General features: G+C 32.4%; 6 protein-coding genes across 7 annotated transcripts; 3 read left to right on the top strand and 3 right to left on the bottom strand.

The window, feature by feature from the left end:
* Positions 1-36,919: 36,919 nt before the first annotated feature.
* On the top strand, positions 36,920-63,018 carry LOC137930415 (gamma-aminobutyric acid receptor subunit delta-like). Its single transcript, XM_068773656.1, has 10 exons — positions 36,920-37,148; positions 52,821-52,888; positions 55,168-55,235; positions 55,964-56,184; positions 56,552-56,634; positions 57,151-57,303; positions 58,402-58,600; positions 59,042-59,252; positions 59,959-60,069; positions 60,657-63,018. The coding sequence occupies exons 1-10, from the start codon at positions 37,057-37,059 to the stop codon at positions 60,873-60,875; spliced, it is 1,425 nt and encodes a 474-aa protein (XP_068629757.1). The 5' UTR covers positions 36,920-37,056; the 3' UTR covers positions 60,876-63,018.
* Positions 63,019-63,884: 866 nt separating this feature from the next.
* On the bottom strand, positions 63,885-66,006 carry LOC137930489 (mitochondrial inner membrane protease ATP23 homolog). The gene is made up of 5 exons (XM_068773754.1): positions 65,604-66,006; positions 65,476-65,521; positions 64,627-64,708; positions 64,290-64,514; positions 63,885-64,131 (listed from the first exon to the last, which is right to left on the bottom strand). Exons 1-5 carry the CDS (start codon positions 65,812-65,814, stop codon positions 63,937-63,939), a joined length of 759 nt encoding a protein of 252 aa, XP_068629855.1. The 5' UTR covers positions 65,815-66,006; the 3' UTR covers positions 63,885-63,936.
* Positions 66,007-66,450: 444 nt separating this feature from the next.
* Positions 66,451-68,424, bottom strand: LOC137930329 (protein-lysine N-methyltransferase EEF2KMT). The gene is made up of 5 exons (XM_068773564.1): positions 68,235-68,424; positions 67,844-68,167; positions 67,516-67,774; positions 66,707-66,922; positions 66,451-66,560 (listed from the first exon to the last, which is right to left on the bottom strand). Exons 1-5 carry the CDS (start codon positions 68,340-68,342, stop codon positions 66,451-66,453), a joined length of 1,017 nt encoding a protein of 338 aa, XP_068629665.1. The 5' UTR covers positions 68,343-68,424.
* A 442-nt stretch (positions 68,425-68,866) lies between these two features.
* On the top strand, positions 68,867-76,396 carry LOC137930350 (uncharacterized protein YdcI-like). Its single transcript, XM_068773590.1, has 12 exons — positions 68,867-69,333; positions 69,458-69,611; positions 70,434-70,660; positions 71,203-71,448; positions 72,047-72,281; positions 72,727-72,848; positions 73,022-73,169; positions 73,930-74,013; positions 74,085-74,227; positions 74,698-74,910; positions 75,192-75,448; positions 76,146-76,396. The coding sequence occupies exons 1-12, from the start codon at positions 68,945-68,947 to the stop codon at positions 76,331-76,333; spliced, it is 2,406 nt and encodes an 801-aa protein (XP_068629691.1). The 5' UTR covers positions 68,867-68,944; the 3' UTR covers positions 76,334-76,396.
* Positions 76,397-76,434: 38 nt separating this feature from the next.
* Positions 76,435-97,756, bottom strand: LOC137930575 (uncharacterized). The gene is made up of 26 exons (XM_068773867.1): positions 97,646-97,756; positions 97,242-97,461; positions 95,611-95,765; positions 94,746-94,865; positions 93,766-94,048; positions 93,074-93,155; positions 91,978-92,149; positions 91,134-91,240; positions 90,462-90,594; positions 89,454-89,617; positions 88,570-88,737; positions 88,329-88,395; positions 86,858-87,028; positions 85,596-85,784; positions 84,892-84,968; positions 84,553-84,823; positions 83,937-84,173; positions 83,096-83,269; positions 82,423-82,566; positions 81,683-81,798; positions 80,116-80,235; positions 78,933-79,065; positions 77,606-77,743; positions 76,804-76,925; positions 76,606-76,728; positions 76,435-76,534 (listed from the first exon to the last, which is right to left on the bottom strand). The coding sequence occupies exons 1-26, from the start codon at positions 97,754-97,756 to the stop codon at positions 76,435-76,437; spliced, it is 3,897 nt and encodes a 1,298-aa protein (XP_068629968.1).
* A 776-nt stretch (positions 97,757-98,532) lies between these two features.
* On the top strand, positions 98,533-111,446 carry Ack (activated Cdc42 kinase). 2 transcript variants are annotated; one of them, XM_068773279.1, is made up of 10 exons: positions 98,533-98,773; positions 98,849-99,102; positions 99,348-99,765; positions 100,165-100,366; positions 100,512-100,707; positions 101,214-101,339; positions 101,906-101,982; positions 106,547-106,777; positions 108,121-108,246; positions 108,332-111,444. In XM_068773279.1, exons 1-10 carry the CDS (start codon positions 98,687-98,689, stop codon positions 109,423-109,425), a joined length of 2,811 nt encoding a protein of 936 aa, XP_068629380.1. In that variant the 5' UTR covers positions 98,533-98,686; the 3' UTR covers positions 109,426-111,444. The 2 variants fall into 2 exon arrangements, with proteins under 2 accessions (XP_068629380.1, XP_068629381.1); XM_068773280.1 differs by lacking the exon at positions 106,547-106,777 and having other exon boundaries at positions 108,332-111,446.
* The last annotated feature ends 344 nt before the right edge of the window (positions 111,447-111,790 follow it).

The raw sequence follows: 111,790 nt of genomic DNA, 5'->3' as shown, positions 1-111,790 counted from the left end.
CTAGGGGATTGGCAACTTGAGTTGTGGGCACGCCAATTAGCGTACAGATGACCCCTGGAGCCTTAAAGTATTGGACATGTGCCCACAGGGTGAACAAACGACTTTGTTAAAGTCGTCAAAAGAATGTTACACTGCTTGGTCATATTGGAAATCCATAGATCGGGCCTAGGTCCAGCATTGGAATCCATAACATAACAGCCATAGCTAAAATAATTTTTATGGGTTTATTGATTGGTAAGTGCCAATGTTTTACAATCTTTATTTATTTGTCACCACAAAATAAAATTTATCGTTTTGTTATAGACAAAAGTCGCATGTAAATTTATCGTAAATTAAAATAAACTCGCTTAAAACATCTTTATTAATTAATGTAAATATAAGACTATGTTAAAATCACCTTTTACCACAGTATGCGAAATCGCTAATTATTACCATAATATCAGATACTCCAAATCTTTCACAGTGGTTTTGACAAGTGTCTGTTGATTCCATAGAAGATGATGCAAGTTTCAAGTTGTCTGAAATATAATTTCGTTAAATAGTTAATTACTGAATTCATACATCGATAGCTAACGCTGATGTGTGTTACCGCGGTTATATAATAGTTGATCTTATATGATATCAGATATTGATTTAAGTCACAAAAAGTTTGAAAGTCGGATTAGTGTTCAAGAAGTTTCACCAAATGAAACTGTTACAATAATTTACGTTATATAATACGAAGCCTTAAAAAGCTTACACTGATCACAGCTGTACGCGAAGCTTTGCTGGATTACGAACTTTTAATGCGAATAGTTACTGGCTTAGTTAGTAAATCTGCGAATAATATGGATAACTACACTTCATCTCTTTTGTTATCATTTACCTTTTGCTGGATATCTATATTTTTTTTATCAAACTCTAGTCCACCTTGTGGGCGGACGTCCTGCGGTGCGATGTGCGAAGCGCGATCTCCACTCTAAAACCTTAAGGTGCCTGCAGCCTACTTAGGCTTCTACTCGCAACATGGCCTGTCAACATACCTGTCAATCTGTTAAGTTATAACGATAACTTTCATTCATCTACTAATCTCCGCATTCCTAATGAGCAAATAACCTTGTCAAAGTCGTTGGGTCCGACCAGTACTAATAAAAATCTATAGAGAGGCAGATCCGTCTGTGGACGTCTTTTTGCTGAAATGACTAGGATAAAGACTCTTTTATGAAAGCGGTACATTTTCAATCGTTATAATACAATGATAAATTTGTATTAAATATTTTAAGCGAGTGCAAATTTTATAGCGAACATATCCGCGTTATTCATAATAAAAATAATTTCTTATTACTTAATACAGCAACGCGTACATACGAGTGTTTTTCAAAAGTTTAATCTTTGGAGGGTTGTTTAAAACGCCGTTTTCCGCTCGCTCTGTTTAAAAAATAACAACGAGAACATATGATGTTTCCAGTTGTATTACCATTTAATCATAAAAAGCAAAAAAAGTTTTGAATGCATTTTGGATAATTACAATTAAAAAGTATTTTTCATCTTATTCTAAATTCCCAAGTTTTCTTTGTTACTGTTGTTTTTAACGAAGAAAGACAATAGTAATAACTTGATTATATTATCATTTTAATACTTAATAGTGCACTGTGGTTTTTTTGTTTGATTACATCCTAATATATCTTTAAGAACTATGATCACCGACGTATGTTCGAAAAATTACTTTTCTGAAGTGCACATCGCTCGTGCAACCGATGGGTGTTGGGGCCAAAAACTTCTAGAATAGCAACCACGAATCTATAGACGAGGCGTGAGCTGACCCTCCCGTTAAGTGCACCGACGTCATAGTTAAGGTCACGGGAAGTCGCTAGATGCGAGCAGCGCATGACCGATCAACATGGCGATTTTTGAGAGAGACCAATTTCTTGCTGTTGCAGGATGGTACCTGTTTTATTTTAATTGACATCAAATTTTCGACGTTTAAGGACAAATATTTTAATTTACTCAGTGTTTTACATGAAAAAAGAAAACTTATGTTTTAACTAATTTTTTTGCATATATTTCATTCTGATAAAAAATTAATATTCATTTTTGTTCTCGAATTGTATGCTTATTAAAGTCTCCGTCGATTTATTTTACATACTGAAGTCATCGGCGTCGTTTCAGACCATACATGTCCACTACAAGGCATAATAGGCCTAGATAAAAATCGCTACGTTTGGCAGGAAGGTTGGCAATCGCAATGTAGTATTAGGTAATTAATTGTTACGCAGAGGATGCTGCTGGCCATTCTCTAGAAACTAGTTTTGTGAGCGGTGGCAATCCTAAATAATTAGATCTCGCAGTGTGAATTAGATAAGATTGTATCCCGAGTATCGAACCCGAGACCTCTCATCGGAATTCTCAGTACTCTACCGCTGAGTTCTGCTCAGCAAAAAACTGGAAAAGTTGAAGCACACAAGTAATAGTACCGTGTACTTCCGAGTTGGCATCCTATTAAAACTTGTTTAATGTTCTTAATTCAATTAAGACAATTATGAAACTTTTACTCTGGTTCAAACTTTCACGTAAATGATCTTAAGTGTGAAAATTTAAATCAAATTATAACAGTTCAAACATGTGTTATTAACACTAAAGCACATTCGAAAAACTCTAATAGACTTTTTATTATATAAAGAGTGTGAGGTAAATACATCAACGTAGTGATCAATCAAGCTATACAGCAAACAGCCGTATGATTAATGTCGTGTGCCAAAGACAATACTGAAACTTTTGTCAAAAAATACTCTTTTATATTTCATCACACTATAAAAAACCTAACGTTTTAACACTTTTATAAAGAACGTTTGTGGTATTATTGGGTTGTTTTAATCTTCTTGTAGTTTGAATAAGTTTGTTCGCCTGCAAGGCTGTTTTTAAGCTATTGTGAGTCATCGGAACGGAGCAATGTATTCGCGGCCATTAAGTGAGAGATCAATGACCTATATCTTTACATCTATATATATAGGTACAGCGTACTTGGCTATTGGTGTAAAAGCTTTAAAGTTGTGAGTGTATAGCTTATTTTTCAGCTAAAGCTTCAAAGATTTTACACCAATTTTCAGTCACTTGTATTATGTAATCCCTCTTAAATATATAACAATATTTTTTTTTCTATTGCAATGCGACAGATTAATAACTTCCGATGGTATAAAGTCTGCAAAGACATATATTAAACAATAATTAATTTTCATATCTAGTAATTCCAATTTTGAAATTAGAATTGTAAAGGTGTACTATACTTTAATTGAAAAAGCAAATGAAAAATACATTCACCTTTTAAATGCTTTTACACCTAGAACTAATCACCTTATATAGATAAAAATCCATATTTCCTTTGGTCACGCCATTACTTGAGAACAACCTTACCGATTTCATTCAACGTTTTTAAAATTTTCCTTATTGTCTATTCAAAGTTATTTAAGATAATAACTTTGATATTTCTACAGAAAATACGTATACTCAATGAAACTTGTCTTGTATGTTGTTGTGTTGAAACTTGGGCGTTTGACAATCCTGCTTTGAACTTCGTGCGTTTAATAGTTCATGCGCTGCAAATTTTTGTATTAATCTTTTAACAGCTGAATCTGTCAAAATTAATCAAATATAAAATAAACAATTTATTTTACATTTAATAATAAAAAAAATTGATTACTCTAAAACATGTTACATTGGATATTTTTCTATAGGAATGCTAGAGGCCATTAACCTCTGGCTACAAAGTTTCTTGGGACAACTGGTTTATTATATAAAATAGCGGCTGTGGCTCGGGGTTATGGGTAACCGCAAGTGAATATTCTGTGAAAATCTATTAATTTATTCTAATATCACTTAGTATAAACCTTAGTTTTGACTCGACAATAATATGGTTGTGACTGTATATTGCTAATGTAATAAAAGGCAGTCATTTCAATCGTATCTAAGATGAATATTTCAGGCGACTATAACAATAAAGTGTGCTGCAGAAGTCGAAGTGTGAATAAAACCAATTCTTATTAAGTTAACAAATATGTAACAATACACACAGAACACTGGTAGCCCAGTGGTAAATAACTGACGCTTGCAGTCGTAGGCTGCGGTTTTGTTTCTCGGGATACAATCTGACATGATTCACCCTTTGTGCATTAATTGTAGAGGATTGTGACTGGTCACAAATCAGTTTTTCACAGGGTGGGCATTGTGACTGCCAAACCGCCTGCCGAGCGTGGTGTTTATGGTATATCCGGACAAACTCCGGCAACGACTATATCTAGTTTGATCGCTGGTTGGCGTTCCCTGTAATGTACGATCTAACCTTGTTTCCGATGAAACCAGATCGGTATAACAGCTATAATTATTACAGTACGTTTTGTTTTCTATACTAATAAGTCACTTTTGATATTTCTTTTTATACTAACGAACTAATGTAAAGTTACTTTATTTCAAATTGATTATAAGTGATTGTAATGATCTCATATAATTAAACTATTTTGACTATTTTCTACGTGGTATTTCACGACTTTGTATCAAAGCAAATTGTACGAAGCATACAACAGCTGGATACAATATCTTGGTACGATCGTAAGTTAAAATAATTTTCATTAGTTGTACAAATTTTAGATCAGATGAGATAATTTAAATTTTATTGAATAATAGACTTATTTCCTCTATAGGTAATTAAATATAAGTGTAGATGTAATGAGGTGAATTTGTAACTCGTTTGCAGTCAGTTAAAATATATAACACATACAGTGTTTTGACTTTAACCCAATGAATTGCTTTATGTTCTCTCATGTACTCAGATGATACGCAACGATAAAAAAATTAAAAAAAAATCTGAAAAAAGATGTTGAACCTTTAAACGGGTGAATGTATAAGTCTATAGTCTATAGTCTCGTGTGAAGTTTGTGCTGTTAGCCTTGCGGCTTTTACAGCTTCATCGGAAAGGAGTTCACGGAACGGAGGGGTCCGTGAACTATATAAATGTATAAGTCCCCTGCTGTCGATTAATATATGGTACACCATATACAAAAATCAATCATTTTAAAACTTCCAATTACATCATACTAAAATTAATTATTATATACTACCTGTTCCCAACAGACTATATACTGCAAAAAGTAAGTCGCTTTAAGACCTACCGCATTAAAAAAATGAAATAAACCAATGTGACATATTTTGGAGTGATCACTTTATACAGGTTGGAAAAACACGTATACGCCATTAAGCCTCTTGCTGACAAATACTACACATTCACACCTTTATAGCTTTTACACCCGAACCAATACTATAAATAACCAATAACCGTATATTATAAAATAAATATGTCAATCGAAAAAAAAAATATTTTTTTATCTCACGAACGCAAGCGTGGGCTGGCTGTGTTATAATTTTTTTTTGTAATCGTAACAGAGTTTCTCGAACATGTCATCATACGTTACAGTAAAAGTATTTCAACGGCTGTCGTTTCCCTTCACATGAGAATTCCATCTAAAGCAACTGAATATAAATCTAATAGACAGAAGTGGCGGAAATTTGAGAATAAATACGGTTCGAGATTTTTTGATATAAATTGCTTTCTCTCTCTTTTAAAATCCTGGTATAATTTTTTTTTATTAATATTAGGTTCTTTACAATGCTCAAATAAAACGATTAATACAATTATATAAAAATTTGTATAGCATTCATAATGAAATATTCAAAAGCAAACAACGCCTCAATTTAGTCTCAGCTAAATTAAACCTTGTTAACATAATTTGTCGTGACGTTCCCTCTTTTGACTTCAATGGGATAATTTAATTTAAGCAACGAAATTAGGATTATGAAAATTAAGACTGTTACACTATTGTCCAAATATTTTTCTTTGTTTCGTCTTCAAGAAAAGTGTGTCTACATTTAGTTTTTTCTTTACAGATTTGTAACTTAAATGTGTTTGAATTTATTTCTCTTTGCGACATTTGTAAATTCCTAGAATATTTCAAAAAAATCTTAAAGGCTTTAATTTCTAGTTTTTAATCGAACTAACAGAAAGCTGCAGACTATTTTTACTTGAAAAAAAATAAATTTTAAAATGGGAATGATTTTTTAAATATTTTGTAGGAAAAGGTGTTGTGTTGCTAACGTTCTTTCATTATCACCTATCCTTTTATCTCCAAAAAGAATATGTCTTCCCTGGTGAATAAATAACCTTTTTATACTACAACTTCAAGAATTATGTTTTACCCGAAACCGTGTCGAGATAATTACTCGATATATCTTAGGGATTATTTATCGCTCGATGTATATACAACAATGGATTGAACAAAAGAAAAAGATTGAGATTTAACAAATTTATCTGTATATACAAAAAATTCTGTGAATATTTTTAACGTAATATTGTTACATTACTATTTAAAAATATATCTAAAAGACAACCTTTACGTTACAACCTTTGTAATAATTTCAAATATAATTTAAAATTATTACAAAGGTTGTAACGTAAACTATTTATGTAACTGAAGTCTTCAGTGAACTTGGCAGTTCTCAGCAGTGAACTAGATTTCCCCTAATTCAGCTATCGAAAGGTTGACTGTTCTTTTTGATAGCATAGTCTACGACCAGAACCCAGATGACTGTATAAAAATAAAATAATTTTTTTTCAGTAAGATTTTATACTTTAATTTCTTTCACAATACAAACAAATAATATTACACTAATAAAAGCAGAAATAAAATTGTGCAGTTTTATTTTCTACAGTCGTCATATTTTTCCAGAAACATCGATTTCGGGTCAAAAACTCTGTTCTCGTCGTTTTTCATATCAAAATTTTTTTTAAAGATGATATTGTTCTTAAAGTATACTTTGTAAAAGAGAACAATGGTATAAAACCTAGTAAAACAGAATACTAAAGGTTGAACACAATAGCACAAGAAGAGCAATTTTATATTCCTTTTTAATGTAAAACAACAGAAAATGCTTTAAGCTATGATTATAATATTAAAACGAAATATTTAATATATCTTGCCGCTACAGAAGTTTTCATTAAGAGACGTTGACGAAGTTTGTAATATACACAGAACTTTGATATTACCCATTAATTATAGACGCGGAGAGGCATGGCTGCGTAATAATCTTTATTGATTTGGTAGGAGTTGGTCTAAATTACACCTGCGGATTGTACTTACTGTGTGTGCTAAAGCAACAAAACTTTATTATCATCAAGTATTGGTCAAAATCGGATTTGTTGTTTTATTTTATTATTTATTACTTAATAATTAAATCTGTTTACTCGAGTATATAAACAAATGAATATCGTTCTTATTAAAAAAAGAAATTTCTATTTTCAAGGAGTAAAAGCAACGTCGGGGTTAACTTCATCGTAGCCAGCTCAACTCTTTGAGGAATTCCAGCGGATCCTTTATGTCACTCGAGAAGGCGAGTGGCGCGTGATCAGCAGTGTCCAGTCATGCACAGGAAATCTTCGTAGCACCTAACGTAGCCAGTTGTTTACAAGAAGGCCAAGATAAGACCTTGTCACCAGTCGCACGGGGCCAAGAGCTGCATGGTTTTGGAGAACCGACAGCTTATGGCAGGTCAGGCCATAGCTTTATGACATTCCTCATGTTTTGTACGCTTAAAATAAACATCCAACACCTATATAAAATTAATATTTCGTTAAAACACGTTTAAATTTTAATTTTTCTCTAATTATTTAAATACCGTGAACATTTAACTTACTCGTTAAAGTGGTTTCTAATAGCAAGTTAACACAATAAAGAACTCGGGCTGATTGCTTTTGCCGCCCGAGTTTAATTAAAAAGAGTGCACCAAAATTTCAAAAGAAAGAAAAAACTTATTCTTTTGCGTCGCAATCTTTTTAAAAACACTATACTACATTGACTAGAAAAATGTAACATAACGTCGCTGTTTTTGATCATGTTTTTTTTTTCACTACTCCATCAACTTAAGATTCCGGAGAAGAAGCCATGAACTGAAGAACGCATTAAAACGATCTTGTTAAGGTCGTTGGATGAAGCCGTCCAACGACCAACAGTGGATATCCTATTATTAAAATGATAATTATGAACAAGAAAACAAAGATAAAGCGAGAGAAGGCAAGGCGACAAGGCGGAGACTAAGCGAGACTAAGAACGCCTTCGCCTGATATTAGGTGATACTTATTGCCTGAAAGGACTGAACAAAACGATCTACCTAATTTTTTGAAATAAAATGACCGTCTTAACTCATTTTACCAAGTAATATGACTGCCTCAAAAACCCAGGTCAAAGCGGAATAGTCTTTGCAAAATACAATTAATAGTTGTTTGTTAGTCCACACTTATACTACCTTTTATGAAATAGTTACCACTACACTATACCTTCACTAATCTGTACCTAAATACCTAAACGTCATTTACTTGCCAACTGTCTTATTTTTTAACGTAATGTATGCTATGTCAACCTATGTTTAAAAAACATATTGCTTTTTACAATGTTTTAATAATAATCTATAATTATTTCGAGAGTAATTATTTTTGGAAAACTCGTAATAAAATAAAATAAAATGTTTTGCTTTTCTTTTTTGAATTTTATATTTTCTGCGTTACCATAAAGAAACTTATTACCATTGTATATAATACAATAAAAATAACGCATTTCTTTACAGCTCATACATTTTTACCATCAAAAATCGCTATTCACAACAGAAATAATGATGGAAATAATACTAGATTTCCTCGCGTTTCAGGAAATCTTTTGGGAATACGAAACTTTCTTCATCAACGATTTGAAAATATTGCTGCTATCGTTTATTAGAATCGATTTCAATTTTTGTAATTTCCCATCGGCATAATACACATTAACGTAGGCATCGGTATTATGTCAACAAAGAAAATTAATTTATCAATTTTTTAGTCATGTTATAGGTTAAAATTTGTGTTATTTTCTTTACACTAAATTAAATTATTGCCGCATAACTGAATGATACCAAATTTACCGAGCAGCACGTAAATTAGTAAAAGTAATAAGCACGCTGTAAATATCAATAATAAGTAAGTCGTTACAGCATACGCGCCTTCTCATATTTTTTCTTTCAAACAATTTATTTTTTTATATTACATGGAAAAAATATTATATACTGTCTGCATTAGTCTAGAATTGTGTCGCAGTAATTAACGACTACACTGTTACGGTTTAAAGGTGATAGTGTCGATTTTGTGATATAAAAATATTAAACACAAACAAATTTATCAAAGTACCTAACAGAAAAGTAGACGAAAAAGCGTGTGTAGTTTATACGCAAATGCACAAATTGAAGGTGTGTAGTTAAACGATTTAAATTAAAAAGATTTAAGAAATACTAAAAGTGGATACACATGGAACGGTTTACTTTTATTAATTTAATAAAGCACTATGCTTAACAAACTCCTATTTAACAGAGTTTCACAACGTCACGTATTTGATACGAACTAAAAAAAATCGTTCGATTTATAGCCAACAAACGATTCGGATAAATGCTTGCTAAGAGGTTGATCCTTTTAGCATTTGCCTGTTTCTGCCTGAAAATAACTTTCACAAAAGCTCGCATTTAGCCTCAATTACCATTCACTACTAATTCACTTCAGTTAATTTGAGGTTGAAGGTTAAAGGGATACCTTTGATACAGTCGGCATGTGTTCAGAGGGTTACACTCTTTGACCGCGGAGCTTTATAATTATGCTCAATCTACCGTATCAGTAGTTATTGGTATTTTATGGAATAAAATTTGTCCGCGGCATTTATCTTCTACTGAATATTCAATCGCCTTCATCATCATCCGATACACATAGACCTCTCCTAAAGATCGCCACGAGGAGCGGTATTGCACTGCCTACATTCAGCAACTTCTCCTGAACTTTACTATTTCATCGGTCCACCTAGTGGGAGATGTACGGACACCACGCCTACCGGCTCTTAGACATCATTCGAGAACCATTCTGCCCAGATAGCCATTGGTTGCACGAGCAATATGCCCCATCGCCCACTGCCACTCCAGACTAACAGTTTTTCGGGCTACGTCGGTGACTTTAACTCTTCTACGAATTTCCTCATTTCAGTTGAAACAATTTGTTTAATAATATATAAATTGTAATAATATAAGTTTATTACAAATTCACAACAATATCAAATTTTATAAATCGATTGTTTTTAAAGGTAGCAAGTGAAATGGATAGTGGCTTATATATTTCAGCCTTTAGATAGGGATTAAAATATACTAGATCAGATGATTATTAAGCATTATTGCATAGTAAAAGTAAAGAGCTAATGTAGAAATACGTAGTAAATACGTCTTCTGTTTACCATTTGACGGAATCTTAAACTTTATTTTACCAAAAATTACCAAAAATATATGAATAAATCCCAACTAGAAGAAAAGCATAAATTAATTACCGCAAAAGGTAAGTCTAATATACCTAAGTAGCTATCATATAGAACAGACAAAGAAAGAGATTCAAAAAATATTCTTAGCTGTATATTTATCTCCATAAAACAAAAGAACGTCTTTAACAAGAACCGGATAGCCCGTGTAAGAGAATTATAGTCCGAATTATGGGCCATTCCACGTTCCAGTTTTAGGAGGCATAAATTTTATATCTATTGTTAAGCCTAATTAGGATATTTCTGGCTATAATTACAATATTTTCTCCGAGCAAAAACAGAAAGCTTGCAAGTTATTAAAGTAAACAGTTCAATTTTATTCTTCGTTAAAATAAAAACAAAGAATAATAAATTATTAGAATTGCATATTTTAATTTAAGCTATGATTTCATCGTGTTTCTACGTTGTTTTTTTTAACAGAACATATATATATTTTGCGGAAACAATGAACAGCACACGGTAACAAGAATTTACTTTGTGTGTTTGAAAACAAAACCAATCACTGGTTACGAGGCAACAGGCCTCCTTTTCGCCATTCTTTTCAATTGTTTTCCTACAATGAACTTTATATTTTTATGATATAGGTCCTTTGATATAGAAGGTGGAGGTAAATTACAATTTAATATCGTTACCTATAAGATCTTTATTTCTTTGATTCTCTACCCTAAATTGAGGCACAAATTATGAAACCCTATGTTTTACAACATATACGTAATACGGCATAAGTTCTGAATTAAATTCAGAGAAAAATAATTCCACCTGCATTACTATACGTAAGGTGTTCTAGCATAAGTTCTTGAAGCAACAGGCGAGCGGCGTTAAAACTAAGGTAGTGTGACAAAGGGTTTCCGCCGTCATCGTTTCAGACCATAGACGCCCACTAGAAGGCATAAGCTTAACCCGAATATGATTATGGGTGAATTTACGATAATCACCATGCTTGATAGGCGGGTTAGCGATTACAGTATGGTATTATGGTATGCAGAGGACTTTCCAACATCTGTAAACTTGTTTTTGAGCAGTTGCAATTCTATGTAATTAAATCAAGTCTCGGTCGTCTACCGCTAAGCTACCACTGCTCAGTGTACTTTTAATAAATTGCACCAAAAAATAACGTAGGCGTTTAGTCCGGTTTAACTCTTGCACATGCCTTCACCACGGATAAATACAAAAGTGATATGTAAAATAAATATAAGTCGTTAAATAAATTTACTTAAAAATAGCTTATAATAGTTCCTTTTTAAATAAATAAAAAAAACTTAATAAAAGTATCATAAATTTTAAGTTGATTTATGTCATCTTATTGTAACATAATTTTTGGAATAAGTGAATATATAACAAAATTTTACACAAAAGTAATGTCGAACAGGACATCCACAAAGGTACGACGACATAAGACGGACTCTAGAGACAGCAACATGGAATGATTCAATGAGTAATAGAAGAATATCCCGTCCATAAATATATAGTAGTCCAAAAATATAATAGTCACAATTGCAGGAAAATAATGGAGAATGAAAGCGAAAATAAAAAAAATTTAGACTATGCCGAAGGTGTATTGTTTCTTGTCCGGGACTCCAATAACAGAATTACATGTAATTATTAATATATAATATACCTGTAGCGGTCTAACTTTAAGGGTATACAACTATACTCTACACCTGAAGTACTCTTTATGTGTCATTGTTTGATGTCAAAGATTTGACATATAAATGACATCCACTAATTAGTACAGGGCTCACTTCGTTACTGCTCGTACCGTCTTAAACATAGATATATTAAATCACTGGAAACATTACAAAGTTTACAATAACTTATGTCATATTAATTGAAATCCGGTCAATGTTTAATATAATGGATAAGGGTTTCAAATCAATCAGTAATTGCCAGAATATCGAAAGTTCGCGTCTGTTAATGACATAGTTATTTAACTTTTACAATAACTGTTAGTCTGGGCAATATTCGGTAGTAATCATTACAGCTTTTCAAATGAAAATAAGTAAAATTGTTTTTAATCGTCGTAAGTAACAAGTTTTCTTAAACAATAATTTGATCGTACGCTCGATACGAAAATCCTACACAACACGACAAACGTAACATAACAACACAAGAGAAAGGACTCTAAAGCAACTAAATGTAATAAAGATTAAAATGTAGTTGATTGAAGTCATCAATCATTTTCTTATTTAATAAACCAGCGTGAACAAAAGTTTACAATTCGTTTGCACGCGGTCTATAGTAATGAATGGTTAGAGTTAAGGCTACAAACACAACCAAATTGTTTCGCCTTTGTTAGACCCAAAAGTTTATCCTGAGGTCAGGAACTCATTAGGTCCCCAGAGGAGCCTAATTTTAACCGAATAATTCCCGTCACGTGCCTATCTAAATTAAACAAATTTGTCTTACAAATCCACTCCGATTTTAATGACGATTAAAATTAAACGACTACCGACAAAGGCATGGTAAGTATACATAACGGTGACTAAGCTTTTTTTAATGTAAAAGCTGAGAACAACCAGTCGAGGACATCTAAACTTAACGTCAAACACATATTACTTATTTGCACTGCCTGAACATAAACCTTTCGGAAAAATATAGGGTGTGTGTCGAGTTAAAATGTTCAAATAAATACAACCAAAATCGCTATATCGCTTAAGTATAGCGCAGCCGAGGAAAAAGATCATAAGCGCCGCCTCTTTGTTGACGAACTGACCGTACAGGTGGCCGGCACCCGCCCCGTCTTACCCCGTGGATACTTAAAGCGCGGTATACCGGTTTCGGTAAAACTGTAAGCAATCTAATCATTCATGCGGCAGAAGGCAGCGTATACAAAACAAACCGACAGTAAATATTGCTATAGAAAAATATTTTCATTCTCATTCAATTAAAATACCATGTATAAAACCCCACTGTAATATATTCTGAACATGCGCCAGAAAAAATTAGCAAGGGAATCGTAAAACCTTTTTGTTTGTTACATCGTACCCGGCAGTAAATCTTTTAAGATATAGAAATTATCATAATTACAGCTTACGGAGTATTCATATATTTTGATTCCCGTGCGATATATATGACATTATTTATTCATAATTTTATCTAATTTTGATTATTTATATTGAAAACCTGTTTATATCGTGAGAAGAATGCTTGAAGAATCCACTTTGGTAGAAGCAAGAATCATATTGGCTGTCACTGTAATGATATCCTTCAACTGTAAATAAATCTACGAAGGTTTTAAGCGTGGCATAATTTGAAATAATTTCAAATTAAACTAAGTCTCATTTTTTAATTGTGTTCACTTCCACAAATATCTTTCTAAAATTCCTCACATTAAAAAAGATTTTGTAATAATGTGTTTTTTTTTATTTAAAAACTATTTAAATATTATGCAGAGCCATTACACACTCCCAGTGTATTATAAAATCATAGATATAAATTATCATATCTTATATATATATCATATACATAAAATCATATAATCACACAGTTGCCTAAAGATAATTTACTAATTCTAGGAGGCCGAGAGAAAGGTGTAACAAACCTTTTTTTCTATCTATTCTTCTTATGTTCATTGCTATTATTACACATTTGCACATAGAGCAGGGTTTAATATATATATATATATATATATATATATATATATATATATATATATATATATATATATATATATATGTATGTATCAATTTCAACATTGTCAAAGGCGTTAGATGTAGCCTACCAATCGCTTCTATCAAAAATCAATGTGACTTATGTCCCGAAATGTTCATCATATGGTGATGATAATGATTGTTGTATTTTTACTTTATAAAACTTTTCTGTAAAACAGTCTGAAGCTCTCATATTATTGCATAAGCAGCTCTCTACTGTAGTGTACAAAAATTATAAAGATATCAGAGCATTATTAAAATAAGTGTCTTAAGGGTCACATAAATAGAAATACTTAATACTCATCACTATAAATGGATACATTGACTACATATATATAGATTGTACTGTAACAATTATTTACGTAAAAAAACGTGTATTCTTAATTATTGAAATAATCGTTCAGAAATTATTTTACTTGGTTTTTAAATCGAAATTCCTAAAATATTTTTTCGATATTATTTCGCAACACAACATCTTTATGTGACACGGCAAGTACAAGAGCGACGTTAAACAGGATTTTGAATTCAATCGATAGCATGAACAGTGTGGGCGTTCGCTCGGGTCGACGTTGTATGTTTTATCATTTTAGAGTAGCGCTTGTATGCGACCTCGGATGGTATTAAGTGATGCAGTCCCCGTTGTATTAGCTTTTTCAATCTTTTGAAAGCGTTCACGTCATATTTTATAATATAAACTAAACAAAAGGCTAAAGTGAAATATTTAAAATTTAGTTTTATATAACATTTTATAAATTTAAATATGTTTGTCTATTGTAATTGTACGTACACAACACTGGCCGTATCTGCTAGATTATATCTATGCGTTAATAATATTAATAAATGAATAAGACAAAACTTTTAAGCCGCATTGTGAATACGATGGCTATTAAATTACCAACTAAAAATATTTTTCGGCTGTAATTATAAAGCAATAATAGAAAATAACTAAGCTGAAGTTTTTCTCTGATTAACACGATTCACGTGATAACCTAAACCGAGGTCCTTAGGAAAGCCTCTTGACCAGACACTCAATGAACATTTCGCCTAAACGATCAAAGGGCTTGGCGACTACCCTATTCGGATAAATAATATAACGGACTATACAGTGGTTCCTGGTAGAGCAATCGAGAGTAGATACCGTTAACAAAATCTCGATGAAACGTCTTTAGTGTTTCATTACTTCTGTAAACGTTAAACAGCATTTGTACGTGATAAAAAACGTCGCTACAGGAAATTGAGAAAGGCTTGTGGATACCCACTTTCTTTATCCCATTGGCTCCCGAATTGCAGATTCGGGTAGGATTAAATGCGAGTTGATAATGCCGAGAAGTACGGTGTGCTATACCTTTAGAAGCATCTTTCCGGGAAAAGGGAAGTATCTTCCACGTAGAGGAGTTACTGACTTTGACTGAGCTGCGGATACACATATATAACACGTGAACACGACCTTTGAGCTATACCACGTAACATTTAGTTAAGTAAGTCCAATCCGAAAATAATGTAGAATTTACTATCCAGAGCAAAGACTCCTGAGGAGGTCCTCGAGCTTTGCTACCTATAAAGGACGTTTAGGCCAAGTGCCATCTGCACCCAACCTTCTCGAACCCTCGGAAACTAAAAAATCTACTATGGCATCAGTATAGACCGAGATAGTAACATCTCCGAGATAATAAAATCTCAAGTCCGGTGTAAGGTTTTCTGGTTCTTACAAATGGATGAAAGTAAAGATTTTTCTCCACCTAACAAAAAAAAAGTAATCAAAATGTGTAAACAAAAGTTATCCTTTATAACTATGAATTAATTAAAAGATTCGTATATGAACGAAAGGAACCGAAATAGCCTACTAGTTCAATCTACTAGACTATTACAAGTTTTCAATAACTTGAAGTGTCAGAATATATGACCACTAGAGCCTTAAGGTTCTGAAGTTACTAGCAAATTCAACGTAAAACGTTCGCTCACAAGGTGGACAGACGACCTGTTTAACGTTGGAAGTTGTGATACGCTGAATGCAAGCCGATTATTTCTGATCCAATAAGAAATCTATAGGAAAAGCCAGCAGTAGAATTCGTAAGGCTCAAATGATGATGATGGTGAATCATTTTATATTTGTATATAATCACAGGTACCACAGGTACATAATTTCACCTCTTTCACTTTATTTATTTATTTACTTTATTAGAGATAAACAGTAACAAAAGGCATTAAGAAAATACTAACTTAGAATCTTTCAAATATAAAATTAGTTACAATTGTTACATTATAACTATCTCACTAAGAACATTTAATGATTTAAAGTCAAACAATGACAAAACAAAGAAAAACAATAATAAACAGGGATCAAAGATCCAGCGCTTTCTGCAGATCACACCGCAATAATTACGAGTCACAGCAAGCCGTCACGTTCGAATGAGGTTTAAATTGTATTGTGTGTATTCAATAATTTCGAACGAAATTGTTTTTTAAAAGATACGAGAGAGCACGAGAAAATATCAATATCACTAATAAATGAATTATGGAGGTCACACAACCTGTATAAGGGTGAGAAAAAAAGAAACATCTAGAACGCGTTTTTGCTGCAGGAATTCGAAAGTTTACCTCGGACCACAGTTCCGAACAGTTAACATGGCCAGCACAAATAATTTTAAGTGTAGTGGCGTCCATTAGAGAACGTCGATCCTTTAATGATAACATTCGATATCTGTTTAAAAAAAAATTTATGAATCCCGGGGGCAATGCATTCGGTAGTTCAGAATACGAAGGAAATTTTTTTGTACTCTTTCAATTTTATTTTCGTAGACTGCTTACAGTGGATTCCAAATGGGGGATAGATACTCTAAGTCAGATCTTACTAGAGATTGATAAAGAAAGATGAAAGTGTCTCTGCGCTTAAAGGATTTTGTTATACGTGTAACAAAACCCAGCATACGATAAGATTTATTATTAACTTCGTCAATGTGTCTGTCGAGAGTAAGTTTTGAGTCCAGACACAGCCCCAAATCCCGTATGGTGTTATCAGAAGCGAGATAGTTACCACCTATGTGAAAATCAGCTATTACATTAACCTTTCTGGTATGAGTTATCACCATTTATAAAGAAGGAATAGAGTGCAGTGAACTTTTCTTACATATCGTTCTTCATTCATGCGCAAATACAGTCGTTGAGTGCACAGAATGTTTTCGCTGTTTAACAATTTTCACGCTCATGGAAGCGTGTCGTAATTATGATAAAACACACGCCTCATTGAATATTCCAAACGCAGACAATGCATGGATTAAACTCAGTCTGTAAATTTTTAATACGTTACACGCATACGCTAATGAAGCTTTATAGAAAGATTATGTGTTATGAAAAATTATGATTAAGATAGGTTAATAAATAAAGAGGTAAGTTAATTTATTACAATTTTATTCTACTGATAAGTAAACTTAATTTTATGAAGGATGACGCGTTTGGTCCATTATTTTTTTTTTAGTGTCAGTATTATTTTTAATTTTTCTGTCCGTTTTCATTTAGAGTTTTCAAATAATTTGGAAAAAGTTTTTACCGCAACATATTCATCGCTCAGCTCACCTCACAAACTTCACTCTCAACTCTCTCTCTTTCTCTTTCTTACTCATTCGATTATCCATCTCATTCATATTCAATCGTTCAATCGCATTCTGAAATCACGTTTCCTCAAATTAAATTATTTCATTCTAAATCACATTCACAACAAACACTCTCACTTCTCTATGCTAAAAATAAACGTTATATTAATATATGTTTTCATAATACCGCATGTACTCTATCAATTAAGCCCGACACTGACTTAAGCTTTTCGGTAGGTTTCGCTGGCAAAGTAAGCCTTACTACATATATACGATATTAAAGGAGCGCGTATGTATGGGTGTATGCGTTGAGTGCGTATGTTTCTATGTAAGCATATGTGCATGGGTATGTGTGTGTTATGTGTGAAATTTTCGGCTAAAATGACTGCCCAAATAACAGGATCGTTTCTTGCGTGTACTAACTACACTTTTCTCTTTACTTTACTCTCTCACTACATTTCTCTCTATATATGATCTCAATTTTTAATCCACACAAGTTCACATACAAAAACACTTATCGACCAACCTCCTACTGAAGTGTTCCTCCCACAATGAGGACTTTACCTATCCATCCCACGCAATCTGTTCTTTAGAAGGTTCTACTACTTCACAAAGACAAAGAATCGTTGCATATTTAACGCGAACTTACGAATGTGCTGTTGCTGATTGAATTAATAATTAATTATATCTTTACAATACATATTTTATATTATATTAATGTTAGAATTACGCTACACGTATGTGTCGTGTTCCCATCTACCAATACAGTCAAAAGTCAAAGTCTTGTTTTTCATTTTATCAACCTGTATGGGTTACACTAAGTGATTGATTTATAGGCTTAAAATCTTTAAAGGGATTAATATACTGCTCATTTGTTGTCACTTAATATATGTTACACCCTATCCAAAACTCAAATGTTTTAGGAACACTAAATAACGTAATATGTCAAAAAAGAAAAATTATTGCTTGCAGACTTTATACTGTTAGAAGTAATTTACCTGTTGCATTTTTATAAAAAAAAATTGATATAACACATTTCAGAATGATCACTTTATATGATACTGATTATTAATATGTTAGATTCTCTTAGCTATACATTTACTCTTTAAAGCTTCTGTAGCCAATGGTTGAGGATAGTATAAGTGTACAAATAAATTGCATAAATTTTCACTAGACTTTTTAATATTTTATAAAAAAAAATTAAAAAATTTAAAATTTAATATTATGCAATTTTTATTTAGCTCTTCATATGTAGAGATTTTGAATGAAGCAATATACTTTTGATTAAATAACTTTTCAATTTTGCTAAAAATAATATTTCGATGCACAAATATTTGCACCTTTCAATATATTGAACACTGCTGGCAAAAACAAAGCGGCTGACAACCCCTGCTCACTGTAAATATTTGCCATTCAATTTAAGTTTATACCGCCACACAGTGTCCCTGAAGTTGCTGCATGTCACAAACAAACGCATACAGTGTTTCGACTTTAACCCAATGAATTACTTAATATATACTTATGTGTTTCAGATGACCTGCCACTTTAAAAAATACGCTATGATTATAAATAGAGGTTAAGGGTTTAAAGCGGTGAATGTGTGGCTTCCTTCTTCTGTATTAATGTATAACACACTCTATCAGAAAATGGTATCAGAACAATATATAACGCAATGTTTAGCAACGAAAAAATTCGTTCACAAAATTCAGATTATGACATATTAAAATACATTATTATTTACTACATATCCCTGTAGACTTTATACTACTGTCGCATTGAAATAGTCTCAGTGACTATCCTATATAAAACAAAGAATAATGAGAGAATCTAATTATAAATAAGTGAAAATATCTTTAAATAAGTTTATGTTAATTAAGTATGCAATATCAGAACCGGAAGACCGGCCATGATAGAGTAATTTGAGTAGTATCAATCAAAACTTCAAAGGAAATAAGACGCTTCTTGCAAGGTACGACTTGCCAACCTTATTTCGTTTACATTCGGTAATCTGTATTGACGTTCTGTTCTGTTAATCATTATTAATCTATTCTTTTTACACGAATGCAATGGCAGACTTAATGCTTTTGATATATATATTTTAATAATAATTATAAATAACTTAGGTAACAACGATGTAGATGTGTAAATATGTATTGTATATACGTAATAAAAACTACTACTACTTATATTTATTATCTAATTAATAACACATGCTTAAATAGGAGGATATAATAATTTAAATAGTATGTAAGTACCCTTTTTGTACGATGACTTGTTGTTATCTTGAAGACCGTCGACAACTTGTGGCAATCCTCTTTTGATGTTAACCGGACTCTGCCTAAAGAATTCTGAAAAGACCGAAACAGGTGGAAATCTTATGATGCAAGTTCAAGGGTATACGGCGGATGTATATATATAATACCTCCCAGCCAAACAGTGTAAATTTTTGGTAAGTGACTAATGATTCGAATTCGCAGAGTTCCCCAAACTTTTTTGTGTCGTAGCCCCCTTGTCATGTTTTTCCGTGTTGGGTAGACCCCCTACTTACCTGATATTGATTTCCTATAAATTTCTAGCTTAGTGAAGTTTAATGTTAAAAATTTAAAGTAAACACATGTTAATTTATACATTTATTAATTGAATTTATAGTAAAACTACTCAAAATAAAATTTTGTATCTGTTATGTAAAATATACGTAACATTAAATAAACTATAAATAAAATAACATAAGCAATAAGTCAATATTTTTAGTGAGAAGGATGAACCTGATGCTTTAATAATAAATTATCAACATTTGGCGTCAATTTTGTATGGGTTAGTCTTAAATCTCCTCGGCTAATGATGGCCAATCTGTTTCTTTTTTTCGTTAGGAGATTGGTAACAGCGCTGAACCCTCTTTCCCCTAGGTATGACGAGACTGGAGACTGCGACTCTCAGGTTTTTACAAGTTCAAAATGTATTGCGACCACAAAGCGAATACCAACATCCTATAACTTACACAATTTTATAAACATATATAATAATTTTTTTACTTCATAGGTACTTTTATAAAAAATGTAAATGTTTTGATATTATAAGAAGTATGATGTAAGTAAACTGGTACTATCAGTGTATGTGTTGAGATCCACTATCGTGGACCCCCATTTTCATTTCATGGCCCCCAATTTTTTTTTTCGCTGATGTAGAACCCTTGCAGGTTGTCATAGACCCGTAGGGGTCGATATAGACCACTTTGGGAATCACTGGTCTAGCGTTATCACGATGAAAGACCACGCCCCTTTTATTGATTAATTCCAGCCGTTTTCTTCCAACTTCTTGCTTTGATGTCATCAATTGTATACAGTAAGCATTGTTATGTTAATATTTTTTCAAATATCTTGATTTTTGACAAGCGATATCTATTGTCTAATGATTATCATTACTGCGTTACAATAACTTTTCACGTGTCATTTCAATTTATAGATAAAAAACTACAATAAAATCCTAATTTCAATAATTCGTATCATCAATCTATATAAAGTCCAACTTTATATGGACCATTTGACGGCGTTAGGGTCAGGGTCAGATCGATATTATAAATGTATTTGTTTATAATAATATTTTTTACATCTGCATTGAAGTTGCCAAAAGTAAAGTTACGTGCTGAAAACGGTTTCAAATCATCATCGTCAAGAACTTCTAAAACGCTCTGATTTTCGAGGAATGATATAATATATGAGTCTTTGAGAGCAATAACAGTAGCCGAAAATAACGGGCATTATAAACAACAACGTATTAAAAATATAATTCATTATCCTAATCCACTTTTGGATTACTTTATGACCCCAAAGTGGCCAAAAGATTGAAGAGAAACCATACTTTGATTAGACAGTGAAGCATTGGTGTCTTGCTTTAAGAAAACCCGCGTCACCCAATTATGGTATTATGGGTAACTAGGGACAAGAACGCAACAAAAAAGAATTGCATTTCAATCAATTAAAATTTTTTAAAAAATACTATATAGCTTAATTCTCTAACAAATCATACATAAACTTAAAGCGACATCTATGTGACACAGCTAACACTAATTCGCCGTCGCTTTCATATTTCGAAAATATTCATAAAAACGAATGTAACAAACTTTACTGGAATCATACTAGATGGCGCTTTTATGTAAAGTTAGAAAACTTTCATTTGTACAAACTATACAAACCCACAACTTTTAAGTATTTAATCAATGAACCCAAATCGAACTTCGAACTGCAAATAAGATAAAACGAATGAACATGAATTGTTGGAATACAGATAAAATTTGAAAAATAGTATTGAGATATCCAACAAACTTTATATATATATTTATATGACATCAATAGTTTACTGTAAATCGCCATAATTTCAAATAAATTATCGAAACGGCAATTTACCATTATGGTTATGAACTACGTTAGCATTTACTATTATCTCTGCTATAACTCTAGATCCAACTATTAACTAATTAGTATCAATACTAAACATATTAACCATTATAACTAAACAGCGATACTCAATGGTATTATTTTGCAAGAAGCCTTTTGGATGAGTGCCATAGTAATATATATAATATAAAATTATTCCTTTGGCCAAGATATTGTCGATTATTTAGTTCATGTTTATGAGGCATCGTAGCTAGTGAAATTTCTGGTCTAGTAAAATGTAAACTTGCCTTTAAATTGGCGATGAAAGAGAAACACTGCAATTTTAATCCATTATTATCACTCCACATCAATTAAATGACATGCGGAACGTTAATTTTTTGGGCAATTAATTTAACTATTATTAAATATTCCGAGTGCCACTGAAAGCGGAGGCTTGTCCTCTTTTACTCATTGTCATAGTTTAACTTATTTTTTATTATATATTTTATATTAGCACAATTATAAACCCGAGTGGCTTTTTGTGCCACCTACTATCAAAAATTGTAAATCTTATTAATAAAAAAAAAAGAAATTTACCTAGTTAAAAAGTAATAAACTGTTTTTTTCATCCGCAGTAATTAAAAATTGAATATTTATATATGGTTTTTCATGAACTAAAATCACTTAAAATACTAGTCATTAAATCTAAAGTTTACTATGTAAACTGCAAAACTTCCTTGTTGTCTGCGGCTATTAATAATGTGAACTAGACATTAGTTAGAGACATTGCGTCGTGTGTCAGGGGAACCTTGGCCGCAGTCACGAAGCCGGTCTCGTTTGCTCCCGTCCTTGACAATCAGTTCTGCCAAAATTTACACGCACATTCGAATACGGAACTAAAACGATGCACTGCTTTTTTAATCAATTTAATACTTGTTTCGTTCTTTGTAAATACGTGATAACTATATTTATATGAAGTATATAATGTAACTTAATTCATATTTATCAACAAAATTTAAAATAGCCACACACCCTAATATTAGTTACAGGCTTGATTCTTAATCTTCCTGAATAGTACATGTACCTCGGTCCGTTTGACCAAACTATGTAAGTCCAACTTTGAGAAATAAATCAATCGTCAAATCCAACTAGCGGTTCAACTGTACAGCGGTTTGGGATATCCATTGGGATTGGGAGATCCAGATTGTTTTAGACGATTTAAATTATTTTAACACAAGCGAGAGTGATTTTTTAAGTTATTTTAGCCTATAGATGCCGACAACGAGGGATAAAGCTATCCCCAAAGTCATCTATGACGGGATATATCATAATCGCAAAGCTTGGTAGTCGAGTTGGCGATCGCAATGTGGTATTATTATACGCAGAGGACGCTGCTGCCAGTCCTCTGGAAACTTGATCAGTGAGCAGTGGCAATCGCATGTAATTGATGTACAACGTATGAATTATATAAGAATTTATCCCGAAAATCGAAGTTGTGACTTCGATCGCAAACCTCAGTCCTCTGCCGCAGGGCAACCACTGCCCACATATTTAAACTATCTGCATTTTACAATTACGTTTAAAAGTAGAACCATCATGAAATGTTAGTAATCGAATACCAGCGTCAGTAGCATTTCGTGAAAGAAAAATATCGTTAATTTTTAAACTTGAATCAATAGCTAACTACCGTTTGCACGGCGGGGCATTATAAACGTCAATCTGTTATATCGTGAAAGCTTGTCAGGTATATTTCGATTCACGAAAAGTTTTAAAATCAACATACTTAGTACATATACGATCTTTTTAAATAATTATTGCCCTAAAAACACATACATTACAACCACTTAACTGTTAAAAATGATTTATTGAAGTTGGACAAATATTCTAATTTCTCTTAGTTGAATAATCACCCATCGGCAGCACAGACAGAGAGTTGTCGCTTGAAGCGTCGGAGTGTACCGATGGCTCCATACATTGTTACACTGTTAGTCGAATATAAGACGTTTCTAGTAAACTATATTATTGGTAGTGTGTTATAAATAGTAAAATCCTGTTAGCGATGTCGGCAAAGCTGACAACACTGTCTCTACACTCTTGAAGCTATTTCTCCAACATATAAAAATGAATAGTCAACAAATAACTAATATCACTGAATTATGATATATATTTCAGTGGTCTTAATTTATTAATACGATCATAATTCCATATATATATCGACGGCATAGATAAGGTCGATAAAGTCGCTGAGCGCAGAATGGGTCATCATTGCAATCTTTAGTGGAGGTAGAAGAAAAAGATCAAGTTTCTAAACTTTGTTCCACAATAGTCTGTAGTGCCAAAAAGCTTTACGTGAATTATGACAATGGTACATAGAATAGTTCCCACCTTCTCCTGTGGATGCCGTAACAGCCGGCTAAAGGAACAATAAACGAACTCATTTGAAATAAAAAGAATTCTGCTCGCCTATTACCACGCCAAGCGTGGCGAGAATCGGAACATACTCCCCGTATATTAGATAAAAAATACAAGACCCCTAGTCCCCGACAGTGCCGCTATTCCTAGCAGATGTAACAGCCATGATCACGACGGAACAAAGGGTCGCAAAAGGAGTTTAGACATCAATCGGGAATATATAACATTAACATTCGTTGAGACAACGAAAGGGTTGTGCCGGACTCCTCGCGGTTAAAAACTCAGAGTCTTCTTCGACACCTTTTGTTAATATAACTTGATTTTTATTTATATTACTTATATTTATCTATTACTGATATTTATCTCATAACAATCATCCAAAAGTTTCTGGTATACGTTTAAAATGGTTTAAAACAATAAAAACATTTTTATAATATATTTTACAATATATTTATGCTAAATTCTAAACACGTCATATAACAAATAGTCATTTTGAGCGAAAGATAAAAAATACCTGAAAATACAAGAGAGTTATGAGTTAAATAAGCGTAAGAAATATTGTTAACAAAAACAAAGCTTTTGTGACAATGTGAGCCTTAACTTCCTTGACCTTGATGTTTGCTGAAAAATTCGCGTGTTCACAGGAATTGCAGTTAACTTTTTATAAACAAGCAACCTTACATTTAACGGCAAAACATTTGTATTCATTATTAAGCTGCTACATACACGTACATTTAGTTGCACATTGTTTTTTTTTCTGACTTAATAAGCACTCTATAATTAATGTTAGTAGCTTTACCCGTTTTTTTTTAAAAAAAAACTGGCTTGCTTTTTTTAATACCTATTTTATTATATATCGGAACACGTAATTCAATTTGAAATTATATCCTTGATTGAACACATTATAACGTTTACTATGCTCTGTTTAGGGAGTTTAAAGATTTAATAAGATATATGCTCGAGAAAAAAGAAGGGGTCCTCTAAAAGCCTCCTCCTTGCGTCGTATGCCTCAGTCCTACGAATCTTGACCCTTTTCGAAAAGTTTGTTGCACACTGTTGTGCCACCTGTGGTGGTTTTCGGCGGCGTGTATGCGTCGTGCGCGTGGTGTGCGTGTATGCGTCTTTCCTGGATATGTAAGAGAAAAACTTAAAAATTCACTATGTGCATAAAAAGAGAAGCTAGTAGACACTCCGAGATTAATTAGCATCAGATGCTTAGAGGCCAGAGATACAATAAAAATCATACTTTTTGACATCTGGTGCACATTTAATTTTTAAAAAATGAGCATGTCATGATAATTCGTCCAAAGCATAAAACTTATTATAGGCAATTAAAGCTGCATTAAGAAATTAATGAGACTATAAATCAACTTATTTATAAGTCCCACTATAAGAATACGAAAATATTTATAATAGTATAATGATTAGAAAAGTGTTTGTGGATACGATTTTTAGCGAAGAAGTTTGTCGTAGTTCCATTAACAGTTTTTGGTGAGTTAAATGTGTCATACTGACAGCCCAAATCTCGTTATTCCTTCAGAGTTGCTCCATGAAGAAAACTGGTCTGTCACTCACAGATTAAATTTGTGTTAGCCCTTCGTCTCGGGATTGTGACAAGATGGGAGTCACCTCGCGGTAAAGAAGAACGCTGAGCGACCAAAGAAAAACCCACGTAAAATAACGATAAAACGTCACAAAAATTACTCGTTTTCCGTGCACTTCAATTAGTGTAAATGTTAGTTGCTGTGCAAACAGGTGTCATATTAAATTCAAAAATTCAAATTAGTTGTTACTCTTTTATTCCAAATTTGAATTTATTATTTAATTATTTATGCAAAATAGAGTATGAACATGCTACTCGCGTGCATGGCCATACACAATAGGGGCATAATAAACTGACGATAATTTGAATGCGATTTTATACAACCTTAGTTATGAAGCAATTAATACCAACATAATGTATTAATGGCTTCTACAGTATACCCCTATCAATAAAATCATAGAAACATGTTTTGTTCATATTTCTCTTTACAGCCCGATTATAAGAAAATAATAAAAAGATACATATTTTAGAGTAAATTTACTAGATAAAAAATTTTATTTTTATGTAGTATTTCTAGTTGTTCTCCCACTTTGGGTGGACCGCGCTGCCTTTTGGTAATTTAACTATCATAAAATCTGTTCTTAGTAATTTAACATGCGAAAAAAAGATTCCGGCCAAATTTTATACCTATAATAGCGATATTTTGAAAGTGCTTATACCCACCATACATATAACGCTTTGATACCTAGACAGCCACCCTTCTTTCTAAAAAGACTGTTAATTGATTTTTTTACGTACAGAAAAAAATTAATTACTCATAATTGTTTACTTGAGAAATATTTTTGTTATTTATATTTTAGTATACAACTTAATTATTGACTTGAATTGAAATAATATTGATGAAGAAACTGTTAATGCATTATTGCCATCTCTTAGGTGGACCAACTACATAGTCAAGGTTGTGGGAAGTTGATGGATGTGAGCAGCGCGGAACCAGTCATCATAGTGAAATTGGAGGAGGTCTACGCTTTCCAGTGGACATCCATCGGCTGACATGATGATTATTTTCAATTACTCACATCTTAGCGCGTACTGTAACAACAAAATGATAATTAATTATTTATACTGATGTAATAAACCGTTAATTAATGGACGTGATACGAAAGATTTAAATATGACTCTTGATTCCTAAGACAACGTATCAACATTCACCGAGCGAAGCTGGCACTGGCAGTGAGATGCGCACGCGCCGGAGATCTGGCACCAATCGTCGCATGCGGTTTATTTCGGCCACTCGCTTCAGAACACACAGATAATTAAATTTTTCAGATACCAGACAACATTACGTAATTAGTATTGACATATTGCGCTCTACACACATGTCGTTGTCGTGTCCTGGCTGGTGAAAATATTTAAGAAAACAAGAAAACCTTGTGATATAATTGTGGCCTCGATCCATTATTAATTTATTGAGAAATGATGCCCACTACTGCCTCAAGGTTTATGAACGGAAAAGACGAATCGGCGCCCTCCAGGTGGACAAACGACCTTTTAAAGCCCTTCTAAAGACTCTAGGTACAGGCCGTTTTTAACCTGTCTATTTGAAAATCTATGGAAGAGGCTTATGCCTAGCAATGAACTTCCTGCGATTACAATGAGTAGGATCCGTTTCTGCTTTTTATTTTCCTTGACTTATGTTGTTTATGATATATCTAAAAAATAAACATGGGTTTTTATCTTCGACCTACCTGTACAAAGAATAAATAATAATGTTTCTGGTTCTATAGACTAGGAATTAACAAATAACAGGTCACTTTCAACCAGACGTAATAGAAATATGGAGAAGGCTTATATTCAGTAGTTAACGTCTTACGATTAAAATAATGATGATAAATGATTTTTTGGTTTTATGCAACTATCACTGATGAAATAAAATAAATTAAAATAATTTAAACGCATTTATTTCATTCTTTAGTTCGCGTCCGACCGTCCCCGTTTTCCTTTCTAAATTCTTCTTATAAACTCATAGCTAGCGGTACAAAATGTTGAAAAAAACTGGCACTCAAAGAAATCTGAATGAATTTTATGGACATGTATTACCGCAACCACCACTGAATAATAAACCACAAATCCTCGTTACCACATTAGCAAAGGTGGACACGTCTTGCGACTTGGTGATATAATTAAACCCAAAATCAATCATAACACTGCAAGGCAATTAGAAATTGTAAACTTATTCATGGTAGTTCGGACTTACAAAAAAATAACTTTCGACTAGCACCCATAATGTTGGAGATTACTTTGAAACTGCATTTATAATTAATGTTAAATATTATGTAAATACTCGTACCAAAAAAATTACTAGACGGTTGTTTAAATTTAATGAAGTTAAATACTTTATTATACAAATTAAATGAAAATAGGTGACAAAACACAAAGGATGCGGTGACATAAATGCTTAGGAAAAATAAATAGCCGTATAACCTTAACACCGACCAATGTATAATGAGATGACTACCATATGCCCCATATAACTGACAAACGCTTTGAGGAAATCGGTTTAAGGACGTCGTATATACAATTAACATATATATGCATGTGTGTTTTATTTCAAATTCATGTGAAGTTTACTGATATAGGACTGTCGTATTTTCAACCGTGAGATAAACGATTTGTTCTAATTACCAATTTAAAACTTGAAACGAATTAAAATGTATATTATTGTATATATTCGTACTTGCAAGATTCTATAACAATTATTAAAGCAGTCGGAAGACGTTAGGCGCAGGCCGCTTCCAACCGTTCCAAACGGATATCAACGGGGGAGGCCTAAGTCTAGCTGTGTACTTCTTATGGCCAAAATAAAGAGAGTATAACAATTGACCACCTCAATCAACACAAATAACATCAAATATTTCCCTTTTCTTTAATTTATTTTATATTCTGGCGTATACCAAAGACATCCTTTAAAAATGTAACAAGATACATAATAGAATATGTAGAGGAGTTCAATCTTTAAATTTACATTTAAAAATCGATTAAAGTAAGCACAGTATACAAAATCGGTATTAATTACCAATGCATTAATTATTTAAGTGTTATATTTCAACGTAATTCAAATTCTGATTTGCGCGATATTCTATTAAGACAACAGCCACTAGTCGTCGAACTAAAATATCAGATACCTTAGTAATTAAAGTCCTTCCTATCTTATAGCAGTTATTAACAATGTGAAATATAGTAATACAGATCTATTACCCTTACTTTGTATGTATACATATTACAACATTATTTACATTAATGTAATTTGTTCTAATTTTATCATATTTTCAAACTGACTCCGCTTCAATTATTGCTCTTGAAACTTTTAACCCTGTTTGCTATTTACGTCGCTGTATGCGTTGTTTTCAGTCAACGATTTAACAGTTATTTATTGAGAAAGATCAAAAACATCGTCCTTGATCTTAAATTTGAAATGTCCGCTCTAAATTTAGCAGACCTCATTAGCTTCTTTGCAAAAATTGTAAATAACATTTTATTTGCATATTGTGATGTTATATATATTTAAAACTTATCATAAATTTACACTATAAATAGTTATATTTAACTCACCTATTTACCAGTTTACCACATCATTAAAATACACCGAAAATGACGTCTTATCAAATGTTTAACAGATTTCTGTCTGAAAACCGATTGCAATATTAATTGTTGATGATTAAAAGTGTTTCTTTACGATTTTTTTGTCTTAATAAACAAAAAAATATTGTTTTACATTTTTACATTTAATTATTATTCATCAAATAAATAACTTCATCTGTTTACAGTACCCTGAAACCTCATCATTATATATATAATGTCAATTTATTTGTAAATCTTTTATGGTCACGTTTTATTTACATATACAAATAATACAGTTAGAAAACTCTTCTAGCAACCAGTGTTGGATTTATTCGACGACTTTTTTATCACTGGAATATCTCCTAAAGAAACGTTGTTAAGTAAAATTATATCATCTGACATTATGTCAAGAGATGATGAAAAATATCTCTAATCTCTAATGACATTATAAAATTTAATTATTCTTAAAGCAGCTTTAACTTTATTAGTTATTATTTAATTTGAAAATTGAGATAAATTTTGACTATCAATATCATGTGTTGACTTAAGATTTATCGAAATTTAGTAACGGCCTATGCTTTTTCAGTTCTTTTAACCTATTCCTAAGATATATTTTTCGTTTTTAAAAAATTGAATGATGAAAGTTTCCTTAAGTTATACTATCTTGTACCATAAAAATGCCTTTTTTAAGTAGGACATATTTTATTATCCTTCTTATTTTTCTTTTCAGCTAATTCATGCCCACTATAAAGCATAGGTCTCTCCAAAAGAATTTCATGACGACCAGTCTTATGCAGCACGCATCCATCGACTTCACGCGACCTTCCATATGTCGTCGCTCCACCTAATGGGGGGAGCTACCCACGCCATGTCTACCGACTCGTGGTCGATACTCTACAATTTTTTTTCTATTTTACTTACAAACTAATCAATTGTAAACTTCAATGAAAATGGAAAGTCTGTTGGCATTTGAGCAGACATTCCTTTTGCAAACTAATACAATTTACTCAATAGGTCTCAATTAACCATTGCTGTCGCCGAAGAGTTTAAGATGTTCTTCGGTCGTTGAATCAAATGCATCCATAGAAACAGTACAAAATTATTGAAATATAGACAAGCATAAATTTGAATTTATTTAATTTTTTAAATATTCGCCTTTAACAATAATGTTGAGCAATGTGTTGTTATTAAAATTTTACGATTAGCACGAACTTCAAATCTCTGTATCAAAACTCAATATTACAACTTGGCTCGAAGATCTTTATTTTTCTACTCAAAAGCTTATTAGCTCTTTTTTAAATTCAAATTAGAAACAAATAACAAAACTAATTTACAATTTAATATGGTACAAAGAACATTAATCAACGTTATTAAAAGGAATTACAATTAAGGGACAGACTATTAGCCGTGTTAGTATAGTCACAATGCAATGTATTAATAAATCCAACATTGACAAAGACCGCCAAAACACCTGGCCATCAGCCAGACACGAAAAAATTAGCCTACGCATACGTTGCCACGGCGCGGAACAATCCCCGTGACGTCCCCGGATGAACACTTGTCTGCGCTCTTTAAATACCAACCCGCTGAAAAAAACAACGTAACATTACTTTTTTATGTAATCCGATAACTCATGGGTAAATGTTAAAATTACACGCACTATACTCTTTATGTCACGACCTCGTTGTTTGCTAGTTTTATATACATTTTTCTAGCGGAACATGAATTGGAATAAAATTTCACATACTTCAGTCTTTAAATCATACATTTTTGAAAAATCTTCATGCAAAACATATGTTTTAATTTATTTTAAAAGTTTATGAGCGGTAATAAAATAAGTAACTATATTTATTTACGTATAAACGATGCAGCGATTGAATATTCGTTATTGCATTTCCAGCGCAGTATGCTCTTTGGCTATCATTATAATGTTGCTCCTACACGTGCAAAAATTTACATAACAAAAACTTTCAATACACTTCGTATAAATATTTCTTTGCAAGAAAGCATAAAAAAAACCTTTTGATTTCGCTCTTGTTTAACTAATAAGTGAATAAGTTTAAGTATTATATAAAATAAATACTGAATTTATTTTAAATCATTCTATGTTTAAATGTCGTTTAAGCCTATAACCGCCGGAAGGTATAGACCTCCCCCATAATCATAACAGTGTCAAGATCGCAGTGTGGTATTGTGGTCCGCAAAGGACGCTGTTTCTCATCCTTTGGAAACTTGTTTGTAAGCAGTGGCAATCCTGTATAATTAATGCACAAAGTGCGAATTATATAAGGTTGTATCTCGGAAATCGAACCCAGGACCACTGCTTGAATGTAATGAGTCTTTATTATATATATTAATTATGTTATGTAAATCTTTGGCGCTATTTAAAAAAAAAACAACATTTATGCAAAAATTTCACATTGCTGAAATAATGATAGTGATGATGACCGGTAACTGAAGTAAAGGTCGCGTTTTCGGAGGCCAGGTAATTTGACCACAACACTACGCGGCGTCAGATCTTACCGCGTTGCCAATCTTATGCAACGAACGAAACGTCATAAATTCATCTGGGTTGTACGATTACCGCCGCCGACGTCACTGCGGCTCACGCATCTTGCATTAAAACATCTCCCGTCTATTTATAGGGTACCTCTATCTAGCTCCTGTGCATACCGAGACGCTGACAAAATATTTACAGAGCATTCAAATCGATAATCGCACACTGTTTTATTATTACTTAACATGTAATTCAGAACAACCGTAAACAAAAGATTCACAGATTTTGTTGCATATATATTTACTAACAAATATATTGTGTAAATTATTCAAACAAAAAGATATTTACCATGCGTTAACATTATCATTGTTTCATAAATATGTATACATTATGAAAGAATATATTGCATCAATGTTTAACGCGAATATTATTTATAATAAATATTAAGAGACAACTGTAATGTAAAATATTTACAATAAATAATATTTATGATAACTACAAAAATAAATTTCAAGGAATTTTTATTTTTAAAAAGTATAACTTTATTAAAAATATTTTGTATTCATTTTACTAAATGTATTTATAAAAGGCGAGAAGCTGCCAATCTTCGTTAAGTGTATTAAAAACATGTTATATCTCCCATGGTTAACAGATAAAAAACACCTGTAGTTATTAGGTCGACCCTTTTTAATTTTTTATGAGCAAAAAAGTTTTCATATAAACAAATAAGTCTGAAAATATCAGTAAAAGCATATATTTAAGTTTTTATTGTTAATTATTTGTTTCTATAAAACCGAAATAACTATGTTATATATCATTTTGAGTAATGGTAGCCCAGCGATAGGGGAATGAGACCTGCGATCGTTAGTCGCGGATTCGATTCCCAGGACACAATCTACAATGTACATTTATTAAAAACGATTGCCGCTACTAACAAATAAGTTTCTAGAAGATGGCCAGGAGAGTCTTCTGGGTTCCATAATATCACACTGCGATCTCTAACCCGCCTGCCAAATATAACGATGATGGTATACCCATCCCCCATAGACATCTTTGTGGGAGGCCTGTACCTTGCAATGAGCATTTATGGACTGAACCGACAACAAAAATATCGTTTTATATAAAATAATTACAGTTCCATACATATTTAATAACGTATTTTATTTATGATGATATACCCTAACATAAAACCATTGTATATTTTTAATTCTCTTAGTATATAGAATCCTTACAACACTATTCCTATCGACTAGGAAACCAAATATTTTAATACAGAGCTCATTACGACAATTGTTTTTGATAAATTTAGTCAACATTAATTATTCCCAGCAAACGTAAAATATATAATCATAGTTAACCATATTTTGTTAAAAAACGTTATTCTCTTTAAGTTAAACGTAATGACTTTCTTCTTAGAAGAAGAAGAATTATAAATTTTTGATTAAAAATAATTCATTATTATTAGAAATTAATTCAAATGATATTATTAAATATTCATAAAAAAATCATAAATAATAACAATACAAAAGAAATGTGTTCCGTTAGTGTTTAAGAATCATATATTTTGGGCTTAATTGGTCTTGAACTTTGTCACTGCTGCTTTGAAACTACGTCCGTTAAATTGCTTTAAGCTCATTCATACATTGGCGCAGGTTATAGACAAAATTTTAAAACCTAGATATATGAAAACAAATGAACAATAACTCTATAAAAAATGTTAACTTTTGAAGTCAAAAATTAAACCTGTTGTAAATTAAACACATTTAAACAGTGTCGGCAAATATATTCTGTCACAAATTTATACATATTATTTGCCAAAATAATTTTTCCAGATCTATTACGAATATGTTGCAAAATGAGTTTTGATTATATTTATTATAATGATTCTTCACCGATGGCGGATATCGTGGATAAAGAATCTTATGATTTAGGTGATCTATTTAAACATCGCTGTTATGCAGTTTATTTCAAGTTGGTGTTTTTGAAAAAGGCTGTGTAGATGCACGCGGCCGTGCCCCGTATATTATAATAAACAAGTATGACGATGTTCCAATTTCAATTGTGGAGGTTTCGCTTGTGTAATTACTGGACTAATGTTGTGCTAAATATGTCGCTTAGAAAAATGCTATTTTATGTATAACTATGTATTTTAAAACACCGATTATCATTACTACACTGTTATTATGTCATTTTATGCCCATTACAGTAAAGATGTCTGTAAACGGATTCCGCGAGTCTGGCGGGGCGATATTCCATCGGCACACTTGATCTGGTTGGAATCTCTTCATCATTATCATCATGTCGTTCGATTATGCCCATTGTAAGTAACAAGCTTTCCCCAGAGACAGCCCCAAAACCAGTCATGGTATTCTCCGCTACCCGCATCCAGCAACTTCTGGTGACCTTCGCTATGTAGTCCACTTAATACGCCGCTTAAACACGCCGTGACCACTTGCTCGTGGTCGCCAATTGAGAACCTTTCAGTCACAAGGACTGTCAGTTGCACACGCAATATGCCCAGGTCACTGCCATTACAGAAGAACAATTCTATGAGCTACGTTGATGACCTTGATTTTTCAGCGGATCTCCTCATAAAATTTCATATTCAGACTTAGCTAGCGTAAATTTATATGACAAAACGTATCAAAATACAGAAATCATTAACCTCATGGAATATAATTAAATAAAATAAACACATCCGTTAAATTCTGTAGGATTTCCTACCCGTGAAATTTGCTTCATCCAGACCGAAGCCTGAATCTCCTCCAGTCCAGACAACACAGAAGAAAAGACTGTTCTGATTGTGATTTGTAATAATTCTGGGCATACTTGACTAATTCTGCTACCCATATTTATATGTACCTCATTGGTGCTGCTATACACGACTGGCTGCGTAAGTTGACGGCTAGTATTCGAAATTGCGGGATCATTATAAGTAAGTTTAGATAGTATAAGAATCTATGCTTCAGTAAGTTCCTTCTGGTACATAAATTATTACTGTAAAAACGAATACGTTTCCATAATTTCATAATAAACTTTCATAGAACTTTTGTTTCGTTTAGGTATATCTAATTCTATAAATCTTAAGCTGTATGCTTGCCTTTTCCAACAGACACATTATGGCCCATGTGCAGCAATGGTCGTTATGCCAGTGATGGCAAAATCCTTGAAGTTCATTCCTTCTTTTCAACCGATGTTGTCAAAATACTCATGAAATGATTACCGAGTTATTAATCCATTGCATTTTATACAAAACAGTTGTCGCTTTAGAGATACGTTCTAGGGGCTTTAGAGATAGTTTCAATAAAAGGTACATAGTTGGCCATTGCAGGGACGAAGTGAATCCCCTGAAGTGCAAGTTTACCCATACTGCGTCACGTCACATCTCGTTACACAGTCAGCTAACTGCATTTACATCAAAATCACCCATTAATATAATTATCTGCAACCTATAATTATATTTTTCTATACTCGTATAAAAAGAAATATTTATTTAAACGTTGTAAAACAAATTACAATGTTTATACTTGTCACTACTGATTTAGATATTCTTTTAGTGAGACTTTTCTTAGAGATGAAATTATTTAAACAGAGGTCAGAGTGAAGCTATTCGGGGATAGGCCCCACTACTAGGAGGACGTCATTGTCAAGGTCCCGGCAAGTCCCTGAATGCGTGCAGCGAGATCGATCATTGTGACCATCTTTGGGAATGGATGGACCGGACCTCCCTTGCAATGCAGTGGGCTTCTATCGACTGATATGATGTTGATGTGAAGCATATATAATATCTGATACAGGTCTTATTAGACCACTGTTTAATATAGTAAAAAAGCGATTCGCTATAACAACGCTTTGTTTAAACACCAGTATTCCCTCGGCCCACACTAATTCTGCCACACACAAGCTGCCTATGTTGGAACAATTCCTTAAAACTTCTTACACGCTACTATGGTATGTAAACTTCAACATCCTTATCACTATCTAAAATATTGTCTTAACTTCTTTTCGCAAGAATAATGACAGTAATAATTTTTTTCGCGCCAATTAAGTAGAATAATAAAAGATTAAACGGATCTGAAAAAGTTAACCTTACAATAGACTAAAACTGTAACTTTAAAAATTGCTGCCTTAAATCGCTTTGTACCTTATGTCGGCTTCTTGTCAAAAACCTGAATGTAAAAAATATCACAGTGACTCTAAGAAAACAAAACATGTTGAATTATCTTACCCTAATACTATTCCATTTCTGAAAAAAAAATATAGAACTAGTTAATATTTTTTTATAACTTCACTTAACATTCTAACTTAAATTTTACAAATGTATCTAAAGTTTAGTTATTCAACAGTAATAAGCAATAAATTCAAAACAATAAATAGCGGTTGTTATTTGTTTGCCTGTTTAATCACGTTTGTCTGTATTATAGTCATTACTAGCGAGCTTGCAAAAGTTAATGTCTAACAATTGGGCACGGCAAGCTCAGTCACGCGAATGCTTCGTGTTCCTGTACCTTAAGTTATCGTCACAAATGTTAATTCGCCGTAAAACTAGAAGACATTTATTCATTTTTAATTACTGAACGTTGAGTTTGTAGTTGAGTACTTTGCGCCTCAGTACTTTGTAGTATCAGAGGCGCAAAGGCATGTGTGGCAGTCGAGCGCGTGGAAGCAGGGCTACGGCTGCGTAGCGGGCTGCGTATCGCGAATTAGTGTTTTCCGCGCCGCATCACACAGGGTGAGATCGCGCGGAAGCGAAGGTTACGCCCGTGACCGCGCCCGCCGCCGCCGCGACAGCGACGCCAGCCGCGCAGTATCGCGTCGCGCTCGCCGCTCCTCGGACCTCGGAGCTAGCGAACGGAGTCCAAACCCGCTAGTGATGTGCCTCTAGCCGATCATGTGCAGGCGGCGAATGTGTGTTGTGAGAGAGTGCGCGAGAGGCTTGAAGCGCCGCCGGCCCGCGCTTTAGCCTGGCGCTAAACATGTGGACGCTACTTGCTCTCCTCTCGGCGCTCGTCGCTAGCGGTGGCACCGCTACCTTCGCGCCCAACAGAGAGCTGCTCGAGTGTGCAAGGTTCGTAAAATACGAACTGTAGTAACCATAAACGGTATCTCAGAACACAATCTTACATTTGCAGTGGTTAACACTGAGACCTCGAATGAGCTACAAAAATAATTTCAGATGGGCACGCCAGACATGGCCGTTTGCCCGTCTCGTCGGATGAAAATAATTACTCTAAAAACTAAATACAGTCGATGAAACTCAATAATAACTTGCTGTTTATAAAAACGTTTATTTACACAAGAAAAAGATAAAGAAGTACCTTGTACCAGTTCATTTGTCACTGATCTATATACTATGTCCTATAAATTTTCTTCAACACTGATATAATAAAGTGTCACCGAATAATCTCAAAACCCTGTCCGTTAAACAAACACAAATACGGATAGCCTATTTTAGTACCACTTAACAACAATGTAATTGCAATAAAGTTACAACAATAACCTAAAAAATATTTGTAAATCTGGCAGCGACGTTCTCACGGTCGGAATTCGGCGACCGAAATCACGAAGTCCGAGCCGCTTCTTCGTCTCCTTGGCAAGGCTAGTTGTTGACATAAACACGTCTCCCTCCACTCAGTGTAATGTAGTGTCGACCAAGTGAGCTTGGCCAGGTGCAACGATCTGGCACATTTCTGACGACACAACCAGACGTTATTGGCATCTATATCCATTTGCAGCTAAGCTTGAACATTACAATTTATTGAATACTTTCCATGAATAAAGCGATTTATTACAATATTTAATAGTTTTTCGGGGATTGTATTACTTTTATCATTATTTTACAGATTTAATAGTAACGTTTATTTAATTATCACTTTAATTTTAATTTTAATTTCCTTTAGGAAAAAAGGAATTTTACAGCACTAGACAACTTTTAGACTAGCGTCTTTAGATATCATCCATAGGACCAGAATTAATGGAAAAAAAATTGTTGGTATTATATATTATTAAGCAAAAGTATTAATACATACGTAAACAGGCTATCTAAGAGTTGAACTTATAATGTCAGACAACGGTCAATCATATATTAAAACGGTAAAAAAATTGTTTGTTTACAAATAAATAATTATTAATTAGAAATTCTGACAGATATAAAAATAGGATAAAATATAAAATACAGTAAAAGAAAATATACGCAATATTGATGACAGTTCAGCCACAGATGTATAACTGGATAAGGTTCTATTAGAATTTTGTATGGGAGGTCCATGGGCCTATTATAGTTGAAGGATTGTGCCTAGATATAACAAAAGTTTTGAGTGTTATCTAAATCATCGTCATCATCATCTAATCTAATCCATCATCATTTCAGACATGAGACGTCTACTACTGTATACGTCCACATATTGAATGACTTTAATATCACGGTGACATTTGTAAGCAAAAATCACATTTAGGTTAATCTCAAAACTTTTGTTATATCCAGGGACGAATCCTTCAACTATAATACAAAGGAGAAATAATCACTAGTTTTAAAGAATTTTTTTAATACATATTGTGGTTAAATTATTTTTGTGTATTTATAGAGCAACGCTTAGCCAAATTTTGTTTTCAACAATTAGTGAAACACACACAAACACATTGCACAAAAATCTTCCACCTAAGGACTGTGTTTATGCGTTACGATAAAAATCAATGTTAACGGTAACAATAACATTTTATATCAAAATGGTATCCGGTATGATCGTTCATCATAACTTTTACTTTGTTAAAACAATGTAAAGTAAAGTAAAAACAATGCTCTGTTTAAGTGTAAGTTTTACTTAAAATATTCTTTTATAAACATAAATAAAAAAGGGAATGCATGGTTGACAGACACTTCCTTCCATACGACACGATGTGGTTTTACATGGTAAAGACAGCCATCTTTGCATTTTTTTAGGTTATTTTTATCTCTGAATTTACCGCATAAAATATATAATTTTTAGAAAGTCAATGCTCAATTTCTCTTTATATAGAGAAAACAATTACTGGAACTCTATAGAACCATATACATAATAAGTATGTTTTTTTCAAAAATACAAATAAATATAAATCTTCCTTAAAATCTGAGTGAGATTTTATAGACATTATTTTAATGTTTTTTAGCAGAAATATACTTTTAAGACTTAAAAAGTACATATATCCGTATTTAAGGAAACTTTTAAGTAAAATCTGTTTTAACGTCTAAGAGCTATGTCTATGGAAATATGTGTAACTTGAAAATGTATGTCATTCATAACTAATATGCAACTCATTATTTGCTAAAAAAAATCATTAAGTTTACATTTATATCGATAGCACCATTATTTTTATTAATAATTAAAAACAATTCATTGAGATTAAAAAAAAAACATTCTAGCATAAATAAACAAACAAGGTAACGTAATTGTCCTAACTAATTAAACGTTTACATTTGATAACCAGTGATAAGAATATATAAAGAACTGTTTCCTTTTATGTAAACGCCTTCAAAACATTAAGATAAATACTTTGTTATAAATTTCATTAGACATAACACTGCATCTGTGTTGACCTTTAAAAAAAATCTACATCTCTAATCGGGGATTACCTACTTTTTACTAACGTGTACTTAACTAATACGATTTCATTGTTAAACTAAAACTTAATAAACTTAGAACCTGTTTAAATGAAGGTTGTTACTATTGATTAGTACTAGAATATATTTGTACACAAATAAGAAATTTATTTTACATTTACACAATGCATAAGGACAAACTTAATGCCGAAGGTATTTTTCACCAGTTACCCATTAGGCGGTGCGGAGATAAATTAATAAAGGTAGATGAAATAAATAAATATTATTCAAGAGAAAAAAAAAACTAAAAAGGATTAACGTCCCTCGTGGAGATGTAATGAGCCACTATCGATTTCATAACTTAAATAGTAACTTTACAGTGCTTGAACGATATAAAAGTAACGACAGATTAAACAAAAAGAAATGTAACCGTCACAGACAGAAATGATAATGAATCCCATTGACCTAATGACAACAATAGCAATTCAGAAGCGTGGAGCCAAATTTAAACCCGTTTATCACAGCAATCTGCGTCACTAATAACCCAAATATAACGAGACTAGCTAGTTGCGGTAACAGTGACATCAGAAATAGACCCTTGCTCTGAATACCACTCTCATTGCAGAATCAAGTGCGTCTGTCGTACATGTTTGTGAGCCGTAGTCTGTTTTCACGAGGTGAACACGGACGCATTAAAATCTTTACAATCCGTTACAAATAACTCTATTTTACTACGTTTCTTTTGTAGGACACTGTCTAAGTATCACCTCGACGCTCATATCCGCCAAAAAACAGAAGTACCCTTTATACAATATAATTCTATATATATCTATCATATGCAATTTTTGAATTTTGAGTCCATGAAGTGACAGGCTAAGCGATATAAGAGCTAAGGAACCTTCCAATGGGGTGAAACTGTAGTATGTGGCAGCTTGAGGCGAAGATCCCCGGAGAACCCATGAGCTTCATTAAAAGTGGTTTCAAGTTAAACACCCTCTGCACCCTGTTCCTCCAAGCCTGCCTGCCGAATCTGCAAATGCCTCTTGGGCAGCAGTCGAAGACAGGTTAATAAAATAATAAAGGGCTTCATATGAAAGTTAGTATTTCAGTAAGAAATAAATACGAACATGCAAAATGCGACGGAACATAGATATGTTTAATTACACACGGATGAAATTCATAAAGGTGACTAAGGCAATTCTAACTAATAATGTATTAGGTGTATGAAATACCTGACATAACTGTATCTTAATTGACTTTATGACTATATAATCACATGTCAATATATTCACATTGAATTTTACTCCAATAAGATGATATCGTAGAAATACATCATCGTCATTATTGTCTTTTCAGCTGCAATATCTGCTGCTGGACATAGATATCTCCAATAGATTTTCAGAAGGAACGGTTAGAAAAATCATATAAATAAATATTTCAAGGTACAAAATGAAAAATATCGCTTATTTCATTAAATGACAGCTCTATTCATCCTAACATTTTTCAGAATGAAAAGACACAATTATCTACATAACGATTCCTAATTTATCGTCTGATCATTCATGTGCATTGTGTTCAGATTTGTACTCGCTTTTGTACGTGTTAAGTTTGATTAAAGAAGAAAGGTGACTTCACCTTTTTATCATCACCAATTTATGTTATTAATGTTATAAAGGTTGAAAGACGTAATTCTGAAAGTGAAATAAAAAAAACACGCTATCCAACCGAATTGTCATGGGCAGAACGAGTGGTCAACTTAGATGTAAACTTCGGGAAAAGTAACCCAGTAATTGTTTTTAAGCCACGTGATATCCTCTGTCAGCAAATGACAAAGATGTTTTTTTGTGGAGGCGCGTTTAGGTTTTCCAACACATTTATAAAAAGAAAATTTAAAAATTTTTCTTAATACATTTAATAACTTTTCTATTTTCTAATTTATTATTTTTTTGTAATTTTATTTATTTATATTACCACTGGGATAACTGTTTTATTTTTTCCTAATACTTATTCTATCTGTAAAATGTTATCATACCAACTTGTGGAAACACCAATATAGTCTGAGTTGCTTCTTATATAAACAAATTTTATATACGGGAGAGAAGAGAGAATTTCTGCTGCAAATAAACTGAAAATTTCTGAAAAAATTTGACTTGGAGTCAATATTGATTAAAGTTACATAAATTTATTCATTAAATATCAATTGCATATGTAATTTGAAATTAGTATTTTAGTAAAACTTGGTCAAATTCTTTTAATTATTTTTTTTATTGTGATTAAAAAGAAAAGGTTTAGAATCAAACGAAAAATCTCATTTGCACCAATTTCTATTTAATTGGTTGACATTAAAAAAAATGTTTTTGAACAAAAGTGCAGGATTAAAAAAATTCCATACCGATAAATCCCCGATTGAAGAACTAATAGGACGTTCTATCTTATGCCTGAAAGTGTATTTTGTTCAGCCTTCTGGTGCGGCCTTGAACGCTAAATACGTACAAACTGTGATGAACTGCGGCCTCCCAACAAGTTAACGAAAATATGTTTAGCGGTAAAAGCCGCGGCTCCCAAGGGAGCTCTCGAACCTTACTGTCCAAAATGAGATCTAGGCTAAGCGCCTTTGTTTCTTTACCTCTCTCATACCTGCAGAATCTGACAGTACCACCCATAATAAAACTTGGAGTTTCGTTTTTCAACATCATATCAATTTTGGATCTTTTTTTTCATATACTTTTTTAAATAATGAGAAACATATGATGAATGACGTTGTTTCCAATTCTAAGAACTGAAGATTATTTTTTTTAAATTGGACTCTTGTCTTCGTCCGGCCTCTTCCAGCGTTTTACTTACGTGCCCGTATTCTGTTTACAATCCAGTCGTTTCCTACGATTTCCGAAATATCATCTTTTGTATGGCCTGCCACTTTTTCTTTTGCCAATCGAACATTGAACAGTGTCCCCCACATAGTTTTTGTTATTTATTATTTTATTTAAACCAGCTTTAAATGGTAAATCTAGCTCATTTGCATTCAAAAATTATACATAAGGTTATGATACTTCTAGCAGTTATGTGTCTGTCGTATTCCGATAGTGTTTCCGAGTAATGACTTAATACAAGCTGATTGAAAAAAGGTGATAGTTTTAAAGCTTTGTGCCGACAAGTAAGGTATATACTTACCCCTTTATAACTTTTACACCTATAAAGAATCACCTGTATAGGTAATGGTAAAAATAAGCCTTATTCTCCATCATTCCAAATTTTGTATCTTAAAAAATTTATAATTAATTTTTATTTATTAAACATAACCTTAAAAAAGGTACAGACTATAACTAATCGTATATTCGATCCGTAATATATGTATAAGTAATGTGGCGAAAATAACGTAAAATAAAGTAATTTCAATTGTTTTTATTATAACGATTAAAAGTTTTATGAAACCAAACATTTCACGTTATTTTCTTGTAATAAAACGCAACATTGTTACACAAATTTATATCAGCAATAAACATTAATTTCAACGAAAAAAATTGTATGTACAATATTCTAGAATATTCTTACATCTTACAATGAAGGCTAAATTAATTGTAAATGACATGTTACATAATTTACATACACAATCTCCGTATCATTGTGATAAACTGTAAATAAACAGAGCAAGATAAATTTAGAGCAAGTAAACTTATTCACCATTACTCAAAGCGTGTTAAAAATAGTATTAAAATATATGATATACTTCTCCGTACACATAATTTATCATATTTTAGAAATAAAAACCTTAAAACATCGAATATGACCTGTATGACTAGATCCTCAAACATAACTTTTTTTTGAAGTCTTCACGGTGGTTCAAGGTGTTCCACCGCTGTACTGTGATCTCTCTAAAGATTATCATTGGGTCCGGTTCGAAGCAGCCCGCAACCATCGTCTTCCGACGACCTTGACAATATCTGTCCAACTTTTAGGTGGATGTCCTATGACGTTCTTTAATTATGATTATGTAAATAGAAACTTCATAATAGTTGCGACTGTCAGGGATTCTTACACATTCTTTCTTCTTACTTTTTCAACCTTCTTTGACCATAAATATAGTGTAGGGAAAAGTGGAAAGAGATATCTCTGATAATATGAGATGAGAGTCCAATTACTGCCAGCCATGACGTCATCCTTCCATAGTATTATTGGTCTTTCCAGTGCTCTTTTCTGATCCCATGGTCTTTATCATGTAATAAATTTAAGAAATCATTTTAAAAAAAACTTGTGATGTAATAATTGTAATCCTTTTATAGAGCAACGGGTTTGTTAAGTAGTGATCGCAAATTTTTATTTATTATTAAGTATATAGTGACCACGAAAAAACCCGTCTTAGCAAGGAGTCTACGGAAAGAGAGAGAAAGAAAAATAACATCTCTGCCCCTCATTCGCAGCCTGAAACCTGGACGTCAGAGCAGTTTTCACCGCGTTCTTTTCTTACCAACATAACAAAACCTTGGCGACAGATTCGGAGTTTTTCGCCGAATTTATCTCCTAACTTTGCGGTGGCGCGCAAACTGAATCTCGGGTGTTTATGGTAACGGAAAGAGGTCTGCAGCTCTATCCTAAGGAGTTGAGACCCTAGACCCCCGCCGCCGTTGAAACTATGATAGTATACGAAGGCGTTTCCGAAGTTTTAACGAAAGCGTCGAAGAAGACTGGTATTTTATCTAGTAGGAGTCTTCTATAACTTTGTATGGGCAACATTACGTCATTGGGGGAATTCCACAAAAATAAAATTGTGCATTTACGTCGGTATAAATACGGGCAAAGCGCGAATGAATATATACACTTCTACTTCTGACTTACTCTTGTTACTACCTCAAAACCTGCCGGCCTTAGAAAGAATCCCACAACCCTTTTGTTCCCCCGCTGCGAAGGAATATCCCATGCAGGAATTCTCCATGAGAAAAAAATTGGACGCGTTTAGAAACCTCGTAGCTTTAAGTTGAAGGATGCCATTATATGGAAGTCTAATTCTTCCAATCTTATTATTGTCTCTATTAAATTGGACTGCTTTTTCAATAATACAGATTCATATAGAAATCTTATTTTCCAGCAGTAATTCTTATGAATATGACAACAATTGCATTTATATTGATTCAATTATATTCATTCATATGAATACGACGATCACAGAAATGAATGCGTCCTGGACAGAACTCTAAATTATATTATATATACTTAACGGTGTTCTAATTGGAATCATCAGACAAACTGGCCGGAAGCCAATAGAAATGCGTTGAATAACGTTTTTTGTACAATGTCATTTGCTTCTGTAACCTATTTACATTACTTGGTAATATTTATATAAAATTCAGACATTTTTTTAGTCTTATGATAATCTACAACGGATCATTAAAAATAACTTATGTACGTCATTAAAAAAATGCCATAAGAGCCGATAAAACATCCATCAACATAAAACAAACTTGGACTACTATTAACATTGATAAAAATAAATAAATGATCCATTATTATTTACGTTTTATCTGACTGCTATGTGGAAATAAGCGTAAAAATTATTTTTCTTCTTCTTTTCAGCCATAGACGCCCACTGCAAATCACACGCCTCTCCTAAAGATCTTCACGATTACCGATCCTACGTTACCCGTATTCAACGACATCCCGCCACCCTGACTATGTCGTCGTTCCATCTAGTGAAAGGCCTACCCACACCGCGTCTATCGGCACGTGGTCGCCACACACCAAAAATCATTCCATTCTTGTATTTATGTAATTGGTTTACAATTAAATTTGGATGAATGTATTATATTCTTTCATCTAATATCACTCATTGCCTTAAATCGAAAGTCTATCACCAATGTGAACGCACATGTTACCAGTGATGACTTACAGCACTGAAACGCGGTCCCTCACTTTGGACCTCACTGCTAACCTCACAGTAATTTAACTAACATTAGAGAGAGCAATTCTCGAGATTAGTCTATGAGATCCAATCAGAATTAAGAAGATCCGTAGAAGAAAGAAAGTAACCAATATAGACCAACGGATTGCCAAAGTTGAAGTGGTAGTAGAAGTGAATGGACGGACTTTGGAATTTAATTGGGGGCTTATATACACCCGTAGATGCTCTACGGCTAAAATGATAATTATTAGCTGACAGTTCTCGTGTATAGGAATAATTTGCGCATATTTACCTGCTTTCTTAATCTTGAAACAATGAAATCAATGCGAAGATATGCTCCAAAAGATCTGGCTTACGGATTCTTCAAATTTAACTTTTACTGCATAGTAATTACTCTGAAATACGAGCACTTCACAGGAAATGTAATGAGAAGTTATCTTTACAATTGTTTGAAGAAGCGTTAAACGAGACTAAACATTAACGCACGTACGCGTTTTTAACTCTATCATATTTGATTTTTATTCCTTTTAGAAAAAAGCAATTAGGTGTAGAATGTGAAATTCATAAACGGACTTCAAAAATGTATAAGCAAAACATTGTACTCTACTCGCTTGAGATAATGTACCGTTTTCTCAAACACACTTGTTAGCAAGTAACATAGTTACAGTAGGCCTCAATAATCGTATAAAATTCTAAAGATGCTTTTAAAACGATAAAGGAGTAAATCTAGGTAAACCGACGACACAGTCAAGGTTGCAAGACTACATGCGGGCAATGCTAGAGCGGTCATCGTAGCGATATTCAAAGCAGGCCTATGCCTTTAGGGACCTCTTTCGGATGATATGTTGACGATGATCTTTTAGAAGGTATACTTTCACACTTTTAAAAGATCATCGATGATAATTTTTTTAATACGGATTCACCGTGCCAATACCGGACGCATTGAGTTGTAAGAAAAAGGCCAGGTACGATATCCGAGTCTGATACTTTTAAATATTCAAATTTCATTATTATTGATCGCATAGTATTCGTATTTTGGCCAACAGTCTAGTTTTTCAATGTCGTCAACGTCCCAACTTGTTTCTGCCCATCGCAAGGTATAGGCTTCCTGTAAAAATATCTAAAATATATTTTACCATAACCGCTTCGCCTGGCTGGCAGGTTGGAAATCGCAGTGTAATAATGCGCAGAAGACGCTGCTACCCAACCTCTTGTTTTTGAACAGTAGCAATCCTATATAATTAATGCCTTAATAACTGTATCCCGGAAAACGAACCCGCGACCCACGAGCGCAAGTCTCAATCCTCTACCGCTGGGCTACCACTGCCCTCAAAATAAATTAGTAAAAATTAGTCCACTGCGCATTATCGTTTAAACTGGATACAGTAATGTTGTTCTAAAAGTATTAAACAATACAATTTGAATCTTTTCCTCTGCAAATGAACACTGATATTTTGTTACCGATACCAGCGCATCCTTTCGTCGTTATAACTAAGAAATGAGATTGTTACTAAACCATTAGTAATATTTATTTTCCGGTAAAAATAAATTAAAAATAACAAATCTTAGTAAATTCATCTCATAAGACTATAAATGTTTTGCCTTGTTTTAAAAAATGATATGCTTACTTATTCAAATCAACAAAAATGCATTATCGTAAAAACGCTGTTAGAATTTATGGCTTTGTTACACATGTTACACGATTTTCTCTAAATGCGATATTACGTACAATTTTTTTACCAAGAGTATTCGTTGCAAGTAAAAACCAATTTAATTAGAAGCAATAACATACTTTATAAATAACGAATATTTAAATACAATTTTAAATGTATATTACATCAATATGCCAACTTCTTGAAGGTGCTTAGCAAAGCCTTTTTTTTTAAATAATATTTACTTCATTGTTTCAAAGATAATAATACTCATGTGTCTGTAGATTATCTTCTTGTCATCTATCTAAGTCTGTCAATTACTTATACACAGTTCGCTTTTCTATCACTACAAGGCGGAACACAAGAGTTCTGTAAGGTTCACAAAAACCCACAGTAAAAATAACTGACAATAGCTGGATCTGAAAATATCACGAGTGTGTGTATCGTTTAGAATATAATAAAATGAAAATCCTTGTAGATATTTAACATACAAAGTTAGATAAACCAGTATTTGCAGTATCGGTTTAAAACAAATCAAAATAACCATAATTATAATAAATACGGCTCCCACTTCGGTGAACTTTCTCGCATGCAACTTCACGACCTACATAATTAACTTTACATTAGTTTGACCAATAATCTTTGCCCGCACGAGGAACACGAGGTCACACAAATTAATGTTGTTAGTAATTTTCTTAATGTTCATTATTATCTAATTATGTAACAAAGAGCAAAAACTGCAGCAGAAATAAAAGCAGTTATAACTACAAAAAAAATCAAAAAGAGATCAACCGGTAAATTATAAAAGTGCTTAATTTCTTTATAATTAGCTTCTTCAAGTTTCAACATTGTAACAATAATTTACTAAAATAACAAATCTGAAGAGTATTTGAAAAAGAAGGTTTTTATCCTAAATAAAAACCAAAATGAACGACTTCAGGTTCTAATTATTACGGTTATAAAGAGTAATAGTAAATGTTCAAATTTATGATAAACTGGGTTAGATGCGGAAGTGTCTAAAGAAACATTCAAAAAAAGATATGTATAAAGTAAGGACTACAAATAAAAATAAGATTGTTACACCATTCACCAGGCTATGTAATTATAAAATAAATCTTGAGGGCACTAAGTACAGTGTTATAATACACTCCGATGCAACATATCTCATTTATCTTGTGACAAATTTTAGAATTTTACTAATAGTTGTAGAAAATTCTGTTATAGTTAAAGGGTAATAAGTCATAATAAAGGTTGTGAATGAATGCGTGCGCTTAAAACATTCGTAGCTTTAACTTGGTGACATTATAGGGTAGCTCAGTCTGGTAATAATTTCTACCAAATTACATTCTTTTAATAAATGATTTTACTATAAATATTTTGTAAAACGAATTTAAGATTGTATAACAAAATGTTAGCAAAACTCTTTTAAAAAAATATAACTAATTATGCGTTAATAGTGATTGTTCATTTGCATAAAATATCAAGAACAACAAGACAGAAATGTTATTAACGGTTTAAATCGTGTCCGTCTTAAAACGCTTACTAGGAATTGAGGGGGGGGGGAGCATCTCCATATGCTCTAGTCTTCGATTTTCTTTAGGCCCGAAGTCCGGTTATATACTTAATTTGATCTACGAATAAATGATCGCCTACATAGTCATTGACTGTCTAGTTTCCTTACAATCTGAACCTGACTAAAATAACTTACACTGACAGCCTAGTCTTTATCTTTAATTAGAAATATTTACTATAATTAACCAATAATTTTCCTTTTTTTAATAGATTAAAATTGAAACAGAGTTACACTAATATTTTGATATATTTCAACATATCAAAGTTTAATGCTTACTCTTTAATTAAAAGGTGAACAATGTAACCTTTAGAGTGCAGGCACGCAACAATGATGATTGAATGCATAAGAAGATTATCGGTTCACATGTAACAAGCAGCTGTCAGTGGCACCATATACCTGTATACCTTATTTATGTTAGTGCTTGGCATTTAAGTTATGTTAATACTGTTGTAATACATACAAATAATATGTATTAAAATAATGTTGCCAGGAGCAACGAAATACGAGAATTTTGCTTGTCTACGTTTTTTAAATAATTTAAAATAGCGTAATATTACCAAGCAGAAATTTTTAAGAGTTCCTGAGTTATTATTGGACAATTACAATGTAAAAACACTAGAAGTCACTTCCTTCCTTTTCAGCGGTTTCTTTATTTCTGGAAGTCGAGAACCCCTTAACGAAATCGATGACAAGCTCTTTCCATAGTATCATATTATCTGATTTCCTCAGTATCAATGAAAAGTCCAGTTACATTCGACTTGATTAGAGAGATTAGTGATAGTTCAGGTATTTTACTGTATACTCTCTTCATATCGAATAGTCTACGTGACACAAGGAGAAAACTTAAAACATCATGATGTAATTTAATTATATCGTTCATGTGGTGTCTCTACAAGAGGCTTTTAAATCAGGGAATTTACTTAACTAATATAGAAACATATTCCATTCAGACCGCTTCCTATCAGTCCTATTGGAAATCTACAGGTAAAACCTGTACCCAGCAGTAGGCGTAGTACAGCTGAAATAATGATAATGACGATCATATATATAAAGTGATAAGTATGGATGTGATGTCTGTCGATCGATGTATGATACACCCTATCCAAAATATTTTTTTTTCAGAAGTGAAAAATAACCTACAGTGAATATAGTAAGAAGAGTTTTTATAATTCGGGTAACTAAGTTTTAAAAGTACTTATTGATTACTACATTTATAGCCAATCAACGTGTATATTCATACCAGCCTATCCGCTTACAGTACGAGTAGCGATAGTCTAGTAATTAAGAACTTCAGACTAGATATAATGAATGACACAATGTCTCAAAACTTGAAGCAAGACGTAGCGTGAAAACAAACCTAATCAAAGAAATAGAAGTAGATATGTGTACAAACCGATACCTTTTTTCTAAGTTTAAAATAACGACGTTAATAATTAACTATAGATAATTACTAAGACACAGTAAACCTTTTATATTTTTTAAAGTTTTTAAAACAAATAGTACTATATTTCACCATGTTAGTTGTAAAGTGTCCACTACTGAATAAAAGCATCTTCCATCGTCTTCCAAAACGACCGGTTTGCACCCAGTGTCTTACAACAACTGTCATGAATGTACAAATCTGTCCTTGTCTTCACTATAAGGCTCCAGCGGCCATCTGTTCTGCGCACTATGTGCCAGTCCTCTGCACCGTCAACTTGCTAATCTGGGCTATGTCGATTAATACTTTCGTTCGTTCACGGAACGTTGATCACTGATTCGATCTCACATAAAAATCCCGAACTCCTTCATAAATCGATGAGCGACTGTTACCCTACCAGTTAAGGTACTTGTGAGAAGGTAATATCTACTCAGGCAGTTTTAAACATTTATATCCAACAGCATTTGTTTTATATAGTACTGGAGCAAGGTGCGTTATATAAACACTCCGGTGGGCAGTATAAAAATACCTAAGCCTTTACTAAAGGACGCCGTCTTAATCCAAGTAAATGCGAAGAAATGTAATTCTATTATGTCTATATAATACTGTATTGGATATGTAATGGATGCCGTTGAAGTGAGCTGTTTTCGCAAACTCATGCACATTTTTTTAATTTAATATTTTCATTAGTTACCAATCACGTAAAACTGAACATTTCTAATATAAAATTTTATTATATCTGTGAAAACATTTTTTATTGTTTAAAAAGTAAAGCAATACATTGTATGTCATACGTAAAAATTCATATGATAAAATAAGCATATTCTTAAATCAAAACTTAATAGTAAATATGCTTACAGTTAGGGCTGTAATAATACGCACTAGATTTAATTAAATTTACAATTTTTGTTTTTATTCATCTCTGCTAGTATCAAATAAACGCACTACCCATCTGGTGGTGAGCATTCACAAGTTCAGGAGTGAAGAGGCGGCAGGAGGCGCAACGTAAAACGTCTCACCACATGGCTGTCAGACGACCATGTTAAGGTCCTGTTGAAAATCATCAAGGCCTGAATTGATGATGATTTATTTATCTATAGGTAGACCAGCAGTAAACATAAATTAAAATTACATTAAAAGTTAATTTATAAATAATGGTTCTATTATATGTTCTTTTATAAGTGACACGGCATCAAAAATTACTTTGTACAACTATGCAGAAAGATTAGACCATATCAAATAAAAAAAATAATTGAAAAAAAATTGAAGAGAAAAGTGATCGCATGTAAGAGGAAATGATGATAATGATTAAATTTAAAAAAAATATCTTTAAAAAAATCTTAATCTTAAATCTTAATTAATGAAATATTTCAATTTTAATTAACATTAGACACTATATACCCTGTTTGTATAAAAGGTGTGTTTATAAATAATAATAGCAAAATTTATTTCAACCAGAATTCCATAACAACACCGTGTTCCTCGGCAGTACTTAAAATATCAACTCAATGATTTATAGAAAATCTAATCTGTAATTATCTTGGCAACAAAAGTTAAATATAATTACCGCCATCACAGATGACACAAAACTTGTGTTATATAATAATAAAAAGACATAAAAGTGAAGGCAATTATAATAACGTTAAAATGTTTGCTAAATATCTATATTAAGAAAAACTCAGATTTTAGCTCGAAAAATTAAAAAATACACTTTAAAAAATCTCTAATCACCTGTCAATAACAGAGACAAGCAAACACCAACCCACCTTAGGTGCGTTATACATTATAGTGGATTAAAAGCATTAATTAGGATTATTACAAGGGTACAATAAAACTAGATAATCATATTAAAATGGTACACAGTGCATTTGAGACCATATATTGTAGATAAGAGTCAGCTGATTTGAATAAATATAATTAAGAGCAATATGACATCTTATGTTTAAACAGAGATTTATTTTTCACGCTTAAATTATTTAAAGTACTTGACCGATAATATTACATACAAATACCGGATGTAGAGCTCTAAGATAAAGTTACAAATATTTACATTTTAATCAAAAAGCGTGCGTGCACAAGGTTTAAAGAAAACGATATTTAGTAAAACAAAAAGAGGAAAATAATGAATTATTTCAGTTATATTTGATTATAGACTGTTTGACCTTATCGTAGACATGATTTAAGTAGCGAAAACTTGTTTGAAATGTCTAAAAATCCGAGTTTCGGGATCACTTCGGAAAACCTAATTTGTATTAAATTAGGTTTATTATATATTAGATTTTATGAATCTAGTTCGATTACTACAAGTTTTCTAGTGGTGAGAAGCAGTAAACTAGGCGTGGGTAAGCCCTCCCTATGTATAGCGACGAAATAGTCAAAATCGCGGAAAATAGCAAAACCGATGATCGTAATGATCTTTGGGCAGACTTATGTCTTGTAGTAGACTTCTATCGCTATTAATGATGACCACAAACATTTTACAACGTCATTACACAATGTTAAACTCTTTTCAAATGGTCTGGTATTTTTTAAACAAATCATGAATACTTTTACAATTGTTTTAATATAATTTATTTAATCACATTGATCATATTTCATTTTTTAATTTATTGTAAATTTCTTTCAGCCAGATCCTGTACATGAACCAGCACTCATATAAGATTCCGGAAAACTACAATAGGAACATTCCACCAGGTAAGATGGGCTACGTTGTAAGTAAAAGTAAAATTAATTAATATAATATATCCAGTCATAAACTAAGAAGATTTTAATCTTTATCGTAACTTCAATCAATTTTACAAAATTAGCGAAGGAAATTTCCGTACTTATCAAATCTAACAATCTTTATTAAATAAAATTACTAAGATATTTTTGGAGTTCATGTAATACACGGGCTATTATTTATGATATGGTTGAGTGATGGAACTAATTTTAGAACAGCTATCCACTTAAGGCCGGATGTTATTCAGCGAAACACTTCCGACGCTTAACTATCATTAATCAAAACATAGTCTTCATTTACAACCTTAAATAACATATGTAGTTTTTAAAATTGTTATAAATTTTATTACATCTAGTTATCTCTACTGTTATGTTAAACTGGCATACTTGGTATACGATGCATGATGGCCACTCGATATCTGAAGCCTAAAGACATGAAACCCTTGTAAAATCTATAATTAACTTTCATCAGTTATGACAATTATCTTAACTCAGAGTTTATTTAGATATTCTGTATACAATTACAGCCCAAGTTTAAAGTTTTTGTAAAGCAACTTGCTTCGTTGGAATTGAGTTCGGCTTCTTGATAGAAACGTTGCTAGAGTTTTTTCTGCTACTTCTTCCAGCGCTTACGTTTTCCAAAGTGGTAACTATGTTACTAGGTAATAGAAACGGACCAAAACGAAGTTCATACCCCACGGGTATCCTAAAGTTGGAATGCTAAGTGGTTATATAAGTGTAACTCCAAGTAAAGGTCCTATTAAGGGAGTCTTAAGGGTTAGTCATTCTATGGAGTATCAGCATAAAAGCGCGGAAGCCTATCCAGTGAAGTTTTAAAAAGTCGGGGATCAAACCAAGGCTACCTGGGCAACCCCGGAGCTCGCCTACCTTGAGACAGGTTTAAGGCCAAGCGCCCTTGGACCATAGATGCCGCAAAATCTGCAAATGCCTTACGAACTATCTAAGTGAGGTAATAGTGTTAGTCAAGTAAAAAAAATGTTTGACTCGTGATAGCTAGGAACAGAACTGATAGCAAAGGTCTGACAAGCGGCTAGAAGTATAAAAACTACTACTAACCAATGTATATAGCGACCAGGCACACTTGATAACTTTTCAATGCATCATCTACATATATAGAGTAATTCTCAGATGTCTGAAGCTTATATTCTTGCCCTATTAGGAAACAGACATCGTTATTAAAATCTGCCTTTTTATTTTTCTTTCAAGCTTATCCTTAAAAATATTTTAGTAATAAATAATCAATCCTAACCACACAACGAACTTATAAACGCACGAAGTTCACAGTGAATGTCAAATGTGCATGAAAATAGGAATTATATGGAGCAAAGAAGATCTGTCAAAATTTTATTGAATAACTACTAACATTACATATTTATATATATATATATATATTTATTTATTTATATATATTTTTTTCTTTATATGTATACATATATATTAATTAATTATACATCGAGGCACGGTTTCTTAATACATTTGTACGTAATTTATCAGAATTATCACACAATAAAATAAAAAATGTATTCACCAAAACATGTATTAATATTTGAGTATGAAAGATTTTTAAGTGCTAATAAAGCTGGAAGAATGAATTTTGTAATAATTGCTTGTCTGAAGTGGCAATGGACAGGGCACATAGCTCGTGCAACCGTTGGTCATTGGGACCGAAAGGTTCTCGAGTGGCGACCACAAGCCGGTAGTCGCGGCTTGGGTAGGATTCAGAGATCATTTGAGTTTATAGTGGGCTCTTTACAGATCAAGACACTTTTGAAACCCTCGAAGCTTAAATCTAAAAGAAGTTATTACCGGAGAGTTCGATCTAATTCGAGTTTCTATCAGATTAGACTCTCCTAGCATGATTTTCAAGACGTACAGAAGTAATCATCATAATAATAATTGAATAATACTTGCATAAATGAACATTTAAAATAATGTCTAAATTTAAACACATTGTGAAATAAATTCATTCCTAAACAACAAAAAAACACAGTACATTGTTAGTAAACATTACTAAGATAATACTGTATCAGAATATCAAGTCTATCTACTATCCATTTAAAGAGATGATATCTTCATGAATTTATATTCTGGTTACCTATAAAACCCAAACATTGCGCCCGTCGGGGATATCTCCAACCCTTAAACATAAAACGTCCGCATGTAAAACTGTTCGTACTGATTCAATAAAACATTTAAGAATCAATAATAATTTAATGCTAATTTTTTTTCAGGCAAAAACACTACAGTGTACATTGGAATAAATGTCGCCCGAGTGTCAGGGGTTGATGAAAATAAAGAGGTATGTCTATATTTATGTTATAGTCGAAATTAATTTTTTCCTTTGGTTTTTTCTTTAACTTTACATGAAGCTGGTATTATTTTATAAATACCGGTATTGTCTCTTGTAAAGCATTCAATACTTATCAATAGACATTTAATGCAAATGGATATGCATGTATACAAGTGTATACAAAGTCATTGGTGACATAAGTGTAAAAACTTTAAAGAGTGAATGTATAGTTCATTTGCTGTTAATCGATGTATCGTACATTCTATAATTAAGCATTAGTAGCACAGAAAGGAAAGGACCGTGACTTGCAATTTTAGATCACGTCGTAAGTGCATTAATTACATAGGATAGCCACTGCTCACAAACAAATTTTCAGAGGATGGGCAGCAGCGTCCTCTGCGTACCATATTACCACACTACGAATGTCAACCCGACGATATGTACAGGCGGGGTACATCGCATGTGCAATCGATGGCCGTTGATGCCGAAAGGCTGGGGCTTTACCCACTAGATGGACCGACGACATAGTTAAGGTGACGAGAAGTAGCTAGACCAGTCATGGTGGCGATCTTTGGGGAAAATCAATGTCTTAAGAAGAAGAAGGAACAAGATGTATAAACAAAACTATGAACTGATACAAAGCTATTAAATTAGGTGCTCTCAAAATTAAAAAAAATTACTGATAAATCAATGATCCAGTGATTGGAAGTTTATAACATGGTGTCAATTTTTTTCAGGAAATAACATTGGACGTCTTCTTGCAAGTGTCATGGGAGGATAGCCAGCTACAAATCCCACATGACATGCCTTTCATAGACTTGCCTTGGGAATTTCGACAGTTAATTTGGACGCCGGATCTTTACATATGGCAACTGCAGACAATGAGAACTATGTCCGTATTGCAGGAGATGGCGTCACTTAGATTATACTCTAACAGCACTGTATCAGTTAACATAGGGTTCGTTGAATTTGATTTATCTCACTCTCTTTTATCGTGATTTCTGTGAAGATATAAAAAAAAATATTAAAGTTTATTTCCCTTCTTTTAAATCAAAGTAGGCAGTATATATGGCAATTCAAATTTTGAAACTAAATTTTTTTAACAAATATTATTCATGTTACTCACCTTGATATTTGAGATAATATTTCTTATAAGCCTTAACATAGAATAACCCTATAATAATACTTATTTTTATCACTGCCCGTTAATACAGAAAGTGTACAGCAAAATGTAATACCATAACGGTTACATTTATAAATGAATAGATACTTTTTCGTAAGAGAACAGATGAATATCTGTTAACATTATTATTTTTTATTTTTAGCGCCACTATAACGATCAAATGTCAAATGGATTTTGTCCTGTATCCATTGGATGTTCAGAAATGCGCCATCGACTTCGGCAGTTGTAAGTATAAAAAAAAATATTTAATAATAATAAAGAGCGGTCACGCGTTTACGTTTTTCTATCATAAAAATCGATTTAAAATTTTAAAACTGAGAATATTAAGCGATTCTAAATTTGAAAAGTAGCGAATTCGTCAACTTGAATAATTAATCATTTTAAATTTAATTTTAAATTAAAAATATACATAAGGATTTAACTTAAAATGAAAATTATCTAAAATGTCAATAATATTTTGACGCATAAAGTAAAAACAAGTTTTAGATTATTTCTACGTTGTCCCTTTTTCAATTCAATTTCTTTGCATTCAATTTATATACAAATTAAACCCAAAAAAAGAGAAAGGTTTAAGAACAGAATAGTTTAAATGCAACAGTTGCCAAAAAAATGCAAGTTATACGGACAAAGATCTACTAATTCATTCACCTTTAATTGATAATTTTTTTTTCTTCCTTCTTTAATTTGTTAAATACCATCGTATCACTCTATACATTCTTTTCTAATTTGCACCTACTCCAGACAAATACACATCGGAGGACGTTCGGTTTGAGTGGCACGCGGGCGCACCTTGGAGAGGGCTGGTGGGAAAGCAACGCCATCAGTTCCGCCTTCCGAAATACGTAGTGACATTCGTCACGGACAAAAGTAATCATATTCGAAATTTTGGTGAAGGTAAATGTAATACTTATTGCTTTGTTGCTTAAGTTTGTGCCCAGAACACTTAACGTACTATGTATATCGCTAACTCGCATGAGACTGCAAATGCTTAACGCGGAAGACCGCTACTGATAATAATTATATACTTAAAGACTTTGTTGCGCTAATCTGTGTAACGTATAAAGCCACTAAAATTATTTTACCCTAATCTAATTGATTCATTCATTATAAATATGCATTTTTTTATGTTTATTGTAAATTGTTTATAACATTTTAATATTGTCTTTCATTCACATATTTTTGTTGCATTCGTAATGACTAATTTTATTTGTAATTTGTTGTGCATGTACACGTAAAATATTTTCTGAACATATATGTTAGAATATGCACACTCAACACGACTAAATAGAATACGAAAATTTCTAATTTTAATTTGGAATATACTTCTTTAATTATATCATACGTTTTATATTTTATACTTAAAATTTACATCTGCAACTTGAACAAGCTGAAGCGTTTTCAGTTCAATAACATAGTAGCTATATACTTATATCTGTAAATTATCTGATACAATTTGCGTTAAGGTTTTTTGTTCGCTTTTCGCTGCAATAATTAATAGGGTAGAGCGTTAATATAATACAAACATATATAACAAAATCTTTTATTTATTTAGACAGAATATTAGAAAATGTTTATTTAACAATGTGTTTACAAAATCCAAAAAATAAAACTTAATAAACTAAGAATTACTTAACAAATTAAATGTATGTCTACGGAGGCTCCGGTGCAAAAATCAATAAAAAGAATTATTGGGTTAAACTGTAGCTCGAATCATTCAAACCACCTTTACAATTATAAGGATTTGTAGGTGCTCCGATAAGCCAAACCGCGGTTCTAAAGATTGCTATAATAGATTGCCGGAATATAATCAATTAATACAAGCTATTAAGGTGTTACCCGGAAAATATTAAACATTTTCAAATCGCTGTAGTCTGTTGTGAAGTGCTAGGTTAATGATTACGTAGAAGTAATTAAGTATGATGAAAAAGGTATTGTCACGCTATAACGTGATGGGCTATGAAATATGCGAATGTATACTCTTATATTTTACAGGCGAGCACTCAGCGGCTAGATTGCAAATCAAGCTCTCGAGGGAGTTACGCAGCTATCTCCTTGAGAGCTATCTCCCGTCTTCGTTATTTGTCATCATATCTTGGGGTAGTTTTTGTGTTATACCCGAGATAGTGCCGGGCCGAATGGTACTCCTCGTGACTACACTGCTCTCTCTGGTCACGATGTTTGACACAGTCAGGTACCAATTACAAGTTTTAATTTAATTTATGACTATCATAGTTACTATCGCTTCACGCTATATTAATAAAATTTTTTTGGAATATCTACAAAGAGTAAATTTATAGCACTTTTACCGTCGATTTATGTCGATAAGTTATATTTTTATTGGAATAAAACAAGTCAATAACTTCTGGCAGTACGTAGTCTTGAAGGGCAGATAGTAAACAATAATTATTTTTAATATACTATATATAATAATTCTAATTTTAAAAACGCTTTTATCTAATCTATTATCGACACGTTATTTATCATTTCGGCTACCATTGATTTTTATATAGAGTTTACCGTTCATTTATTGCACCTATAACCAATGATCCTATATATATATATATATATATATATATATATATATATATATATATATATATATATATATATATATATATATATTTGTTTCCAGTACAAACTCGCCAGATGCGCTTGAGCTGAAGTGTATAGAGGTGTGGTTAATCTCATGTACCATCTTCGTGTTCCTGGCTTTGCTGGAGTACTTCGTGGTGCTGTTCGGCATCCGGTACGACAAGAGCTGGAGCAAGCGGCGACAGGACTTGCGAAGAGCCCACTCCGCGGCGCAACTCGCCCCTCCTCCTCTACACGTGAACCACTCACAGGTCTGTTTTCAACCCAACACATCATGACTGCTTCTAATTATTTTTTTTTAAGAAATTAGTATCATTTATTAACACCATTTCAAATGGCCCCGTTTTTCGAAGTTGCAGTAATTCGAACGAGAGGCGTTCAACCACTCCAACTGTGGACAGACTTATTCTTAGAGTTTAATAAATTTTTCAGTTTTTGCTTTTTACTTCTTTCTCTCAAAGATATATATTTGGATGATCAGAAATCGTTGCACATCCATAATATAAATCCATCCATCCATATAAATGGTATTTGTCAATTATTATCACTTTAATGTATTTACTAATTTGAACTAACTTGATTCACTTATCTCTGCGCCTACTAAACGGTTAACTGTGGCAAAACCTTCGGTGTTAAGTTCACTGTAGTGGTTTATATAAGAAGTGTATAAGTAAATAATTATTTAACTATAATTAACTCAAGATAATTTTTAAGTGCCAAAATTAAATCGGATTATATATATTATTTAATTTGATAGTTTCGGAACTAATTAAGTGAAAATAATAACTTGACACATTCGTTAACATTTTTGAATACGAGTTTTATTATTTCTGATTCGCATACAAATATTAAAAAACTGAGTATTTTATTTATGAAATTGTTAACAATAAAGATAGATCACAGCAATAAAAATATAGACGCGTAGATAAATTAGAAATATCTCCGTTCAATTTATAGAGGATGGGCACACCGGTGACAGGAACGCCACAAGGCGGGGTCTTCTCACCGCAACTAAGCGTTGAGGACGAGGGTTTAAAGCAACAATTCTCACATCAGACAATACAAAGGGTAAATATTAACTTAAACATAACGTAGTCTCGCATTGCGCTAAAAACAAAGGGCTCATCACACGTACAACTACTTAATTTTAAACTCCACCGCCAATTTTTAGTCATCCTCCTCGGATAAAAGAAGTTGGAGGGACAATAAGATTGGGTGTGAAACGAGATCAGTTAGTAAGGTAAAATTTAATTAATAAGTTTGCACGGTGTGTCCGACACAGTATTAATTAGAACACCAGAATTAGCCTGCCCTTTTTATTGCCAAAACTGAGTTCAAAATTCAAAAAATGGAGTCAATTAGCATTTGTATTTAGCTACACTTAATTAAAATTTATGTAAAAGCATATATATTTTATGGATTTCATATGTAAAGACTCCAAAAATAATATATATTTGCCTGTGCTTTAAGTCTGATCACGTAAGTTAGCAAACAATATGAAAAGAATTCACGTATGCTTAACTTGCACTAGAAAAAATATTTCGTATAGGTAGATCAGATAAACAATAATAAATAACAAATTATTATTATTATTTTTTTTAATTATTTATTATGCGACGTTTTAGCTGTAAAAAGTATTATATTATTTATTGCAGGATTCACCCATACTAGATACGATGCCTCCTAATGGGTCATCTAGAGGATTAATGGCACGAATCGCCACCATGGTGGACCACGGGGTTATGTTCTGTGGTGCTCAACACGGGGCACTCGACAAGTTCGCCCTTATGGTGTTTCCCATATGCTTCATTCTTTTCACAATTATTTACTGGACAACGTATCTTAGCGAAGCTCATAGAGCGATGCACGAATAGTGAAACGTAAGTGACAATAAAACTGATGATGTGAATTTTAAATGTGAAACAGTAGTGTGAACGCGGCCTTACTTTGAGTGAGCATAAAACTTATTTGTACATAGTAGACATGTTGCTAGTCCATTATGAAAGTTTAGTGAGACATTGAAGACGAAAAAATATATAAAACTGAGTGCTATTATCTAATGAATAAGATTCATATCAATTGTAAAGTGTTTTAAGAAAACTTGTACATTTGTTATTTGTTGAAATCGCAAAAGGAAATATTTATTTTAATATAATTAATTACACAACAGTGCCTTCAAAATACGCTCTGCGTAACTGCCCTTGCATATATATAATCAGGCTGTTATTAACATCATAAATAACAACGTATTCGGCTTCAGATATTGCTTTGTATAAAAAAGCGTATTGATATTTACAGTGTACAGAATTACTTTTAAAGCAATTAAGGAAAAACAATCTGTTAAAATATGTTTGTTTTATAACAGCATATTATATTTTACAATTCCACATAAATTATGTTTTACTTTCAATATTTCGATTGCGTTTTTTAAAATGAAACCATACTTGCTAAAACGTGCACCGTACAAGTCTATGCTTGAATAATAAATTATGCTAATGAAAACAATATCCCAAATTTTGCTAAGATGTTCATAAACTTTAAAATACTAAATCAGGACTCTCCATTGAATTTGAGTCACAATCGACAGTACAGTAGACTACCCTACACCATATTCGCCAAAGATAATTAATACAACGCTTATTTAATTACGATTTTATAAACAACGGTCACTGTTGCCGTGATTTTGAGGAACCAGAGTACAGATGGCGCTTAACTTGAACCTCATTGTAGGTGAGAAAACTCTTGGGCTCCTAAGGGGCCTCCGTTCAAGCTGCGATTTCCTACTTCAGTCTCGGATAAAACTCATTTTTAAAATGTGTGCCAGTAATGATTTCTTTTTATTTATATATTATTTAACGTCTAATTCACTGTCGATTTCTGGGTTTTTACATTGATAGTAACGTTTCTTTGGTATGGTCGATGGCATTCATATTTGGTTCAACGACCTTCACAAAAAACAAATTACAAAAGAGGCCTAAAAATATTCTAAATTTATTGGGCAGCCAGGATCAATTAACATAAAAACGCTACTATAGTGTAAACGAAAGACATACTGACATTTATCTCGGCGTAAACACCTTTATCTTATTAATACTAAGCGTATTAAGTAAGAAGTAAAGTACTTCTAACAATGCAATATCTTGCTAGTATTAACTCTCTTCGGTGAATACAGTATGGCGCAAAAAGATGGTCTCAACAATTTATTTCCTCTTTCTACCCATATGGATAGTATTTCTCTAATTTTTAGATAAATGTTAGTACAGATTAATAAATACCTATTAATTATAATAAATATTTTATTAATAAGTCTTTTATTAATAAAATATCTTTAGCATAATGGATATAATATGTTAATCAACCTTTGGGGACCATGAGGTTAAATACCTTAAATTGACACAGTTCGCCTTAATTTAGGTGCCTTGTGGTTAATATACAATGTGGTTAACATAAGTAAAAATAAGAATTGGAATTAGGTGAAAAAATGTGTTTCTTTATGAAAACGAATAAAATTAAGAAGGAACATTTTATTTTATTAAACTCCATTAAATTTCATAGTAAAAATAACTAAAATATGATGAATATTTTAATTAAAATATGTAAACGCAATGTAAGTATAGTAATATTATTGATTTGTTAAGTTTTTGATTGATTTGTAAGTTTAATTTTATATGCGCCTAGAAATTATGAGAGACGGTGTAAACTTTTCAATAATGTCAATTTTTATGTCAACGTCAACTGCTGCTCCATTAGCATTTCCAACTTCACCGGGTTGTATGAAACAGTTTTTGATTTTTGCGGTAATGTAGCTCGAAATCACCGAAAGAAGCTTCTACTAGTTTCGTTACATTATCTTTTTCTTTATTAGTTAAAAACAGAACTAAATGAGTTACATTATAACATCTATTAAACCAGAGTAAACAAGTCATTGTACTAGATTTAGAGACCTACAAAGTATTTATTGTCTTATCACGGTGTTTTTGATTGAAAAAAAAACAATTACACCTTATCACTCCTTTAATAAATTTACAGCGAAACAAAATTTTAGAACCCGAATCTCGTAAAATATTTATTATCAAACAAGAGATTGCAAAGTTAAGATTTCTTTAACTATTTTTAGTTAGTTTTAATACATGAATAAAAAGTCACTAAAGGTCATTTTTATAATAATGAATGCTCACAATTAGCTTTTTAATAAAAAAATGTATTTAAAGTATTTTGAGAAATCAAAATAACATATAGCAACACATTTTATAAGCAAATATCATTTCAATAATTCTTGCCAACATCAAACATCATTTATCAGTAAAATAAACTTTATTTTAGTAAATGAATCAATCAATATTGGTCTCGGACTAAATAAGAACATGCACTTAGTTTTGATAAAATCTTTTAAACATATTTAATAGCTAAATACATATTTACATATAACTTTTCTTAGGATATGTATAGTATATTATTTTTCAATATTATTTACTTAATTATTAAGTTTGTTTAGTTAGGTATTAAAGGACAAGACACGATATCTAGTCATTAATTAAAAAAAAAAAACCAGTAAATAACTGTAAGCACAAATCATTTTACTGCACAAAGCTCACCGTATGAAAGTTTGAAACAGTTTAATTTCGGAATTAGAATATTAGTAAATGTTAATGACTTCAGTAATTCAAGGAAGTCAAATGAATATTTTGATGAATATTGTTTAATTGCATCACATCCTACCACAATGTAATTGTTCAAACCAATGTAAATGTCACTTTCAACTACATTTATACAAAACTGTTATACTGCAGTATTACATTATGTTTGAAACTAGGCAATAATTTTGTAAATAGTTGATAAAATAATGAAATAAAAGACATTATTTTAAATCTTTAAAACTTGTTTTATTATTCCATTCTACTTATTATATATTTATTCCTCTAAAATTGTTCCTAATCATTCATAACCATAATATGCAGCTTCTTTGAAGGCACGAAGCATGTCATCAGAATTTCTCCTGATTCGCCTTCCTATTGGTTCTAAATCCGCATAACATTTTGGGAAAACTTTTTCTATGATGTCAACCGCTTCTGCTTTGCCGATTTGACGTACTGCCAGCACCGAGTACAAAGCTTTCGTTTTAACACAATCCTACAAAAAATATTCAACACAATACAAAATTATTAAGATGGCAGATTTTGTTACAGGTATAACATATTAGTGTTTTGCCAAAAAAGTTAGAGTTATGCCAAATTACTGTAAAAAACTTACAAAATAACTAACTTGTAAAAAGCTATAACTAATCTCACCTCATGTGCTTTTTTAATTTTGGTCCATGAGGCATCCCCCTGGGACCATGCACTGGCAAATGAGCAATGAGTAAGATTAGCAGCACGAATTTCCGTGCATGCAAGGTGTTCCATATTTTTAAAATTCAATTCATTGCGACAGTAATCAAACATGTGAATCATTTCATGTGCTAATACTCCTTGTACCATCCCTTTTCTTGTAGATACATTTTGGCAGACAACAATCTAAAAAGAACAATAAGTTCTTTATAAAATAATATGTGGTATGTAATTTCTTTTAACCAATTTATAGTTAAATAAAATTCATAATAAATCCAAAAAAACTAAATCAACTTACTTGATTTAACTCGGGATCATAGCCTCCACTTACAGAATAATCACATACCTCACAAGATATGTGTCTTCGGATATCAATAGGACTGAAAGTATATACTTGTAAAATTTAATTATCAACTATCCATATAAATCTATCTATATATAAACTTATAATTTAGTAATATTCAGTCATATTATTGAATTAATAAATATATAATGAACCTATTGAAGTAGTAGATTTAGTCTTTTTCTAATTTAGGTTAGTTAAAGTTAGTCAGTCAAAGTTAGTTAGTTAAAGTTATTCAGAAGTTTTTGAAAATATCTTTGATTTACAAAGATAGGAATTTATAAAACTACTCTAGGTACATGATTATATACTCTTTCCATAGTTAACCTTTTTGCAATTTGTTATAGATTTCTCTACTAATTCTTATAGATATTGAAATAGTAGGATGTTTGTTCAGAATAAATTCTGAAAAACTTCACAGGTAAAGAGAAGTTTAAAAACAAATTTAACTTTTTTTGGCCTTAACTATTTAATTTTTTTTATTACTATAGCCACTAAAGTGATATTGACAATATCACTTTTTATATTAGTATATGCCAAATTTTGAATCATGTTAAACACTTCATGTCGCAAGAAAATAATTTATTAAGAAACCATCAAATATTATGCAATAATAACAATCTTATAACACATTAAGATACTAGATTACTTAACATGTTATTATGTGAAAATACAATATTAATTAATTGACACCAATATATTTAATAATAAACAAAAACTATGAATTTTATATTTATTGAGACATATTATACATATACATATTATATATTTTATACATATAAATTTAATTATTATATAACTCACCACCCGGAACTTTTTAAAGCAGCCATCATCACTTTAACAATAGGACCTTAAATTAAAAACAATACTTAATGTTTATTTTTTAATTTACTTGTTAACATAACATAAATGGTAAAAAGTAATAGACTTACTATCTTTTACACATTCATATACATTTTTTTCGCATTTCATTTTCTCAATTCCTTCCTTTCCTTCTTTACCTATAAGCACGTTCGTTAACTTTGGCGAAAACGTTCCTCGCCTCTCGGGGTATAAATCGTAGCCCCAAGCTTCTTCTCTTTGTCCTGCGGTACCCCCATTACCTTTATTTTGTGGTGAATTAGTTTTATTATCTTCAGACATTGAATAAAAACGTCTTTAGTCAGTGTATTTTTAAATTTCTGCTTATGATTAAATACCAATAAAAATTATTATGAATTTTTTTTGTCAATAAAGAGTATTTATTAACAATAAATTAACCATTTAACCATTAGTTAAATATCCAACGGATAGTGAAAACTAAAGAAATAAAAGGTAAGATATAAATTTAAGCACTATTTATGTCAAATATTGACATTGACAGATAATAAACATTTCACATACAAAAGGCAAAAACATGAGACACATGTATGTACACATTGATGTAACTAAAGTTTAACTACCATTAATTGGTTCACATCATACATTTATGAAATATTGCACATGTTGACAAAACTAAAATTTAAATAATATTAATAGTTTTAAATTAGAGAGATCAAAATGTTACCCGTCGCTTCTTAACACTACATAAAATTTATAGATATAAATGTAACGCAACGTAAAAAAATAAAATATTACGAGGGTACGTATTAAAATCACCATTAATATAGTTCACTAAAATCTTATTAACAGAAAATTATGATAACTGTAATACAAAATATACATGTATCTACATTCTTCGGAATTTTCATAAACATTTTGTAAATGCAAGGTGTAGTCGTAGTAAATAAATAAAAAGATTTAAGACACATTTTTTTTTATTTGAAGAAGACATGTAGGCATCTCTTGATCCCAAGTAATATAAATACAGCCAACTGGAAAAAGTTTTTTAACTTCAACATCTATTTTGCCTGAAAAAGATAAAATTATATCTATTCATACATTAAACATTTCAAATTGCCTTAAGGTTTAAAATTACATGTGTATATATTAATAAGTTTTAATATGACATTAGTTTTTTCTAAAACTAATATAAAACATTGATTATATAACTCACCTAAATATCCTAAAAACTGTTCAAAAGTCTCTTCATTCCTTATAACACTAGCTATATATACTTCTAAACAGTTATTGTTTTTGAAAAAAGTTTGTATAACATTACACAGAGGTAACAGTATAGATGGATCATAAACTATATCAGCACCAATAATTACATCTGGCTTTTCCTTAACATTTGCTTTTTCAATGTAATTCCAATCTAATGTCTGGACATCTGCAAACAGATTTTGAAGTCTTTTATTCAAACATATATCTTCATTGGTTATAAGCAGAGTTCAGGTATTTAGTGATATAAGATGATTACTTAAACTTAAATAGTTGACTTTTTAAGGAAACCTCAATTGTATCATCAGTCTTAGAAATAAAAGAGACAGAAAGATTCTCATACGAGTGAGACATCAATAGACAAATGCTTTTATGCAGGAAGTGATATTGTAAATAGTACTTTTCTTAATTTTGTTTGAAAAATATATGATTATTAAATTTTTAGTTACAAGTGATCACAATGATTACGGTTAACTGACCCGTTTTTTGTTGCAAATATGCAGGTGTTTATAATAATTACTTTAATATTCTTTTGTACTTCTAAACATTCATTACAAAATTTTATGCTATCTAAGCTTATGGTAAAGATAGAAAAAAAAACAAGAAATAATCTGAGTTGATTTCTTCGGTTTTACTATAAGTATAGTAAAACCAAGATATTGAGTTTTTATTGATGTCTTCTAGAAAGGGGAATTCAAATCAAATAAATTGATAAATACTAAATCAGATTAACATACAGGTTAAAAAATATATAAATCATACCAATATTTAATTCTTCCCCTCTAAAGCATGTAATTTGAGAAGTTTCGCTCTTAACCAAATTTTGAAAATTAATTGAAATATTTTCAACTAATAGCTTAAGAACATCATTATGGCAATCTGTCATTGTAATGGACTCCGGTGTACATAACATTCCTAAAGTTATGCCTGTGAAACCTACCCCGGACCCTAATTCAAGCACTCTTTTTTTATGAAATAGTTCTTTATTACAAAGAATCCAGTCTGATAACATGAGAGCAGCCTAAAAAAAGGATTTATTAAAAATAAAAATGTTTTAAGGCAAAAGCACACAATCTTCTAAACACCTTACCTCCCATGTTTTCATACCAGTGGTTCCATTGACAACCATGTTATTTGTTTCTTTCATTGTAATTATGTTATTAAACTCATCATCAAAGATGTAATGCCGATAGCAAAAGTTACTTTCTTCACTTTTATGTTTCATGAGTGAACACAAAAATTCGAATATACCATCATGTACTTCCTGATGAGGTTCTAAATGTTTTAAAAGTTTTTTAAAAAATAATCGACAGAAGTCAACTCTTAAAGGATACTTTTTAAAGACGTCGCTGTTAACTGTTGATTGTAGTAACTTTTCTTGATTACTCCAAGATAATTCTGTTATTTCTGATATCTAAAATTACAATAATTTTATATGAAGTTGCAAGAAACTGATTTCGGAAAATAAAAACAACACTTACAGTGAGGTCAAATTTTAAATTTCCACTTAGAAATAATTTAGAAAGTTTTTGTACGACATCTGTTTTAATATGTTTATTTAATTCAGCCATCTCTGTGTATTGAAGCATCTTCTAGCTATTCTTTATTCATAATATTTTTTTACAAAATTCCTATCTATTTTATTATGACTTCTGAGTAAATCAAGCTTCCCTTCTGAGTAAATGTCGGTAAAGTAATGTCAACTGTCTCCGTCAATTATTGTGTATTTGACTAATCAAGAAAAGTACTCAAGCACTATTATTACGAGTCAAGCAGCAATTTCTAAAATATCAATATAATTCCATAATTATATTAATACTGATGATGGTATAGAAATGATATTATTATAGTTTTATCGCATCAAACCCGTAAAAATTAAATCTTTCTTATGTAACCGATTTCAAAGGTGTAGAAAAGATTTCTCTTTTAACCTAAAAATGCTATATACAAAAAATATGAGTAAAAACTAAAATTGCTTCATATTTTAAAACAAAGACTGTTTTATAGTTCACATATTTTCTGTTCTTTGGCTTGATGTTACTTGTTACCATCGACTGAACAGCACTATCTGTTTCATTGTCGATACGGTTTTCAAAAGTTAAAGTTTCAAATTCTGTAGTTTCTTGTTTATGATTTTATTTATACTGAAATTAATGTATATGATCTTTTTAAATTAATTATTACAACGAAAATGGAACGCCCTAAGCGAGCACCAATAAAAAGAAAAATAGAAGAGTCAGACGTAGAATGTGTTGATGGTGTTTCTGAAAGTAAACTTAAGAAAACTAGGACTACACGGAAACCTGTACCTAAAAATGATTCTGACCAAATAAAAGTGAAGAAAACGAGAAAAAAACAGATTGAATTAACCGAAGACGAGTGCTTAGAGCAAAATACTGATGAAATTCCGAAGGAACTTATGTGTAAACATGAGTATAATGAATCTAAACTTTTATCTTTTGAAGAAAAGGTACCAGAGGAGTTGGCTGAAAAGTTTATTAGGTTACTAAATGAAGGTTGCACTTTACCATTTATAGCTAGGTATCGTAAAAATGTTGTGGGATATTTGAAACCTGACCGGTAAGGAAAAACATACATGTCCATAAGATTCATATTGACATTCATGATATATCAGATGTTTAAAACACATGCTTTGTTCCAGCTAAGTTCCACTCACGCACTTTTTATTTGTTTTTTATTTCAGTCTTCAAGAGATATATGAAAGCTACCAGAAAGTAACACAATTTATTAAAAAAGTAAAATCTGTGATAGAAACTTTAAGAAAATCAAAGAAACTGACTTCTGAAATTGAAAAGAGGATTTTAAATGCCCGCAATTTGTCTGAACTTGATTTTGTGGTATGTTATGTTATTTTTACAATATGAAGTATTAAAAGTTGATAATCCTTACCATGTAAACTTCCTTCTAGAACAGGGTACTATTTGCCTCATTGGCATTTATGGTTTCCATAGATTGAAGGTAGCAGATTGAAGCAAGAAGTCTTAGCCTAAAATTGTTTATTAATAACTATGCTTTTCTACTTAGAAAACTTCTTTTTAGGTTGGCATTTGATATTTCGGATTTGAAAACCATCCCACCAGCCATCAAAACATTTGTCCACTACAGGGAACATGAACTTGTCACTATTTATAACTCAATGCAAATTTACTATTATGAATCAAATGTGCCCAAGATTGCCCAACCTTAACTTAATCAATTGCAATACTTTAATTTTTTCTTACTTTAATTTTTTTTAAAGTACCAGTTATTTTAATACATACTTATTGTGAAGGAACTAATTTTATTTCCTCTCAAATATTTATACCAAATTAAAAAATTAATGCTGCAATTACCAAAGGTATAATAATTAAACATTAAATGATTTAAACATGTTTTATTATGTTCAACTTTTACTGTTGCAATAAACTAAGATTTAGTAAAAACACATATTAAAATTTTGATTTTTTTATCATAATAAAGGTAACATAATTCTTTCTTGAGGCGTTTAATTTATATTGTAAGAATGAATGTTTATTGTTAATCTTTTCATTGAGCTCACAGGCCTTTATTGTATCTACCAGAGAGGTTACAATTTAATTTAATTTATTCATTATCTATTTATGTTTTCATTGATTATGTTGTATAAATAATAAATCTTTAATTGTTTCTTATATTTACAGTATGCGCCACTCAAATCAAATTCACTATCATTAGCTGAAAGAGCACGGAAACTTGGTTTGGAGCCATTTGCAATCAAAGCATTAAATGGAGAGAGGATTAATATTAATGACCTATGTAGAGATGAGGAGGACTTATCAACTGTTGAAAAAGTAGAAACTCACATTACCCACATAGTTGCTGATATTATTTATAAAGATTCAAGAGTACTTAGTGAGATGAGGAATCTGTAAGTTTGAATTTTTGGTTATATTGTTTTTATTTATTGAATAACACATGATCTTTTAATATTTTTAAAGGATTTGGTCAGGGTTTACTTATGGACTTGTAAATTAATTTTGCAATGGTCTTGTATTTTATATTTATTTATTATCAGGCAAGCAGTTCTGTTAAACAAACCACTCTTGCTGATTCCTAATTAATTCTTTTCTGAATAGGTTAAGTATATTGGTGTTCAAGTAATCAAGCAAGTTGCACAAAGACATATTTTCTTGTAACTAACTACCATGTTTTAACTATTTTAATACTAAGAAAATATTTGTTTGTTGTACCATAGTAGTTGATTTAGGTTGCTGACTTCTAAGGTGAATATTTGTAAATGCGTTAAGCTTATTTTAAGAAGCTTTACGTTTTTATAGACCTTTCAACATGGTGCATAAAAACCATTTGAGATGTTATACATAATTATAACATCTCATAGGTTAATAAATTTTTTAGTTGTGTCTTGAGTTTACTGTTGAAAGAGATCATTATTTCTTTTGAATTTTGTAGAAAAGAAAAAACAAGATTCACAGTACAAAGTAGTCAAAGTAAAAGTTCAACAAAAGAAAAGAAAGAAGACAATAAGAAGTATGATAGTAAATCTGACCCGGAAACATATAAAATATATTTTGACTGGACATGTCCTGTACATTTTGTTAAATCATATCAAATTTTAGCTGTTAATAGGGGTGAAGAGGAGAAAGTTCTCTCTGTGAAAGTAATTGTTCCCGATTGGTTTTACAATCAACTTGAAAGGTAAAAACTTGTTTATTTTTTTCATCAAATAATTGTCATTTAAAACAAACATTTAGCATCATATAGCCAAATAAATTAGTACAAATAAATTTAGCCAAATAAATGTTATGTAGTAATTATTATGGTAATAAAAATAATAAATTATCTTCATAGTCATTTTAGCCCATAGACACCCACTGCAAGGCATAGCCCTCCCCCAAAGTTATCTATGGAGGGATGGATGATAATCGCCTGGAAACTTGTTTGTGAGCAATAACAATCCTATACAATCATTATACAAAGTGTGAATTTTATTAGATTATATTCTGAGAATTGAATCCACATTCTGTATTGACTAGTCCCAGTCTTCTACCACAAGGCTACCACTGCTCATTAATAATTATTTACCTTTACCAAATATTGATTATTAGTTGAGTTATATCAGACAGGTGACAAAGAAAATGCTACAAAAATATAATTTCTTGGAATAAAAATATGTACAAACTAAACCTACAGGGAGGATACTTCCAACCACTTTCAAATGAAATCTGTTATGGAAATCAGTCTATCTATTAATATAAGACTAAACCTATTTTGAAAAGTTTTTCTTTTTACTCAGGTATTGTCTAACACTTTGGAATAATGGTTACTGGGTTCGCAAAGGCCTGAATGATGCCTATAACCGTCTTATTAAACCTTGGTTGTCTAGACAAGTTAGGTCTGAACTCACAGTTGCAGCACAGAAAGAGGCAGTGAAAACTTTTACAGCTAATTTAGAAAAGTACTTACTAACAGAACCTATCAAGAACAGAACGATAGCAGGGTTGGACCCTGGATTTAAAGCTGGTTGTAAGGTAGGATAATTTATTATATGTCAATGTATTGTTAGATTATTATCATTTTGTATCCAAAACTAAAGAATTTTATAATTACTTAACATTGACTGTTAATGAAAAAAACTTTAATTCATCATAAGATGGTAACACCATAACGCCAATATAATGGCCAGCAGTAATGTTCAAATGTGTGCAGAACATATCTAGGATATATAATACTTTTAAAAAACATCTATATTAATACTTTTAATAATAAATAGACAAATCAAAGTGAATTCTTAGTGATGTACATGTTACAGTGCCTATATGCTACATTTTGTTTATAGTAAAATCCTCATCATTTATAAAATGTCATCAAAAAGTTACATAAGTCTTGTCTGACGATAAAAAATGTCATGGTACCTGCGAAAAGTGGTAGATTAGTGAAGAATTTGTTGTCATTATAATTTAAATTTTGTTTTAGGTGGGAGTTATAAACGCCAATGGCGAAAAATTAGAAGCCTGCACCATTTATCCCGATTTACGACGTCATAATGAAAATGATAATGCTGTTAGACAGTTTCGACAAATTTTATTAAAGCACAGGCAAGTAAAAGACAACAACTATGTTCAATGTATGGGCCATAGCTCTGTAAATATTTTTTATAAATTATTACTATATATAACATATTTGTTTATTTGTAGATATAAATATAGAGTTTATATTTACATCTAAACAGGTATATGTTATTTATATAGTATTTCATTCATTGTCATAGGGTTGAACTGATTGGTTTGGGCAATGGAACAGCTTGCCGTGAAACAGAAGGATGGTTGAAGAGTCACCATATATCTGATAACATTCCTGTTATCATTGTTCCAGAACAGGGCGCTTCCATTTATTCTATTAGCAAGGAAGCACAAAAGGTGTAACTATACAACAATTATTTTTGTGCTTATTTTACTGTTACATTATTATTTTATTTATTAAGGGCTGCTAACAAAATTTATCATAAATAGAGTAATAAAAACCCAGTAGTAATAAAAGTCCAGTGTCCTGATTTATTCTATGTTTTTTTTATGAAAAAGCAGGTCTTTTTTGAAAATTCTTAATAATTTAATAAGGATAGTGACACAACCATACAGTACATTATATATTTATGAATAAATATTGTATATTAAAGACTTGTCTCAGTGTGACGCTCATTACAGCGCTAGTATGGTAACACTGGTGAATTGTGAACATTTTTTCTATTTTTAGTTCAGTAAACTTCCTGGTTGTTTGTGAAAAGTGTAAAGTCTTTAAGGGGTGTATGTATAGCTTGTTTGCCAGCAAATCTTTTTTACCTATTTTCAATCATCCTGTATGGAGTAGTACAATCTGAAACTATTGAAATGCGTCAGACCAGTAAATTCTGACAGTAGAAAATCTACAGGGACAGATAATAAACAATAATTAATCTAAATCTGAATTTTTAAAAATACTTTTTCTTACTTTATATCATCATTACATTATGTTTTATTTCTTAAGTCATAGATTTTGATAAGGTGTACCAAAGGTTAATTGACAGCAAATGAGCTATACAATCCACCATATAAAGCTTTCACACTAATATAAAAAATCTGTATATTTTATTTATGACTTTGAAGGAAACTATATCAAATATTTTATTCAAAATCATTCCAGGAACATCCGGATATGGAACCGAACCTTATATCAGCTTTATCAATAGCCCGAAGAGTGTTGGATCCACTCGGAGAACTGATAAAAGTAATTATTAGTTCATTGTTGTGTATTTTGTACATTTTTATACTACTTGATATTAAAATTTTATTTTGTAGGTTGATCCAAAAAATTTAGGTGTTGGCCTTTACCAACATGACATTCCACCAAAGATGTTAGAGAGTGCTCTGGACGCGACGGTGGAGAAAGTTGTTAGTTTAGTAGGTGTAGATATTAATACAGCATCTCAAGCAATGTTAAGGTATGTAATAAAATCAAATTCTAGATCCAAAATATCTTTATGTAAGAATTTATATGCTTCTACTGGCTGGGAATGCTAATCACACTCCATTAGAACCTCAGCAGTTGCTCTTTTAAATGAAATATAACAATGTGTGATGACAAATGAGTCAACAAACAAAGTTCGACACATTTCTGTCAAATAATCTCTTGAATGCTAAATAAAATTTATTTAATAATCTACTTTTAATTTTAGATTTAAAACTCAGAAAAATAAGGTCTATGAAGAATTTGTTAACTTTTTGAAGACGAAATTTGGCTTTACGAGTTTATTTTTCACTTCTTGTACTTATGTGTCTCAGTAATTTTCATTTAAGATTTTTTATTATAGCGGGTAAAAAATTAATACAAATACATTTCGAAGTAAACGAACTATGTATTTTAGTAAATTACAAGAAATAACCAATTTTTTTAATAATTTGTTTTATATAGACGAATATCAGGTTTAAATGATGGAAGAGCCAAGAAAATCATAGCATATAGGCAAGATATCGGCGGATTCACTAAAAGGGAAGAAATATTAAAAGTCTCCGGTATTGGAAAGATTACATACCAACAGTGCGTCGGATTTCTAAAAGTGCTAACCGGATCTGAGCCTTTAGATGCAACTATAATACATCCCGAAAGCTACAGTATAGCTAAACTGTAAGTTATTTTAAAGCTAGTAATTACTTAGTAATTGGTCATATGATTTACAAACCTTTGATAATGTTAATTCTCTATTGCTAAAATGTAGAATTATTATGAATGATAAAAGGTTTGCTTATTATGGAATGGCTTGTATTGACTTACAACCGAAAGTTTAAGTGTTAGTTTATTACGGAAAGCCTTTTTGTAAGAAAAATCCCAAAAAATAAAAAAATCCAAAATCCAAAATTAATACATCGGGTTATAAATAATGTATGTATATTTACGATTTTTTTCAGATTCGCAAAGAAAATAGGTGTCAATTTAAAAGAGCTCACACAGCCTCATTTTCCAGAAGCTATAGAAAGAAAGACTGTAAATATAGATCTTGCTGTGATGAGCAAAGACCTTAACACAGATCTATCGACTTTGGAACTTATCATAAGTGCCTTTAAACAAAAACCGTATGAAGACAATGTTATAAGCTACTGTAGACCAGTATATTCCGTATCTATACAGACAACGGAGCAACTCGCGATAGGAACCTCTTTGATCGGTATGGAAATGATTCTTTGCGGCTTTTAATTTCATATTTTTGCAAATTTTCAGACAACAAGATATCCGTTAGGGCCTTAACGGTCTGGAGTGGAGACCACGGAGCGGCAAGCTTAATGCAAGACGTCTGCCCACAATGACGACCTTGTTTAGATCTTCGGAAGATGCTAGATGTCAGTCCTTTTTACCTGGATATATTAGAAATCTACGAAGGGGGCCTATGTCCAGCACTGGACGTCCTATGGCTGAAATGATGATGATGAATAATTTATTAACATTTTAAAACTTAACAATACGTAACGAGAAAAAACGTAAATCATAGACGCCTTTGTTGACTAATCCATCCCTTGTAAATTATATTCGATGGTAATTGATGACAGAAATATAACACGAGTGATTTGTTTTCTTTAGTATGTTTATTTGGTATCATAGGTATCTTGAAGAGATCGCCGTTTATGACAAGACCGGTACATCCAAAAATACACATATCATTAGCTTTTAAAGCAGCTATGCGATTTCGCAGCTTCTCTATTACTAGGGAAACTGTCAAGCCGCTATTTCACTTTGCTTAATAGGCAGCTATTCTGCTATGTAAACATCTAGTCTACTTCACGTTTTGCTATTTCATATTTTTTCTATATCACGTGTATAATGAAGAGTAAATAAATTAATTGTCCAGAATACTTTTTTCATTCCAGGTGTAGTACGCAACGTGGTACCTTTCGGCTGCTTTGTCGACTGTGGAGTCGGTGATAACGGGCTTATACACAGAAGCAAATTAGGTGGAAATCAAACGCCTAAACTTGGGGATCGGGTTTCCGTTACCGTTATAGGTACACCAAAACCAAAAAAATTACAACTTAAACTCGACAAGATTCTTAACTGATTATAATCTGTGATATTTTGATTAGTTGCATAAGGTTTTTTTTTGCAAATAAAGGTTAACAAAAATTAATGTTTTTTTACTCGTGTATTTGGAACAAAGGGTTATTCAGCCTCTAAAATGGATATAGTAGATTTTGAATTTAAATTATATACATTGAATACAGCTTTGTTAACAATAGCGTCGCATATACCCGATGTAATCCTAAAAAACATAAAATTCATTAGTGATGTGCTAAAATGTATGACTGAATTATAAAAGAATAAAAAAATTACCTTTTGCTGAAGTTCGGTTTCGATTCACTTTCAATAGCTTTAACTAAATGTTTATAAGTAGGTAAATCTTCTTTCGAGTAATGATTAATGTGGTATTTGAACATTTTACTATGAAGCGCATCCCTAAAAAACAAATTTTAATATAAATGCACTAACTGTCTATATACCTACATTGAAACAATATTACATTATACGTACCACAATATCCCTTCAATTATTCTAATGACATCACTTGTAGTCATGTTATTGCCGCTCGTTGTCAGTTCCTTACCTCCTTCGTGTAAATGCATTTCAGTTGACAATAAATCATATGAAGGAGTCTAGAAAGAAATGTATTCAAAGTAATCTAATATGATTTATTATTTGTAATACATTTTTTTAGTTGTAAGACGTCCACTGCGGTGGGCGGTAAGACGACCTCACCGGCCTGCGTTCCTAGTTTTCCGACTACACCAAACAAAATCACCTGTCCACCTTATGCTTTAATTCAGTACCTTTAGGCCCCAGCAGCCATTAGTTCTGTACGTTATATGGGCCACTGCACCTTCAACATACGAATCCGCTGGGGTATATCTGTTACTTCCATTCATCTATGAATCTTCTCATTCCTGATTCGATTTCAGTCTCTATTACATCGATTTAATTTAGATTAAATTATAAGTCACTTCAATGTTTGGTTGGACGACTTTGTTTATGTAATTGTATTTTTATAATTACAATCGATACACCAAATCTAATATTTGAAACTGCACAAAACATCAGCTTTTATAGCAGCTATGCTATTTAGCAGGTGCTCTGCTAAATAAACTTTTAAACATTGTTTAAGCTCTTGTACTGCTAAGTAGGCAGTTAATTTGCTATGTAAGCTACTATTGTACTACTAAGCTGCTATGCTATTTATGCCGATTGACTGTTATTATAATAATGACTGTCAAAATATAAAAAAACTAATTCAAGCGATACGGACAAGTTTAGAGTACAATGTAAATAAATATGGTACCTGTTCCCACATTTGTTTCATAAGCATTCGGGGATAACCATCGCGCTGGCCTTTAGAAGATATCGACACAGACATGGATAGATAGAACGGTTGCGGTTTTTCAATATCTAACACGTATGGGGGACTGTCATTAATTCCCTGAAAATATTAAAGACAACCTGTTAAAGATTGTATTATGCTACTTTGTATTTCATGTTATAGCTATTACGATAAATAATACTGAATACAAGTATCTATCTTTGTATCCGGTAAAATAAAGACAATATTTTTTTATAAAAAAATACTAGACCTACGTAATAATAGAATGACTCGATGTACTTCGAGTAATGCCTAAAGTATTATAGTAATTGTAATATATGCCTAAAGTATATAATGTGGAAACTCTTAGTGATATTATTCCTGTGTATTATATTATAGCCACGTAATTTATAGCCACGTAATTTTCTTATCACAAGCACTTCGTAGGGAACAGCTATGCCATTTACGTAACACATCAGTGTTTCATTTCAATTAGGATAGAGAACCCTCTCCTTCCGTAAAATTTTTTACTCTTAAACACCAACTTCTTATTGAGCACGGCTCTATCCTGTTTAAAGTAAGGTATAGATAAGTAAGGAACACAGAATCCATGGCGTAATGCATAGTTGCGCACCCAAATCAAATACATGACTGCACACGTATAAAATATCACTACAGCTACATCAGACAACAAATACAACATATTTAGAGTTTGATGAACTAAGACAACTTATATCACAATTCCACCCTCATTTACATTTCATTCCAATTCCACCATCATTAACTCTAATTGTGGGTAGTCAGAATTAGGTTTTACACACTTTGTTGACCACCGAGCATTTTGCTGACAAGTATACACCATGTAGCTGCCACCCGAACCTTATGAAGGTTTAAGTGGCAGCTATAGGAAGCTCAACCTCAAACAGCCGCTTGCTATTAGGCGAGTCCCAACTGACGCCAAAATAAATGTCTTGTTGACAGACACCAAACCATATGCAACGGCTGAAGAGCAATAGGACTATGGCTCCTCGCCCATGGCGACTTTTTGTAGTGATGTTCGCTGGATTTTTTATATTAGCTTCCAGAACCGGGCCCGCAAACTCATTTCGGCTCTATATTTTGGATTATGGTCACTACATTTTCTTCCAAGATATATCTCCGAAGATACCATAGCAAAGTTATCAGTATTTCTCATAAAATACCTTCCTTTGTCAGTCGTTACACCAATAGAGATACTAAAATAGATGACATATTCATCTATTTTAAAGAATCTATAATGATTTGTTAATAAAATGTTAAATGTTCTTACAGGATGCGAGATCCCTTCTTCTGTTATTATGAATTCTTGGTTGCATTTTTCTATCTTAGTTTTTCGCAAATGCTCGTTGCGGTGATATCGTCGTCGTTCGGTTAAGTCCAAAACTTCACATGACACTACAGTACTGACAGATTTTTTGGGAAAAGATTATTAAATTAAATAGCTGTCCATGTCACAAAAATAATATATGTAGTAATCATAATATAAAAGTAGATCAACGCATATTGAAAGATTGTTTAAAATGTTCATTTTAGTATTAAAAAAGTAACGTAATTTGTTAACAAATTCTGGAGAATTAAGGGAATTGATAAATATACAGTGTAATTTGTTATCGGTGTAAAAGCTTTAAATATGTAGCTCGTTTGCTGTCAATATATGGTAAATCCTATTCTGCTCCTGATTACAACAAATTAAAATTAATTATTGATTACTATTTGTTACTGCATACTTTGTACTGTTCAAAGTTAACATAATACATTTCAATAGAAAGAATAAAATTTCAGAAAATAGATGTAAAAGCTTTAAAACTTTGCTGGCATATGAGCTATACCTTTACCCCTTTAATACTTTTACAACCTATATCCAATCATTCAGTAGATTTATAGCTAACATCAAAATCATATTTTTATTTGTACAAATGTACGTTTATGATACCTTTTGTATCTTTATACCTTAAAGTATGAGATACCTGAGATAGCTTATCGCTAATCTCGCATTTTTCTGTAAGAGCATGTTATTCTAGTTGATACGAGATAACATAATCGTTAATAGATTTCGCTCAGAGACAACAGCGCAGGTGCGCGTCTCTTAAGGGTCATTCAATAGTGTTTCACTACCAAAAATGGGCACTTTGGAGTCGCGAATATTAAGATAGGCCTTAACTCCCTCTAGCTTCAGCGATTCTGACACGGACGATGGCTCGACTGATCTTGAACCCTCGTGAAATCACAACGATGGTTTCAAAGATAGCGTGAACAACGGCATACCTTGGGATGGGCTACTCAAAACCGCATAATACAAGGGACTGTATCAAAATAATTCTCACAGACCAACATAGTAATTTTAGATGGTAGAAAAACTATATAACCCTGTTCTTCCCCCTGAAGCAGGATATCTTGAACGTCCAGAAGTTTAGAGATTTCCCCCAAAACCAATAAAAAGATATTAATCATACGTGAACGTAGCTGGCTCTTGTAGAGTGTAAACAGACATTGTGATCCATTCCACTGATTTCGGCTCAATCATGCCCCACCATGGAGTTATAACTATGTTCATTATGTTTGCTACTCTCTCTCTGTAAGACATTTAAATTCCAAGTCAACACTAGCTATTAACGTTAATCTAAATTAAGTGGATAACAACATTTAGCATCAGATGAATAACATAGCATTAAGAATCGGCAGCGTGAAGCCCGCCACCGGGTGGACTGACGACTTAGTAAGGTTACGGGAAGTCACTGAATGCGGATAACGCAAGGCCGGTCGGATTGTGGCAATCGATGGGGAAGCCCTATGATTTACAGTGGGTCTATCGCGAGACATAATAATGATGATGAAGAATTGATTATAAAAAGTCTACATTTAAGACTTAACAATGATCAGCACTTCAGTAAACAATTAACGTTACTATTGCTAATTGACAAAATTCATTTAAACATATTAATATTCACTTTAGATTATTTACGGCGATCATTCGTATACGTTATGAAAATTTAGCTGTCACACTTGAACGAACGTATGTTATCGCTAGTCGATAACCTGCATGTCTAGACTGCGTTTACACTTGAAGCATCGAGAAAATAATCTTGTTGACAGGCGACTGACTTCGAGTCACGGCTAAAGTGTAACAGGACTATAACTCATGCGTCACGCGACATTAGGTACCCTTCATACTATTCCCGCAGTTATATAAATACCCGTGTAGCTTTGCCAATACAAATCGCCCGCTTAAGTCTCACGGCGCGCGGACCGGTGTCCGTGTACGACGCAGTATCACACGCGTCGGCGACTCAAATCGATACTCTTTTAACATATATATCGATTCAGCTAAAATGTCTTCGTAGAAAAAGATCACACCTTTCTTTGAACACCGAGTAGACAACAATTAGTCAATACAATACGTCAGGCGACGCATCTGGTGTTAATTTTTTTTGTGATTTTTTTTCTGATATTAACCAAAACGGCTAACAGCGTTTACCCCAAATCGAATATAACCAGCCAAAACAAGCATTTCGTAATAGAGTTTCGTGTGGAACGTTCATGCAGTTTACTCTACACAAAAGTCTTATATTTCAATAGGATTTGAGGGATTTTTCTACACCCAAAGTTTTTAACTTCTAAGCCAGAAGAGCTCAATATTATAGAAGCTGATTTTCAGTATAATGGCATCCACCCACTTAAAATATTTCGTTGAGTATTTTTTTTTTGTGATTGTTCACCAATATTGCATGATGGACACTGTCATGCAGGTTGAAGGTGTCTGTTGTTCGACAGTATTATCGAACTACTTACGTCGATGTTAATGTTAACTTTATGCCTTCCACTTTGTTTTAATTTAGCTTGCGGGGTCCACATGCTACCAAAACTGCTATACCACGCCTTAGCTATGCGGGCAGCCGCTCCGTTTGATCGGTCTAACTGCCTCGGCTCCCACCTCTTCTCAAGGCGCGGTACAGCGGTTTCAGTAGCACTATAATAAACAAATAATTAAATATTACAGAACACGGTTACTGTAATACTCACGGTAGCCAGATAAACCTCATTTGATGGTCCGTGTCGTTACAAATTGCTATAATATCCCTAGACAACGAATGGGTTGGTATTATTGGCAGAGTTATATGGTCCTTTGAGAGGTAAACCTGTAATTAGATTAGTAATAAAAATATATTCCCTTTAATCATCCGGGTGATTTGTTATTATTGAAATATCATTAAATTGAAAAAAGGAAGTACCCATTAAACAAGTTATTAAAAAAACTAACAATCTATGAACTTTAGTATAACGACGTTAAAAATTTAGACTTCATTTACGTTATATTTTTAATTAGTACAAAATACAAGAATTAGTACGTGTGTTTTGTTATGAATTAATAAAACAAATAATAAATAAATTTTATAGATGAGCAGTAGTAGCCCAGTGGTAGAGGACTGAGATTTGCGATCGTATGTCGCGGGTTCCATTCTTTAGATATATTCTTATATAATATTTACACTTTGTGCTTTAATTATATGGGATTGCCACTGCTTACAAACAAAGATTGCATATGATGGGCAGTAGCGTCCTCTGCTTACCAAAATATCACACCGATCGTGAACCCTGACCCCCCCTCCCGTCTGCCAAGCATGACGATTATGGTATATTCCCTGTAGATATCTTTGGGGGAAATGTAAGTCTTGTAGTGGGCGTCTATGGGTGGAAACGACGACGGAAACAAATAATTGTTACAATATACGAAATAAGCAAATACGCAAACACCAACTCACAACATTGTTCCTATGAGCCGAACGTATTTTTTTCTCTACATAACCTGGAATATCAAGTCTTGTTTCGATGCAATTTGGTAAACCACCTTCTCCTCGTACCCTTATTTTCACAACGTCGTAACCGAATGAACACATGAATATTGTCTAAAATAACAAAAACTCTACGGTGATGCATTTTTTTAAACCAAAGACTAACTTACAGCGTTTTTCAATATTTTTTGGACATTAAAAACTAAGCCAGTTAAAATGATGGTAAGAAAATTGCATATTTTTAATTTTTTTACTGTTATACTTATTTGTAACAATATTCTGTCAAAAAATGAGAAATAAACCAAGGTCCAAAGAAACCTTTGTCTGAAAAGATCCCAAAAAAAAAATCGGACCGGTTTTTATTGTCACTTACAAAATCTTAACACGGTAGTAGAGCAATTCATTCCCAACCTTTATTATCATTTAAAAATCCTATCAATTCATACTAATAGGATTTCTTACAAATTTTATTAATTTTGCTACTCACAATAGACTCACAATTTTATGAAGTATAGACAAAGGTATAACAAATGAAATAGAAAAATAAACAGCGAAATAAGCCCAAAAAATTATGTTAATTTCATTAAATTTCTCTTACTTGGGAAATGCATAAATATAATATTACTATTTTAAAAACCCTTACCTCGTAAGCAATCATCTCCGTGGGCATAAAAGCGAATGGTATAGCCAATTTGTCCAAAGGCGGCACTTCAGCGAAATATTGCAAGCAACGAAGGGCCGCGTCTGGCATTGGACTGTTCCCACCCAATAAGCGCCATGTTGTGAACACTTCCGTTGGGTTGTATAACCAAATGATCTATAATCCATTTTGAAATACAGAATTTAATTTTATTGAATGAACATACGGTAATGTATTTCATCATTATCGTTTCAGTCGTAATAGGTTTATTCCTGGACATGGATATCCCACGTAAAATTTCAATAAGAACGGTTTGAAACTGCCTGCACCCAGCGTATTCTGACGACCTGAACAAGGTCATGTATTCACCTTGCGGATGAAAGTCATACCACTGTGCTCACCACTCCTTTGTCTCCATTCCATAACCTTACCACCACAGTGCCCATCTTTTCTGTGCGCGTTTTAACCTGCCACTGTCACGTAGCGTATTTACTACCTATTAATGTACAGACTGAATTTCTCAAGGACACCGATCTGTTAAATGGCCCTCGTTAGACGGTGCGGATTTTCTTTTGCGCTTTGCGTATGGATTTATTGTGTTAATTACTATTTAACTTGTAATTTGGCGTGATCTTGCGTTGATTCTTGTTTAATCTGTTACTAGTAGAATTTATCGACAATGATAGTAATTAATAAAAAAAAAAAAACACTACAGAGACATCATAATTGCCTTGTTTCTGATTTTTCAACTTAAAATAAAATGGAGAGGTAAACATGAATGTGAAATTATTAAAAAATAACAGAAAATGGCAGTTGAAAATATCTAATGATTGTATTAAATTACCCGTATTACAGGATCCAAGTTGTTGACGGGGACCCTTCCACAATCTAACACTGCCAAATAATCCTCTTCAAACGGTCGTCTAAGCGGTACTAGTACGCCTTTAGTATTCAAGTGTGCATAAACATTGACAAATATATTCAGTATCCGCTGGTTAGGCATAGTAAGCACGAAGCATAACGTATTAAGACCTTCGTAGCCGTAATTCACGTTCAAGAAAAGAAGATTAGGGTTATCTGGCTAAAAAATATTATCGATAGTAAAATATTATATTTCATATACTTACTGACATTGAATTTAAAAAATACATTTCTATTAAAAAGCAAACAAGACTGTTTCTGAACGGATAGGTAATGATGCAAATACAAGTGACTGTTTACTGCTATTAGGAACTGATACACATTTACTTGGGACAAGAGCTTCTTTTACTCTCCTCTTTGACAACGTTCCAGAGACCCTTCCACATAGCGATGATGATTGAACTTAGTCCGATTAACAAAAAGAAATTTCATACATTAATATATTAGTACCTCTGCTTTTTTTGGTTAGATTTGTAGTCTAGATTTAAAATAAACAAATAACAACTTTATTGTGCACACATTTTCTCAGAAGTATTTACCGTGACGATTCCATTACTCGGAGTCAGTTCTACATAGTTTCTGTGTAAACAAGTATGTCTCATCTCGTATGTAGAAATACCAATTTGAACTTCTATCATGGGGCAATCACAGATTTTCTTCCTACGAATATTCCAAGGCACGTGGACGGCGTATACGCAACCCAGAACAAATATAAACTCCGTCTGTCCCGCCTTAATGCATAGGTCCGGCGTGTAAAGATTCACATCCAATGGTTTATTAGGTCTCACGTCCATTAACGCTTTGTTCAATCTAAAATATTATTAGTACTTGTATCAAACAGAAGAAATGATTATTAAATACCTAAAAAAAATACTTACTCCTTCACGTTTGTAATGTTCCATAGACAATGATTACTCAAAATCATAGGACATTTTACCGAAATCGTTCGTTTCACCTTCAATTAAAATTGAATATTATTCTGTTATATTAGAAAAACATTACAATTTTGAGTAAAAGCTCCTCATATCCCGGGGTGCAAAATCCATGTTAATTACCAATGTAATAGATAGTGACATTTACTCAGTAGAATATCCGTTCCCCGCTGGTTCAATAACCGAATATAATATAAGTCAGAACATTTCCACAATATATCAGCACATTTTTTTCTCAGGGAATTGGAATACAAAAATAGCTAATACTTTGATCATTAATACCGATTTTTCTTATCGTAGTAATACATGCTTTTACCTTCTTTTATTATCGTAATTTTACTACACTATTTATTATTACACCAAAAAGGAGATTAAAAAGTCACGACCATTTGGTTTTCGTTCATTTATTTATTTACTCTGTATTGTACATTAACAAGACATAAAACGATTTGATGACATAGGTAAAATTGAAAACAAAAAGGTCAAATTGTAAACGGAGATTTCTTTCCACCATGCAAAATTGTAAGTGTTGGAAATTGGTGTACATAAGTATAATAAATCACTCGTTACTTATTCCTTGTATTCTGAACCAAATTAAGAGCTTACATAGTGAAGTTTAGGCGACATTTTAAAGAAAAGTTGTAACTTACCTTCATAGTGGGATAAATTCCGTCATACCATATTGTACAAATGGATTTGCGCACCGGTTGAATTTCCTCGATCTCACCGTACGCTGTGCGGAACAGAACCGTATACCTAATGTCTACTTGTCGTGAACCAGCGCCTTTTGGGGTCACTGATATCTTTATCTCGCAATAGTTTGAAGGCTTTAGACTATTCTAAAAATAATATATTAACGAAAATATATTTTATTTCAATTTATCACACGATATGACACTATCATATATGAAGATGTAATTAATTGTAAGAGATATTCACATAATTGTCACCGATAGCCAACTTACCTCAGCGCAGCTGGACTAATATACCTCGAGATACACAGACTTCAAAATCATACGAAATACAATCCATAATAAAAGCATAATGTAACATGCAATACAAACTTACCATTCCGTCACATTTGAAACTTAGAACACGTATGAGGAATGTATTTATACAAAGTATCATAGACAAAGCAAAAGATAAATCAAAAGGAATTAAAAATATTTACTAATATACGAAGATAGTTACTAATATGAACTCTTGTGATTAATTCTATCTATATCTTCTCAGAGATTTGTTTGGCAATATAGAGAACATTAGCTAATGATAAATCCAAAGTTAAATCTTGTATTAAACTTTAACAGCCGATTGGCATTTTGAAGTGGCAGTGGGTCGGCCAGGGTACGCGCAGAACATATGGCTGCTAGGGGCCATGGCCTCTGGAGTGGAAACTACGGAACAGCACGGAAGACGCTAGATGCAAACTTCCTACATATTCTTCTGGACATGTATGAGAAATGCTTATGTCCGGCAGTTAATATCCTGTGGCTTAAATTATGACTCCAAGTAGTATGTAAGCGGTCGCGTCCCTTAGATGGACCGGGCGTAAGGACCCCCAGAGACCAATGGAGAGGGAAATGCTCGGAGTTTCGCTGCGAGATCGAATCAGAAATGAGAAGATTCGCAAAAGAGTCATCGACGTAGATCCAAGAATAGTTTGTTTAAAACGGCAATGTACAGGGCACATCGCTCGTGCGACCTATGGCTGTTAGGGCCGAAAGGTTTTCGAGTGAGGACCACGAGCCTTCTGATCAAGTGGACTGATGACATAGTTAAGGTTACAGGAAGTCGCTAGATCAGACACGCGTAAGACCGGTCATCGTGGCGATTGTGGCAGACCTAAGAACCCCCTGAAAGAGAACTTTTGTATCTTAATAACAGTGTTAAATCAATAATTTTATAAACTTACAATAGCACAATCTATATCAACTTTGTCGCCGTGATAATCATCTCCCATTCCATCAATATCGTAGTACAGTTTAGAGGTAAAAAAACACGAGCCGTAATTATATAGCGTGGCTGTAAATGTAACGTTCTCGCCGACTAGGACGTCGTTGAAGTTTTTTGTCTTCGGGATTACCTTAATATGAAAAAAAATATATGGTCAAAATTACTTTAACTTACGGTACGAATGCAGAGAAAACAGTATAAAGAGTGATTATAGCTTTAAAGGGGTGAATGTATGGCTAATTTGATTTCAATCAATGTGTTTAATTAAAAGTGGAGCTGGGCAGGTTACGTATCGAGGTTCGCTGATAACAGGTGGACACAAAGACTTATAAAATGAACGGGACCACGAGGTACCAGAGCGATAGTCAGACCTAATGACAGATGGGCTGACGAGATCGTAGCTACGACAGGTTACGGGTGGGTCTAATTTGCCAAAGATAAAGAAAAATGGACAGCCTTGAAAGAGGCTTTTACCGCGAGGTGATCCATACAAGTTTAATATAAAATTAATAAAACTATTATCTATAAAATTACTAATTTTAAGTCATTTGTATGCAATGAAAAAGAAAGATTTATTATTATTACATCGTATCCTAAAATTAATGTTAGAAATAATAAGTAAGGTAATGTGAATGAAATAAGAAAAAGTGCTCACAAATTTGAATGTAGTAAACATATTAAAGTTAATTATTGTTTAGTGTCTATCCCTGCAAACTTTGTACAGTCACAAATAATTGACATGTCAAATTCCAATAAAAATATATATTTTAGATTAAAAGTTAAAGCTTTAAAACTTTGTAGACAACTTTTATACATATTTAATGGAATCAGGCGTTATCTTACGGAAATCCATCCTATGTAAAAAAATGACCAATATTTAGCCACGAATTACACAACTGCCACCGTTCAATCACTCAACACGTGTTTCACCCCTCCACGGGGCATCTTCAGGAGTTATGTTACATCGATTAGTTTAATCGCGCTGGCGGGCGTTGCATTTTGTTGCACGACTACCACTGCATGTGCGGAAGTGGCAAAATATTGGTCCTTTTCTTACTTAACTGTTATATATTCACTCTTTTAAAGAGTAATTGGTTATTGGTAAATAACCAATTACTCTATATACTGCAGTCAATTTGCGTAGTGTTTTTTTTAAAGTTTACAATACAGTTTGAGTACTTAAAATAGCTTGAAGTAAATGACATTATATTTCATTTCTAAATACAGCGAGCGAAAATATGTGCAGAATTTTACGTTATAATTCTTAAACTCATTTCTACAGTTCTTATGATAGTTTATAAAAACACACCTAAATTATAAAAAAAAACTTTAAACATGACGCAAAAAATCCCTTAGAAGTAATTTAATCATAAAATCTTAGACTCCACCTTTTTATTAAAAAAAATAACAAAATCGAAAAGATAACTTACTCGTAAATCCGGTAGCTCCGAAAATCCATTGATATTAATAAATATTTCTGATGGATCGCCAATTGGTCTAAAAAAGTTAATGAATATTTAGACAATCTAATGGTATATTAGCAGATTATACCTTAACACATCTTTTAAACATATTTAAGTTCTTTATACATATGTCTAATACTATACTGTACTTAGCATTTGTAATTAAAGTAATGCGACCGTTTATTTATTAAAATATAATTTAACATACTTCCCATCGATCAGGCAAATGCATGTACAGCATATAGTGGTTCCGTATATTTTATTTGGCACCTTAGGGAAGAACCACCAATGGTACCGGACTATTTCTCTTGGAGGGAGAACTATAGCACCGCCGTTGTCTGCTCCTAGCCAATCTGCGTTGTTAAGAACTCTCATGCTGTAAAATCACAATAAAATTAAAAATCCCCTAATTCAAAAACCAAATAAATCAGATAATTGTACATAAGCAGAACTCCTAGGGCTATTAATATATTAGATTAGAAAATAAACGAGTATAAGATTTATATACAGTTATGGATAGTTCACTTAGCAACAGGTGATGACACCTGCTCGACAGCTGGTAAGAAAATCATACCACTAGGCAAAGAGTTTTTACTGGTTAAAATTACTTGAAACTCAGGATGCATTTGGAACTTCTTTAGTATTATTTTAAGTTGAATGATGTCAATTAAAACTTTTCTAGCATTTCTCCCTTGACGTACAATTCTATACACTATAAAAATTAATAATCCAAAGACGGAATTAATGTGAATAATTAAAAATATAAGGCTAGTTACTTAAAAAAAAGTTCATAAAAACAATTTATCAAATTCATTAAAACATGACCTAACGTTATGGCTTTTTCAAATCTTTGTGACACTTATCAATATTAGTGAACGTGAGGATACAAGATTAATAAATACAAAAACAAAATTGTTATCTTTGTATTTCATACATGATATTTTAATTTTGGTGTTTTTTTACTGTTAAAGGTAATTAATGTAGATATTCGTTACGATGTTGACTAGTAAAAAAATACTGGTTGTAACGTGTTGTTTATGTACCCCTGCAAAGTTTATTATAAAAGTAAAATAATGAAATCATTCTACTAACTGAATTTCCATTCTAGTCAAATTGTGAAGATAGGCAGTGCAGTAATTAGTACATCCAGTAATTGTAGGTGGAAACTCGTACATGGCGTGAACAGACGGGTCGTAGCCATGGGACATCACGTCTATTTGACTCCCCTCTGCATTACCACATAGGGAAACCCTCGCCTAATATTAACAAAATATTTTTCTTTTTTAAATATTTCATTAAAACACTAATCACCCCGATCATACGTAGACAATGTTCGGAGACAACTACAAAAGTTATGTCAATGCAGATCAATTAAAAATAAATTCATTCATTATACAGACCGCATTGACGCAACCGTGGACAGAGAAAAACACTAGTCACTGGAGGTACTTCAATTAATATTATCAGCAAAATCTACAGTTTACAGAAAGCAACATGTAATAAAAATTTTAGAGTGATTAACTCTGTGTTTGGCACTAATTGGTGTAACATAACTCCTGAAGATGCCCCGTGGAGGGGTGAAACACGTGTTGAGTGATTTGACGGTAGTTGTGTAGTTCGCATTGTTTGCCGCATGCGCATTTGTCAGCGGGCTGGCGGGCGGTGCACTTTGTTGCAAGACTACCACTGCATGTGCGGAAGTGGCTAAATATTGGTCCTTTTCTTACTCAGGATGGCATTCCGCAAGGTGACGCCTGATTCCATTAAATATGCTAAATAGGCAGGTTTAATTATCTAAGTTATGTAACTGTTCTATATAAAAAATATGTACATATTCATCATTAACATGTCAACCGATAGACGCCCACTGCTAAGGAAAGGTTTTTCCCAAAAAATCACTACAATGACCGGTCTGGCGCTGCCCGCGTCTAGCGACTTTCCACGGACTTGACCATGTCCTCAATCCACTTAGTGGTGGACCTGCCCACACCGGGCTAGAGGTCGCTCCTTGAGAAGCTTTCAGCCCCAAAGGCGCTCCGGTTGCACGAGTAATGAGCTCTGCTAACCGCCACTTCAAACGCCTACTATTTTCGAAATTACCTTATGGGCTCTATTTATATTTAAATCCCACGACTCGTAATATTCGCCAAACGACATCGGTTCCAGGGCCACCGATATTATCTGCCAACCGCGTCCCTGCACTATACCGCACATTGGCATAACGACAAAGTTTCTGCAAATATTAACAAATAGAATATAATTATCAAACTGTCTTTACAAAGAGGGCACATCATTTAGCATAATCTCTCTCTATCACTAAGGTAACGTCATTTAGTCTGCAGCATTCATAGCTCGATCATCACATAATCTAATGTATCCATTTATAGATTCACGGTCTCAATACAAGTTTCATTCAATTATTATAGCGTGCCAGCGCAGTTGATCCATATCATCTCGCTAATCTAATATGTAGCCTATAATATTGACTTTATCAGACGATTCTGATCTAGATCTCATGCTATATAGGACGACTTTATCAATGTGATACGAAACCTTCACCAATTCACCAAGGGACGACACCTATGTATGTATTATGTATATATGATTATTCCCGCAATGTACGAAATAAAATACTTATTTTTTAGAGAAATAATCGTTGGGTAAGAGAGTAAATCAACAAACAAAGCCATCATTACAAACACACGTATAAAATATATAAAATGTGTTATTTTTAGTAATAAATGGAAAAGAAACATAGTAACTACATCTTACGTTTTAAACGGCGCTTGAAATTTAAAATACATCGGTATCTCCAACTTATTCGAAAGCATAAAGTTTGTGAAGGTCGTCCTTGCTGGTACTGTTGGCGGTAAAGTTACCTAAAGCATGTTTACACAATTACTTTTAAGAAAATATATTTTACTTACTAGCTTGTAAACACGGAAGCACAATTTAGATTATATGACAGGAATCTTGTCATTTTATTGGGTAAAGAACATTGCATGTTTTCAAAAAATTAATGAAATGTTACATCTGCAGTCAGAGGGTTATAAAAAATGAAGTTTAAGGTGTAGATTACTTTAGGAGTCGGGAATGGTTCTCCATACTATTATTGCTCGTATTGATATAATTACACGCCTATTTATCCACCAGTGGAAATAACACCGTGAAGGGTTCCCATAGGCGCGTGTCGACGTTTGTCAACGCGGTGTCCTGTTGCCCTTTAAGCTTTACTTGAAGTTCTCTTGTCTTTATAAGTAATGACAGTCGGGACTCGCAGGCTAGCAATTGGGTGACTGTTTGTTGCATTAAGTAGTATCTATACTGAATTATCATTATCTGACGATCGAATCATGCTCTATAACCAATAAAATCGATCCTAATAATCCGTTGTATATCTTCTAGACCTGCAGAAATTAATGATTCACTAATTTCTTGTCGTGAAAGGACTGCACCTTATTTATTTACAGATATTTCTTTATTTATTTAAACATATATACAAAGTGTCTATAACATCGAACTTGACTTCGAAAGTATCATCTACCAGGTATCCGTTTGGTATATTTTTCTTAATATTTCACAGATTAAAGAAGGAATTACTATATACAATACATACTTCGATAGGACAATCCCAAGCTGAGGTCCATTCAGTGCACGGAGACCAAGTGTTACCTATGCACGGTATGCGAAACCATGTGTGTTTAAACTTAACGTCATCATCCGTTGCAATTTTATGTTGATAGTCGCCGCAAAGCAAGTAGCCGTATGCGTCGTTTCCAATTTTCGGTCTATGAAACGTATATTTAACATTATTACTTTCTATATTTGGTATGCCTTGCTAACCTAACTTTATTTTAATACATTGACAAGTAGATTGGGCAGGTCTGTCCCTAGCCAGGAAACTCGCGGAACAGACTGCCGCTGAGGCCTTAAAGTTCTAGACAGATGACCATCCGCAACGAAGGACGCCCCCCTATAGAGATGGAATGTCGATATGTTAAGGTCGACGGAAGATGCCAGATGCAAGCAGCTTCCTACTGGTTCTATGAAAATCTATGATGAAAACGTATGTCTACCAATAGAAGACATTTTACAAAAGAAACCGAAGAACAAATCGTTTATATGCGGACAGTTTTTTAGTATATTTTTTTATTATAATTGCCGATGGCTAAATTGAAAACTACATTTATTATAACCTATCTATGTACTATGTATCTATGGATTGACTCGTCATGACGTCTCTGGAATCACAAGGCTTAGATAATTGAAATTTGGTAGAAATATTTCTTTTGCTAAGTGGACTTCAGAACGGAACGAATTTTATGAAATTCTACTCGCAAAGGTGGATGGAAGGGCTTTCATTAAAAAATGAATATCTACAAACATATTTATATATACATAGGACAAGTTTTATACTTGTCCCGAACATTTTTTTTGGTATGTTAAAAATTAACAAAATAAGGTTTTATGAAATAACACCCATAAAAAAGTGTAGGTCACGCGAAGCGTGCAGAGGACAATTAGTTATAATACCTATTGCACTTCATTACAATTACTTCTTATTTATAGCATAAGCATGATTACTCTATCAAGTTATATATCGTTAAACGTATTATTTGCTAGATGTAATGTATTGCGCATTACGTAACACAACATTTTATTCTAATAAGCGGCATACTGACGCAAATTATAACATTCTTACGATAATTTACCTGAACCGAATGGTAAACAATCTGGATTCATTAGATGGAATAAGTGCGTCAATTGGATCCACCATGAATATGTTATCGGGATCTGTAAATAATATAAATTAAAAAAAATGTTTGAGCCTATATCAAAATGTTTTTATAAGCAGGGTTCTCTATCATGATTGAGATGAGACATTGTTATGTGAAGTAAATTTTAGGGTTGTTTGATACGAAGTGCATACATTACTATTTATATATCTGTGGGAATAACATCGTAAAGAGTTCCGTCGATACTGTAATAATAATAATGCTTTAGAGTAGCTCTTCTTTCTTTTCTACTTCATTCCTGTATAAGAATATATCCCGGCGAGTAAAAATCCTATCGGTCATTTTAGGGTGCGTTTGCCTTAACAATCGAAGAGGTTTCACCTAATTTGGTAAGACTTTTGTAGGTATATCAGCCTGTGTCGAAGTTCTCCAGGCAATTATCGAGCATCGCTACCTTAACCATGTTTAAGCAAAGCACTCTCTGCGCCCTGCCCCCTCGAACTTGTAGTATATGCAAATGCCTTTTGGGCACCAGTGTAAGCTAGGTCAAAAAAATACCACCTAAGAACCAGACCATTTTACACTGGTTAAATTGGAAATCTGTATGGGGGAATAATATCACGCTGTGGATATCTTACGACCTAAATTAGTAGGTTGACTACTCTAACCTGGTATCCACTGAATATATCCTTCGACAAGTTCATGATTAGTAACACAAAGCGTCTGTGAAATATTCATGCCGGTGTCTATAACGCTTCCCATGCCAAAGTCGAGATATCGTTCAAATACAGATGCTGAGGGTATGTAAGTCAAACGATTAAGACTGTTCTCCATTAAGTGACTGTAACGGCTTTTGCGTTTCCAATGTTTTTCGAATATGTGATCGTCGACGTTATACGTAACGTTGCCGGCTAACGTCACAGTTGCAACGACGTTTACAAATAAAGGCTCCTAAAAGTTTAAAAAAAATATCTTTCATTTCGTTAGAAATTTCGTACCTTTGAAAAAGATGGAAAAGAAAACAATTTGTTACTAGTTACTTGATTGCATTTTAAAATTTTCAACAATTCTTAAGAAAAATTTCTACTTTTCCATTAGACGGACGCAAATATCACTAGTCACGAACTAGCGCGTTTATATCATTCTTTTTGGGTGAAACTTTATTTACATTGTGATCATCATTTCAGCCATAGGACGTCTACTATCGGAAAAATGCTTTCTCTTAGATGTGCAATATCATCGGTTGAAAGAACCCTGCATCCAGCATCTGTCGGCGACCTTTAGGTCTTTGACGTTGGACCTGGTTATCATAGTCATCTGTACATCTTGTCGGCGTACATCTTTCGCTTCGCTTCCCGGTTCATGGTCTCTACTTCAGAATCTTAGGCTCCAATGGCCATCTATTTTGCGCGCTATGTAGCCTGCACGCTACTATTTAAACATGCCAATCCTACTATAATACATAATATAGTTGAACTAAAAGCCAATTATAAACCTTAACTTATATATAGTATTAGATTACAAATACTCGTATTTTAGTGGCCGCTGCTAAAACGCTGGTTTAGAATTTTAGGACTAATAAAAATTGTAATAATTTGTAGAACTTTTTTAACATCGAGGAAGGCTCATGTAAAGAAATAATCATTACCTGATTTAACACTAAAAAAACTAATTCAGCGGTGTAAACACCAAGAGCTGTACCAGTGAAAGCGATAGTAGTAGTAATAATTTCAAAAGCTCTTATCAATCCGCAGTTGCCGGTCGAAATCTGTAATAATTTTGATTTAGTTTATATATCACCGAACACGATTACAATCAGCATTTTATTTCAGGAATGGTCAATGATAAACATATACAAATCATAACAATGTGAAGTATGTTACAAAAATTTTAATATTTGAAATCAAGGTATGTAAACTCCTTAAAGGTCGTATATTTTGGCGAGCTTTTTTTTCAGTGGAGAATATCTAGATGCCAGACTATCTGCTAAAACTCAGTTTTTTTTGACGCTTTTTTCAAATACTATAGCGTTTTGTAAATGACTGTCGTTTCAACAGCGTCGATCTTGTTCCTTGATGTCTTAGAATAAACCTGAACCTTCCCACTTGTCTTTATAAAATGCGTGTAAAGTTCAACCATCCGCCACCCGCAATGCAAAAATTACCATTGCTGCTGTGACATTACGCACTAGATTATAAAATACAGTATTGCATTTAGCACGACGCTTGATGCAGGCAGCACAAGACCCTTGCTGTAGGTGCCTATCATCTTATGTGATGATGATAAAACGTCAGCGAGATATCAGGCTAAATTCGGTTCTGATAGCTTTATTCACCATAATATATCTATTATAATACAAGCACCGTGAGCTGTCAACACTACAAAATCGAACACAGTCAAAAACCGAATGTTTACTCTTCTGCCGACGTGCCACATTAAATGACAGGAACTACGCCAAATATTAAAACTCATTGCGTACTGAATAGTGTATTATTTTGTAAATTAATACTTACTTGAAAGAAACCTTGGCCGCTGTATGGAATAAGCCATTGATAAGTAGTGTCGACATCAGTCTTATTGACAATGTTGATTGTATCTTTTCTTTGGTCCGATACATTTTTACAAATCTTGAACGTAATTTTTTTCTTGCTCAATGATACTTTGGGCCCTGTAGGGAATTTTTTTGTCATTAAAGTTTTTCTTGACCATTCGGAGTAAAGATTTTCTCTACCCTAAATAAAATGTACGTGTGCGAGGAAAGCCGAATGGCTGTTCCAAGCGGAATACTTGTATGGAAAAATTATAATGTGTAATTCTTTATACACACTTGGAAATAATATCACAAAGGTTTCGGACAACACTGGGGTGTATCGCAATGCATGCCAATTGTTGTGGTGACGTTTATGATCGTAGCGTCTTGAAGGTGAGTCGCATATTAGACAAGATGGTTGTTCTAAGGAAGTCGACTACGATCAGGTCTGTAGATTAACAGTTGTACGAAAGGCATGTAGCTTCTGGTGTGGGTGCTACAAGCCTCTGGGCGGGCGGATCTTACTGTAACGTAATTTCTACGCCAAATATTAATATCAATATCAACTTAGATCGTTTGAATTTATAGCTTTACTTTTTTGGATACAGAGAACCTTAGGAATAGAGAGAGAGGTGCTCTATCCTAAATAAAATAAAGGCTTATGTGAAGTAAACCGCTTGATTGTTCTATATGAAACGCTATTACGGATTAATGTTTTGTCAGAGTTAAATGGCCCTATTTATATGCAGGAATAATATTGAGGTTTCCCACAGTCGTGTAGCGTATTAGTTAGTCATGTTGCACCTCAGTCGTTGCTCGAAGTCCGTCGTCTGACAGCAAGCCAATTATTCTGTCGATGTAAGGAACTCGTGATTCAGCAATTGGACGATAAAATGGTTCAATATCGGTTGTTACAATTTTTAGCTGGCATGACGCAAAAGCAGCTTAGCTTAGACTTCTTTAAACGAGTTTAACATTCAGATTCTCGATAGTTCGTATATAGTTTTATACGTATGCAGTTTGTATGTAGTGTTATATGTATGTAGATAGTTTTATCGGATAATTGCGAAAATATCTGCAGATTATATTACTATGTCCCCGAAAGTTATTAATGAAAGAAATGGCTGAACAAAGCCCTGCAAACATCTCTCAGTAGGAAAAAAAAATTTCCCTTTGCCAGTATTTATTGGCTAAACGAGACATCTCAAGATTTGAAATACAAATTTCTTTTTAGACATATTTTGAATGTACAATAAATATAAAGTAATACTTATATATATATAAGTATTACTTTATATAGTATACTTTTCAACTTGTTTTTTTATTTTTTATTCTTTCTTTTAATTAAAATTCTTCATTTAATTAAAAACATTTCTGTAATAAGAGTTAATCGATCCAATAAACTTGTATTCTCAAAAAATCGAGTAATAACAACTGCTTTGTAAAATAAATTTAAAAGAAATTATTTGCCTTTTTAATATACGGCATAGCGTCTATTTTTGAAATTTTAACCCGAAAGTATCTAATGAACTTAAACCTTCTACTTTTATGTTTACTTTTACTTCCTCTGCCTTCTATAACTAAAATAACGATGTATAAAAATAATATACTTGCCAAAACAACTTCCCGTAACCGTTAATCTATAACTATTTCCATAATTATCGTCAACGATATAATATTCCGTATACGAAAGTCCAACCACATTAGGTTTATAAGTAATGCTTACTTCAGCACATTCTTGTGGTTTTACAGGGATCGAAGTGATCGCAACTTTAAAAACTTGATCTATGGTATTTAATACATACAAAAGCGATACTCTGTACGTAAGATGCCGCTAAAAGATATAAAAGGATTATAAAAAAGTAGGAAAATAAATTCTGTATTTATGATCGAAATCAAACGGAAATGTTAAACGTTTTCAGTTAAATAAAATTGACATCTTTACATTATTTAAATTTTGAGATTATATGCGTAATATTTTTTAGAAGAAAGTTTGTATATTGAAATAGGTCACTCACATTTGTTGTGTTTTGTATTAAAACACATTTTTCCGCAACAGTATCAACAGCAATACTTCCAAAGTCTACAAATTTAATTTCAGAAACACTTTCATCAGACAAATTCTGCATTTGTACTATCAAGAAAGATAATATTTTATTTAAATACCTGTTTATATTTCAGTGAAGCTTGAAACATGTAAACATTTGACATTTAATGTTGGTAAAAAAAAATAACTATTGTAAGTTTTTATTGCCGGTATTTATTAACATTAGTTATTACAATAAAATAAATAAATTACAACCGTTTAATGTTAAACAAAAAACATAACCATTGTATGTTTGCAGCTATAAGTATGGTAAATTTTATTTCATTTTTTGGCATCAGTTGATACTACTACTTGTTCTTTGTACAAATTCGGTAATACACAATGTGTCTAACTTTGCAAATATTTTTTTTTTCAGTAAACGGAGAAAACCAGGATAATAGGTAAATGATATCGTCATATGAAAATTGTGTCGTGCTATTTTTGATTTCATTTGGAAACATAGCGATAACTGGTGTGAATATGTATCCACTACGCTATTTTCGTGTCCCAGCCATTTACATCAACGTATACATTTTAATCTGTCCTTTATTTGTCATTTATTCAATTTAATTTATTGACTTTAAAAAGTATTTACTTTTAGCCGAAATGATTTAACTGCAATTTCATGATTTCACATATGATCAAGTTACTTTGGCTAAAAGCTCAGATGTCAGTGCTAAAAATTAAAAAAAACAGCGAGCTGTTCTGAAATGTAGTGAAATTTAATCGTGATATTTTGTGTTGTTATAAATGTTTTAAATGTAACTATTATTTAAACGATTTTATGAAAACCTTAAAGATCACACAAGTGAAATTATATTCTTAAATAAGCTTTAAGTAAATTTAAATTAAGATTTTATAGCAAAGCCTCAACATTTTTCCTCGATAATTTGTGCTTCCTGCTTGAAATGTTAACTTCTAGCAGTTTTCCAATTTATATTTTTCAAAGGTAGCTAAGAGAGTTATTTTAAAAATGGATTCGGGTACAGAATGGCTTTGCGAGATCTTACAGAATGTGCAGCTGGAACAATTTTATTTACCAATAAGAGACCAACTTCAGGTAAACGAAGCGCAATGTTTAATTAATTGTTATTTAGTTTTGGAAGAACATAAATTATTTTGGATATTATTTTAGATAACAAGATTAGCTCACTTTGACTATGTGCATGCAGAAGATCTCGAAAGAATTGGCATCAGTAAACCTGGCATACGAAGATTATTTGATGCTGTTAGAAAGAAAAAACTTCAACTGTGGAACCGAAAATTTTGGAATAAACTCTTTGGTTCATCAAGCTCAGTAACTCGTGAAAAAACAGACTTGGCTTTGAAGCAACAAGCTCCTGCTGATACAAGAAGTACAACTTGTATTATATTGGAGAAAGACATTGTGTATGTTAATAATGAAGATTTTATTTTAACTATTATAACTTTGTTGAACTCCAAAAGCTTTATTTTTATAGTATCTCAAATTCTATTTATATGAACATGTTAATGTGTATGAATATGTTAAGTAAAAAATCTACATATGCTATGACTGCTAAATTACCTCTGTTTATGAGTGATTTCATAATTTACAAAAATGAAATAAATTAAAAAAGTGGGTTGTCTTTAAAATAAATAACTTAAATTTTCAGGTTACATAATGAATTAGGTAATGGTTCATTTGGTGTTGTGAAACGAGGAGAATGGAGACTATCAGACCAATCAAGTCAAATGGTGCCCGTAGCTGTAAAAGTGCTTAAAGCTGATGCTTTCTCACAACCAGGAGTATATGATGATTTTAGAAGAGAAGTAGAAGCAATGCACAGTTTAAAACACCCCAATTTAATAAAATTACATGGAGTTGTGTTTCACCCTCTGATGATGGTGTGTGAACTAGCAAATATGGGAGCATTGTTGGATTATATCAGAGCTCAAAATTGCAAGGTTTCACTTAATTACATATCAAAATGGTCAGGTCAAGTTGCAGCTGGTATGGCTTATCTGGAAAAGTCTAGATTCTTGCATAGAGATCTAGCTTGCCGGAATATACTGTTATCTAATTTGGACTTGGTAAGAAATTTGATTTTGATACTTTAATTCATGAACAATATAAGATAAACACAATGACACCAAAAACAATAATAAAAAAAAAGTTGAGAAATGACACTAAAACAGTATATGATAGAATGAACAATTATAATAAATAGAAATATTTTAGCAGGTGCAATTGATGTGTGTTGCAATAGTGTGAAATGGGTCACATGATTCAGTGACAAGAATCACCTAGTGGGCGAAACACTGATTGATTGACCAAAATAACTTAAATTAAGTGTTAATATTAATTGTTTGTGTAAATGACTAAATAAGAGCACAATCAATCCATTAAATATATTTAACTATATATAAATATATATCTATATATACACATATATATAGATATATATTTAAATATATAAAATTTTGTTTTAGGTAAAAATTGGGGATTTTGGGTTGATGAGAGCATTACCAGATGCAGACGATTGTTATGTAATGAGTGAAAGAAGAAGAGTTCCTTTTCCCTGGTGTGCACCAGAATCTCTGCGATCTAGACAATTTTCACATGCATCTGATGTTTGGATGTTTGCAGTAGCTCTTTGGGAGATGTATTCATTTGGTGAGGAACCATGGATAGGTATGTCTTTCCAGCTATTAATATATTTTTCTTTAAAAGTAAGTTTATCTAACTCATTTCTATACATCAAAATGTAATGCCAGACAGACAGACAAACAGACTTCCAATATTCATTTTTCGTTTCTTCAAATATTCATTTTTATAGGATTAAATGGTTCAGAGATCCTTCGTCTTATAATGCGTGAAGGTCAACGTTTATCAGCACCATCAGCCTGCCCACCTGATGTGTATATGTTGATGATGCAGTGCTGGGATCTCAATCCCAAAGAGCGGCCTACATTTGCTGGCATACAACGTTATATGGAAACAAATAAGTTTGAAACAGCACTTGCAGGTATAAGGTAAGATATTTTCATAACATGGAGCAATATTAGTCTCAGATGCCAAAAGTATTTTATGTAGCCTATAATGCTATATATTATTTTTATATCCACAGTGTCACATTGATTTTCTTTTGAGGCCATAAGCCACTGGCTGTAAGATCTGCTCCTTTTTTATTATGTTGCCTGTAGGTGTCCATACAGTGGTGGACTGTGGCCAAAAGTATAGGTGACAAAATTCATCATTCTATCAGCCGATAGACGCCCTCTGCAAGGTGGTAGGTTTCTCCAGAAGATACCCATGATGACTGGTTTTACGCTGCCCATATATAGTGACTTCACACGACCTTAGTGTCGCCGGACTATAACCTACAAATTCAACATAATCATCATCATCATCATAGCTAAAAGATGTCCACGGCCTCTTTTATTGACCGGTCTTTCTTAGCCCGCCTACAGAGTAAAATAAATGAAAAAAATCTTTTATATTTTCTTTTAATTTTAATAAGACATTATTTTTGTTAAAGCTACCATAGACAGGGTCAAATGACAATAGAAGCTGGTGATGCAATAATATTAATAGATAAGCGGCCAGAATTGCATTGGTGGAAGGGTCAGAATCAACGGACACTGGAAGTTGGTCTCTTTCCGAGGTATGGACAATGATGTTAATTATCTCTTCTTCTCATAGTGTGAGTAATAAATAGTAATTATTAGTACTCTGGTTACATACTCGAATTCCTAATTCTCTGTAATTTAAAAATATGATAATAAATTTTAGTCATTGGATTTTTAAAATATGAATACAGCTCACAGCTGTAATTGGCTTCTTGAGTATATTTGATTATTGGTTAACAATAGTGTTAAGATAAATGCATACTACCAAGGAGGCCTCCTTAAACCTGCTATGTGGGTTGTCAACCATATGCATGGTACCAGTCCTTTCTGTACCATGTGATAAATCCAACACCCGCAGAGAAGTTACACCATGTAATATCCTACAACAATTTAAGGACTCTTTATATGCTTATGTATTAGGGTTCAGTTTTCTTTAATGTTAGGATACTGGTATAATTTTTGACTGTAATGCCAAATTAAATAAAAAAATAAATAAATGCAGAACCAAAAATATGCAGTACAAGTATTAACCAAAGTATAAATTATCTCAAATGCATATAGCTTAAGTACAGTAAGTGCAAATTAAATTATTTCTTTTCAGTACATTAGTGAGCGCATCTAAAAGCAAAACACCACAGTCAGCAAAAAAGCCTCAATCGAGTTCGCCGATTAAAAAAGGTAGGTTATATTGATATTTTTATTTGTTAACTAACTAAATTTGCCCACTTCACAAAACAAGTAATCATGTGCATAAAGTGTAACAACCTTGCAATTTACAGTGAAATTGACTTATAATGCTTATGATACTTGTGCATTTGTATATATCCATGTATGTATATATATGTATATATATATGTATGTATATATGTATATATATATATATATATATATATATATATATATATTTAATGTCTTTAAATGAGTGAACATACAGCTCATTTGTGAGCAAGAATCTTATACACTCATTTCACAATCAATTAATGATACACTGTTAAATAATATAGTTACGGTTTTAAAATATTTACAATACCCTGTATATCTTTTTTTTTTCAAACCATTTTAGAACTACAAAATATTTCATTACTTAATATCTATACAATTTGATTGAGAACCTTTTGAATGAAAGAATGTATAGCTCTTTTGTTAGCAGAAAACTTACAAGCTTTTACACCTATTCTCAATCAGTCTGAATAATGGGATCACTTTGAAATATGTTGCATTAATTTATTTTTTTCACTGGAATGCATCAAGCCAAAAACTGACAGTACATAGTCTGCATGAAGAGATAGATAACAATAATTAATTTATATTTAATCGCTTTTTCTTACTATATTGCCATTAGGTTATTTAATATTTTTTAAACCATTTATTTTTGTATAGGTTGTACCATACATTAAATAACAGACTAGCTAATATTAATTAGCTATACATTCATCTCTTTAAAACTTTTACACTTATAAGCAATCGCCATACACGTGTATCTCATTAGGGCCGTTCGTTTGTATTCTATGTTGGATTGCATAGTATAGCTCACAAAACATTGATGTATAAAAATAATGATGATTTTTTTATTTCTAATGTAATTTACAAAATATGAGAAGTGACAATAGGCGAACGTAAACCCATTTTTATATAAATCCGGTTCTGATTATTAAACATATATTAACCAAAGGCACGTATAAAAAGTCTTATATGTAAATATAATAATCAATGAGTTATCGTTTACGTGTTAAGTCCCGTTCATAATTATGCAAGGACCGTAGCCGCGGTCGACTAACATGGTCAAGTTATTGCGTTGTTACATATTGTTTATCGCTTACATTACATCGCCACGTTGAGTTTTACTTTCGATTTTCTTCCGTCGTAGTTGCTTCACAAAACAATGTACGTGTTAAATATACATTAACTCTTTCGCTGCGGAGCGCCTTAATATGAATTACTCTCTTATCCATTTATCCATGATATGGGCAAAATTGATGAATATTGATCAATATTTAGTAATGTGACAAAATATCCGCACAGGAAGTTTAAGCAATTATCGCGTTGGTAACAAACATTTTAATGATCATGATCATGCAATTATTGACACGATAATAATGTATGGCGTCAGGAGGCTCTCTTCGCTGAGAGAAAGCGTCTATTAGCCAAGCGCCCAAAGGCGCTTTTCGCCGAGAAAAAGTGTCTATAGTCGAGCGCCAAAAGGCGCTGTTCGCGGACTACGCAAATACCGCTTCATATAATTATAACATCCTATGTTAAAATTGAAAATGAAAATTGAGTTTAGGTCAGCGATTCCCAACCTTTGGTACACGAAACTCTAGAGGCCCTAGGACACTATAAGGCGTACGGCAAAATTATATTAGTAATGTCGAAAATACAGAAATTAAAACATTATTATCATGTGTATTATCTACAATCATCACCGTCTGAGCCCATCGACATCTACTGGAAGGCATAGGACACCCTCAATAGTGGTTGCAATGTCAGGTCTTGCGACACCCGCATCTTTGTATCTGCTTGTATCCGCACTATGTTGTAATGTTTACAATGAATGGTTTATATTGAACTACATCACCAATAACTTATTAAGATAGCCAGGCTATAACTATGATCGTACGATTGACAAATTATTTGTACATTACATTTTAGAAGTAACAGTAGAGTTATGTAGGTACTAGAGAAGTTTTATGAGGATATTGAAATGAAGAAAGGTCGGAGCCTTGATTTAGATAAATTGTTAACACATTAATGGTACGACTATCTTAAAATAGATTCTATTAAAGAAACATAGGCAACCGTTTAACGGGTTGCAATTTTGAGACAATAACATAAAGAATATCGAAAATGAACCTAGATATAGTTAATAGGTTTTATATATCTGCATGAATTTCCGTAATGACGCATGATATTGAACAGTAGAATGCTGTAGAAGCTCCGGCCCGACGGCCTGATTCTCGGAGCCGCGATCATACTAATTTCTACATCCTGTGGAAAAGGATATCTCGTGCCAGTTTTCCCGTACTAACAAGGCCATTTATTAAATAAAACATAAAACTCATTTATACAGTATTGTATTGTATAACTTTTAACAAAACTCTTATTGATCGTCAACTTTTTTACCTATTTTATTTTTTACTCTTCTCTGCTTCGTAAGGCGTTACAGTCGTGGAGTCTCCAAAATCACATCTTTTTAACAAAGGTTTAACAATATTGATTTATGTATGTAAATTTTCTGTCAGATATAGCGTTAAAGAAACCAAAATAATCAAGCGACATCATTGTCGAGGATTTTTGTTATTTAAATAGCTTTGATTTTTGTTATTTAAATAGCTTTGTTTTGTGAACTACACTATGCAATCTTTTAATAATGTTTTCCAAAATGGCGAACACGAGCTGGTAGACGTGGTGTGGGTCGGCCTCCACTAGGTGGACGATGACATAGTTACTTAGATAAGGGCACTGCACCAGCGCCTGACCGATAATCGTGAACTTTTGGAGAAGCCCAGACCTTGCCGGCGTTTATCGGCTGAAAAGAAAAAGAAAGTTTTACGGATTTTTGTTAAAGAATGGTATTCCATTTATTTAAAAAATTCGGTCAAAGTTTTAGTATAGACAGTTTTTTACGGCGCATTATAAATGAATCTCTATTCATAAATACTTTTAATTACTATAATAAAAATTGCACTATAAAAAATGTTTTACAAATCTGAATAAGTCGTTTATATAATATAAACGTTACCGTATACGTATAATTTAACAATTGTAGTAGTGTACTAGTTACTGTACTCGACCTTGACAGATGCTATTCACCGTTAACTGACTTCTTTATCATCTCGTATTTATAATTCAATTATATATAAACGTCACTTATTTGAACCTATGCTGACAGCAATGGATGTTGTTAATTTGTATCGTCTCGTAATGTTTATCATCATCTGACTGACAGATGAAACATGACATAATCTTTTAATATTATTAACGAAAGAAATAACTTTACTGTTTAAAAATAAACACGATATTATAAATCAATATACGCAGTGGCAACCTAGCGGTAGAGGACTGAGATTGCCACTGCTCACAAACAAGTTTGCATAAGATGGGCAGCAGCGTTTATCCTCTCATAGATATCTTTCTGGTAGGTTTATATCTTGCAGTAGGTGTCTATGGACTGAAAATGAAATCAATATAACGAGGTGGTACATAACATAGATTATAAAGATACAAAGAAATATTGCGTAGAAATTGACCGGTAAAATTATAAACTTTTTTATACTTTAGATTTTTTCTAGAAATATTATCGTAAGCAAGTTAACCTAGCTATTAGCTGTTACTATGTGTGGTAAAATAATAATATTGTATATTATTATATCGTTTTATCACTAACATTAAAACTAGACCTAACCTGTGTCTTAGATACTAGAGCGCCCTGCCCGCTCTCCTGCGTAACGATTACGAAAAAATTAAATTTGAAATCCGAATTCTGTCACCGGACACCTTGTACAGGACACATAATAATTGTGCCACATCTCTTTATAAAAAACACTTTTTGAAGCTCCGGCAAGGTACGGCAGCTCGCTGCACCCAGGTAAAGGGAAAGAAAATAAATAACGCCCACACGCCGGTAAGCCCCGGCAAAAGTAATGTAAAAATTAAACAAACAAGGAAAGTAGTAAAATAAAAGAGGAAATAGAAATAATTAGAAAATTGTCAAAGAAAAATTAGAAATAGTAATAAAAATTGTCTAAAATCAATGTAATGATAACTATAATTGTAAAAAAATATGAAAAAATTATACCTTAGAAAAAAAGACTGCCATTAGACGTTAGAGGTTTAGATGGTGGCATAATAAAAAAAATCATTATTGTACAGGATGTCTTTTGCATAAAGAATATAACGATGAGTTAAACTTTTATCATCATTATCACTTTTCACTGATTTATTGATCTTACGTCTTAATCAAAGAATATTTACAAAAATAAATTTTATTTTATGCACTGTAATATTAGTAATAATACCAATATATTTTCATTGTCTTATACTACACGATTTGATGAATTACGTCAAATGATGAGCAGCCGGGAACTGGTGTTTAAGTTTAAGATTAAGTTTTCATAACATCTTTTATCGTGCCTTAAAGAAAATATGAAAAAATATTAGCTAAGTTAGCCGGCCTATCAAGTCGCTTAGCGAAACATTTTGCGATCCTCATAAGAAATTATAAATTTTCTATGATTTCCGACAGCTCTATCTACGACAATGTCTTCACCTGTGAACGGCATTTCGGACGATTCAGCTGTAGTCCTCCGTAAACGACGCACTATAGAGTCCACTCAACCGCCCACCACCCGCGCCGGAAATTCGGGTAGCAAGCACTTCAACTACAATAAGTTGGTCAACGACAGAGCAGCCACCCTGGACGCACAGAGAATAGCGAGGGCGGCCCGGGATAACCACTCAAAGAGCCTAAATCAAGGTAAGGTTTCACAAACAGCAAAGGCATTGTAACTCTTGCTCATCTATCATAGTTTCACAAGTCTTTGAATCTCGTTGCAAACTCGCGAGATTAGAGAGAGTTGTGGAGAGGGCTATGCTCTACAACTCTATCGTGTCTTGACTAAAGAGACCCGAAGAGAAACGAAATTATGAAACATAGTTCAGGATTGGGAAGTGAGCCGCATAGTCCATTAAACCTGCGCCATAAGGTTCTGTAATATAGAACACGTACCGACAAGCACAGCCCTGTATGTGCACCGACATGGACAGTCGACTTAAGGTGGAATACTTCAGATGAAAGCCACTTTCAATCGGTCCTATGTATGTATGGAGACCTATATCTAGGCAATGGACGTGTTTGGCGTGAAATGATGATTATCATCACCACTTCTACCTGTCTATATTGTATGTATATAGAGTATATTACTATACTACTACGTTGTATGTAATATAGTAGTCAAAACGATTTTTGTTTACAAAACAAAAAAAAATTCAACGAAAGGTATTTTTAAATTACCATTAAATGCAAATGATTTCAATTACCGCAATTAATGCTAATTATATATATATATATATATATATATATATATATATATATATATATATATATATATATATATATATATTGTGTAGTAACCATTAGTATATTGTGTAGTTTGTGTTTATGTGCTTAATTTACTTTTCAATTTGATTTTACTGTTTTATTTTTGTGTTTTATGATTTTAACTAGTTTCACATACCTTTATTTATATAATTTATCTCTGCACCGCCCAAACGGTTAACTGGCAGAGAAAGTCTTCGGTGCCATACATAAAACTGTTAAAAAATGTTTAAATAAATAAATGTCAAAACACTAATATTGGTAATGTAAATATAGTGCTTTGGAAACTGTTTAAAGACATTTTTCTAGTAATTTAGAGCTGATAATGTACATTGTAAAATAAATAACTCTGCAATATCAATTTTAAATTATTGAAATATAAATTGTGAAATAGAAATTAACTAGTTTGTTACCCGTGGTTAACGGTATATTTACAATAAGAACGGTAAATATGGCTCTAAAAAACGAGATACTTTTGATAAATGTGCGTGCGTTTGATGAGTGAAAGATGCCAAACAGCATTTACCGATAGAAAATATTTCATTTCACTTAGAAAAAAAGTGCATTCCAACGAGTTCTTAACATCATTTTATTACTCAACGAAGCATATGGCTTGCTCTTTTTATTAAACCTAAGACGCTTTATATATTATTATAAATGATTTGCTGTATATGTTGTAATGTATTAAAACATAAATAATTTTTTTTATTTATCAATTTCAGTACGAGAAGATTTGTTAATAGACTTGGATCTACCACCATCTATTAAAGTAAATTCTCCGAGTAAAAAACCTTTAAACGACAGCGCCGTGTCCATTCTAGATGAACCAATTGATGTACCCGAAATAGGTAAGTAATTTTTACAAATTATTTATTTTCTGGAACAACCTTGCAAATTGTTATATTTAATGTCACAATTGAATTTAATTTACAGGCCAAGAACCGGACTGGGGACAGCCGAGTATAGAAAGTCTACCCACTTATTCCACTTCGCAAAATTATCCTAATTTATTTGGTGCAAAATCATTAGACAATCTTAATGTACCTTCATCTACTCAAAGCAATAACACATTTGATGGTCGTTCTGACCCATTCGAAACAGCACAAGTATGGACTTCTTATCAAGACATTCCTCAAAGTAGACCAAATTACGAAATTCAATTAAATGACTCTTCTAACCTTAGCAATAACGAATCTCACATTTACTCAAATAACTACTCCCAGCAAGTTAATACCGAGACGTCGCAAGTTACGAATAATTTAACCACTAATAGAAATAATTACTCAACTCAAAATAATACACCGTACGGCACTCTCTTGAATAATACAAACACGAACACATATACGGAGAAAATTTATTCAACTAACGAAATAAATAAGGATGTTACTACGTCTGTTGCTCAGATGTCGCTGGACGACAGAATTTCTGAATCATTGAATCTTAGATCGAAAAATACTAACAACGAAGCCTTATATGCGAACAGCAGTGCGTACCGCGAAACGCCCTCTACATCATCCAAATACTCAACAAGCGTTACAACAAATGAGAATAGATACAAAGAATTTCCAACTTACAACAATTATGAATCCAATCTAGCCCAACAACAATACATTTTAGAAACACAAGATTACTACACGAAACTATCAACACCAACCGAAACGACGAAAGAGAATCATTACGAAAAAAATATTTACGTACCGAAATACGAAGAGAGCGAAAAGTTGAGAAATTTTAGCGATTCTTTAGAGAACTCTAAAAATTATTCCGCTTTAAAATATCAGAATGTTGATTTTGATTTGTACGCTTACGCTGACTACGGTTTCAATGCCGCAACTTCAAGCGCCCGGGCTTACGATGAAGTCGCAGAGACCTCTAGTAATATCTACAGTGAGATCGGTGAAACTGAACAGGGGACGTATTCTAACAGAGCTACATACACCAACGCATGTCTATACGATGAGGTATACGAAGAACCTGCTCCAAGACCTCACAGACCGGCACCTCCTTGTCCTTCCAAACCCAAATAGTATTACATTCCTGATACTACACCTAAAACTTTGCTAGCTTTCAGTTTTAACGAATTGATTTGATTGTACATATATATGGATCACCCGAAACTTCATTGAGTTGAAAAGTTTGTATAGTAGTCTTCGGGCGTCGTTGTTTACAGTCGCTCAATGAGTCACGGAAAGGGCTATGCTCAGAATATTTCTAATAGACTGAATGAAGAGATGCGAAAAACAAAAGTAATTGATGACCCCGCGGCATTTGAAGTAACAGTTTTTGGAGTGGAGACCACAGACTAGCCAGGGCAGTGTAACACAACCATTAGGTGTTAAAGTCATCGGAAAAGGCTGGATGCAGGCCGGTAATTAGAAAATATATAGACCTACGTTCAGCAGACGTCTGACAATAATATTTAAAATAATAAGCACGTTGCATGGTTGTAGGTGATATAGTTGTTAATAGCCCGGGGGACTTTTGCAGCTTCATCGAAATTGAGTTCGCGGAACTGAAGGGTCTGATAACTTAACAAAATTTATGATGTTGATTACACGAAGGCTATACACGTTTGAGTGTGGTGACTGTAAATGTGCGACTTGAGATGGCAGTGAAGATTAATCAGCAATTGAAGGTGGCATACAGATCCTACCTCTTATTGCCCTTGCTGTACTCAGAGACTGGGAGCAGGTTGACTATTCTCATCAGCTGTGCAATTTGTGAAAAGAATAGTGATTAATTTTGTTCCATCATTGTTGAGTGAAATGTACTTGGTTGAAGTGGTTGCTATTGTGGTGAGGCCTGTGCTTGTAGTGTTCTCAGTCACAGGATGGTGTGGTGTGGTGTTGTGGTAATCTTGAGAAAGGATTGGTAAGGACAATCTTAGCCTCATTGTGGTCTTGGAGGAGGGACATGGTGTGTAGAGATGTGTTCGCTATAAGAGGAATAACTACAGTCATTAAAAGTACTTTTAGTCATTTTTGAAGTTTATATATAATCAAGAAATACAAACACTGTGTCATGACTTAAGTAAAACTGAAAGCCAGCAATTGATTTGTGTTTTGTACTTTTGTAACAAAAAATGTATTGGTAAACCTAAAAGTAATTATTGTAACGTCAAATACTCGTAAATACATTAGTCACTTATTCTTGGTTTATTTATGATATACAATATGTAAACCTGTGTGAAATGTAAGATACTGGTAGCTATGTGTTAATTTATGATATTAATATGTAAAAGCAATATTATTGTGTAAACTGAGTTTATTAGCATAAATCACTTTATTGCGTTTTTAGAACAGATTTTTTTATTTTGATGATTGTGAAATGTGTTTGGATAATTTGTAAATATTGTGATAACTTCTTTGAAATGTTCCCATCCTCGTGTTTAACATCGAATATAAGTAGGTTTTATCAGTTTTGTGGTATTATTGACTCGAATATTTTACAATCTTAAATGTCACAATAATATTTAAAAGGTGTAGAATTTAATATAAAAACATAAATAGTAATATTTTTGTTACTTCTTTTGTGGGGGCATGCATGCTTACTCTCGAATATAATGACGATTAAAGTCCACAATTATTTTATCTTTTTTAATCATAATATCTTTGGAAAAAAATCCAAATATCTTTTATTTCATTTTTTTTCACTTTTTATGGCAAGTTTTCGTTATTTTAGAAATTTCCCTTGCAGGCACTGTCCGCCTCCTCTTGCCTCGACAAAAAAAAAATTATGTATATATTGTGTGTGTGTTTAATGTTCTAAATTAGTCCACAATCAAAAATTCATAAAGGAAAAGACGTTGCGCCTAGTCAATTAAAGACAAATTAGTGGACGAATCCAATTAATTAGTTTAATAAGGTTTTCGACGAGGAAGAATTTTGTTGTATTTTTTGTATTTATAATTTTTAATGTCAAGTTTTGGAAAAATAGAAGAAAGTTCCGACTAAAAAAAATTAAAAGCTCATTTTCAATTCATTTTCCCAAAGTTCATTAACCGAGTTTATTTTTTTTTAAGTCGCGTGTAAGCAATTGATGAATAAAGAAAAATAATAATTTTTTACCAAATGGTTTAGAATTATACAAATTTATTATTTAATTTTCTGTCTTATTAAAATTTTCAAGTGATATCCATTGTTTCTTCAATCTTGCCATTTATATGTATCTTCTGCCTAAGAATATATTTTACGCATTAAAAATATGGACATTTTTAGGAATTTAACCATAAAACAAATATTCAAGACAACTGTACGTTCCTTTTTTATTAGACCAAGAACCAGTTTTTCATTTCTTCTCTCAATGTAGTACCTATTGATAATGACTGTTTAAGATTTTTATGTATTACAGGAACGTTGTCTGTAATTTTAGATATTTAAAAAAAAAGTATTT

Source organism: Battus philenor, unplaced genomic scaffold (assembly GCF_028537555.1).
Source record: "Battus philenor isolate CCGP_79_NKW_IND1 unplaced genomic scaffold, ilBatPhil1.0.hap1 SCAF_6, whole genome shotgun sequence".
Classification (NCBI taxonomy): domain Eukaryota; kingdom Metazoa; phylum Arthropoda; class Insecta; order Lepidoptera; family Papilionidae; genus Battus; species Battus philenor.
This window is presented reverse-complemented; position numbering and strand designations above follow the sequence as displayed.

Excerpts from the sequence above, each read along its gene's own strand:
- LOC137930415 (XM_068773656.1), top strand. The coding sequence starts at position 37,057 with ATGTGGACGCTACTTGCTCTCCTCTCGGCGCTCGTCGCTAGCGGTGGC. Across the intron at positions 56,185-56,551 it reads ACTGTATCAGTTAACATAGG|CGCCACTATAACGATCAAAT; the intron begins GTTCGTTGAATT and ends TTTTATTTTTAG. Across the intron at positions 57,304-58,401 it reads TATTCGAAATTTTGGTGAAG|GCGAGCACTCAGCGGCTAGA; the intron begins GTAAATGTAATA and ends TATATTTTACAG.
- LOC137930489 (XM_068773754.1), bottom strand. The coding sequence starts at position 65,814 with ATGTCTGAAGATAATAAAACTAATTCACCACAAAATAAAGGTAATGGG. Across the intron at positions 64,709-65,475 it reads GCTTTAAAAAGTTCCGGGTG|TCCTATTGATATCCGAAGAC; the intron begins GTGAGTTATATA and ends ATATACTTTCAG. Across the intron at positions 64,515-64,626 it reads ATGATCCCGAGTTAAATCAA|ATTGTTGTCTGCCAAAATGT; the intron begins GTAAGTTGATTT and ends TGTTCTTTTTAG.
- LOC137930329 (XM_068773564.1), bottom strand. The coding sequence starts at position 68,342 with ATGCTTCAATACACAGAGATGGCTGAATTAAATAAACATATTAAAACA. Across the intron at positions 67,775-67,843 it reads CTGGTATGAAAACATGGGAG|GCTGCTCTCATGTTATCAGA; the intron begins GTAAGGTGTTTA and ends TCCTTTTTTTAG. Across the intron at positions 66,923-67,515 it reads AGGGGAAGAATTAAATATTG|ATGTCCAGACATTAGATTGG; the intron begins GTATGATTTATA and ends ATCTGTTTGCAG.
- LOC137930350 (XM_068773590.1), top strand. The coding sequence starts at position 68,945 with ATGGAACGCCCTAAGCGAGCACCAATAAAAAGAAAAATAGAAGAGTCA. Across the intron at positions 70,661-71,202 it reads CTTAGTGAGATGAGGAATCT|AAAAGAAAAAACAAGATTCA; the intron begins GTAAGTTTGAAT and ends TGAATTTTGTAG. Across the intron at positions 72,849-73,021 it reads CAAATTTTATTAAAGCACAG|GGTTGAACTGATTGGTTTGG; the intron begins GCAAGTAAAAGA and ends TCATTGTCATAG.
- LOC137930575 (XM_068773867.1), bottom strand. The coding sequence starts at position 97,756 with ATGCAGAATTTGTCTGATGAAAGTGTTTCTGAAATTAAATTTGTAGAC. Across the intron at positions 94,866-95,610 it reads GCGGCCAAGGTTTCTTTCAA|ATTTCGACCGGCAACTGCGG; the intron begins GTAAGTATTAAT and ends AAATTATTACAG. Across the intron at positions 84,969-85,595 it reads GAATTTATCCCACTATGAAG|GTGAAACGAACGATTTCGGT; the intron begins GTAAGTTACAAC and ends TTTTAATTGAAG.
- Ack (XM_068773279.1), top strand. The coding sequence starts at position 98,687 with ATGGATTCGGGTACAGAATGGCTTTGCGAGATCTTACAGAATGTGCAG. Across the intron at positions 101,340-101,905 it reads GAAGTTGGTCTCTTTCCGAG|TACATTAGTGAGCGCATCTA; the intron begins GTATGGACAATG and ends ATTTCTTTTCAG. Across the intron at positions 106,778-108,120 it reads CTCAAAGAGCCTAAATCAAG|TACGAGAAGATTTGTTAATA; the intron begins GTAAGGTTTCAC and ends TATCAATTTCAG.